Genomic DNA, 143,201 nt, shown 5'->3' with positions numbered 1-143,201 from the left:
GTTATAATGCCTCCCATATACCATTAATGTAGCCAAAAATTGCAGAATCGCTCCGAAACGATTTTGGAGAAAATTAATGAAGCTACATTGAAAATAAGTCAAATTGTCCATAATAAAACCATTTTGAGTCTGTAAATACCTTTCATCTAAAAATTTAATTCATATTAATGAAGAATTCAACACTTTCTCCAGCAACGTTTTTCACGCGCTTCGAGTTGACATTCGGAACTTTAGGGGTTTTTCATATTAAATGCACTGAGTTAGAGTCATCTCCCGTATTTCCTTTGATGAACAGAATATATATATGACAAATTTTCAATGAAAATTTACACGTATTTGTAATATCGTTTCTGAGTTTATCCATGCAAATGTGATATTGTGGAAACAAAAACTAAAGAGCCTCCCGTGATTTAGCGTAAATGTAATGCGCATGCGCAAGATTGTAAAATCCGAAAAATCCATATGATTTCCGGATTTTTAAAAGAAATTTTCGTTGATTATTAATTAGCGAAGCTTGATTGAGAAAAAATAAAAACAAATTGGTAATCTTCAAGTGCCAATAATGTTTAAAGTATATAAAACAAATGACAGTACTCTTCTGATTTCTCGGTATTAAAGCCCAAAAATTCGAGTCTATTATTTTAATATAGTAGTATAGATGCTTTATGAATGCAGTTCTAATGATAAAATGAAATTTGAGTCAGTCGCATATTATAAGCAAGATACAAGACTCACAATTCTTTGTCATGTTAACAAAGTTCCTGCACTGTTTTTGTATACATAGGTCAATATACCAAATAAAAAACCTTTTTTAAGCTGATTTTTCTATTTTCTTTTCTTTTTAAGCACAAATAAATCGTTCCTAATGTTTAACACATTCATTTTAGTCTTAAACTGTAATTTTAACTTTAACATTCAAAATGTAATATAAAGCTTCATGTACATAGCAAAAATTTGTAAGCTCTGTAACTCGCTTATAATTCAACGACTGACTCTCAAATTTTGGTTGATTATTTTTATTTATTTTGGTTCATTTTAATAATTACAAATTACTTACTAAAGCATTGTAAACATTTAAAAAGGAAAAATAATTCTGATCCAAAATGGTGACCATGCCTCTATAAATTTCTGTTGGGTACAGCTGAAGTATATAAAGCATGTTCAAGGCTTTGCTATGTTAAGAATACTCGTGTAATGTTCTTGTAAACAAATAAGTTGCGGTAAAGATAAATGTAAACAAAATAATAAGTTCTATTTAATGAATACATCTTAAATATCAAATGCAATAAAATGAATTAAAAATAAAGAATGATTTAATTGAAACATTTATCATACGTGTACCCAATGTAAACAAAAAGTATGTCACTACTCTTATTAACATTATATGTACAAAGATTTCTGAGCTCTGTATATACTTTACAACTTAGCTGTTGACATATAAATATGGCTATTCTAAACATTGTAGACAATAATTATCGCAAATAAAAAAATACACATTTTGAGCTCATATGAACACCATTTTTAACAGAATACAAAAGAGGAACTCAGAAGATTGGCCGAATTCTTAAACATAAAAGATGCGGATCCATTGCTGCAAGACATAGCAGAGAAGTGTAGCTTTAACAGCCTTAAAACCGCTGAAGAAACATCGCGAAATGATGATACCATGTCGGATATAATGAAATCCATAAATCGGAAGAACAATCCCACCGTATATAGAAAAGGTAAAAAAAACCCCGTATAACTAGGGTTTTTCGCGTGTCAGAAACTTTGCAAAATTGTAGTTTATATGTGACTTTAATTTGCATGTCAGTTTCACGATTTTAAAAGTTTCTTAATTTTTACCGGATACAGTTTCTGCATATTGTATTTTAAGAATGCTAAAGTGTTTTCAAAACAGCGAAAATTAGATATTTGAAAATAATAACTACATATACGATATATTTTCATGCATTCACAAGAATGTACAAATGTATCTTTTTAAACATAATTATTGGTTTTTAGTTTATTGGTAAATTTAATATGACAATGACAATGTGCAATATTTTAACTAATTCTTCTGAGAAAGAAAAACGAAGTCATCAGCTCATAAATGTTACATCAAAAACCAAGATTCCCGTATGTGAAAATATATTGTTATCTCTATTTCAATTAATTTTTACACAATTAAATCAACCAAGCACTGAAAACTGACAAATTTAATTTTTTAGGTAAAATTGGAGACTGGAAGAATCATTTCACAGTAGCAATGAGCGAAACATTTGACAAGACATACGCAGATAACATGAGAAATGTAGCATTGGATATCGATTTTGTCTAGTGTTAAATTTAAAAAACGGAACACATAACATTCGTTCTATATTTTCATATCTATGCATTATAACCTCAAATGTTTTGGCTATATTTGTCCATACTTAGTTATTAGTCTATAACTGTAATATTACGCATTGGGATATCACACACTGTTTACAACTCAACAGTGTATGATAAAAAAACAATTAGAATTCTATATCAACATCGAACTTCGAGGCTTTACTAGAACTTAATAATTAAGTAACATCGGTAAAAGGGACGGCAACATATTGAATTTCACCCTCATACATTGGAACTCTTGTTTCTGGTTGATCAACGTCACACAATAAATTGGATCCAAAGTATTAATCAGCGGTATAGAACCCATGTTATCTACAAAAATAAACATTTGAAAGAACGTACATCAAGCGTGTTTTAAATCATTTTTTTTTTACTGTTTTGCTACTTAAAGTCTGCCCCAAATATAAAATGAAATATTTATGCAGCACATTTGGCATATTTCAAAAAATAAAAATACACAAGTGAGAGAATTGCAATCGAAATTGATATATCCAAGTTATTTTAAATGACATATTGTCAATTTTCACTGGAACGAAAAAAGATTTCTTACGGAGAAAGCGATCCCGTGTCGATATGGGGCATTCGGCAGATTATTTTTACTGTTTGTGCACACATTGCGCATTGCACTACTTTATTTACTATACAATGGTAACTTCATGTTAATCTTTAAATACATGTAGATTACCAAAAATATTATTCGATTGCGTTTGCCTTAAAAGTAAAACATCTATACAGTTACATAACAAATGAATCAAATCACGATTTTCTTTACATGTGGAAGAATTGTTTTCTGGATTGCTGCAAAACAGTACCAATGGTTCTACTGATTGTTTATATTTCACCTCAAATAATTGAAATTACAGTAAATACAGAATGATCGAAGCACAGTTAATGAGTTATGCCAGTGCTGATATGAAACCCACTCTAGATTTACCTACTCTGAATTGAAACCTTCACCCTCCCCCAAAACAATTTCAGTGCACCACTGTGCTCTCCTATAAAACGTAAATGGATTCAGAAAATTAAATCAGTGGTTAAGAATACTGTAAACGTATTATATTTGGTTGTGTATTCTATTTAGCGTTTTTGGCGGAAAACGGCGTCCGCTAAATCAAGTACATCGCCAAATGTAAAATATTTAAGTAGATAAAAAGTTACATTTAGAAATGCGCTAAATCAAATCTACGGTAACCTGTCCAAAAATCATATTGCGCCAAATATCGTACACGCTAAATATAATTCGTTAACAGTACTATCTCTGTGTTTTACGATGCCTACAGCGTTAGCTCGCCTATCCTTTAAAGGGGCATGGTCACGATTTTGGTCAAATTCTATTCTTATGCTTTTATTATTCACAATGCTTTAGAAATGCATTTCTAATGATCAAATAAAATTTGTCAGTCATTCGTAGAATTACAAGCAAGATACCGGGCTCACAATTCGTTGTCATGTAAACAAGGCTCGTGACCTGCTTTTGAATACATAGGTTCAATATGCCAGTAAAAAAATTCCAGCTTATTTGTTTATCTTTTTATTTATTTTAAGCAAAAATTAACGTCCTTAACGTTTAAAACATTCGTTTTAGGTTTAAAACTGAAATTTTTTACTTCAACGTTCAAAATGTAAACAAACGCTTTGTTTGCATAGCAAAGAATTTCAAGCTCTGTAACTCGCTTATAAATCAACAAATGACAATCAAATTTTGGTTGCCTATGAAAAATGCCTTTCTGAAGCATTCGTTGTTAATATTAAAATCGGAAAAATAATTTTTGACCAAAATCGTGAATATGCTCCTTTAAAAGATAAACTTTTTATGGGAAATGTTGACATCTTTTCTGTATTTGGTAGTAGCTCGGAATGCCTAGCACGATTTATCAACGTCATCACCCGGGTACTTTAATCTTGGTTGCAATGCAAAATTATCCCCGTAGACTTTTTATTCTAAACCATGTAATCAAAACTAATAAGCTTAGATCACGTTTTAAAAGAGTTTTTTTCTTCAAACTATTGAATGAGTATCGTTTAAAAATGAGGTATTTACAAATAACATTCAGCATGATTATGTCTTCTTGTTGACAATATTTTCACTTATGCTCTTTATTACGGAATAATCAATAGATAATCCATAGATGACTGTACTTTTTGTGTAATAACTTATTAACTGTCCTCCCAACGGTCAATTTCCAAAACAAAATTTTAATGACTTGTCAATATTGAAAGTATAATGACATTTTGAAATAATTTGAAAAATTAGTCATATTATGAGATTGAATCAAACCAACGAAAATTGCCATGCACTCAAGTGATATAAATGTAGACTCATTTTCATTTCTGGGCATTCTGTTTGCAAAAATATTGTTGGCAAATTAAGTTCGATGACGCAGGCTGGAGGTTCTCTAATGGAACGTCATCGCATACTGGGTTTTGCTCTGCACATCAAAAGACATTGACAGAACTGTGTAATTTAAAAGTCATATTGAGAACATAATTTCTTTAATTTAATATGTTGTCATTTAAAAAATCAGTTGACTAAAACTGATCTTTGACCTTGCAAACAGGAAGTGCGACTTTCAAATCAGCGATAAAGTATATTTCAAATGAATGCATCAATCTGTTAATAAAAGAAACATGCCAACGCATCACAAACTAACAGGACATGCACGTAAAGAAAAATACAAATGCCGAAAATTAAACAACCCAATACATTTACATACCCTTCACCGGTTGTGAAATCCAGTTTTGCAATCAGGTTAAAAAAAAACGAACTACATGTCTCTATCTGCGTGCTTGGGAAAAGTAGTAACATATGCCTATAGCTGGATCAGTGATAAGTCGTGTACAGATTAAGATAAAGATGGAGGATATAGATGTTTATTCCTTTGAATGTCCTGTTTAAGAAGGAGTTAGTTTACCCAAATTGGTGAAACTTTTTGAAAATTCTGGAAAAGTGATACAAAATATCGAAGACTTTGACACTCTGTCTGGATGCAGTGATACTGGCTTCGTATCCTAAAGCAGGTAATTCTTACTTTAGTCCAGTCTTATTCAAAAGCAATTAATCAGCAATTATTTATTTAATATTGAATACTATAAAACAAATCTTAAGATGAAATCACATCTTCAAAAACCAAGGATTGGTCACGTGATCAAATCCCATATGGCCCAAAGGGCTTTAAAATAGATTTGATCACGTATAAACCCGTATTTATATTTAAAAATGACAATAACAAACCGTGAACCATCTCAAAAATCCAAAAAAAAAACGAAATACAAACTCAAAGCAGAGCAACACGGACCTCCAAATAGATAGAGGTAGGCCCAGGTGCCTAGGAGGAGTGAGCATCCTCTGCTGACCGGTCACACACCTGCCGTGTCGTAATCGGGAAAAAAATCGGAAAAGTTCATAGACAATTAGGTGATTAATTATGGTCTAACAATTAGTATGAAAACCGTCAGTCAGCATGCGACCCAGTGGAAGATTGTATTTGCTCACAAGGTCGTTGTATCGACCATAAAACTTCCAAAAGGATGACTTCAAGCGAGACTGTTGATAGTCCTGTTTTATCAACTTGAAAAACAATTAATTTTTTTTACAATTAGTAGAAATTTAAAAAATCCAGATTTTCAACGTCCACTCAGAAAATAACGGTGGGGATAAATGCGGAACATCACTACTTCTATCAAAGTAATCCGGTCGGCCATTACTTTTTAAAGTTGAAAACACAGTGATTAAAGACGGACTTGTCGAGAATTTCTGAAGACATGGTGGTGCTGACCGAAGAATTACATGAAGCGTCGAAGGATGGCATTTCTGTCGAATTCCCTTCGACTTCTTCTCGTGGAACAACAGAGAGAGATGCAGATGGAGCACGTGTTGTGGCGATTGACATTGCAGGTGAGCTGCACAAAAGGTTGGCGAATTTGCGATTGTTGTTTTGACTAGGGTTTGTAACATTCGAAAAACATGAACTTACTGAGCGTTTTTGTTCGTCTGACAGATGAAGATTGTATGTCTCAAGAGAGGCCTCACAACGGTGGCCACTTTTAAACATTATCTGACGTGACTCGAACCCCTGATCATTCATGGCTGTTGCGCGCAGACAATGAGGTGTGTAGTTTTTCATGCATTTGGATGCAAATGTCAGACATAGAGCCACTGAATAATCTCTTTGCTAAAGGTTTTGATGTGTACCAGAGATCTGCAATGCATCTTTGAAACGAGATTTAATTGAACAAACTAAGAGCACTGTTCTCTGTCTTAGAGAGTAGAAGAAAAAGCAAATTTACTAAACGATCTTACTCTCATCAACCTCATTGATTCTCTTTCCAGATGGAGCTTTCTTTTATCGAATACCCCCTGGAAGTTTTTCTGTTGTATTTCGTGGCAAAGAGTTACATACTGGCGATTTTTCTCGCCCTTTTGAAAAAGAAACGAGTCTGTTCGTAGCTGATGGTGAAACTCTAACCCACGAGTAACAAGATGTATAGACGAGTAATATCACACACATTGTCGAAGAACAATTGGATTATAAGGAGCGGAATGGAAGTAAGTAGTAATTTGTTTAAGGTTTTCAGAATGAGTGACAGATTTGTGGTTGGTAACTTGATGCACCAGTTTTGATTATTGCTTTGAGCATTCAGTCCAATGTATGGTCCAATGTATGATTCGCTGATTTGAATTCCTTGTCCCGAACAATATCCGTGGACCTTCTTATGTCTTGGAGGGACCGATCGATTGCGGAAGGGATAGATTTCAAAGAATTCTTATGGTAATTTGTACATCTGTCAGTTTTTCTGATCTTTTGGAAGTTGATTTGGGTTTGGCTTTGCAATAAAATCTCCTTAATTTTGCTGCAAGAACCACTGGACTGACATTTTTTGAAATCAAAGACCTCAGAAAAAGCTTCCAAGTGCCAATCTTTAAATTTTAAATGAATTTATTGTTATTATTGTATTTATTATAATTATTGTGTTGTTTTACTTTTAGTTTTTAATTTTTTGCTTGCATTTATGAAACTGTTTTTTATTGGTTTCGTTTGTATTTACATTGTTTGGTTCTTTTTCTATTTGTGTTACTGTGCAATACAATCAAAGAAATGATTTGCCTTTGTGCTGGTCATTATTTTTGTATACATGAATTAAATCTGTAGAAAAAACATTTGCCTTATTTTCAAAGATATATCTATATCATAATTGTATGTTTTATTCTTTTTTGTTATTTATTTTGTTATTTTAATTATCAGTATCTATATATAAATTTGTGGGCTTTTTTACACTCAATATAGACATGTTAAGTTTCCTGATAGTATTTTTAAATGGGCCAAATATATACCCTGGAAGAGGTTCACTCTCCATTTAATATTTCTTTGTGTTGAATCGGATTGCCGGGAACCCTTTGTAGCTGTTCCTCAGACATTGATTTGAATATCTTAGGGAGGCAGGCACACTGGGGCTAGGAAGGCCCTCCATATCTGACATTTGGAGCGCGTTTTCGACTTCTTCAGTTTCTTCAACACTTACAGGAGCCATAAATGGGAGATCATAATACAAAAATCAGACGGATATTTTAAAAAGCAAATTAATTATTAAATATATTGAAAATTACTTTACTTAATATTTTATTTAAGCTAATATCTGGATGCATCAGTTATAGAATAAAATCCACCTTAGATCAACTTATTTCCAATACACAGACAGGTTTCATACAGGGTAGATATATTGGAAAAAACACTAGATTCATTGATGAACTAATGTCTTAAACAGAAATTAAAAATTTGGTTTACTTATGCTTATTGATTTCAACAAAGCTTTCAACTCTGTATCATGGTCTTTTCTTTATAAGGTGCTGCATTTTTTGGATTTGGAAATAGTATTATTAAATAGGTTAAAATTTTAAATACAAATTTTAAAGCTTCAATCCTTCACAGCGGCTTTCTATCACAGCAGTTTGAAATACAGAGAGGTTCTCGTCAGGGTGACCCCGTAGCCCCATATCTTTTTATTAGTCCCCTAACGGTTTTCACCGGAGGGAACTATAGCTTTCCTCTGCTTCCGTCAGTCCGTCTGTCTGTCTGTCCGTCTTTCCGTCTGTCTGTCTGTCTGTCTGTCTGTCCGTCCGTCCGTCCGTCCGTCTGTCCGTCCGTCTGTCTGTCCCACTTCAGTTTTCCACACTTTTTTTCTTTATGCGTTTGAGGAATAATATGAAATTTGCTGAACAGCTTCAAAATGTCAAACTACAGTTCAAGTTTACACTTTTATACGTCTGGTTGACATATTTTCGAGAAAATTGATTTTTTATATTCCATTTTTTTAATGTTCGGGTTAGTTATCGGGCTCGGTGTGTATTAAATAAACGAGGAAAGTATGTTGTCAGTAATAATATCGTGCATTTCTTGGACCATTCCTTTTATTGTTTCTAACAAACAAATTAGTTCTGTAAAATAGTGTCAAGCAAAGTGTTGTAAATTTAATCGACAGGGTTCTATGTATTATTGCAATCGGGTTCGTTATCGGGTTGGTCTGTTGAGACGGTAAGAAATGATATTCTGCATAACAGTGCATCGTTTTCACAAATTTCTACAAACCGGTAGGGAACGTGTATTTCTTATGCAATACTCTCAGAATGCTTGTTCTCTGTGCAGAAATCTTAGCTATACTAATAAAACAAAATAAAGATATAAGAGATATTTTTGTCTATGATAGGAAACACAAAATTTCCCAATACCCTGATGATACGTCACTTATCCTTGATGGTTCAGCTTCATCCTTGTTTAATGCTCTTGAAACTTTAGAATTATTCTCAAAAATTACTGGTCTACAAGTTAATTGTTCAAAAACTAAAATTGTATGGTTTGGATAAAAAAATTCTTTTCTGAAGTTTTCCATCATTTTAGATGGAGACTAGATGGGGGGGGGGGCACTGAATTTGTACCATTAGGTATTCATTTTTCAGTGGACTTAGAAAAAATTCCAGACTTAAATTATGGCATTCATATTCCCAAAATTATTGCATTGATTCAACAATGGGAAAGAAAAATTCTTAGTCCCATAGGAAGAATTACAGTACTTAAGAGTCTTATTGTCCCTAATATAACCATTAACTCATTTCCCTACCGAGTCCTAAGAAAGATACAATTACATTTATAAATAATGAGGTTTTTTTTAGATTTGTTTGGAAATCCAAGTGTGACAAAGTCAAACATTCAATTGTGCCCAAAACTTTTGCAATGGAGGTTTGAAAATGTTAATTTTTTTTAAATTTTATAATTTCGCTTAAATGTTCTTGGATCAAAAGAGTGGTACAAGGGGGGCAAGCATGGTTTAGCATTTTTAAAGCTGTGTTTGGTGACATAGGGGTTTGTTTTTTATAGTTTGGTGACAATTTTATTATAAAACTTATAGAACAATGCATTAATATATTTTGGAGAGATGTTTTTGATGCTTGGCTTAATGTTATGAACATACACTCTAACCAAATTTCTGATTCTAACAATAATATAATATTTTCGCCAATATGGCATAACTCAAATATTAAAGTAGAGAAGAAGTCTATGTTTTATAAAGGATGGTACAAAAAGGTGTGAAAATTGTTTAGGCCTTTTACATTGATGATGGGCCATTTTTATCCAAATCTGAATTTGAAAAAAGATTTAATTTGAAAAATGTATGTTTTATGCAATATAACAGCATAATTAGTGATGTTCAAAAGTTTATTAAAGTCTCAAATTTTTCAAAGGAGAACTATGTCAATATTGTTGGTCCTTTTCTACTCTTTTACTGTGTTGAATTACTTTTGTACAAGAAATGCACTAAACCTATTTATAATTTAATCAATACAAATGCCCATTGTATTATTCCAACCTCAATCAATCGATGGAATTCAAAAATTGTCATTAGAGGCTACGCCCAACTGTTTTTAAAGTATGTTTCAAAGTTACAACAGATACTACTGTATAGTGGCTACAATATAGAACTCTACATAGAATTCTTCCTGTAAAATCGTATTTAAAAAAGATAAAAATAGTTGATAATGATACATGTTCTTTTTGTAATAATGAAGTTGAAACTATTGAACATGTTTTCATATCCTGCTCCTTTGCTTTAGATTTATGGAGTAATTTAAAGAGGTTCGATCCTCTGATTTTGGGTAGCCATTTTGGTTCACCTATAGTCTAGAAATACTGTGTCATATATGAATTCTACTTGTAAATTCTTTTTTTACAATGCCAAATAAACTATATTGAATAAAATAGTGAAGGAAAAATTCCATATTTAGAGAGTGTAGTAAGGGAATATATTTTGTGGCGGAAGGTTTTTAAGAAGAAAATGATCATTTTTCATAACTCAGGTGTTTTAGAGTACCGTAATTTTAGCTTTCTTATTTACCGCGCAGACCAAATTTTCAGATGTTTTATGTTTTATGTTTCAAAAAACATATTTCAACAATATTTCAATTTTTCTATTGACAGATATTGGCATAATTAAGTGATATTTCATAAAAGTAAAGAAAAATTCAACTCCAATTTTCCCCTAAAATTAGCTTATTTCATGCCATATCTCAAAATTATAGACCCATACTTTTCGTTTTATTTTCTGAATATTTAAGTTTCTTTTGACAAGTCTGTCATAATTTGAGATAAAGTTTGAGACTTATAAATAAAATAATTGCATGTTGAATCGTTTATGAATAAAAATAGTGTTTTTTTAAGTGCAAAAAGGTCAAAATATCAATAAGGTGAAGAAATAGCAAACTTTTTCATTATGATAATTTTAATTTTATTCATTCTAAATAATGTAAATATGTATTTGATATCATTGTTCATTTCGATAAAAAATTATAGAGGGAAAAGCGATTTATGTGCAATTTGCACTTCAGTGCAGAAAGGTCATATTAGATACACCGTAGCGCCGAAAGGAGCATATAGACCCCAAAATTTTGATTCGAATTTTGGTTTAGATATGTGTGTAGATGCTAAAAATATACTTTAGAAAAAAACTTTAAGACTTTTGATCGCAGGATCGAACGTCATTAAGTATGCATATATATCATGCTGTTTCAGAAAGAATTGGCTTTAATGAATATAATATATTATTTGGAGAGACTCCTCCTTCTAATTCTAACTTAGTCATCAATTTTTTTGACCTTGTATACAAAACAACATATTTTTTCATCATATTTTACTTCAAGAGCTTTATTCATTCCAATTTATGCAAAATTGTATCAACTTTAAAAGTTTTCTAGATTTATAAGATCCTGACTTGTATGTCTGTGTGTATGAATGTGTTACATGTATTATAAAATGAAAAACTGTAAATAAAAAAAGATTATATTGAAAAAAATATGTATTTTGAAGAGATTATTATTTTATTCGGTGTACTATTCATATCATGGTTTATGTGCAAGTATGTTTTAAACGCCTTCCAGTTGATTTCAGTCGGTATGTTTTCATAGTAAAAGGAGTAACCTCGTTCTCATGAGGTCATTGTATTCATACGCATGAATAGCGTGACCACTTGACCGATGCTACTGTTATGCAGGAATAACAGCGGATTGCGCAAACAGTGTTATATAAGGAAAAACATTTCCAAGTGTAAATATTTCTTTATTAAAATGGTAAAGTTTTCTTTGAAATTAAGACATTTAATATAATAAAATAAGTAGCGACTGTTTGGAAGTGTAACAGTTGAAATTGACACCCCTCGAAAAACATTGTTAACCTCAGTTTCGCGTCGATTAACAATGGTTTTCTCGGAGTCAATTTCAAATGTTACCCTCCCAAACCTGCACTACATTATATGACGCCAAATGCACATCAATTAATGATATTACCAAAGGCACATTATTCTGCTTCAAGAATGCAGATAGTTAACGAACGTAGATAACAATTTATCCGTGAACTTGGTAAAAAGCTTCAATAAAACAAAATGATAATAAGTAAATAATCAACACATATATGACACAAAATTACACATTTCCACAACTTCCTTACGACAGTATTAGGGTTCTGGGCAGCTCATGCATTCAGCCCATATTATGTAGAAAACTAGTATATATTGCAAGCATACATATATTTGACCTATTTATGACGCTACTGATATAGACCGTAGATAAAGGAATTAATATAAATACACTATATCATGAATTATAATATTAGATGCACGTTAACAAACTAATTTCTGTTATATTACGAAAATAATCAATGGACAGGATATATGTTTATAGTAACACAAGTCGTCATGACTCGATACAGTATGTAGTGATTCGTAAATAAACAACGCACTGATTAGGCATTATGAATGATCATAAAAACTAGAGGTAGGTAGCAAATATTGTAAATACTTGCACCGTGGCGAACCAAAGTAGTGTGACATTGCTAACAACGTCTGACTAGCGTGTTGTAGCGGGAAAAAGTGATGCACAAATCGTGCACACCTCTTAATAAAGAAGAGTTCTAACCTTTCTAATAAATTGTACATGAACTGATTTGTACAAAAACGATATTTATAAAACAAGTAACAACACACTCCCCGCCTGATATCTGTAAGATATCACTATTACACATATTGAAAATAAAAATCAAATCAAATCAGATTGAACAATACATGAATGGAGTTTGCCTCATGACAATGAAATTAATGATAGAAAAGTACCACATGTACTAACTTTGAGACTCACAAAACAAAATTCCTACACAGCTAACAGTGTAATCACTACACAAATTGGGCTGACTAGAATAAAAAACAGGTTTGTCGTTTCTTAAAACTTTATCTGAATTTTCCAAACTAAAGCATCATCACTCTGAAATGTTTTCTGCACAACTGCCATGGGCCAACGGTTTCTTGTACTGTCCTCTTTCACCAACACGACGTCGCCTTCCTGGATGTTCGTCTCTTCACTCTTCTATTGCCTGTGCGGCTGAAGTAAGTGGAGGTAGTCAGATTCCCACTTCTTCCAGAACTGGTTCGCGAGACCTTCCACACGTTTCCACTCCGATCTTAGCATGTCTTTTACACTGATGTCACCAAACTCGGGGCAGTCGAAATCAGAAGAATGTTTCTGTGTCAACAGTACGTTGGGTGTTGGCACAAACGGATTATCAGGGTCGGATGACACAGTCGTCAATGGTCGGGAGTTGATGATCGTGGTTACATCTGCCATTAAGGTGCAGAGAACGTCATGAGTAACATTCCGGTTACTTGGTTCCATTAGCATGGCGTCCAGGATCCTTCGTACGAGCCCAATCATCCTTTCCCAAGCGCCTCCAAAGTGTGATGAATGTGAGGGATTGAATATCCACTTTGTCCCAGAATCGTATAAGAACTTCTTCAATGTGCCGTCTTCAACGCTGACGGTATCAATTTTCAGGTCGTCTGTTGCTCCAATGAAATTGGTACCTCTGTCCGACCGAAATATCTTTAACTTTCCCTCATATGCTGGTATATCGGCGCGCTGCATTGATGAATGCTGACGAATTAACGAATCAACTACCTCTATGTGAATTGCTCTCGTCACTAAACATGTAAATAAAACACCCCATCAATGGAGGATGCACTCCCTCCTCGTGTTTTTCTAGTGACGACCTGACAGGGGCAAAAGACGTCAACATCGACGTTGGTAAATGAAGGTGCAGGTTCAATCCGGTCAGCTGGGAGGTCAGCCATTTTCTGTGTCGCAATATTTCCTCTCAGCTTGTCGGGTATGGATACATCTTGGAGATCGGACAGCATCCTTTTCCATGTCTGCCATTTCTGTCCTTCGATATCGATGAGTGGCTCGTCCCATCCGGTGCTTCCGACTGTCAGCTGGCCTAGTATCAGCTTCCCTTCTATCGTCACCGGTGCGGCAAATCCTAAGGGATCGTAGATACTGTTTATCACGGATAATACTCCACGACGAGTCAGGGGTTTCTCTTCGCTGGAGATCTGGTAGGTAAATCTATTAAGGATCATGTTCCAGTAGGGTCCAAAGCTCCTTTGTACAGGCAAGTCAGCTGATAATTCTATGCTCTTCAGTTCCTTCGACAGATCGTCTGGATCGAATTCTCATACGACATTCTTGCTGTTTGAAGCAATCTTATGCAGACGTAAATTACCATGAACAGCTAAGGCATGTTGAATTCGTTTCATCAGGTCTACTGCTTGTTTTTCGGTGGGTACAGATATCAAACCGTCGTCTACATAGAAGTGTTTCAGAGCAAAGTCTGTGATATCTGGTCCAAAGGAATCTTTAGCGTCTAATGCAGTTCTGTGTAGACCGTACGTGGCTATGAAGGGCGACGGCTTATTTCCAAACACGTGGACCCTCATCTTATGCTCTATCAGGTCTTCATTGAAGTCATTGTTTCGGTGCCAGAAGAAGCGCAAGTAGTTTCTATGATCGGGTCTAACATAGAAACAATGAAACATTTGCTGTATGTCGGCTGTTATGGCCACTGGATCCTTTCGGAATCTAATGAGCACTCCGAGGAGACTGTTGTTCAAATCTGGGCCAGACATCAAGACATCGTTCAAAGAGAGTCCACGAAAGGTAGCCGAAGAGTCGAACACTCATCTTATCTGGTCTTGCTTGCGAGGGTGATATACGCCGAAGACAGGTAGATACCATACTTCTTCCCCCTCGCCAACAGGTGGCGCTACCTCGACATGCGTATGATCAAAGAGTTTCTGCATGAAATCGATAAAATGTTTCTGTTTTACAGGATCCCTCTTAAGACTAAGATCGAATCTGCTGACTCTGTCCAAAGCCATGGAACGGTTATTTAGTAAACGTGGGCGCTGGCTCTTTAACGGTAGTGGGGCCTCCCAGTTACCGTCTGAGTTCTTTCTGAAGTTTCTTTCCATTTCCTCTAGAAGGATTCTATCTTCTGTAGATAATCCTGGCTTATTGTCGTCAGGAGTAAGTAAAAATGTCTTATCAATATCCAGAAGTTGCTTGGTAAAACTATTTGGCATAGGGAAATCTTTAATCACGAGTTGGTTCTCGCAAGGTTGTATTAAGGATGGTTGTCCATTGGATAATACAAAAGACTTGTATACATTGACGTCACTACTTTGATGCTGAAATCCAAGGCACACGTCACTAACCACAGTTCATCCTAACGGGGATCGAAGTCCAATCGGTGCATCGGAATGGCTTGTTTTCTGATCAAGAATGCGGTGTACATCAGTACGTTTCTGCCGATGAGCAACAAGATTTGTCACTGGTCATCGAAGCGGTCAAGCTCAATGTCACTAAGATGTGGATGATATCTCGTGACATCCGGCGATGGAATATCTTGGCTGTTGTTTGGTATATTGTCACATTCAATGAGAATAGGTAAGTCTATGCGCACATGGCGATCGCAGGATTCCATCACAAATCCTGAGAGTTTTTCCATTGCATGAGTTCATGATGTATTCATCAGGTGGTGAACAAATCTTGAACATGCCGAATAACGAACTTCTGGCAAGAGATCGATTGCTTTGGTCATCGAGAATTATGTACATTTTCACTAGGGTCCTTGGATTTTTGCTATGATGCACAAACACATGTAAGATTTTGGCATACGACTTCCCGTAGGTAATATTTCCGCAGATCTCGGTGCATGAGGACTCTACCACAAGTGCATCGGATGTAGTTCTGTAGGTGTTTCTCCCTCAATGAGGAGTTCTCTCCCTGCCATGAACTTTAGAGGGGGTGTCTCCATGCATAACTGTCACATGCTTGTCACTATCACAAATGGTACACCTAATCTTTTCCTTACAATGTCTGCTTTTATGCATGAAGTCACAACACTTTAAGCACAACCCCTTTTCTCTGAGAAGAGCCTTCCGGGCCTCTAATGGTTTAGTCTGGAATGCGAATGTTCCGTGAATGGCACATACTGTGTTGTCCCTCGAATCTAAGGAAATTTCTGTCCTTGCAGTGGAAATTTGAGTCTTAACAGCTAAGGGAGACTAGCGAATGAACTTCTGCGGTGTGCTCATAGTTTCGGTGAAGGAGAAACTTGGGTCATTCCTGACGCGACTCATTTCCCTTTCAAAGTCAACAAAAAACTTGGAACGGTGGAAAGCACTGCTTGGTCTCTTTGCAGTTGTAGGCTCTTGAGATCCACTTTTCCCCATGTTGTGAGGCAGCTTTTCTATGATTGGATTTATTCCAACTGAAGAGTCGAAATATGCTAGAAGTGGCTTGTATGCTGCCTGTTCCTTTAAACTTAGAATTTCTGTAAGTAAATCAGCAAGTTCAAAATGTTTCTGTGTATCCTTGATATTTCGGGTGCAACATATCTTTGGTCCAACCTCTCCCATAGGAGACGCAGAGCTTTCAACGGGTTGTCTGCATTGACAGCCCGGATACTCAAGGCATATGAGCTGGATTCTGGCCTTAGCCACTTTACCAAAATGTCAAGTTGCTCAAAAACAGAAACTTGTAAGTCAGTGAGGACATTTTTGAAACTTGATTTCCACACGAAATAGGATTCTGGTTTATCACAAAATTGATAGTCTAGACATTAACAGTTCTCTCACTAAGAGGAATTTGGAAATATCAGGAAATATTGGAATGTTTGGGCGCCTGACAGGTGGTATCTCTGCGTAGGTTGTAGCTGGTGTTTGCGGGGGTAGATCTGGTTCAAGAAGGTCACAATACGTTTCTACTGGGTTATTGGTCAGAATTGAACGGTGCCAGTCGTTCATCTCATGGGTAGCATGAGATACTGGCCGTGGTTCGGATTGTAGTCTGTGTGTAGCGTTTTGTGGAACAACGGATGCGTCTGGGAACATTGTTTAACTTTGTCCTTCCAAATGCACAATGTTCACATATTCACTAGTCCTCTCATGAGGGTCTTCCTCTGGTACACGAATATCATCATTAATGTTATCAAATTCACTTAAGTCACCTCCAACAGATTCCTGTTCATACACTCTAGCTTCTGCATCCAGTGCAGCTGCTGTTTTCTTGGGTTTCAGTAGATCTATATCTGCGTTGTAATCGGATCTCCTTTTCACTGCTGAGGCTCTAATAGTTACTTTGGCACGCTTCATTTATTCGTGAACTTGGTAAAAAGCTACAATAAAACAAATGGTAATAAGTACATAATCAACACATATATGACACAAAATTACACATTTTCACAACTTCCTTACGACAGTATTAGGGTTCTGAGCAGATAATGCATTCAGCCCATATTATGTAGAAAACTAGTATATATTGCAAGCATACATATATTTGACCTATTTATGACGCTACTGATGGACCGTAGATGAAGGTATTAATATAAATACACTATATCTTGAATTATACTATTAGATGCACGTTAACAAACTAATTTCTGTTATTTTACGAAAACAATCAATGGACAGGATATATGTTTATAGTAAAACAATTCGTCACGACTCGATACAGTATGTAGTGATTCGTAAATAAACAACACATCGATAAGGCATTATGAATGATCATAAAAACTAGATGTAGGTAGCAAATATTGTAAATACTTACACCGTGGCGAACCAAAGAAGTGTGACATTGCTAACAGCGTCTGACTAGCGTGTTGTAGCGGGAAAAAGTGATGCAAAAATCGTGCACACCTCCTTATACAGAGGTGGGTAAATTTGCTAAAATTGGTTTGCATGCAGGAGACACATGGTCCCGACTCTTGAGAATTTTTAAACATTTCAGAATAAAACAAGTAAAACTTACATATAGCACTCTATAGAAGGGCCAGGGACGGTCTCAAAATTTTCAGAAAAATTGCCTTTTTTCACATTTTCACGGGTTCAGCACCACGCTCCAATCCCGAGCAACTGCCATAAACTACCATAGGATTGGTAGCTTAAAGTATACCTATACAAATAATCACCAATTGATGGGGGGGTCAATCACTTTCTTTTCCAGTGACATTTCGTGTTCTTAACCCACCCTACTTTTCAAGCACAAAACCAAAAGTGAAAATTTTGGCCATAGTTTTGCAATTTCATTCCATATCTGATGAAAAGTGCTACCAGTATTAAAGTGTCATATATCAATGAAATTGACATTAGCTCCTCTATCCACAAAACAAATATAATAAATATTCTAGCAATTTATTCCCCTCAAATAATCAGCCAAACCGCAGGTTCTACCTTTATTTCATAATTTTGACCGGGTCTTTCGTTCCAAACTATCCCCTGCCACCAGAAGAGGTCTTACCTTTCTAATAACTCGTACATGAACTGATTCGTACAAAAAAGATATTTATAAAACAAATAACAACAAACACATGCCACAAAAATGAATGCACATCACATCAATGAATGTACATCGCATTATAATAAAATCACATCACATAATGATACACGTTACACAATGATGAAAGCACATAACGAATTATGTAGGTCCAGGCCTCCATAATATATGTAGGTCCAGGCCTCCATAATAACAACTGGCATGCTTAATACATATATATATGTATGAGCTGTTTGCGATGGCGGTCTTCAATATTCTCAAGATGGACTATCCAGTTTATGAAGGAGTTGGTTTACCAAAGATGGCTACATTTCTCGAGAACCCTGGAAAAACGATACAAAATATCCAAGACTTAAAGCTCGGTCCGGATGCAGTTATTCTGGCTACGTTTCCTCGATCGGGTAATTTAATCATATTTAACTTTAGCTGATGGTCTGTAGCCCCCGGTCAGAAAAAAACTCGGATGGGCCTCAGGTCATCCACCAGAATTGTTTCAGACCGGGCGCTTTAGAACTGCAGCTAGTTTCACTTGCAAATAGCAAATATGAAACAAATATTTTGAAATAAGTTATTTTATTGAATTAGAACAGTTATTATAATTTTTTCAGTTCTTGTTACGATTTCTCCAAAGGTACGTTTTCTCTTGGAGAAAATGCACCCGAATTCATGGGTACGTTTTCTCCGTGTTACGTTCTCTCCAGGGTACGATTTCTCCTGATATCTAGCGTTACTTTAGTGAATGGTTTTGCATCGGTAATTTCTTGTTTTGCATCGGTGTCTGTTGATTTAGCAAACAATTCTGTTTATTTTGTTTTAAACTGGTCTGTGTGGTTTTTTACCATGTTTTAAAAAAATTAGTTGTTCGTTTTGCATTAACGTCGTTTATGCGTTTAGCCTTTCCGCCGCCAAAAGAGACCAATGTAGTCTTAAAATGGCCACGACCATTGAACCTCTTAAAGTATGACCTGCATGTTTATGTAGATACATGAGGGACCTATGAGCTGTTTGCGATGGCGGTCTTCAATATTCTCAAGATGGACTATCCAGTTTATGAAGGAGTTGGTTTACCAAAGATGGCAACATTTCTCGAGAACCCTGGAAAAACGATACAAAATATCCAAGACTTAAAGCTCGGTCCGGATGCAGTTATTCTGGCTACGTTTCCTCGATCGGGTAATTTAATCATATTTAACTTTAGCTGATGGTCTGACCATTGAACCTCTTAAAGTATGACCTGCATGTTTATGTAGATACATGAGGGACCTTCATAAAAGTCTGAGGTCAATAGTTCGCCGCCTTATTTGTCACTGGTTTACGCAGCTGTCCGCTTTTAAAGCTATTATCATGCGATATGACGATAACATGGACTTATCTTGTTGTGTACATAGGGAGATAACATGAAATGTAGAATTCTGTTTAAACACAAGTTATTTACATCAATTTATAAAATCTCACTATTATTCATGTTTTAATCAAAATAAGGATAAAAGTTGAACTTTCTTGATTTAAATTCTAAGCAATTGATACAAAATAGCGGATCACAAAAATTGAATATTCGCGTAAAAAATAGTCATGGGATGGACATCATTTTATACATTACTCAATCTGTACTAGAAGAAGTAATATATTCTGAGGAAAGTTTGTTTTATCCCCTCCCTCGGAAAATGCAACATATGTTCCATCGGCATAACGCCTGAATATTTTTATAAAATAATCTTATTTTTCTTAACATTATTTACAACATATAAAAATATCTTATCTATCAAATTTTAATAGAACACAGGTGATAATAATGATAGTATTAGCACTGACAAAAATGATCATAGTACATGTACTGGTTATAATAGATGATACAGATATTTTTTATTATCTTAAGTTACATTTTAAGGTACATGTATATTGCTTAGAAAAGGATAATAATAATACGAAAGTTTATCATTCATGATTTTTAAATTTTTTCATCTCATATATGTAAATCCAAATTAACAATTTTTAAGAATTTCAACAAAACATGTAGATATAAGCTGTCTATAGGGATCAACTCTTCTTCGTTACAGTTCATTACATACCATATAGACAGCGCTACTGGAGGACTTGTCTACTCTTAGTATATATTTTATCTGTAAATCATACATGTATATGATATATGTATATATAATAAAGATAAACAATATAATTAGAGTAATTTACTGTTCATTTGTCGTTCGTTGGCCTATCACAATCATGTCCATGTTTGGTCGGGTTTATCCTTTTAGGCTTCGAGCGTCATAATCGGATTCGGAATCGGAAGAGTCCCATCCGGAGTAGGGAATCGGAGTCTGACTGCACACGCATTTCCTTCGGCATTTTCAATCTGTTGCGTTGTTAAGAGCTCTCCTTCGGTTGTTGAGTTTGTTTAGGTCGGCTCTATTGCTCACCTTTTTTCCTCTTTTTTTTGCAATTTTAGAAATGATTTTGCCTAGCAAATTTTTCCCCGTCCACGCAGCTTGTATGATATTTTCATTTCCAACCCTGTCAAGCCCGGAACCCCATGTATCGTTGTATGTAGATTCAACGAAAATAGCATGTTTGTAAGTAAAGCGCAATTTCTCACGAATCTTTCAGCTTGCACACATTTGTTTGCAACAACTTCCGTCACTACTTTTTCGCACGTGTGCTTTCACTGCTTCTTTGTTTTGACTTTGTCGCCGATCCGTTTAGCTGACAGCGCATCTGTGGCGCTCTGTGTTTGAGCAGTCGCATTTTGGTTACCACATCTCATTACTTTGGCGAATTGGAACACATGTTCCGCTGACTTAGGTGTAGCACCATAAAGAGTCATCTCACATTGAAAAAAATTGGAAAGGACGTTATCTTCCCCGTTAAAGGCAATGGTGTTTTGTTGAACCTCGTAAGAATTGCACTTGAAATCTCCCAGGGTATGACCTGATTTTTTTCATACATTTTGATTCACTTTTACAGTTTTTTCTTGCAAGGTCAGTAGCCCAGCAATTTGTGCAAAAGCAGATGTTTTACAACCTTAGGTTGCCCGTAGTGAAAGATTAAGCAACTGAGTCCTCCACAATAGTTGACCCTAGGCAAAGATTTGCCGATAGTTAGCGGCTCTTTGTAGAGAAATCAGTTTCGATTCAGAACACTTGTCATTATGTTGCTGATTGGATGCCGTATTTTTCATAAAGTATTTTGCTCTTAGCAACACACCCAAGCTTGTCTAGCAGCTCATATGCAATGGAGTCATCAACCGAAAACGACTATCCACATATGCGGATCTTGAGCGTCGTTTCGTTTGGTTTGGCGTGAAGTTTCCAGACGAGTATGGATTTGTATCAAAGAATGAAATTGAAACACTATTTAATTCCAGTACATTGGAAAGTAGTTTTTCTCTACTGCTTCTATCCTTGAGATAGAAACGCCAAAGGTTACGACCTTGCTGCAAACAATCAGGTCAAAATCTGTAACTCTACCGTTATCATTACACTGAATGTCTGAGTCTTTCAAGTATAACGGTTTGATTCTTCGGTAGTCCGTGTAACTAGTTTGTCAGGCCATGACGGAGATTTAAATCAACGCTTGCTGTTACTGATAATTACTCACGAATTATTTACACCATTTACAATGGTTATTCCACAGATAATGAATCTAACCACCAAAATGAAGAAAAGACATATATACACAGTCATGAACACATCCTCTCCATGTACAAAGAAAAGAAGTGTTCAAGAAAACCAAAAAAAAAAAAAAAACGGCAAAATTGTCAAAAGACAACGGAGCTAAGTAAGACACGTCTTACCAGCTCAGTGTCACGTGACTCAAAATCGCCTGAATGTGTTTTGAAAAATTGAATACTTACGTTGTATATATAGTTCATCACCATAGTGAAGCTAAATAAGCGTTGTAGTCAAAGAACTCTAAAACTGGATTACTGGACGTCAATGTTTCAACATCAATTCAATCATCGGGGAAAACTATATAGAGTATCAAAAGAGGACCACAGGCCACATCGTTCACCTAAACAACAGTTCTTGTATCATTCCAGTTGAAAATTAAGAATAGAACTCTTTAAATATATTGTTAAACTTTATATTCAAAGATATTTTTAGTAACATATCAAAAGAAACTTAATAATTTTGTTATTATTATTGTGGAATCATTAGAAGTTATGGAAGCTCAAGTTTCGTGGCATTCATTAGTAGCCCTCCTCAACAAATCGACATCCTTGTTGATTTGTTGATAAAGAGTTAGTTAGGAACTGAAAACCTACGCATCAATGAAAACACATCCCCACGTATAAGCAGGAAACGAATTTAGAACCCATGCACAAATTTTAGTTGACTGTCAACTTATTGCCAATTAGATGTACACCGTCAACGAAACCACGTTCCAAAGAACATGTGATAAACCATCTTCGCTAACCAAGTATTTACGATCTACTCTATTCCTAAACCCTTGTCTATTGAAGATGGGGAACACCGGACAATTAACGAAAATTGATTCCGTCGAATTTTAATGTATCTAAATAACATTTACACTTAAACATATTCAAATAACTCCGATTCTACATGAAGTGAATATTATGAAATCATGTCCACAGTTGATATTATACTGTCATGTGTAAAAGATTTTATCAGGTAACTTACAGTCAGAACAAAAGATATGACCTGAGTGGTAATATTCATTTAGTTTCAAAACTTTTCACATTGTAGGAACACACTGGGTGTACGAAATTGTTCATATGTTGCATAATAAAGAGGCGAATTATGCTACAAAGTCCAGAGAGGCTGTTTTCTTGGAAGGTTTGTCAGACCTTGGTCCTCTGCAGTCTTATAATCAGGTCGTCAGCACACACCTTCCATTCCAGTGGCTACCAAAACAGCACTTGGAGACAGGTGGCAAAATCATACATGTCATAAGGAACCCGAAAGATGTTGTTGTTTCCTTGTATAAATTCTTGGTCTCTTGCAATTCCATAGAGGAAACATTTGAAGAGTTCTTATTTGGATATTTTTTAAAAGAAGGTGAGTTGGATATACACCAATCGTTTGAAGGACCTGGGTTCTATATATAATTACATTGCAATAATTGCACTTAGATGTAAATGAAAACGAATCCTACAATTTATGGCATAAGGGGTGATTAAACAAACAGGAAGATCAAGCGGAAATCAACATTAAATTAACATTAAAATTCAAACGAACAATTATTGTTTTATCGCAGTTCTTAACCGTCTTCAATATTTTCCTGAGAAATGTTAAAAATGAAATAAACGATTTTGTTTTTAACCCTTAATGGGATGTGATGGTATTGAATATATACTTGTAGAAAAATATTTAAACCTACACGCATTTATGAGTCCTCCCCTTTAAAGATTTTCATAATAAATTTAGTTGGTATGGGTTTACATTATTCAAATTAACTTTGAGAATAATTGGATTATCTTAAGACTCTCTCTTAATACAATGTGTTTTGTTTTTGTTATTAAGAGGTGATGTACGGCGGCTGGTTCGATTACAACAAGGCGTTCATCAGAGAGTCGGAAGCGCGAAAAGACCAAATCATCATGTTGCAATACGAAAAGCTGCAAAGAGTAAGCAGTAAAATCGAAAATACGTAGTCTAGTAGTACAATAAAACTCGGTTATAGTAAAGTCCTAAGGACCAATGGATTAACTTTTTTATATCCGTAATGCGTTATATCCGTATAATGAATTCGTAATAATAACTATAGCGAATTCACTATGTACATGGTTTCTTTCATTAAACTATAAGTTTTCCTTAATTTGACAGTTATTTAGAAAATCAAAATGGCAGATGTTATCAAAGAATTTCTTTTACATCTAAAATGCCTACACTTCTTTAATTCTAATGTTTAACTAAATTTTAGTGATCATGATTTTGGCGAACTTGTATTTATCTGTTTTTATTAATTACAATGCTTATGAATGCAGTTTTAATGATAAAATGAAATTTGAAATTCAGTCGTATGACATAAGCAAGATAAAGGATTCACAATTCTTTGTCATGTAAACAAGGCTCGTGCCCTGTTTTTGTTTATATAAGTTCAATATACCAGTAAAAAATCTTTTTCAAGCTGATAAGTCTATCTTCTTATTCTTTTCAAGCATAATTATATTTCTAACGTTAAACACATTCATTTTAGGTCTAAAACTGGAATTTTTACTTCAACATTCAAAATGTAATATAAAGCTTTTGAATTGTAAGCTCTGTAACTTGCTAATAACGCAACGAATGACACTCAAATTTTGGTTGCCTATTACATATGACTTACTAAAGCATTGTGAACATTGAAATCGGAAAAATAAATTTTGACCAAAATCATGACCAGGCCCCTTAAAACTTCAGTTGGTTTACAGCTGAGATATAAAGATCTTGTACAAGGTTTTGCTTTGCTTAGAATGCTCGTGTTATGTTCGTGTTAACAAATAAGCTGTTTAGATTAATAATGTAAACAAAACTATGAGTATTATTTAATGAATTCATCTTAAATTATAAATACAATAAAATGTAATAGAAAAAAGAATGATTTAATTGAAACATTTACCATACGTGTAACAAATGTAAACAAAAAGTAAGTCACTACGAGTGTCAATCCAAAAATATGAAGACATTGTGGCTGTCTATCATATTTTTCCTGAAAGTCATTCTTGACAGATTAATCTGAGCACAAACACTTATGTTATTGATATGCGAAGTTTTAGTCCATTTGATGAAACGGTATTTTTGTTACCCCTTTTTTAAAAACAACATGTTTTGTCACCACAGCGCACGGTAACGTTCAAAATATCTTATTTGAACACATTTGTTCGAGAATCTTAAGTTAGTTCTTCAAAGTTTTCATTTTCTAACCGTGTTTCTCTTAGTTTACAGTAAGGATAACCCTGAACGTCGGTTGACATTACTTCTTTTTTTACTAAATATTTACAGATATTCTACTCTTTTTCGAACTGTTTTATATTCAAAATACAATGACCACTACCCCAACAAAATTTATTACAGTTAAACACAAACTTGGAAATAATTGTTGACTTATTTTTTGCACCATTGAGCATTTTCACAGCTTGTTTCGGCTTTTTCCTGAGTTAAATCCATTTTGTTTGTACTTCTCGTTGCGCCGTGATGTCCGGCGACGTCGATGTTTTTAGTCAATTCTAAAGAGGACTATCTGTCTTTAGTTACTAATATCTGTTATACAAAACAATATATCCCCTCATTATTTGATTTTTCATTATTGGTTTTAAGCCAAATTTATAGAGATATTACTTTCAACATTATATGGATTATTGTTGACATAACACAAATTTTGACCGTGCACCGTGACCTCATTTTTGCAGGATTATATTCTAGATAATTCTTAGAAATAAAGAAATTTATTAACTTTTTTTCTTGCAAATTGTTTGAAACTATTGCTATATTATGCCTACTAAATTTAGTAATGATATGGCGTTAAGTAATATAGCTATGACAAAAGTCTTCGTATTTTTTGATTGACCCTCGTATACTATAGTCTTACATGTACAAATATTTCTGAGCTCTATATCTACTTTACAACTTAACTGTTGACATATAAATGTGGCTATTCTAAACATTATAGACAATACTTATCGTAAATTAAAATTTGAACATTTTGAGCTCAAATGAACAACATTTTTAACAGAATACAAAAGAGGAACTCAAAAGATTGGCCGAATTCTTAAACGTAAAAGATGCAGAACCATTGCTGGAAGACATAGCAGAGAAGTGTAGCTTTGACAGCCTTAAAACCTCTGAAAAAACATCGCAAAATGATGATACAATGTCGGATATTATGAAATCCATTCATCGGAAGAACAATCCCACCGTATATAGAAAAGGTAAAATAGAAAACCGTATATCTAGTGTTTTTTGGCGTGTCAGAAACTTTGCAGAAATGCAGTTAATATGTGACTTTAATTTGCATGTTTTTTACGCTTTTAAAACTTGCTTAATTTTTACCGGATAAAGTTTCATCATATTATATTTTTCCAATGCCAAAGGGATTTCATAAACAGCGAGAATTAGATATTAAAAAAAAAATTAGTTTTTCTGGGAAAAAAATCAAAGGCATCAGCTAAAAAACCCACGATTTCCGTATGAATAGAAAACCTAAATAATCAAATATGAAAGTAGAACGTTATCTCTATTTCAATTATTTTTTCACAATTAAAGCAACCGAAAAATGAAAACTAACCAAATTAATTTCAGGTAAAATTGGAGACTGGAAGAATCATTTCACAGTAGCAATGAGCAAAACATTTGACAAGGCATACGCAGATAACATGAGAAATGTTGCATTGGATATCGATTTTGTCTAGTGTTAAATTTAAAAAAAGGGAGTACATAACATTCGTATTATATATACATATTTATGCATTATAACCTCATAAGTTTTGGCTAGATTTGTTTATAGTTAGTTATTAGTCTATCCCTGTAATTTACATGTAATGGTGTTACACACACTGTTTAGAGCTCAACAGTGTATGATACAAAAGACGATTAAAATCAAATTACACACTTCTATATCAACATCGAACTTTGAGTATTTATTTGAACTTGAATTAAGTGACATCGGTTAAAGGGGCGGTCATGTATTGAATTTCACCCAAATAGATTAGAAATCTTGTTTGTGGCTGATCAACGTTACACAATTGATTACTATTAGATTCAAGGTATTAATCAGTGGTAAAGATCCCACGACCTCTACAAAAATGAATATTTGATAGAGTGTACACAAATCATGTTTAAAATCGTTTTTAACTGTTTGAATACTTATAGTCTGTCCGAAATATATTAGATATTTATGCAGCACATTTTGACGATTTTTAAAAAATAAAAATACAAATTCGTGTGAGAAAAGTGCAATTGAAATCGATGAACAGGATCTAAGATATTTCTGTTGACATATTGTCAGCTTTCACAGATTTTACCAGATCATTTAAGTTTTTTTGCCAAAATTATAGGTTTCATAGTTCTTTTTGAAAGATTTCAGGCAGGGAGGTGGTCGTCATTACAAATTTATAATTTTTCTACTCCAGAATGAAACCTAATTAATTAAATGCATATATGAGACTCCAAGTTTGTGTATGGGTTATATGCTACTCAGGTGACCGTTAAGGCCAATTGTCCTCTTTTTAATTTACACAAAGCTGTCACTGCAGGGTTAACAAAGTAGTGCGAATCGTAATGTGTGCGCAAAAAGTAGAATTCACCGAATGCCTGATACTATACATGAAAACTTCATTCATAGATAGATCATAATTATTTTAGAAGTATGAACCCTTTAAATTCTGAGATAAAAAGTCGAGGCTATACATACATGTATACGTAATACAACGTACAAATTAAGTGGTTAAAAGAAGAGGGCTAGAGTCGGTGGAATCTCTGATAATCTTATGGCTTTCACGTTTTCGTTTGAAACACATGCAAATGGTCCACGTATTGTAGTCCTTTGTTAAAGGACAGAAAGGACAGCAACTTAATGGATGAACGTAAATTGAGCTCAGAGGTATTTATGATTATCAAAATATCAAGCAAAAAGTGACGGAATCAAAAACTCGTGACAGAATATAGTAGGCTTTACAATAGTTGCAGCATGTTGCTATACTCAGAGAATATTCTAACAAACAGTATTTTACAAAATCCACCGGGCCTAATATCTATTATTGTACTGACTAACATCATGTGCAATATATATGTGGGCCTATGGTAGAGTGCACAGCTAATCGCATTAGAACATTATTTTCTTCATTATTTACTTTATATTTTCATAAGAAAAGAGTTGACCGAAACTCTTTGACCTTGCCAAGAGGAATGTACGATCTTTATTGGCCTTGCTTCCATGTAGCAATAAACTATATGAATGCATTAATTTGTTCATAAAAGGAAAATGCCAAAGCATCACAAAACAACAGGACATGCACCTTCCAGGGACATGGTCACAATTTTGGTCAACAAATATTTTTCCGATTTTAATGTTAACAATGCTTCAGTAAAGCCTTTTTAACAGGCAACCAAAATTTGAATGTCATTCGATGAGTTACAAGCAAGTTACAGCGCTTACACTTCTTTGCTATGTAAACAAGGCATTTGTTTACATTCTGAATGTTGAAGTGAAAATTCAAGTGTTTGACCGAGAATAAATGTGTTAAACATTAAGAGTTATTCATTTATGCTTAAAATAAATACGGAGATATACATATCAGCTTGGTATATTGAACAGATGCCAACAATGACAGGGCACGAGCCTTGTTTACATGAAAAAGAATTGTGAGCCCTGTATCTTGCTTATAACTCAACGACTGACTCTAAAAATTTCATTTGATCATAAGAAATGCAGCTCTAAAGCATTGTAAATAATAATAAAAAAATAATTGACCAAAATCGTCAGCATCCCCGTTTAACTAACGAAATAGAAATGCCGCCACTAAAACAACCCAATATATACCCTACACCGGCGGTAAAGTCCGGTTTTGCAATCAGGTCAAAACAGATTTTTGAAAATTGCTTTGAAGTCTCTTACTGGTCTGACACTATATAAATAGTGCCTGTTTGGGAGGGTAACAGTTGAAATTGACACCCCGAGGAAACCATTGTCAACCGACGCGAAGCGGAGGATGACAATAGTTTTCGAGGGGTGTCAATTTCAACTGTTATCCTCCTAAACAGGCACTATTTATTTTATCATACTGAACGTCTTAATTTTAGAGATTTTTTTACTGATTTTATATAGAAATGACGTGAATTCCACAGCGAACCGTACGCGCATAATATACGCGCATGTAACAATTCGTTGTGGTACCCGTTGCTAAGTGTGTTGCTAACGCTTAGGATAATAGAACGGATTATCAACTGCGTCTAAATCATTCAGATTTCAGTATTTAACATGAAAGTATTATAAATATTTTTATCATATGAAGCATCTAATTTCAACCGTATTGGATGATGACTTCACCAGTCATATCTCATACAGTGTCTCGAGTAGTGGTCATATATCAGCTTCTAACACGAATATTCGATGATGAAACGTGGTCAGATAAACGGCTATAAATAGAATATGAACCAAATCATTAGTGACATTATTTATTGAACGTTCCTCGTTACTGGTTCATTTCATGGTGGTTTAATTCTTACAATGAATCAATACTTTTCGTTACCACAAAATGATTTTATCAAATATTTTTTGGAAGTAATATTTTTTTTATTTCCTTTAGCTATTTTACTAAACGTATAGCATTGAAGTTTCTCCTAGCAAAGAAGTCAGTCTTGGTTAATTTATTGTATTACAAAGATAATAATTTTTTAATCAATGCAAAATAACGGCGATGCTTTAATGTTTGCGGAAAATAACTTCATCGGGAACATAGTGAAATAATATTCACTGTCATTACCACGTCAACGGTTAACACGTTGAAAACGTCTATTAAGTGACATGATATGACAATCATTAAAAACAGGCAAATTAACTTCAATTTAAAATCACAATCTCAAAGAAGGAAGATTGAAGCGTTTCAAAAACTGACATTTGAAGCGCAGTAAAATGAGTTTTTTTTCTCTGTGCAGATATATAGAATATTGACATTTTACGGTAACTAGTCGAAGGATTAAGTGTGTCAAAATCCACTCATGTTTTAAGGGGTAATCGTAAGTAGGACACAGACATATTTAAATCAAGGATAATTTTTATCTGTTAAAACTTCATGCTAATACAAATAAGAGTAGAATGGATATCTGTCTTGTGTCCAAGTTTCTGTCGATGAAAGAAGTAATCTAAATGATTCACGTCTGGGGCCGGGGATTTAGTTATACATGCATAAATTGATTTAATTCTCAACAAAGAAACGTAGAGTGCTTTTTGTCAATTTAAACAAGTTCAAGGTACAGTGAAACTTCTCAAAACTGGCACCCCTGAAAACCAGCAACCCCTCAACAGGTCTAGGCAACCTCCGTTTTTGGAGGATAGATTTTATCCACCGTTTTTGGAGGATAGATGTATGTGCCCCCTGGTGGATCTTTTCAGATGAAGGGCAATTAACTCTGTTTTTACAAAGGGAGTTAACTATGAATAAAATATAATTATTATACTATAAAAATATCACCTTATTCAGCTATTAATAATTATAATTATTGATAATATTTAATAAATATTTAAGTTTAAATAATTGCAGGGCTGATTTTAAAGAAAAATATCTTATGTGAAGACTCTCACATTTTTATCAATATTCTGGATAATTGATATCTATAAATGGTATCATTTTGATTAATAAAATATAAAAATGTCTTTTTGTGTGAAGGGATTAAATTTAAATGATACTTAATAACATGTGAATTAATTAGAATAAGAGCTACAAAGTTCCTAAGGTATATGCAAACATTTACTTTGTACATGTACAATATAGCAGATCAAGATATCTATTGTGTGTCTCTAAACGTGAATGAACTCATTAATGTTTTAATGAGTAATAAACATCACTATTTTGTGATTTTTATTAAATGAAACATGTAAATAGTCTATGTCATTTGTAAAACTAAACACAGGAAGTACACACTTTCAAAGCATATTGTGAAAATACTATACATAGAATTTCAAATCGCCGCATACAATCATTAGTTTATTCCCTTAACTTTAATTCCCATATGGTCTGGTGCTTGCATTTTCTCATTAAAGATATGCACGAAGCTTTTGAAATATACCCATGCTATCCTCCAAAAATGGAGGATAATTTCACCCACAATGCAAAGTGACTTTCCGTATATGGTAAAAATCAGCAGCCATCTTGAAATTGAGCTATCCTCCAAAAACGGAGGTTGCCTAGACCTGCTCAATATCGGCCGAATTAAAAAGTCCCGGCCAGCTCTCTCTTTGTTTCTTATATGTAAAGCCTTAGAAAACCGGCACCCCCTGAATACTGGACACCGGCCGTTTTTTGTCGGCCGATCTTTAACAAACGTGTGAAATATACCCTCACAAAACCAGCATATAGCCAGAGGACATAGACACCCCTATAATTGACGGGAGGTGTAAAAACAGCAGGTACACTGACTCGACAGAGCGTCAGTGTGATAGGTGTTAATTAAGAAATCATGTTTTTGTGTTTATTCTTGTTTTATTCTGTAATTCATTGATCCGATTCGTATTAAGTAATTGTATTCTATTTTATACTACACTGAACTCGGCGAGAATCCTCGGCGATAAATCGAACGTCAATGATACAAGCGGCATAACTGTTCACCTTACAAATTCTTGATAAGACTTTATAAAATGTGTTAACTACTGTGATTTTATATTCTACATTCACACAAAAAATATTTTAATTTCATTTCTAATAAATGTTTCCAAAACTAAATACTCTTCAGAGTTTCAATGTAAACGCAAGTTGATATAAGCGGCCTTTCAATGGAAATTTGACATATGCCTTTGTGATTGAAATTTAATTTAATAAAACTACGTATGTATGTGTTATCAGTTATTAATTTTCTGTATCTTCGGTAGTTTGATAATAAGATAATTAAGGGGACGCTAGTTTACTGTCATGATCAAAGTGAACAGTTTCTACTTTGCATCCACTACGTTATTTTTACAGCTTGTGTGTTTTCATCGATAATTAGCTGAAAATTATGAAACTTTATTTTCGCCTCCAAATTAAGACAAATTTACATAGAAGCTGTAAATGATTTTCACCAAATATTAAATTATAATGTTTGTGATATAAGCAGTGTTTTTGCATAAATACCGTCTTCAACTTGTCTTGTCATCAAACATGTCTAATCCAGCTAAGCGTCAACGTGTTGAGTTATCACTTAGTGATAAAATCAAGTTGATAAAAGAACATGAAGCCCAGCCCAAAATTTCTCAGCGTGACCTTGGCGAGAAGTTCAGAGTTGGGAGGTCTACAGTCGGCGACATATTAAAGAAGAAAGAATTCTACATCGAGCAGTACGAGCAGAAAGCGAGCACATCAAAGTCCAGATTCAACAACAGCTGCAAGTTCTTCGACATCAACGACGTCGTCTACAAGTGGTTCTGCACAGCTAGAGCTAAAGTCATACCGATATCTGGCCCCATCATTCAAGAGAAGGCTTTACAGTATTCAAAAGACCTCAACATCGCTGGATTCAAGGCATCCAATGGTTGGCTCGACAGATGAAAGGCCCGCTATTCAATCACATCCTTCAAGATCAGCGGATAAAGTGCCAGTGTTAACATGAATACAGTAGAGGACTACAGACAGCGGATACCAGAAATCATCGATGGATATAGAAGAGAAGATATTTTCAACTGCGACGAGACCGGTCTGTTCTACAGAGCTCTCCCAGACAAAACCCTCAACACCAAAGACATTTCCTGCAAGGGTGGCAAGAGTGCAAAGGAAAGACTAACAGTGATGTTTGCGTGCAGTGCAACAGGAGAAAAGCTAAAGCCACTTGTGATTGGAAAAGCTAACCAACCCCGCTGCTTCAAGAACATCAAAAAAGAAAACCTGCCAGTCATCTACGAATCAAACAGAAAGGCATGGATGACATCAGAAATATTCAACACCTGGATCCGTGATATCAACTCGACAATGAAAAAAAAGAAACGCCACATCCTGATGTTCCTTGACAACGCCTCATCACATTCTCATGAACTTCGCCTCAGCCAAGATCAACTCAAGTTCCTCCCAGCCAACACAAAATCCGTTCTCTAACCTTTGGACCAAGGCATCATAAGAGTATTCAAGGCAAGGTACAGGAAACTGATGATCAAGTCTCACCTCGGCAAGATCGAACAGACAGAGTCAGCCTCTGAGTTGTGTAAGGAAATATCTATCTTGGATGCCATCTATTGGATATCAAAAGCTTGGAATGACACCAAAGACAGCACCATTGTGAAATGTTTCAGACTTGCTGGCTTCTCTACAGACAACAACAACGATGTGCCTAAAATTGGCCCAACGGTTTTGGGGAAGAAGATGAAAGTTTTTAAATGACAACGACAACAACTATCGACAACGGACACATATTGCTCATAGAAGTTCACTTGTGCCATCGGCTCAGGTGAACCAAAAACATGTTTTTTTTAAGTTTTACTAGCAAGTCAATATGTAAGCTCAGGCACTTCAGAACGTTAAAATTGAATCCATTTAGGACCTCACGAGCGCTTCTGTTTATAAAAGTGGTTTTACTCAAATTATGTCATGTCGTCCCCTTTCTTCGAAATTTCTAGTTCTAGGCAAGGAAATAAAAATTCCAGCCAATAAAAATAATGATCGAGATCTTGTCATACCGTGTTGAGACGGACACATGTTATACATGTTTGTGTATTTGAATTTTGTTGTAATTACTAATACATATGTTTGATAAAATTGTTTCCAAAGTGCTTTTTTCAAAAAGACAACGCGAAGTCATTAAAATATGCTTACTATGTTTTACCGGTTAGTAGAGGTTCACCAAGGCCTCCATTTATAAACAATGCTTTCAAAGCCGTCTTTCCATACCTTTAAATAAACTTCATTCTCATTGGCTGAGGTAGTCCAATGGAACAGATCGATATTTACTGATTTTCTTCTATTTTTAGTAGGTGTATAAAAGGACAGTCTTGTCTATTATTCAGCGAGTTGTCCGGCAGAACACCCTAGCAGGTACTCCCACACTACCTTTCTCCATCTGCTAAGCACTGTCCCTTTTTGGTGATTTTGCTTAATTCTAACTTAGTAGTATTCCTGAGTGTATTTCTGAATCCATTCAAACAGCTTAGTGTTTCTTTAACTGGTTTACGGTAAAAAAAAAAAAGAGGTCATTTTTAATTAATTATATTCAATTTGATAGCATAAATCAGAATAAGAATACTTATTTTTGACAAAGTTTATATTACTGGAGTATTCATATTTTTCACATCATCATATTTTTTGATAAGTCCAATTTTTGAAGTCTTGTTTTTGAGACATTCAAATTCTTTAGGTCACATGAATAAACGCAGGTGACGTATTGCTATCCGTTTTCGTCCGTCATCGTGCGTCGTCCGTCGTGCGTTAACAATTTTACATTTTTAACTTCTTAAATTACAAGTCCAATTGTTACCATTTTTTTTATGTGAGGCCTCTCTATGATAAGAGGAATCTAAATTGTGAAATTCATGAATCTACCACCCTGGGGTACCAGAGGTGGGCCAAATATGCAAAAAAAAAAAGCCAAATTTTCAAAAATCTTCTTCCCTATTCCCACACATGTGAGGAAAAAACTGGTTGCATGGTTATGATGTCCAGGAAGCCCTGTACCAAAATTGTGAAATTCATGGCCCCTGGGTCAGTGGTTCTAGCTCTGGGAAGGGCCAAGATGCCCATACAGTAAAAATGTATTGAATCTTAGAAAATCTTTCTCTTTACTCCCACACATGTGGGCAAAAAAATGATTACATGGTTATGATGTCTATTAACTCTTCTACCAAAATTGTGAAACTCATGACCCCGGTGTCAGGGGTTCAGGCTCTAGGGTGGGGCCAATATGGCCATATAGTTTAAATGTATTAAATCTTAGACAATCTTCTACTCCCATATATATTTGTTAAAAAAAGCATCCAGTCTCGACAAGATATCGAACGGTCGAAAATTTTAACAAATTAAAAAAAATCATGGACTGTACAAAACTATCAGCATGAAGCCAGACTCAAATTCCCTTATGATAATAAATGGTCATTTCACCGAATTCCATCTATAATACCTATGCACATTTGATAACTTTATATCTTTTACCTTACATCTTATAGTTAGGGTCTTCCGTCTACAGCGGAAGACCCTACTATTATTCTATTGTTTCTTTTTCACTTTTCTTATTAGGGTCTTCCGTCTTCAGCGGAAGACCCTACTATTATTCTATTGTTTCTTTTTCAATTTTCGTATTATTATTAGGGTTTTCCGTTTTTCAACGGAAAACCCTTCTGTTATTCTACTGTTTCTTATTATTATTTTTTTTTTTTCCCGCAAATTTTGTGCACGAGATTTCTCGAACATTTTTTGTCTGATTGCTATGAAACTTTCAGGGTACGTAGATGATATTAATATCTCTAGACGTTTTTTTCAAATTTTTAAAATTCACTTCCGGTTATGAGTTATTGCCCTTTAATTGAAAATTGGGGGGTCTTTTGTCCAGAGTTGATCTCGGGATATACAGATGATAGATGCATGAAATTTGGCGAAATTGTCGGTAACATTTTATAATTTTGCTGGCATGAAAATTTTGGTAATTTCTTTTTTAGTTTAAGAGCTATTTGTCGCCAAAGTTTAAGATTTTTTCGGGGCTGAAATTTTGTTGCTTTTTGTATTATAACCTTTAAACTAAAAATATTTTGTTAATACATATAGAACAAAAGTTGTTTAGAATAACGAGAGCTTTCATTTAAAATTAAGAAAAAAGGGCTGGCCCCTATAATTAGGGGTCAGCAGCTCATACACGTATTTTTCTGATAGCAAAAATCGTTATCATTTTATGAAAAAAAATTAATTTAGTTATTGTTAATATATTAAATAATGTCATTTGGTATCAAATTAAACAAGTTCTGTCCTATATTTTTTTTCAAATTTCCTAAAACAAATATGTGAGAATCGTACATGAACGAGTTAATAATTCTACATAGACACACAAGCGAACAAATGCCACATTAAGGCCCAGGCTTTACTGCATTACGTTGTGTTGTGTCTTAGATAAATTGTTGTGATTCAATTTCATTTATTCATCTATATCATTTATGAATTGAATGAACACACATTATTTAAACGTTCTATGTGCAACTATTTGTCGGGGCGCCCCTGTTTGTGACCCCCGCGCGCGCGCGCCGAATGTAAACAGTAACGAACGGCATTGTAGAAAAGAGAGAGCCGTAATGCAGAAGAGAAGTTGTGTATTCTTTCGGTGTACACATGCATTTTCAATTTGCTGTGAAACATATGAACATGCACAGGGAACAATACTACATATTTGTTTAAGGAGGATATTTTTCTATGTGAATCGTTTACGAGGAAATTCTGACAGCCACACTTCTGTCGACGATCAGCCGTTGATAATCTACGAGTAATAAACAGATAAAGGAGAAAAGATGGACATTAAAGTGTGTGATTTATGTGGATGTTACTGAAGAAGGTGAGGCTTTTACTCCTTTTAAAGTTTCTTGTTATAAACTGGTTAAAATTTAGTATATAGTATAGATGTACATGTAAGTACGTGCACACTGTTAGATGTTTTTGTTATGGTGTGGGTGTTTGTTTACTAACGTGTAATTTTTACATGTTTCATGGGTGTTTAGACTCGCTCGAGGTTCATGGGGGACTGGAAAGGGTAACTGAATTTATCTATTTAAAAAAATAACAGATTGTGAATTTTCAACTCAAAATTCAAAGCAGGGTCTATTTAGAAACATATCATATATTCTTGTGCAGAGGACTCCAAATGTAGTCATGAATACCCTGTAGACATAACTTCAAGTAAATAAAATTGTATACTTCAGACTTCAGAGTTAAAACATGACTTCGGTTTAATATCTTTATGATGCCGATCATTGTATCATTAAAGAGGTATAGCAGACCAACGGGTACCTGGTACATGTACTTGTACATGTAGGTTACAAGTTAGAACTATGCCTACCGTTCTACCAGTTCACATAATTTTTCTTGTTTAGCAGTTATGATGTGTACTTAAATTGTCCTTGTTAATGTTTTAAATGTAATTTTTTATTCTCTTTTTTTAATCTGACTACTGGCAGTACTGGCGTGCGAGCAGTTCTCGCCGAGGACCATTTCTCGCTGGTGCACTGTTACATCATATTTTCGTATATAATTTTATGTGTTGATAAAATGACGTAACAATGCACTGGTGAGAAATGGTACTCGGCGAGAACTGATCGCACGCCAATATTGATTAATTACAGACAAAAACTGAAGGTTGCGAGTGTTATTTTTAATTGAACAACATTGTTTAAAATAATTCTTTATATATGTGACGATCAGACCGGTTTGAATACCAGTGCCAGATAGCTCAGTTGGTAGAGCACCTGACTAGAGATTCAGGGGGCCCAGGTTCAAATCCCTTCATTATTTCTCCCATCCTGTTACAATATTGGTGTTGTGACCAACCCCTGGAACTAACAGGTTAACTCGATCCTGCCAGGGATGATCTTCGAGGGTGAAGATCATTTAAGGGGGAGGAATGTGACGGTCAGACTGGTTTGAATACCGGTGCCAGATACATGTAGCTCAGTTGGTAGAGCACTTGACTAGAGATTCAGAGGGCCAGGTTCGAATCCCACTTTGTTCCGTCGTTATTTCTCCCATCTTTTACATATACATGTATATCAGATATATGACAGATGATTAAGGTCATCACATGTTTTGCAAGATGCAATAAGTGTTAAAAACCTTTACTTTACAACAGAATACATTTAAGTGAATATTTATGTTTCTTGTTATTATTTGGTGTGGTTTTCTTGACAGTGTCGCATAAACAATTTACCCGCTCCTAAAACACAAACTTCCTTTTTGTGGATTCAGCTTACCGCTGATTGGCTGCTGTTGCAGCAGACAAATAAGATATGCATGCACAAAACACAATGAACTTATCAGAGAATGAGTTGAGTTTATTTAAACTGTTGGAATTTGGGTATTTTTTTTTTAAATGTATACTTGTGACAAAACATATATGTGGTACATACAGCTGTAGCTTTATGAAGAAAATTTTGGTTAGACCATATATACCTATCATGCAAGTAAATGATATTTACAAAAAACTTGCAATTTATGGCGCACGAAATATACGCTAGTTTTATAAAGATTGACATACATGTAATGTACCACATTCTTTGAAAAATAATCTATTAAAAATTCTTCATTAAGTTTACTCATACATGTTTTATGCTTATTACACGTAGTATTGTTTTTAAAACATGTAATTTATAAGAAAATAAACAAAAACCCTCGCTAAATTTATTTGCAAACAAAAAATACACAGTAGAATTGATAAAAAATGGTATACCAGAAGCTAATACCAGTACATGTACTTTGACGCTGTTCGGTGGGTAATATTCGTTTGTAATTTACGAATTGAAATATTGACTGTTGCACTACAAGTATGGTAATAAACTCTCTCTCTCTCAAACTCTCTCTCTTTCTCAATTTGATAAGTGTTTATACCTATGAAAATTTTACCAGTTTTATTATGACTTGATATGCAAATTTTTGATCTTGTACTGCTTAAATGTTATGTCATGTATTGGGATATGTCATACTTATTACACTGCATGGTCAGTGTATTTTTTTTTACAGAAATACTATGCATATGTTAATGTAAACACAGCTATTACTAGTACATGTATGTAAACACAACTAATTATTTTTTTTATTTATTTCAGCTGAAAACAGACTCTTGTTACCACATGGCTTTTACCGGTACCTGTTGATTCTTGTGGGTCAGCTCCTGAGATTAACCTGTCACCTCTATCCACATGCATATTCCTTGTGTTCTACAGACTATTTACTGGTAATTCAAATTAAATCCGATAATGCATGAACAATAATGGAACTTGAAGAAAGCATCATGCCATGTTGTGGTTTGTGTTTGATAAGAAATTATGAAAACAAAATTAAGGCTGTTTAAAGAAATTCATAATTGCTGTGAAAATTTGTTTTTCAATAAAAGTATGCAATTATGTTTCCTTTATTTTTTATTTCATAAAGATATTTAGATGTGTTTACATAATTGAAACCCCCCCCCCCCCCCCTCTATTTAATTGTCTGCATTAAGATTACATGTAGGATATGTAAATGTACATTTGACTTTGAAATAACATCTGCTATGATAATTACTTTTGAAATGAACAAGAAACAACCTATTTCTACCTTTCTAAGGTATATATGCATAAAAAAGTAGAAAAACATGTCAAATTTGAACATTTTTCATTGAAATCAACTCTGTCTCCAGCTACCTGGGTGTGTTTGAATTTAACTCTATTCCCCCTGAAGCATTTTACCATTTACCCCCTAATGCCACGATATGACGCATTGGTCATTTCCCTAATGACGACTTATGACGCGTCCGTATAGAACCCCAGTTTTCTTTGTTTATTTTACTTGTCTGAAGCAAAATTGAGTGGCAAATAACACCTAATGGTGTCTACCTTACACAGACGATTATACACAGTCAGGTTATGCAATGGTTTGACAGATATCACGTGATACACACACCTGTGAAGTTTAAAAAAATGGCGGCATCGGACGATCATGACAGAGATTGGTTTAGATATTCTAGATGATTCTGTGTGTTTAAAATTACTCCCAAGTGGAAATAAACATGACCAATCCACTTCCTTTGAAGTTTATGACAGGAATTTGGTTGATTAGCGGTGAATTAGGGCTAATTCATGACACCTGCATGACAACAACAATGGCGGCCTCCGAACATCGGCACATGTGCATTGCGTCAGCCTGGGCATAATTTAACTTATAAATTCAACACATTAACTGTGGATCTTTCCCAGTATTTTGTAGTTATACTGTTCCATAAAATTATTTAAGAAATAAAACCCAATAGAAACTAATATACAATGCTGTATATGCTATACATCGGCGAGGGGGGGGGGGGGGGGGGGTGCCAAAAAACGAAACTTGTCGAAGTCGGTAAATTATTAGTTCATACCTGGGTCTGAACTAAATGTTTTGAAATTCCCCTTTGAAAAGTATAATGTTTTGACTGAATTACAATAACTATTTTGAAATAAATATTGCTTTATACATGTAAGTGTGCAGACAATAGATACAATAGTGTACAGGTATTTTTACCTGAATTTCTGTACCTTTACTACAGGTATCTGATATAATTTAGATAAAAAATAATTATAAATGCAAAACTTAGAAAAATTCTGATTGCAGTGATACATGAACCATGATAGTTTGATAGAATATTACTCTAGGGATGAATTTCTACACTTTTCATTAAATCTGATTGTTGTGTATTGGTCTCAATTCGCAAGATAAAACAAGAAACAAATTATTCAAAACATGAAAAAATATTTTTGAACAATATTTGATCATATGTTAAAATTTCATTCATTAATTTTCATGTTTACAGTAATTTTTTTTAACGTACAGGTAAAATTACCTGAATAAACTCACCTAATTAATTTCTGTTAATTTATTTGTGTACTCAAAAGTTATAATGTTAAAGTTCAATCTTTCCCGATCACAGGGGTATATCATATGGCATGGTCAGACAATAATTCTTGTAAATAACTATAGTAAAACAATACCACTCAAACAGTGAAAAAAGCTTCAGGGGGAAGCTAAGAAAACCTTGTAGGGAAATGACAAATGCGTCATATGGTGGCATCAGGGGGAAAAGAGTTAATTCTAATTTAAGGCAGATGTCTAACTTGTAGGTTGTAACTTACTGTTTTAGCATGGTTAGATGAAGACTAGAAATCAGAATAGATTAGATATTCACTAAATATGATTGTTAGCTTACTTTTTTCATGAAAACAAGAAATCACAAGCAGGACAGCTGTCTATTTGTTAATTAAAATGGTACAAATCATACCATAAACAAATAAAGATCACATTTTAGAATCATTGATGATTGTTTTCAAATATGTGTGAGAAATGACTCAAGGAAATTGCCACATGTTTCATAAAATTAGGTAAAACATTTTAAACCATGACTTTTTATGAAAATCAAAAGATTGGGGGGTGGGGGGTATACATGTAAGGGTATTTCTAAGTGATGTGAAGCTTTTATCATGATTATATCATGTAGGCATATGTTGTATTGAATAAGGTTTCTTTTTAAAGGTGGTTGAACAAAAGTTGACCTCTAAAAGGTCAGATAAAGATGTTTTACTATGGAGAACCCTGTAAATCTGTGTTTACTAAAGGAAATTGGAAATGGTGGGTTCACTTAAATGGCCATATTTTTATTAAACCTCAATGGAATTGGCAATATGTGGTATTCTTTTTCTCAGAATTGCATTAGCTTTCTTATTCTAAGACAAACCGTCTTTTCATAAAAATGTTAGTGTACTAAGTTAAAGATACAAGGAACAGTTTCGGATAAAGTACCGTCAATATTTTTGTAAAATTGAGAGTGACTGTACTTGAAGGTTTATCATTGTTGCGTAGATTCATGAAATGAATTTTAATGATTACCAATAGTTAGAGGGATGTCTCTTGTTGGAATTGGTAAGCAATATTAAGGCCCCTAATTTTAAGTACATGAGAAGCAGAAATAAATTGTGAAACTTGCGGCTATGACAGATATGTTGACTTTACAGTGAAATTGAAGGTTACAAACAGGAGGTTATATAACATGAAATGTAGGTGGATAGGATATTATATGCCTATTTAGTATTTACTGGGTATGAGGACAATAGCAAGTTTATTGTCCCCCAAGACAGCAAATATTTAATGAGGCAAAGCCAAGGGAAATAGTAGCTGTTGAATGGGACAATAAACTTGCTATTGTCCGAATAGTCAGTTAATTGGTATTTCATTATACAGAAGAAAACTTTATTTGTCAGCGATGCAGAATTTCTTGATGATAAACAAATTAGAGTTAAATCAAACTTTGTATTTAATGCGGCGATCTTATTAGGTCAGAGGTGTTCCGAGTTTAAGGTGATATGGGACACTTCCATGTTGTGACGTATTGTTTATCGAAATAAACAATAAAATAAAGTGTAATTATATAAGTACATGTAGTTTCTTCTCAAAAATGGTCACCTAACTCCTTAGCACAGTGGGTTAGAGGGTTTACTAGGAACCTATAAGTCATGAGTTCGAATCCCGCTGGGGTTTTTACAATTTTTACCTTTTCAAATATTTTTAAAAGCTATTTTTTGGTTAAATATTGTAAAATTTGAAAATTCTAAACCGGTGAAAAGTTTTCAATTATATAGTACTTTAATCCACATTAATATCGACAGATGTCCCATACCACCTTAAAAAGGAGGGAAATCAAATTCTGCTAATGAATGGTTTTGATGACTATTCACCATGGGCAGATAGCATGGATACTATTTTAGATAAAAAGGCATGTTTATGCGGGCGCCTTCTAGTGATCAATTTGTCGGTCTGTCCATCTGAGATGGCTTGACAGGAGCATAGCTTCTCTCCCCTTGGCCCAATCTGGCTCATACCTCATCCACAGGGTTCCTTTGGTTGAAGGATGTGCAGTGACCTTGAACCATTTTTTTAGGTATAAGGTTAAGGTCATAGCAGAATTATATATATAAAATCCTTGTCTGGGGCATATCTTTTTTCCCTTTGGTCCAATCTGGCTAATACTCACAGAGTGTCTCTATGGTTAAACGATGTGCAGTGACCTTGCATGAAATTTCTAGGTAACGGGTGAAGATCATATCGGATCATGCAAAAATCCTTTTTTGAGAGCATATATAATTTCTACTAACCCCTATTTGGCTCAGACTTCACATAAGCAGAGCTTTTGAGTAAAGGGTGAAAGGGTGTGTAGTGACCTTGAACCTATTTTCAGTGAAAAGAAACTGTGAAGGTCATATCAGAATTATATTTTTAAAAATCCTTGTCCGGAGTATATCTTCTCTCCCTTTGCTCCATTCAGCCTCATACTTTACCCACATGATGCCTTTGTTCAAAATATATGCAATGACCTCGAATGATATTTGTAGATGAAGAGTCAAGGTCATATCAGATCACACAAAAATCCATATTTTAAGAGCATAGATATACTCTCCTTTTAGCCCCTATTTGGCTAATATTTTACCTTTACAGAGTTTATTGGTTAATGGCGTGCAGTGACCTTGAACCAAGTCTGTCAATGTGAAGGTCATAGCAGATCTTTTTATAATTAGTTTTAAATAGTAGATTATTTTCCAAATATGTTTAATCTTAGTCAGATTGAACAAAAATGCAGGTATGTTAGGGGGAATGAAATTGAATTAAAAGTTCTATGCCAGCTGGAAAAATTTCAAGTTATAGGTCAAGGTCAAAGCAGAATTCTCTGAAATAACATAAGCGGGGCCCTTTGAAATGTTCACCATTTCAATGTTGTCTGGTTCATAGTAATTTTACATAGAAAATATTCACAGAAGTACAGTAAAGTAAACTTAACATCGATAAGTTTCTGACAATTAATGACGCAACGAGCACACAGTACGAAAGGTCAACCTTTTGAAAAGCAGTGAAGAGGAAAAGTTGCTCAGAATTATGTTTTAAACAAAATTGATTTTTTACATAAATTTTAATTTTGCATTCTGGGTTAAGAAAAAAGATGTTAGTTCAAAGTAAAGTAAACTTGTACCTAAAATGAAGTCAAATTTGTTAAGTCGTACTTAAACACATTGGTTTTTTTGTTAAGTCGTTCTTGAAATGGTTAAGGGTTTTTGGTTAAGTCGTACTTAAAAACATTCGGATCATGTTAAGTTGTACCAAGAATCATTCGATTTTTTTTTATGTTTTTGTACTTAGGTTTCTTTGTTACTAGATTAAGAACTCTGCTTCTTAGACGTACTTCTAGCGTTGCTTTCGACATTAGCGGAAAACCCACTCGTTGCTTTGCAACGAGCTTTGCTCTAGTTATTATTCTTTTTTTCCTTACACATTTTGTGCAGGCGATTTCTCGGAAATGGCTGATTTGATTTCCTTCAAATTTTCACTGATGATGCCTCGCCATCTGAAGTTTGTACCCCCGTGATATTTTTTCAAAAATCACTTCCGGTCGGAAGTTATTGTCAATAAACGATTTTAAAAAGTCAATTTTGTCTGTCAGGTTTCTCAAAAACGAGTAAAGATATAGGGCTGAAATTTTCAGAGATGATAGATCTAGCGTTATTCTGGTGAACCTCGGTCAAGAGAATATCTGCCGTCACTTCCGGTCGTCACCGGAAGGAATTTTGAAAAAATGAATTTTTCGACTTTTTTATTTTTTGATATTTTTCTTTGAAATTTTTACACCCTATAGTGGCCCTCTTACTGATTCAGAATATGCATCTTGTTTGAAAATCGATCAAGGCATTCTCGAGAAATTAAGCGTCAAAGTCCTGAAGCGACAGTCCGAGTAGCTCAGTCGATATAGTCGTGGACATGGCCCAGGCGACCCGGGTTCAAGCCTCGAGTGCCGCAAAAATTTTTTTCATTTTTTTCGCTTAGATCAACGATTTTATCTTTGAATTGATAAGTTTAATCTAATCTATTCAAAAATCGAACGGAAGACCCACTCGTTGCTCGCACTTATTCTTTTTTTTTCTTACCGATTTTGTGCAGACGATTTCTCGGAGATTAGTGACTCGATTACGCCCAAATTTTCAATATAAACGTGTTTTTATCTAAAGCTGATATATAATTTTTATTTTTTGAAAAAATACTTCCGGTCGGAAGTTATCGTCCGTTTACGATTTTAAAAAGTCAATTTTGTCTGTCGGGTTTCTCAAAAACGAGTAAAGATAAAAGGCTGAAATTTTCAGAGATGATAGATCTAGCGTTTTTCTGGTGAACCTCGGTCAAGAGAATGTCCGCCGTCACTTCTGGTCGTCACCGGAAGGAAATTTGAAAAATTGAATTTTTCGACTTTTTTATTTTTTAATATTTTTCTTTGAAATTTTTACACCTTATAGTGACCCTTTTACTGATTAAGAATATGTAATTAGTTTTAAAATCGATCAAGGCATTCTTGAGATATTAAGCGTCAAAGTTCTGAAGCGGAGTCCGAGTAGCTCAGTCGTTATGGTCGTGGACATGGCCCAGAAGACCCGGGTTCAAGCCTCGAGTGCCGCAAAAAATTTTTTCTCTTTTTTTCGCTTAGATCTACGATTTTATCTTTGAATTGATAAGTTTAATCTTATCTATTCAAAAATTGGATGGAAGACCCACTCGTTGCTCGCAACGAGATCGAATCTAGTTATTCTTTTTATTCTTTTTTTGTCTTACAAATTTTGTGCAGGCGATTTCTCGAAGATGGCTCATTCGATTTTCTTCAAATTTTGAGGGTTGATGTGTCGGTATCTGAAGTTTGTACCGCCATTTCAATTTTTTGAAAATCACTTCCGGTCGGAAGTTATCGTCCGTTTACGATTTTTAAAAGTCAATTTTGTCGGCTAGAGATCCAAAAAACTAATAAAGATATAGGGCTGAAATTTTTAGTGAAGATAAACATCCACTTAACCTGTTGCAATATGGTCATAAAATCGTCCGCCGTCACTTCCGGTCGTCACCGGAAGGAAAGATAAAAAATCGTTTTTTTCAAGTTTTTGCTTTATATTTATTTTTCTAACGGGTTGATAGAGACTCTTTTACTGATTAAGAATATGTAATTTTTTTTTAAATCGATTGATGCGTTCCCGAGATATTAAGGATCAAATTCCTGAAGCGGGAGTCCGATTAGCTCAGTCGTTACAGTGGTGGACATGTGCCCAGGCGACCTGGGTTCAAGCCCTGGGTGCCAACATTTTTTTTTCCTAATTTTTTTGGCGTTGATTAACAATTTAGTCTTAAAAGTGAAGGATTTTATCTCATTTACTGAAAAATCGGACGGAAGACCCACTCGTTGCTCGCAACGAGAACGATCTAGTTATTTCAATTTTTCTTTTAAAAAAGTAAATATAAACAATGAAATGCTATCTTTGATTAATCATTCGGCCTATGATGTCGGGATTTGTATTTTGTTTGCAATGTCGCTGCCTTCATACCTGCATCAACCTACAAACAAAGCATTTTGTTTAGATATGATGTAGTACAGAATTCAAAATGTGTTCTGACACCCATCGTGACATCCAAAACATTATTGTTCAAAAAGCAACTTGTATCATGTCAATCATTGGTCATTTGACACTCTATTATTTAAAATCCACCCAAATTAGCTCAGACTGAATTCGCGGCGTCACTTTCACTATACATGTAGTGGTGCGATGGAAGACGAAATGCACCGTGGCGATTTTCTGTGTTCGATTGTTTTCCCGGCGAACATCAATGACATTAAATTGTCTCTCAAGTCACAGTGGACAACAATACCCTCCACGCTCACTCTATATCATTTAATGTACTAGGAATTTAAGACACCTGAGAGACAAGAAAATTTATCATAAAAACTTTCTCTGCACTAAAATATTTACCGAATTCCTAAAAATACTCGAAGCAAGACTGAAGAAGCTGCTGCAAATGGGATAAGGCACAAAGGTACGATTTTTATAACCCATTGCATTCTCAGCTAACTTAATAAACAGTTTCTAAATTGAACTTTAGCAGTCTGTATGAGGAAGGAAATGAAAATACATGTAATACATATAAATGCATGAGAGTTAGCTTTCATTGGTTAATCTTTCAAAAAAAAAAATAGGTCAATCGCATGTTGATATAACGTTTTTAAGGTCATAACAAAAGATAAAAACGATAAAATGGCTGACTTCGATATTCTCAAACTGGACTATCCAGTATATGAAGGAATTGGTTTACCAAAGATGCGAAATTTTTTAGAAAACGCTGGACAAACAATACAAAATATCAAAGACTTAAAGCTCGGTCCAGATGCAGTTATTCTGGCTACGTTTCCTCGATCGGGTAAGTCGTATTAAAAGTGTAATCTTACATAACATTTTTTATGCTTAAATCCAGGAATAAGATTAGGTTCTATTTTCAAGTTATAATTTAATTTTAATGGATGGTTACTATATGTTTAATTGTATATTGATAAAGTATTTGTCGAGCAAAGTAACTGAATTGAAAATTATACCTTAGAGCACGACTTGTACACATTTTTGTTTAGATTGATTGATGTTTTATATTAAATGTGCTCATAAATCAAAAGTTAGTAACAGGTATAAGCATTTGTTTGTTACTGCAATTATTGTCATACAACGTGGCAATAACCTATACAGACATGAACTTCTCGGGTGTTGCTAAAACGCGGAACGGAAAACGGAACGGAAAGGAAAACAGAAAATCTTATCTAGTGATTTACTTATTTACTTGATAGATTTGTTAATCATGCTAAAAACGATATACTTTATGTAATTTTAAATTTTTTTTAAAAGATTAGCAATATTAGATTATTTATTCAAGAATAGCTATTTCCTCAAAATTAACAGTGCATGCATTGACTACTATCTTCTGTCCCTAAATATCCTTGATTCATGCACATTTTGCTGAATAACTTGATATTTATATATACCTTAGAGTTCAAGCGTTTTTCTTCATAGAGAATAACATATGCTCAGTATTCCTCTTTAAAACGTCCTCGCTAGCTCACCAGCTGGTTTTCAACAGACCCAGATTATAACGTTGAAAAATTGAGAAGTGTCTTCTTAGTGACTTTCAAATAGAGAAAAGATGTCAACATTTTCCCATTATAAATCTCCGTAAGAAATATGTTTTTGATTCTGTGAATTTTCCGACAAACAAATAATAACGCCTAAATTAAGTTTTGTTTTATATTTCCCGTTTCATCTATTTCAACTGCATTTTTTTTAATTTGTCTAAATGTACTGCATGAATATTTTGGGATCGACAGACTATGGTCCAAATTTATAATCGGAAAATCTAACCAGGCAACGTCTAGAGCTCTCTATTCGGATCATATGTATATACCTGCAGGAATGAACAACTGCTAAGTAATGCTAACGTAAACAAATTTGCATTGCTAAAAATACTAGTTTCACTAGGTACCGGGTATATTAACGTTAAATGTATTTTAATTTTGAATGTCGTCAGTCGTACGGGTTTTTTTCCCATCTCAATTATACTATATCGTCTGTTTGATTTAAGATCGTAAAGAACACCAAAAATTCAATGTTCAAAGTATATACAACATATTTGAAATATAAATATACTCAAAAAACACATGAAACGATTTCACTAACTGCGTACGTTACGCTGATATGCCAGCAATACCATATAAAAAAAATAAGTAAAATATTTATAGCTAATTTACTCGTTTAGTCATGTTAATATTTCACAATTCGTATACATTTGATTTTTTCCGTTTCGTACTCAACTAGAGCCAATTGAATACAATGCTTTATTTGATAGACATTCATAAAAATATCAATAAGACGGCCACATGTTGATAATCATTCATTAGATATGAATACATGATACTAAGTAAATCGTTTCTGGCCAGTCTATACCCTTTTAAAGCAATAAACGTGATATGATATTTTACGTTTCCGTTCCGTTCCGTTTTCCGTTCCGCGTTTTAGCAACACCCTGAAATTCTCGTGTTGTACAGTGTATATACACTCGAAAAAAAAATTTATAAGTGTTCACCAATTACAGTTGAAACAACGTTATTGTTGACAAAGGACACGCACGATTCTGTTACACAAACGATCACGCATGATACGCATGAAACGATTTCTAACTTACAGAATTTTCACAATACATGAACGATAACGATAAAAAAAACGAGTCTACACGATTTAAAACTCTTGACTGGTCCTCTGTCTCTATCGTACAAAAGAGACACATTGAAGCCAGGGATTCCTGGCTTGATTGACGCGCCCTCTATCGGTGCTGCTTTATACACAGTATGGGAAATAATCTTGTAATTACGCGATCTGCCGAGTCTATAACACCATACTCGGCCGATTTATGTTTCCTGTGTTGATTAGATATGTCAGTCTTAATAAACAAAACCATTTTACACCGATGTTTCAAGTTTTTTTTTACTCAATTAATAAATAATTTGCAATATAAGGGAACATGTGAACGTCCCAAAAATGAAAAAAGCAGTATGTGTGAAAATGTAGAGAATTTTGTGCGTATGAAATGTTTAATAATCCCGTGAAACAAAAATCTGATAAAAAGGAATGTTTGTTTTGTATGTGGAAATAAAAGTGACCGTTTTAGATTGATCGAATCTAAAGCAAATACTGATATTGTTATAAAAGAACTTTTTAAAACAGATAATGCATACTCTAAACGAAATTATTTACATACGAGTAAATGTTTATGCAATCTGATTTCCTTATGTAATGATTTAATTGCGCGAGAAACAGGTAAATTTGTTATCTTGTTCCGAAGAATTTTGATTTTACTCATGCCATATTATACGGTATTAATTAGTTGATTGAATTTTATTTATTCTTAATTTTAAAGCATCTAAATATATTTCAATTGTAATAAATGTTTATGCAATGTAATAGAGAGGAATGCCTATGTATTTTCATTTGAAAGAAAACTTGAATGGGCAAGATTGATCGCTTATTCAACGTGTCTCTCTTCATTGACGCTTATATGATCAAAAGTATATGTCAAGATACGATAGATGCTAAATATAGATAAAAAAATCATGCAAAACTAACTCGACCGATCAAAAGATTAAATGAGATGTTGAATTACTTACTATTTAACGACGAAAGGGATTCGATATTTCAAAAAAGATTAGCGCTGACAAGACGTTTGTTAATATTGTTCTACAAAAAGTTTTAAAATCACATTGTTGCGTTGCTTTAAAAACTATTTGACGTTGCTTTAGATTAAATCCTGGAATTCCGAAAAAAAGTATAGAACAAACAATCGCATAATCACGCACGGTAAAAAACGCAAACTAAATTTCTGATAAACGCACGATACGGCACGTTACACGAACGATCACCCATGGTGCAAAACTATTTGACTTGTGAACAATAACGTTGTTACCATTGTCTAATGTATTTACTTTGTGAAATAACATGTGATGCACATGTGATGTTCTTTTCGTCGGGATGACTGACTCCAACTGTATTTCAAGTACTTAAGAACGATGCATCGACCCCTGGTTGAATTTCTCTCGGAGCTTTAGGGTTATTTTAAGTTGTTGATGGAAATGGCTTTTTAATTAGGGAAAGAAAAATAATATCAAAATTACATTTTCCTCGGATCGCTCTATATTCAAAACATTGTCGAGGACAAAAGAAAACTTAAATTGAGTACAATTTGTGATAGAAACAATGCAGACAGCTTCAATGATATGTTTTTCAAATGATCGTTCGGCAACGTTAATTGTTTTCTTTTAAAACTGTCACCAAATACTTATATCAATCACGAAAAAGACAATCATACTATATGTTGTGACGTTTCGTCACGGGTAATTGATTTCAATCTATGTTCTTATTTTATCTGTGATATTAATGACAAGACATATCAGTCAAGAAATATTTGAAAATTTTACATTATATCATTGTGTAGTTTTCAAATTATTCTATTTATCAGGGTCAATACTTGGAAGTTTATAACTTAGAACTACAAAATAGTGGCATCGCACAAATAAAGTATTTTGAGCAAATTAAGGAATCTACAGTTATAAAATTTACATAAGGCGATGAATGTATGTATGTGCTCGTGTACAAAAGTAGATATATTTTTAGGATTTCCTCCCTCCTCCCCAGGAAAATACATCATTATGATACAACAATTTTCCGATAGACATTATTTATTCCTGAATATGTTTTGAAAAGGTTACTTTACATTGTATAATATGTATATATATTAAGATAATTTGAGACTGATATAATTGACATAATTGGACAAGCTTTATGGAGTCATTAATGAAATAACAGGAAAATTAAATAAAATATATTCTGCATTAAAAAAAAATCAGAATTTTTCCCATTTTTTTTAATATCATACATTGAGCTTTCTTTTTTATAATTAGATGATTTTCATAGTCACATTGCATATTGAGCATTGCAAATTTCAAAAAGATCTTAGACAATTGTTCATATAAATATAAAACACCTCTCTAAGCAATTCTAGTTTACTGTCCATCTTTCTCTACCTAGAGTATATACAACGTTCCGATAACATGTAAAATACTGACAAATTAGGAAAAATTGGTTCTGATAAATGTTATTGATTCCAAACTGAACCAAACAACTTTAAAGTCTACCTCAGATATAAAACAGTCAACTTTAGATTTAATATTCTATTATCTTATCAAAAATATATTTATCATTTAATTCACAGTCAGAATAAAACAAAAGATTTGATCTGGGGATAATCTATAAGATAAAAGTTTTTACATTGTAGGAACACACTGGGTGTACGAAATTGCTCATATGTTGCTTACAAAAAAGGCAGAGTATGCTACAAAGTCCAGAGAGGCTGTTTACTTGGAAGGGTTGCCAGACCTGGGCCCTCTACAGTCTTATAATCATATCGTCAGCACACACCTACCATTCCAGTGGTTACCACAACAGCACGTAGAGAGAGGTGGCAAAATCATTCATATCATTAGGAACCCGAAAGATGTTGCTGTTTCATTGTATAAATTTACGGACTCGTGCGACGGTATCCCTGAGAACACATTTGAAGAATTCTTATTTGAATATTTTTTAAAGAAAAGTGAGTTTTACATCAGTTGTGTAATGGAAAAGGTTTAAATATTGCAATAACTAGCTTTTAATGTGAATGAAAACGTATCCTACAATTCAAAGCTTAAAACGGGTGATTTTACAAAAGAGAAGATCAAGAGGAGGCTATAGAATACGTTTATACATTTAAACATTCAAACTATAAATTATTTTTTTTATCTAATATATCACCTCTTAATTTGATATAATTATAATAAAATGTATGAGGGCCCTTCAATATTAAAAATCTTCACGCATCCATCGATATAAGAGTTTTTTGTAAGAATTGTGGCATGTAAAATTTAGTTGGTATGTGTCGCTTTATTACATATTTTAATCTTGCTGGATTAGATTTTTTTAAATGTTTGTTTCTTTGCATATAATGTGTCTACTTTCTTTTGTTAAGAGGTAATGTTTGGCGGTTGGTTTAATTACAACAAGGCGTTCATCAGAGAATCGGAAGTGCGGAAAGACCAAATCATCATGTTGCAATACGAAAAACTGCAAAGAGTAAGTAATAAAACCAAAGGTACGGTTGGTTAGCAAACTGTGTATTAATAAAAGCAAAATTCATTTATTTCACAGTAAAGAAAAATTAGTAAAATATAAATGTATAGACATATTTCTAATTGTTCAATCCATTTCAATATATCTATATATGAATGAATATCAAATAATATACTCCTTAGGTAAAATCAAGCACATTCATGTATCATACTTTAAAATTCAAATTCATTTCTCACTTTTCCTTTTGAAAATTACAAAGTTAATCATAATGGATCGCATTCATCCAACTCTGCAAATACAAAACAATAAAATGTAAAATTAATTCAATAGAAACATAAAAACTTAAAGGTGCAATTCAAAATTTAAGAATTTTAAGTTCAGACGATCACCATTTTAAACAGAATACTATCTGGGAACTCAAACGATTGGCGAAGTTCTTAGACGTAAAAGATGCTGACCCATTGTTTCCAGAAATAGCAGAGAAGTGTGGCTTCGACAATCTTAAAGCAGCTGATGAAAGAGTGCGAAATGATTCCACTATGGCAGAAATCATAAAGTCTATGAATCTCAAGAAAATTCCTACCTTGTATAGAAAAGGTGAGCAGATAATAATGTATCTCCAAAGAGGGGGGGGGGGGGGAGGGGGGATTAGCGTGACATTGTTTTAATTGACGTCCATAATTTTTTGCTATTCAAAATGTTTCTTATATCAATCAATATCGAAAATAATATCTGCGTTTTATTATTTTTTTTGTTGTTAGTGTTTTAAATTGCAAAAACATCGTCGCAAAAATAATCAGATACTTAGTATGCTTTTAAGGTACTTCACTACACCGAGTCTTATACTTTTTAAGACACTACGTCACAAGATGGCGATTTAAATGTTTTGTTAAACTGTTTGTATCAATCGATTCAGATGTATATCGTCATAGCTCAGTGGTTAAAGTATCAGGCTTGTGAACTGCAGGTCATGAGTTCGAATCCACCCGGGCTTTTTGTTTATGTTTACCGAATGGAATTTTTGAAAACATCATTTTTTATCTAAAATTGCACATTTTTCGCCTATTTGACATATATACTTCTTATCCATCATGCTTTCTATCATAATCAATTAATTTCCTGCTGATTTGAGAAACTATTTCACGGTGTAATGAGGTACCTTAATGCCTTGATAAGGATGTACATGTTTATTATTATATAGTTATGTAGCATATTACTTTAATATTTAATGTTTTATGAAAATATGCAAAATATCAAATATTTCTTCTTAAGAAAGAGCCTAAACATTTACTGAAAGATATATAAATTTTGAAAAAGGTTTCCTGTAATGATTAAATAAAAAATGTGTATGTAAAACCCAATTTCAATTGAATTTTACGCAAATGAAGCAACTGAAGACTAAAGAAACACCAATTTATTTTCAGGTAAAGTTGGAGATTGGAAAAATTATTTCACTGTAGCAATGAACGAAACATTTGACAAGATATACGCAGATACCATGAAGAATGTTGCAATTGATATCGATTTTGTCTAGTGTTTAATCCGAAATGAATCATATAACATTTTGTATTGTATTAATCGATTATATCTAAAGTATTGGCTAAATATTTATGCATTACCTCTTAAGTGTGTATCTAAAGCTAAGGTAGTTATTAGTTTAATCTTGTAATTTAACTCCAGTGTTGATGTATACACTGTTTATAGATCAATAATACAGTCCTAAAATGTTTAGAAACCCGTTCTATTCTAGCTGAGCTGGGGAAATAGACATGTGTGCTTTATTAAGACTGAAACGAAATGTGGCGATAGGGAACAGTGCTCTTATTCAAAAGTCCAAAAGAAAAATACAAAACAGGAGCAGAATACACATGGGTCTCTACAAAAACTTGAGGGAGAATCAGGCGCCATGGATAAGCGAGCAACGTCACATCCGCCGTGTGCTCTTTGTGGTAATCGGAAAAGGCTTTGCATGATTCCTAAATTTAGATATAACGCCAAATCATTTCCACTTTGAATTTAAAGGGGCTGGTCACGATTTTGGTCACTTTTATTATTTACAATGCGTTTAGAAGACATTTCTAATGATCCAATAAAATTTGAGAGTCAGTTGAAGAGTTATAAGCAAGATACAGGGCTCACAATTCTTTGTCATGTAAACAAGGCCCGTGCCCTGTATTGTTTACCAAGGTTCAATATTCCAGTAAAAGATCTTTCTCTAGCCAATTTGTTAATCTTCTTATTCATTTTAAGCATGAATAAACTGTTTCTAACATAACACATTTGTTTTAGGTCTAAAACTGAAATTTTTACTTCAACATTCAAAATGTAAACAAATGCTTTGTTTACATAGCAAAGAAGTGTAGGCTCTGTAACTCCCTTATAACTCAACAATAGACACTCAAATTTTTGTTGATTATTGAAAATACCTTACTTGAGCATTGTAAACATTAAAATTTGAAAAACAAACAACAAATTTTTGATCAAAATTGTGACCATGCCCCTTTAATGATGTACGATAATTTATTTAAAAAAAACAATAATACATGTCATTTTTAAGCTCACCGAAGTTTTCTTATTCATGTACTGGGAAATTCACTGAAAAATATGTTTATTTTAACAATCTAAAAATAAAAGAACTTCTTGATATCAATGTTTGCACTTAACTTTTTCCGCTACATCATTTTAATGTTCTAATTTGTGCATTTGACAAAAATACCTTAAAGAGAGCTAAATAGTTGCCGCTTTTTAAATGTTATACTCATACTTTAGACAAAAAGGTATGTGAAAAAAATTAGAGAAATGTATTTATCTTTTAGCTTTATCTCCCCCTTAATAAATAGAGTTATGGCAAAATATCATATTTAAAAGTTTAAAGCATATCTGATGGGTAAAAGGTTGACACCAGCTTCCTTTAATACTGTTTAAAATAAAATTGTACACTTCTATCACATCAGCGAATTCGAGGCTTTACCAGAACTTAATATTTAGGTGGAATCGATTGAAATATTTGCAATGTATTGTATGTACCATATAGATTTCGCCCTAAAAGCTATATGTTATAGATGATCAACGTCACACAATTGATTAGATTCAAAGTATTAATCAGCAGTAAAGAACCAATGTCACCACAAAAATAAACATTTGATAGAAGGTACACCATTCGTGTTTTAAATCATGCTTACTCGTTTATCACTGATATGAAATGGATTCAGGAAAAAATGTCAGAAAAAATAGATTGTAATTAAATTATGCTGTTGATTGAATTGGAATTGCCAAGATATACAAGCGAAAAAATGCAAGATTATTTTTTAATCAATATGATATGTTAAATCAATTACAGGTCTCAGCGGATCTCAAGTATTGGCTTTCCAAACATTCCACTCCCGACAACATCGATTAGGTTAAATCCATATTTAACTTCATCTACATATCCAAATTCTAAAAATAAAAATTCCAACAATAAATATACAAGAAAGGAAACAAGAGCACAAATTCGAGCCCATTTAATTGCAGCCCTTTTAAAATCGTATATATTATCAATTCTTATTTTATTTTTAAAATAAAATTAGCATTTTTCTCGACGTAAGATATAATAATTGAGGTATATCGACAACGTTTTATGTACTAACAATTGTTACTTCAATACTTACGTCTACCATCATCTAACACAGATAGGCAACTCCGCCATTAGCGTGGTTTGTTGTTGGAAAATATTACGGGACCAACCAAACATTGAGAACTACATAAAAGTAAACTGAGATAATGATCTTAAACAAAAAATATATTGTTTTTACGAAAAATGGCATAGGTTTTAGACATTTTGAAACAAAAAATTGAAAAATAAGTTAAATATATAGAAAATATATTGACCAGCTATAAAACATCGGCAAACTTTCGGATGATGGGTAGCCAACTGCCTCCGTAAACTCCTCTTTTTATGTTGTTTACTAGATATGAACTCACAAAAATATAATATTTTGAATGTTTTGGTAATAGGTTTTAGCTGTTTATGTTTTGATATAATTGTTTATTAGAAAGACACACTGATTTAAACTGGAAATACTTGACAATAGGGACAGCAAGTTACCAATCAGTTGCCAATCTCTGTTATTTATGTCTCTGCTTCTATTCGATATATCCATGTAAACTTGTTCTAAAAGATACCACAGTCTGCGTCATTTGTTTCATATTTGGATATTTTACTGGAAAGGGACATTGATTGTATCCTTAAAACAAAACTTTACGATAATCGTGATGACTTCAATTTTTCAAAAGTCAACTTTCCTTGTTTATGTAACTATATACTTCTACACCTGAATATTGAGTTTTTGTCTCTCAATTAATTCGATACACAAGGACATGCTCTTTGCATTAACAGTTTCTAAGGCAAGACAGGCTACTGACCACCAAGTTGATAAAACAGGATACATGTACAACAACCTTCTAAAAAAAACAATCGTCCACTGAATGACGTTTTTCATACTTATTATTAGACCATAATTAATCACTTAATTGTCTACGGATCTTTTCGTTTTCCCGATTACACCAAAAAGCACATGTCGTGTATGACCGGTCAGCAAGGGATGCCCACTCTTCCCTTGCACCTGGTCCTACATCCAATTTTTTTTTAGAGATCCGTGTTTGTTCTGCTCTTGTTTTGTATTTTTCTCTTGAACTTTTGATTTTGTATATATTTGTTTTTCTATTTGTCAGATCTCTATATTTAAAAGGAAACAGTATATTTTTCTTGGAATTTTTTGAAGAAACGACCACTGAACACTAATAAAAAAAATTAAACGATAATATTTTATAAATTTCTAGACTGTAGTATGTCAAAATATATAAAGTAACTAGATACGATCTCGTTACGAGTAGATCTTCCGTTCAATTTTTACGATTAAATATCAATGAATTTCAGAATTCCTCCTCAACCACTCCCTTTCAGATAATGTATACAATTGTCATTATCCTTTAAAATGCTTAACAAAGAGTTTTGCTTTTTCACATACAGCACATTAAAAATTTAAGATTTTAGTTTCCTAAAATCCCTAATTACGTCATCAATGGGTTTGGAAATGAGTTTTACAAACTGATATTGTTACGATCAAAAACTTTGTTTCTATAATGCATTAAAAAACTTGATCGTTTTTAAGGTATGTGCAATAGACTTTACGAGTGTCTTGACCTTTAATTTAAGGGGCCAGCCATTATTTCTTGAGTTCATTTGAAAGGTCTTCCATATAATAACATTGTTTGTTCTTACACCTATCTAAAATTGTTGATCATTTTTGAGATACAAATGATTGAATATTTTAGGGGCCAGCCCTCTAGATCGTTAATGGGCACAGGCATTGGTGTTTTAATTAATGGAATCGTTTACAATGCTTAACAAAATATGTCTCCTTCTCTAGATATATTGCATCCAAGTTTATGTATTTTGGTCCCTAAAAATCCCTAATTACGTAATAAATGGGCGTGGCAATGATTTTACCTGCTAAATATTGTAACGATCAACAACTTTGCTTTTTTAATGCATTACAAAATCTTTATCGTTTTAAAGTTATTTGTAAAAGAGTTTACGAGTGTCTTGGCCCCTAATTAAAGGAGCCAGTCCCTATTTCTTAATTTTGTTGGAAGGAACTTTTGATTCTCTACCTCTTTTATAATATATGTCTTTACAAAATATCAACTCATAAAAAGATACAGATCAAAACGTATGAAAATTTTGATTCGAAATTCGTACCCAATTTAACTACATTCTGCACACCTTCGAACTATAGTCTACCTATCCTGAAAATTTCATATTCATATCTCTATTAGTCTTTGGGATTATATCTGCACAAAATTGGTCGTAAAAACTTACAATATCGGCCGTAAATCGGAACCGGAAGTGACGATCTCAAAATTTCAAAAAAATTCTAGATTTATGACCTCTGTGTTGCAACCACTATTGAAATTTATCTCAATAGTGGTTTTATTTCAAAAGTGGTTGCAACACCTCTGGCAATCATCTGTGAAAAAATGGTCGATATCGGCCGAAAAGTTTTCGAGATATCGCGTGCACAAAATTTGTGGAAAAGAAAATAAGAAGAAGAAGAAGAAGAAGAAGAAGAAGAAGAAGAAGAAGAAGAAGAAGATGAAGAAGAAGAAGAAGAAGAAGAAGAAGAAGAAGAAGAAGAAACAGTACGAAAAAAATAAGGTCCGTTGGAAACGGAAGACTTTAAATAAGGCAATAAAAGTTTGAATTATAACAACTGAGGATTCTATTACGAAAGCCTATAGTTACCTATGCTTGTTGTGTTATAACTCATTCACTGTCTTACCTTTTTTAAATGTCTTATCAATATTGAAAGTATAATGACCTCTTCGTCATGCAATGCATGCGTGTAATTGGGTTCTGAAGTTATTTATTTATTCATAACACAACTCGTATGAATCATCAAAAAATGATTTTATTGGTATTATTAACATCTTTCTTACGATTTCTCAACGATTTATACAACCAATTTCTTACTTGTTATTGAAAGTCTAAAAAATTATTTTGTTAAAAAGCCATTCTGATTGCACAAGTACTCTGAAGTTGACATTAAAAGGAAGCTGTAATTTTAGATAGACACCATCTATGTAGCTTTTGGAGACCAGGTCTTCCAACAATCAGTAGGAATTTCCATGGGCACAAATTGTGCTCCTCGTTTGGCTGACTTATTTTTATATTCATAAGAAACAGACACTATTCAAAAGCTTGTGCAAGAAAATAATAAAACACTCACTGTGACCATATCCTGACATTTAAATATTTTAATCATTTTTTATTTATTAACAACAGTTACTTTCACTCTAATACTAAATTTGTATATCCCAGTAAACTTGAAATGAAAAGATACCGCATATTGTGAGACATTAAGATATTTAAGACGTTAGCGGTAACCTAATAAAAAAAACCTATAAAATCAACAGAATGATTTTCATCTTTTCTTTCATCATCAATTTCCCTTACTTACGAAGCAATACAATATCATCACCTGCTTATGGGGTTTATGTCTCTCAGCATATTCGTTATGCAAGAGCATGCTCTACATGTGAACAATTTCTTAAACGAGGTAAACTGCTATTTAACAAGTTGTTGAAACAAGAATATCAAGAATTCAAGAATCTCGATTAAAATCATCTTTACGGAAGTTCTACGGTCGATATAATGACCTTGTCAGCAAGTACAATGTTTTATTAAGACACATGCTGACTGACATTTTTCATAATTGTTAAACGATTCTTTATACATCCGACTGACTATGGTTTCTCCCATTTCTATGATATTGAATATAAGCGCACGGCGGGTGCGACCGATCGGCAGGGGATGCTCCTCCTAGGCACATGATCCCACCTCCTGTGTTTGCTCAAGGTTTTTATTTTGACCACCACTAACAAACCAAGTCATCAACGTTTTATATTTTCCCTATTATGACATTTACCTCGATCATAACATGTCCAATTGTGACAATGAGCCAGGCGGGTGCAATCGGCCAACAGGGAATGCTTATACTCTTCCTCGGCGCCTGATCCCACCTCTATCTTTTTAGAGGTTCGTGTTGCTCTGCTTTATTACATGTATATTTATGAATATTCAATGTGTTTACGTTGTTTTAAAATGATATAAATTTTTATAATTATAATGTCTATAAAAAGTTTGATAGTTTTGCAAAAATTTAATAGCAAAACTTTCATTTTTATTTATATATTATTAAATTATTTCACAGAACCAAATTTGTTCAACCTTTTGTCAGAACATTTCATGCATTAAACTTAATCAGAAAATTTCAACGAATGTTCCTGAAACAAAAAAAAAAGAAATTGATTTAAAAGTGGAATTTGAGACTGGAAGAACTAATTAAAAGTAGCCATGAGTGAAACATTTGACAAGATTAATGCAGACAAAATGAAAAATATTGAATTTGAAATCGAGTTTGACTGATGTTAAATTCATAAGCAGATTATTTGCATCCATAACGTTAAAAACACACAATCGCTTATCATATCAATAATAAAAAATCATTTATGAATTATATTAACTGTTGTAATGCTTTAATATAGAGATTTAAACAATTATTTTATTTTCATTAAAATTGTTATGTACAAATTAATTCTATGAAGTAAAGATATGTTTAATATTGATCGATTGCGAATCCGTTTATATATTTTACCACCCCATAACAACAGAAAACTTTTTGGAAATTACTCCATGAGGCAAAAAAGTACAACCTGGATATTTAGTACATCAGGCTGAACTTTTTTACATCATCATTGTTTTTCAGATTCTCACAAGTCTACAAGAAAAGGCCCATGGGCCACATCGCTTACCTGACGAACAATAGGTATGATAAAATCAGCTTAATGGAGTCATAATACAAACTATTCGGACAATGTACAATGATACATAGATCCTGTATAAATAAAGTTTATTTCCCACTGGATATTCTTATGTTTATAATCATTAGTCCCTTTTCTAAAATGATGATTTTATAGTCATATCACATGTTGAGTATTGCAGTTCTCAAAAAGATCCTGAACAATTGTTTATATATGGGATATAAACCTACATCAAACTCTGAACCTTCTGTGAGGCCGAAGAATTGTCATGGGGCCAAAGTCTTAACAATTATAAATAATTCTGAGAAGAAGATTTTTAAAGACTTACTCTACATATTCCTATGTAAAACTTTGATCCCCCCCCCATTGTGGCCCCACTCTACTCCAGGAGGTGTCATTATTTTCACAATTTTGAAAGTACATTACCTTAGGACGCTTCCACACAAATTTCTGCTTTTCTGGCTGATTAGTTTCTGAGAAGAAGATTTTTAAAGATTGACTCTATAAATTCCTATGTAAAACTTCGACACTCCCCCCCCCCCCTATTGTGGCCCCACCCTACCCTAGGGATCATGATTTACACAACTGTGAATCTACACCACCTGGGGAAGCTTCCACACGAATTTCAGCTTTCCTGGCTGATTAGTGTTTTAGTAAAAGATTTTTAAAGATTTACTCTATATATTCCTATGTAAAACTTTGATCCCCCATTGTGGCCCCACCCTATCCCTTGGGGATCAAGATTTTCACAACTTAGAATCAACAATACATGAGGACGCTCCCACACAAGTTTCAGCTTTCCTTGCTGATTAGTTTATGACAAGAAGATTTTTAAAGATTTACCTTATATAATCCTATGTTAAACTTTGACCCCCCATTGTGGCCCCAACCTACCCCAAAGGGTCATGATTTTCACAACTTTGAATATACACTACCTGATGATGCTTTTTCACAAATTTCAGCTTTCCTGGCTGTTTAGTTTCTAAGAAGATGATTTTTAAAGATTTTCTCTATATAGTCCTATGTAGAACTTCGACACCCCCATTGGGGCCTACCTGAGGATTCTTCCACACAGGTTTCAGCTTTCCTGACTGATTTGTTTCTGAGAAGAAGATTTTCAAATATTTACCCTATATATTTCTGTGGTAGAGTCAAGTATATGGCATTCCTACTAGCTCTAGCTAGTGGGTTAGCCTTTTAGCTCGATCGGTAGAGTGCTGGACTGCCGTGCCAGAGGACCCGGGTTCAAACCCCAGCAGAGGCAATAAGTGTATCTCTTACATTTGGCGCCCACGTTGGGACCTGGGTATTCTTTGGCGGGTGAAAGAGATTGTCTCTAGCACTTCGCCCCATAGGTGCTGGCACTCCAGGAGAGTCGGGACGCCTCTTTCCTTAGAGGGGGACAAGTGGCAGAGTCAAGTATATGGCATTCCTACTAGCTCTAGCTAGTGGGTTAACCCTTTAGCTCGATCGGTAGAGTGCTGGACTGGCGTGCCAGAAGACCCGGGTTCAAACCCCAGCAGAGGCAATAAGTGTCTTTGTTACATTTCTATGCAAAACATTGACCCTCCATTGTGGCCCCACCCTATCGCCTGGCGATCATGATTTTCACAACTTTGATTCTACACTACCTGAGGATGCTTCCACACAAGTTTCAGCTTTCCTGGCTGATGAGTTTTTTAGAAGAAGATTTTTTAAGATATTCTTTTGTAAAACTTTGACCCCCCGATTGTGACCCCACCCTACCCCCATGGCTCATGATTTCCATAATTTTGAATGTACCATATCTTAGGATGCTTCTACACAATTTTCAGCTTTCCTTGCCCATGAGTTAATGAGAAGAAGATTTCTATAGATTTACTTTATATATTCATATGTAAAACGTCGATCCCCCCCCATTGTGGCCCCACCCTACCCCTGGGGATCATGATTTACACAACTTTGATTCTACACTACCTGAGGATGCTTCCACACAAGTTTCAGCTTTCCCAGTCTAATGGTTTTTTAGAAGATTTTTTATAATTTTCTCAAAATTTTCAATAATTTCTAATTACCTCCCTTTGAAAAAGGGCATGGTCCTTAATTTTCACAACTTTGAATACCCTTTGCCTAAGAATGATTTGTGCCAAGTTTGGTTGAATTGAGCCCAGTAGTTCTTGAGAAGATGTTGCAAAATGTGAAAAGTTTACAGACAGACAGACGGACAGACAGACGACAGACTAAATGTGATCAGAAAAGCTCACTTGATCTTGCAGCTCAGGTGAGCTAAAACGAAATCAATATGTATATATATTTAATTATTCATGCGTAGACAAAGCGTTCAACAATATCTAATTGTGATTTGGTTGTCGACTGCTAAATGAAATTTTCTTTAAAATATTTTGTACATTGATAATCACGGTAATAACAACTTTACACAATGGTGAAAGCCAATATGGATTGATTTACCCTTTTTTCTAAATTATAAATATATATATATATATATAGAGAGAGAGAGAGAGAGAGAGAGAGAGAGAGAGAGAGAGAGAGAGAGAGAGAGAGAGAGAGAGATAGATTCATGTATAAGTTAAGAAGTTAACTTACCTGACGCAAAAACTTTTTATGATCTGTAGTTGTTCGACGATCGTCTATCTCTTTTTCCTTTTAAGCAAAACTGGGCCAAATTTAACTTAACATGGGATAGAATATCCTTATGGATAGGGAAAAATGTTTACAATAAAGAAAAATAGGATATTTTTTTTAGGTGAAGTTTATGACTAGAATGCATGAAATTCCTTAATCTGCTTTTTAACAACCACCGCACCAGATAAGTCCAAAACTCAATCCAAAACATCTACATATATGTATAGTGTAGATGCTATGTTGTTTAAAGTTTGACTCCTGGGACAATACTTGCGCAACGGAGGGGTACAAAGTGCAATTAAGGATTACAAAAACTAAAATCTTCTGGTATGAAATGGTATGATTTGATGAATTTCTGTGTTAGAATCCTGATATATGAAACATTTTAAAATTATTCCAATTGAAATCCACTGACGAATAATGGAGCCCCAAAAGGGATACAAAATTCAACATTGAAATATATAGGAAAAATAGCCTCTCTGATCGCAATGCTACATTGTTTCATACTACTATGCAACCGCTTTAAATGTATACGAATATATTGAATATGTTTGGTCAAAGTCTAACTTAAAGATAAAATCATCATCTGAATACCGTGGAATCATTACAATTCGTGGTGGCTCAATTTTTGTGGTATTTGTGGGTAGCCCTCCCCCACTAATTTTAATCCTCAACGAATACAATTAAAGAAAGAGATATGGGACAGTAACCGTTCCACGAAATTAATCCCCAAGAATGACAAAAAAATTAACAGTCCACGAAAATTGGCCCCCGTGAATTAAAATGATTCCACAGTTAAACGGTGACGTTATAGAGCCAAACTAATGATCCCAAGTCTCATCTAAAACAAACAACCTATTGAGCTACTCAGATATTCAAAATTTACTCGAAAATTGTTGCTCTCCTATGAAATTATCTTTTTTTTATTTCAAAAAGATACCTGTTTTAAGTTTAGTCGTTATACAATAAATGAATCCAAAGAAATGATAAAATATCCAAACGATTTAATTCTGCCTTTGCATCCATTAGAACTCACAATACATATCTGCATATGCTTTAAATGTTGACATAACACAATAAAGGACATGTATCTAAGGAAATACGAAACAAATTTGTTCCCCTACACGTCTCCGTATTTATATGAATAAGTAGGTAAAAAAAAAGATTATTTCAGACAAACTCGCCACGTCAAAATTAGTGTTGTGTTATGTACAGCATTGCGTAAAATAGAAAAATGGATGGCATAGATGTTTACGAACTGGACTATCCAACTTATGAAGGAGTCAGGTTAGCCAAAGTTGAACCACTTCTTAGAGATGCTGGAAAAGTGATAAATGATATTCAAGATTTAAAGCTTGGTCCGGAAGCAGTTATTCTGGCTACGTTTCCTAGATCAGGTAAGCCAAATTTAATTACATGTCCACTCTACTCTAAGGTGGCTGGATTGTCGATATATTAACCTTCCGATCGGCCTAGAATTTTAAGATATGATTTGTTCAGCTATTAATTATTTTTAAAACGAAAGAAATCTACCTAATAAACCCTTTAAATTTGGGTAATTTCTATATGTTTATATATAGTTTTTGTTCTAAAGGAGATATTTTAAATTATACATATACTGATAAATATCTGAAGTGTTAGGAAGGCTTAATGGTCGTGGCCATTTTTAGACTGTTATACCGATAACCATCTGAAGTGTTAGGAAGGCTCAATGGTCGTGGCCATTTTTAGACTGTCTAGACAGTCTAAAAATTTAAACACAACAAGCAATTGTGATATGGGATAGTATTTCATGTACGTTTCATGTGTTATGAAATCCAAGTGATGTCATATAATTTTAAAACATATGCAACATATTGATATAAAGTAGCAACTCTTGAAGCGTGTTAGGCTTCAATAATCAAGTAATGTATATTAAAATTGTATTAAATTGATCGAATTTTGTCGTGGTGTTCAAATCCAATTTAGACCGAAGAGCTTGATGATAGATTTAATTACTCCGACAATATCTGATTACTACATAATACTTAGAGATGATTTCTAAGAACATATATTTATATATTTTCAACAAACGTTCGATTTAATATTAAAATGGTCATTAATAAAATAAACTATACATTAAAAAATCGAGTTCGTAGTGTTATCACAGACAAAGGCAATGTAAATGTAAATATTTTTCAATGCACATTACAGAACCGCTGACGGTACTAAACAAATTAATTTCAAATTACACAATACATTTCAACATACACATATAAAGTCACCTTAACTCAAAGTCAGGGGTTTTTTTACAAAAAAAAAATTGAGTCAATATTTATTTAACAATGAAAAAAATCAATATTATACTAGTATTTTTTCAAATTAAAACTTTTTTATTTGGGAAAATTATATGTTACACAAATGTGGATTTGTATCCGGAACAGCAGATATTTGGTTAATTTTTTTCTCTTCTTCTGCTTTAAAAACTGTGCTAATATATATTACAAAAAATTCGGGTGTTTTGCAATTTTCAGTTTTAAGAAACTTAAAACATATGTCTTCCTTTTCATTCTTTTTCTTCTTTATCTTAACTTTGTCCGGGTCGGACTTTAAGACTTCAAACTTGATATGATACTGAGAAGGAAACCACGTCTCTTAAATGTTTAGATAATAAATATAATATTTTATTTAAAATATTTAACTTGTCCTATTTTTTATCTCAAAGTCAATTGTTTAATGAAAATATTGTCTGGACCATTTATAAAAAAAAGTTTTTGGGTCACTAATCTACTTCTCTTCCAATTCAAAGAAGTTTAAGCACTTGAAATTGAGTACAACATTTTCATTTATTAATATAGATTGTGACAGTCAAATTTATAACAAATATATTTCAAAAGGCTTTTTTAAAAAGCCCTATTAGATTCAAAGCTTTAACATTGTAGGAACACACTGGGTGTACGAAATTACTCATATGTTGCTTACGAGGAATGCAAACTACAATACAGTTTCTAGAGAGGCCACTTTCTTGGAAGGGTTGCCAGACCTGGGCCCTCTACAGTTTTATAATCATATCGTCAGCACACACCTTCAATTCAAGTGGCTACCACAACAGCACGTAGAGAGAGGTGGCAAAATCATATACGTCATACGAAATCCTAAAGATGTTGCGGTTTCGTTCTTTGAAGTGCTGCGCTCCTGTGGTTTTTTGCGAGAAGAAACATTTGAATATTTTTTATCTGATTTTTTTTTGGGGAAAAGTGAGTATTTATCAATCAATCGTTTTAACGACTCTCTCTCTCTCTCTCTCTCTCTCTCTCTCTCTCTCTCTCTCTCTATGAGCGCAGAATAGTTCTGTCTTTACACTATAATATCGTAGTGCTATTTGCTATATGATGAGAAAAATCTACAGGAAATGCCACGATCGATTATTATTTAAATAATCTTGATTGAAACCAAAATAAAATGAGTCAATTCTTTGGATGCTTTCCTATCATCTTAAGAATTAATTTAAGTATTTCTTTAACCTTGAGGGGAAAATAGGAATAAAATGTATTGAGAAAAAAATAAGTACAATTTTTACAGTTTTTTATGTGCTATAATGTTATCAAAGATCAAACTCTTTTTATAAGAATTTAGAAGATTCTGATTAAAAAAAACACGTTCAAAAAAGAATTTATTCATGAGTTTAAAAGTTTTTCATCACCATAAACTTTTTAACATATATTTGATTGCTACGTATTCAAAACTAGAGCCATTTACCCAAGGTGATTAAGGAATTTTATTACGCGACTAAAGAAGTAACTAGTTATTTCCAGAAAGCTTTTAACGACGGTTAATTGTTTAATGCTAATTCGGGACTTTGTCATCATATAATATGATTTTCTTGATATTTAGGGACAATTTATGGGGGTTGGTTTCAATACAACCAAGCCTTCATTAGAGAGGCAAAGGCACGAAAAGACCAAATCATCATGCTGCAATACGAAACATTGAAAAACGTAAGTGTGTTACTGTTGGCAAGAACAGAATTTTACGTTCTTTTTATACTAAATTCTAAGGAAAAATTAGATATTAATATGTTTTTAGAATTTCCGTCCTAATTGATTTGATTTAAAAGATATTAATAACTTTGCATTGTTTGATATTCACAAAGCTTAATTTTGTAACTCTGTTGCTTAGCTAAAATTTGAACTCCAGTCAAATATGATTGAAAATCACAAAATTTAGAAGCAAACCATTGTATAATATGCAAATTTAAATTCAGCAAAAAAACAAACAACAGCAACAAAACATTAGCTTTGTTCACATGACAACTTACAGAGCTTTGTGTTTTACCGCTGACATTTAAATCTTAGTTAAGGTAATGGTCCATACCCCACTAGATAAATAAAATGCGTACAGAATTTTTTCATATTTTTCAAACATGTATCTGAGGATATCTTCTCATCAAATTTTACCCTGTTGGGTGGTCCATCGGTATTATAAGAGCTAGGGTCGTTGCTAAAAATAGAACCGATTGCAGAAAATGGCGCTTTTTCATACATAGAGAATATAAGCCTAAGCCTGAAATTTGAATTTCACAAAATCATTTTTTGACTTATATCCTATGTAAAATAATCGAATTATTCTTTCAAATCATTATGTTACACTTGCTTATTTATCAAAAAAAGATAAATCCGCATACAAATGAGATAAAATGAAATAAATTTTCAAAGAGAATTTAAGCTCTTATAATTTTATTTACGTACAGAATTCTCTAAAATTTTGATATTATTTAAACCTTAACGCCCTTAATCAACTGGAAATAAATTTACCCAAGGGACCGGCCTTTTCAGGATCACAATGGGCGTATTTTGGGTAAAAATCATTAAAATATATATTTTGAAAAAAGATCCGTAAAATTTAAATTGTGCATAGGTTTATTATTTCATCATTCTAAAAAAATATGTTAAAATTATTGTTAATTAGAAAACATGATTTAAACAAACTGTTGATTAATCTGTATTATTTAAACCGCAAAAGATTGTATCTTTGGATATCGGTAAGTATTATGGATCGAGATCGGTATTTAGAAATTGCAGTCACACGCGTGGATAATGCTATCTACCTGATATGCCTTTACGACAGAACCTCTATTCAACCTTTTTTTAATGGTTTTAAAGACTGTTCTTAAAATGAAATAACTTTTCTTCAGCGCATGATTTTAATTCTAAAAACATTTTTTGTTGTTGAAAATATATCTATGCTCGTTGCTAAGCGAATATAGGATAAAGATGAAATAAGTCAAATTATTTCCCCTTGTGTATTTATCTCCCTTATTTATGCACTGGAATATATATAGATCTCGGTCAGGATTTCATTTTGGATGTTTATGGACTTTCAGGGATTAATGTTCAAAGAATTGGATTAAGTTCAGCCTTGTAATGAATTGATGTTTATGCAGGACAAAAGTAAGCGGTCTATATTTTCAAAACGAGTACTCAATCGACACAACCCAGTCAAATTTTCATTTCGCTGAGTAATAGGCTAATTGATTGCAGTTTTCAGGATTTTTAATAGATTTGTTTTGAATTAATTTCTAGATCAGCTTGATTTTTTTGTTTTGAAACACATGTACACCGTAGCGTTAGGTTTCGATTAGATCGGGCACGGAAAAAACGTAATAACGCGTGAATTACGTCAGACGTTGTTTTGTGACGTATGGATAATTACCTTAAGCAGGTAAAAGCTAAAAGTAAAAACATAGAAAATGTGAAGAATTTTGTCATGTTTTACTCAAATGTACACATACATACATATTGAAAAGAACATTTCAAATAGAACACACTAAAGGAACTAAAACGATTAGCGGAGTTCTTAGAAGTGAAAATAGCTGACCGATTATTGAAAGAAATAGCAGAGAAGTGTCAATTTGACAACTTAAAGACAGCTGATAAAAGCGTGCGAAATGATGAAGCATTGTCCAAGATCATGCGAGCTGTGAGTCTTAATGAACATCCTACCATTTATAGGAAAGGTAACTAAGAATACTTTAATAAATGTGTAAGGTTAGTTTGAAAATTTATTCTACAGCTTACTTATTTGTTTAATTTCAAATATATAAAACCTTTATAATAGTTTTGCTTTATTTAACCAATCAAAAGATTAATCAATATTCATCATTAGATATATGAAACATTTTTGAAAAAAATTACCATTAGTTTAAATACAAAAATCAAAATATGAAATTTATTACTTTAAAACACTGTCAATATTGAAGGAATGATACATTAAAAGGAATTTTATTTTAGGTGAAATTGGAGACTGGAAAAATTATTTCACAGTAGCGATGAGTGAAGCATTTGACAAAACAAATGCAGACAATATGGACGATATTGGATTGGAATTCGAATTTGAGTAGAGTACAAATCAGAAATTGATATATGTATCATATTTATGCATTATCATTCAACTCTTAGTGAACAAGATTTATCTGAATATCTATTGTTTATATTCAATGAAATAAAAAAAAATATTTTGCTTGTAATTGTGTCATAAACCGATGGTTTTTATTACACAAGAAAATAAAGACTATTTAGGCCATTTACATTTCAAGAATTGATGTCCTCCAACGGCTTTAAAAAATATTTAAGATTCAAGGTTTTTTTTTCTAAAATAGAATTTCATTCTCTCTTCTAAGAATATCTATATATTAAAGGTACCTCTTTTTATGAAAAAAGTCTTCACTAGAACAAAACGGAAAAATGCAATACAAAAAAATATGCATTACTCTAAAGATAAATATCACGAGACCATGTTTATTTCTAAAGTATCATAAGTAATGGAAAATGTCAACATCAAGAAATAAAGCCTATCAAAATAAAACAAATTTACATGTAATTATGCATTCTGTAAACGTCTTTTATTCCTGGAGTTAATAATTTCACGGTTTGATGAATTGGTAACTTTTACGGTAGTTTTAATTTCACGGTGGGTTTATGTTTTTATATTAAATAATCATGATGTTGTCAATATTTCTCTTATATTAGTAAACAAGGGAAATAATTAGCATTATTTTTCTTTCCCTTAATTATCTTTTAACTAGATGCATAGAAACGAAAAGTCTCTTAGCAGAAAAGTCTCTCAAATCCTCTTCTAATTTCAACGTTGAAGAAAATTATTCTTACACTTATGCCCAATAATTTCGATGTTATATAATGTTCGCGGACATTTATTTCCTAAAGTTAAAATTAAAAAGAAAACACCGTAATGTACTCCATGTCTACAATATACACATCGAACACGTTTATCAAGTATACATGATGTAACAGATCTAGACATTAAAGCCGAACACCGCTAGTAAATAGGCACCGTCACACATGTCACAGTTCATATTAATTTATTTATTTAATGTTCATCAGCGCGCATTGCCGATAGAACGCATTGCTGTATGTATGAATGAGTGCATGTGTGAATGTTGTGATAAGACACGTGGTTTTTCCATTTTTAGGATTTAGTGACCAGGTTCATGTATATAAGTCTTATTGACCAATGACAGACGACTTTTAGCTCATTAATATGCATGTTTTACTAACTTCGTTCACTATATAAGCGCAAGTCCCGCCAAATCCAGTACCCACAGATTCTACCCTTTACGGCGCTAGTATCATTTACTGTTATATTCCATTCCTGATCTTCAAAGATCCAGTTATTTTTTATTATTTAAAGTCCTGGATACCTGGTAAGATCACTGTTAAACATATTATTGTAACATCATGTTCAGTGATATTGTCGGTAAATCACCGGTATTATAATTGGGAAAACCATTGTGTTTGTAATTTAATTTAATATGTAGTACATGTAATTGTCTTTCGTCAACGTGTGTGTGTTGTGTTGTGAATGTGTTTTCTGTGTTTTCTAGGTTTCTTTGCATATATAATATAAAAGCAAAGTACGAATCCAAGTCTTTGATCGTTATTTATTTAACGACCCTGTGACACACAGATATCTTGTATATAAACCCTTCAATTTCGTAACACCCGATTGCACACCTGAAACTCTTGGTTGACGTGTAATATTCCTTTCGGGATCTTTGAATTTTATGCTTTTAATTTTTATTTTTATGTGCATATTCTGTTTGTAAATTACATTTTAACCAGTTTATTTGATGCTAGCATTCTCCTTGCTTGAAATAAGTGCGTAAAACTGAATATTTTCAAATTTCATCGTGACCGAGTAATACGGCGAGGCAAGATCTACGTCCATACAGGTAAGACCTCTACAGCAAAAAAAAAATAAACTGTTGAAAGTCTGCAGCATATTTAGGGGTTGTAGGGATAACCGTAACGTTGTTGAAATAGAAATATGGCGGACAAGATCTATTTACGACGGTGTTCATCTTTAACTTTAACAGGTTATGCAAAGTCCCAATTTACTCGAATTCTTAACTTGAAAGACTGATGATTTTCGCGCGGTTTGATAACCGACCTTTAAACGCAATAAAATTATTTTTTCCTTTTATGTGTATATCTTATATTTAAGATTGTGACATTTTACAGTAGTTTGTCGAAGGAGAATTTAATCTATAAAATTCAGGCATTGTAATTAATAAAAACAGATAAATACAAGTTCGCCAAAATCATGATCACTAAAATTTAGTTAAACATTAGAATTAAAGAAGTGTAAGCATTTTAGATGTAAAAGAAATTCTTTGATAACATCTGCCATTTTGATTTTCTAAATAACTGTCAAATTAAGGAAAACTTATAGTTTAATGAAAGAAACCATGTACATAGTGAATTCGCTATAGTTATTATTACGAATTCATTAAACGGATATAACGCATTACGGATATCAAAAAGTTAATCCATTGGTCCTTAGGACTTTACTATAACCGAGTTTTATTGTACTACTAGACTAAGTATTTTCGATTTTACTGCTTACTCTTTGCAGCTTTTCGTATTGCAACATGATGATTTGGTCTTTTCGCGCTTCCGACTCTCTGATGAACGCCTTGTTGTAATCGAACCAGCCGCCATACATCACCTCTTAATAACAAAAACAAAACACATTGTATTAAGAGAGAAAGAAAGAAAGAAAGAAAGAAAGAAAGAAAGAAGAAAGAAAGAAAGAAAGAAAAGTCTAGAAAGTCTTAAGATAATCCAATTATTCTTAAAGTTAATTTGAATAATTTAAACCCATACCAACTAAATTTATTAAGAAAATCTTTAAAGGGGAGGACTCATAAATGCGTGTAGGTTTAAATATTTTTCTACAAGTATATATTCAATACCATCACATCCCATTAAGGGTTAAAAACAAAATCGTTTATTTCATTTTTAACATTTCTCAGGAAAATATTGAAGACGGTTAAGAACTGCGATAAAACAATAATTGTTCGTTTGAATTTTAATGTTAATTTAATGTTGATTTCCGCTTGATCTTCCTGTTTGTTTAATCACCCCTTATGCCATAAATTGTAGGATTCGTTTTCATTTACATCTAAGTGCAATTATTGCAATGTAATTATATATAGAACCCAGGTCCTTCAAACGATTGGTGTATATCCAACTCACCTTCTTTTAAAAATATCCAAATAAGAACTCTTCAAATGTTTCGTCTATGGAATTGCAAGAGATTTTAATGTTAACAATGCTTCAGTAAAGCCTTTTCAATAGGCAACCAAAATTTGAATGTCATTCGATGAGTTACAAGTTACAGCGCTTACACTTCTTTGCTATGTAAACAAGGCATTTGTTTACATTCTGAATGTTGAAGTGAAAATTCAAGTTTTTGACCTATGATAAATGTGTTAAACGTTAGGAACTGTTCATTTATGCTTAATATAAATCAGGAGATATACATATCAGCATGGTATATTGAACATATGTTAACAAAGACAGGGCACGAGCCTTGTTTACATGACAAATAATTGTGAGCCCTGTATCTTGCTTATAACTCAACGACTGACTCTAAAAAAATCATTTGATCATATGAAATGCAGTTCTAAAGCATTGTAAATAATAATTAAAAAAAAAATAGATGCTGTCATTAGACAGTAATACCCGCACCAAGTGTTTGCCCCTAAATAACACTGTTTTGTACCAGTTTAATTAAAAATGAAGGCAACATGCCAGCTCCGGTAATATATTTAAAAATTATAATTTTCATAACGGAAGGATGAGATCCCTTCCCATATGATAATACACATGAGCAGCAATATGTGCAATTTGGGGTTGAACTGTTTGCATTGAATTTTCAGTTAATCAATAATCTTAACATTTCATGTGATAAAAAGTATAATGGTCTATTTAATTATTAGAAACAAAATTTCAAATTTAAAGTATGCCCCCTCCCCGTGGCAGTTGCCGGTTTTAGGTTTGCTTCTGTGTGCCTACATGTACATCATCGAGTGCACAGATTTAGAGAAGGGAGTGAGAGTGAGGAATGCAGACCCCCCCCCCCATGAAAATTCATTTATATCAATTGTAAAATTACCAAAGATACACCTTGGACCCCAGTGCTCTTACAGACATGTAAACGCTCTAACCCATTGCGCTTAAATGTTAGGTAACATTATTTAGGGGGTAAATATTTATTTAATATTTAATATACTTTATTGTTTATCTCGATAGGAAGTATACATCACAATATGCAGGTGTCCTGCACCACCTTAAAGCTGTTATTCACCTAATTAAATAGTGCAAGTGGATTTGAAGAATAGGTCATAAAAATACATGCATCTTACAAATAACTGATCTTTGTCTGAAGTTACGTACACAACACAGGTCTGCAGGCCTCATTAGCGGGTACTAGTTTTACCCAGCTCTTCGATTAGATGGGTTCACGTGTATATATACATGTATGTGTTTTCCATATGCAGAAAAGGATTAGTTAAGATCAGGTAAAGGAATTCATTATTGTGTTTTAATTGGATTATCATTATTATATTGACCAATATAGGTAAGCATAATACATTGTACATGTAGTAGCAGTAGCACAATATAATGAGATGCCAGCATACATAAGTTCTACTTTCAGTTTCTTAATGTGATCTCCCTTTGACAGCATACTGTGTCATCTTCTTTTAATGTTTAAATAAGTTTATCATCGTTACCTATCCTATCGTATTTGTAAAGTTTCTGTCATTTTAATTGCAAAAGTTATATTTTTCATTTGTCAGACTTGCACTATTGAGTTGACCCCATATTGACCCTGTATAGAGCCTTAACAATTTCGTATTAAATTTGTGTATTAGATGTAAATAAGTTTAGACACTTATCATTTTTATATGAGTTATAATAGGAAGGAAGGAGTATTTCTTTCTTAATGTATTATAATGCATCAAATACAATGTAGGTCATGACCTTCAGGGACTGTTCTGACCCCACGAAACAGGAAAATACAAAATATCTTCTAATGTCAATATGATGCATCAATTTAAATGGTGTAAAGTACATTAATGACCCCCAGGTGATGTCGTTAACCCCCCCCCCCCCTCGCCTTTATGAAATAGGAAATGATGATACACTGTATATTTTGTTAACTTCTGAGATCTGAGATCCTCATCCCTAAACCTATAAGTTATTCTTGCTCTTTGTGTCATTGCGCGTAAAATTGTATATAGATTATGTCACCTAGGAGACACTCTAACATTCTAGAACTAGAAATAATAAAGTATTTTATCTTATTCATAATGTAGGGTTTGATCCATGTGGGTAATTCCTAGCCTAATAATGACACTGATTAATGTCTAGGAGAATTTACAATTGCCCCAAATAGGCGAATACACATGCATATAAGATTTTGTTTATAAATCTTAAAAATTGAATTAAGCAATTTCCAAAATGTTAATGTGCATCAGGAGAGAAAAAGCAATCAAGAAATGATTTAAAATTTGCTACTGTACACATGTAAGAATGTATTAAGAAGACTGAATCTTTAGAACCAGGTTAGATTGGGGGGGGGGGAGTGAATGTGGAGTATAAACATTTACCGGTATAATTTGAATCATTTATTGTTTTTAATTTTAACTTGTCAATGAATACTACCGGTAGTTATTGATCCCAAGGTAGAAATACGACCTCTGGTCATATCTTAATAGATCATTTGTCAATTATGCAAGGTGTAATGTAATTTTTTTAAGAATAACATTTTTTACCAGTTTATAAAAGTTTTTAGACACCCAAATTATATTTTGATTTTAATAGATCATTCGACAATTAAGGGGGGGGGGGAGAACAGTTTTTATTTGAGTTTGTTTGGGGGTGGGGGTTCCAAATCATATATTTGACAATTTTTAATGTAATTTAAAATAAGACTAAGCCATACTACAGTCATGAACATGAATAGTATAGAACAAAACACAAACTAATACATGTATATATACATAGGACGTATTACAAAACATAGATAATTGATCTAATTATCTGGGTTTTTGAATTGAATCATATATCATGTACATATTATATTATTGTTTCTTTGTTCAAGGCATTTCAGATGGTATGTAGGTCATGATCCCAAGTGCTCTTCCTGAAATAATCAAATATCATAAAAACCATTGAGATCCCCACCTTAATCCAAAGATATTATTCCTCCTTAGGTCATGGCGCATCAGATCATTATGGCATGTAATTAATTTATGACCCTAAGGGGTCATCCTGAACCCCTTAGAATCAGAAATTGTCAATTATCTTTAAATTATTGATGTTTGATGATCCTATCTCTATTTAATCTTTACTATTAAGTCTCCCGAATGAAATTTGGAGACTTATTGTTTTTGTACGGTTCTTAATACATGTATTATTATTCTTCGTCTTCTTCTTTTTCTTCTTTCCCGCTCTGAACTTGTTTCCCAGAGATGGCTGGACAGAATTGTACAAAACTCTAGGATATGATAGGCCTGCATATCTAGTTGAGCACCCTGGTTTGATGTTTCTCATTTTGGGTTAGACAACCACTTTTCGGGGGGGGGGTCAAAAGGGTGTGGGGGTCTAACATTGAACCTTGTAGGAAGAATCGTAGACTCTATTGTAAATGGTAAATTGAAAACGGACAAAGATAATAATATAGGGTTTTCATAATCATATATTGACTGTTATTGGCAATATATAGGGTTTATTAGATCTGACACCTCGGGTCATCCCCATCCCCCAGGAATTTGACGTTACCATATATCTCAGAAACTGTTAAAATCATGACCCCTTAACCATATATATTCATGTTTCTGATGTCAAGGCATCAAATGTTATGTAGGTCATGGGCCCTGTGGGTGGTCCTGACTCCCTCAAACAGCAAGTCCCTTCATATCTACAAAACAGTTGAGATCCCCACCCTTAAACCATATATATTCTTGTTCCTTGTATCAAGGGGCATCAAACGGTATATAGGCTATGACCCCCCTCGAACAGGAAGTGCACGAATATCTCGAAAACGGTTGAGATCCCCACCCCTTAACTATATATATTCTTGATTCTTAAAGGGCATCAAAAGGTATGTAGGTAATGGGCCTCAGTGTTAAATTTAATTTTTCAAAACCGTGATGCACATCTATGGAACAGTTCCTATCATATCCCAAGATATGATGTGTCTTTCCATTAAATCATAAAGGGAATTCTAGGATCTATGGTTTTTTTTGAAGTGATAAACGTCAATTTTCTGCTACTTTTTGATTCCCTGGATGAAGTTTAAATTTTTAAAACCTTATTGCACGTCTATAGAACAGTCCCTATCAAATCCCAAGATATGATGTGTCTATCCATTAAATCATAAGAGGAGCTCTTGGATCTATGGTTTTTTTTAGTGATAAAAGTCAATTTTCTGCTACTATTTGACTCCCTGGATGAAATTTTAATTTTTAAAACCTTATTGCACATCTATAGGACAGCCCCAATTATATCCCAAGAGATGACGTAGCTACTCAATAAGTTGTAAGAGGAGTTCTGGGAACCATACTTTTTTTGCAAGAAAACGTCATTTTTTGTTGCCTACTGATCCCCTGAATAAAAAAAAAATTCTGGAACCTGATCACACTTCAATATGACACCCCCAATCATATTCAAGAAGATCATTTGGCTACGGTTCAAAATAATGTATCCATGTTTCATTACCACTAACAATTTTTGATAAACGTCGTCCATCGTAATTTTCGTAGATTTGAGGTGCTCCAAGACGTTGCTTATCTTTAAGGTCTGTTTGGACGTTTTTTGAATTGGTAACCCACCTTTAAACTTGTATCAATGACTTACACTTGTTTCCATACACATCACACAAATTTTTGAAAATTTCTTTGGCGTCTCTTACTGGTCTGACACATGCTATTATGAAGCATCTAATTTCAACCTTATTGGATGATAACTTGATCAGTCATATTCTCACACAGTGTCTCGAATTGTGGTCATATACCAGCTTCTCCAAGGAGTATTCGATGACGAAACGTGGTCAAATAAACGGCTATAAATAGAATATGAACCAAATCATTCGTGACATTATTTATTGAACGCCCCTCGTGCTGGTTCATTTCATGGTGGTTAAATTCTTACAAAGAATCAATATTTTTCGTTACCACAAAATGATTTTATCAAATATTTTTTGGAAGTAATATTTTTTTTATTTGCTTTACCTTATTTACTAAACGTATAGCATTGATGTTTCTCCTAGCAAAGAAGTCAGTCTTGGTTAATTTATTTTATTACAAAGATAATAATATTTAAATAAAAGCAAAATAACCGCGTTACTATAATGTTTGCGGAAAATTACTTCATTGGGAACATAGTGAAATAATATTCATTGTCATTACCACGTCTGCGGTTTACACGTTTACACGTTGAAAACGTTTATTAAGTGGCATGATATGACAATCATTAAAACAGGCAATTTTTTATATTTATTATTTTTTCATATGCATACAAACATTTTAATAATATAATTCAAAGCCATTTTCTATTCATCCACTCACACATTCATCCAGATTTGGCAGTGGTTGCTTGTTAAACAAAGGCAAACGGTTAATATTAATAATAAACAAATAAGAAACAAAAAATAAATTAATTTCTGAATTGTATCAAATATATGTTTCCATACATGCCAGTTGTTGGTAAACTTTTGCAAAAACAGGCAAATTAACTTCAATTTAAAATCAAAATCTCAATGGAGGAAGATTGAAGCGTTTCAAAAACTGACATTTGAAGCGCAGTAAAATGAGGTTTTTTTTCTCTGTGCAGATATATAGAATGTTGACATTTTACGGTAACAAGTCGAAGGATTAAGTGTGTCAAAATCCACACATGTTTAAAGGGGTTATCGTAAGTAGGACACAGACAGATTTAAATCAAGGTTAAAATTTCATGCTAATACAAATAAGAGTAGAATGGATATCTATCTTGTGATCTAAATGATTCTCGTCTGGGGGATCTAGTTACACATGCATAAATTGATTTAATTTTCAACAAGGAAACTTAGGGTGCTTTTTGTCAATCTAAACAAGTTCAAGGTATCACATCATTCAGTGTAAACTAATAAATTCATTCAATATCTTTGGCGGTTGGGCAAACCCTTGTAAGTTTAAAAGCCTAAAGTTTATTATATGGTGCGCCAACAATCTTTTATTAAACTTATTAGTTATTAGGTATGTAGATGTACTATTTAAGCATATACTTACTAGTTATAATCCATTAGTCGCCTTTCGTTCAATATGCATGAACATAAAACCCTTCAAAAGTTCAGTATGAAAGTAGGATCATATTTGTAAAAGCCATACCTAAAAAAATGTATAAAGTGTTTTATCATGCACGGTCACGAGTCTTGAACCCCGGCTGATGACCGAATTATGTAATACCAACAATAAGTGTGTCATTTAGTACGGAAACAGATACTGTCTCATTTTTAAAAAAAATCTGATTATATATGAGAGCAACTTTGACTTCTCTAAGGAGTATTTGATGATGAAACGTGGTCAAATAAATGGCCATAAATAGAATATGGACCAAAGCATGCGTGAAAAGAAATTTAAAAGTCACTTGAAACCTGTATTTTATGTCATATTATTGAATTTGTATATTATTAAAGTTTCTCTCATCAAAGAAGTCAGTCTTGGCTAATTTTATTTTATTGCAAAGAAAATAATTTAAGTGATGCAAGATAACCGCGATGCTAAAATGTTATAATGTATAATAATAAGATTATCGCATCGGGAATATAATGCAATAAAATACACTGTATGACTGTAGCCCACAGAATTCTACAGGCTAATCCTAGGTTTTTGTAAGTTTGAACTAATTACAAGTATTTGAATAAGAAAATGATCTGAAACAGATAAATTCATTAAGCCAACACTCTTTGCACTTCAAAGCACACCATACTATAATACATTTTGAGAAACACTTTGGCATGTGAGCGAGAAATTCCCGCTGCATCATTTACATATATGTAAACAATCAAAATAGGTTATGAAAGTCAAAATTTATTGTTCACCTTTCGTTGAATTTACATGTACATAGGATCCTTAAAAGTTCAGAAAGTGGAATCATGTTTGATAAGGCCATACCTAAATAAATTTGTATTAAAGTGTTTTATGCACGGTCACGAGTCTTAAACACCGGCTGAATGACCGATTATGTAATACCAATAATATGTCATCTAGTACGAAAGACAGATACTGTCTCATTCTTTTTAAAAACTGAATATATATAATATTTATATAACCCCTACCCATAACTATGATACATTTTATCATTTATACATTTTAACTATGATACACATATTGATTATGGAGGAAAATGTTTATTATATTTTTAAGTTATACATGTTTGTGTATTTGAATTGTGTTGTAATTACTAAATAATACATATGTTTGATAAAATTGTTTCCAAAGTGCTTTATTCAAAAAGACAACGCGAAGTCATTAAAATATGCATGCTTACAATGTTTTACCGGTTAGTAGAGGTTCACCAAGGCCTCCATTTATAAACAATGTTTGCAAAGCCGTCTTATTTCAATACCTTTAAATAAACTTCATTCTCATTGGCTGAGGTAGTCCAATGGGACAGATCGATATATACTGATTTTCTTCTATTTTTAGTAGGTGTATAAAAGGACAGTCTTTCCTATTATTCAGTGAGTTGTCCGGCAGAACACCCCAGCAGGTACTCACACAGTACCTTTCCCCATCTGCTAAGCACTGTCCCTTTTTGGTGATTTTGCTTTACTCTTACTTAGTAGCATTCCTAAGTATATTTCTAAATCCATTCAAACAGTTTAGTGTTTCTTTAACTGGTTTACGGAAAATAAGAGGTCATTTTTAATTAGTTATATTCAATTTGATAGAATAAATCAGAATAGGAGTACTTATTTTTGACAGAGTTTATCTTCCTGGAGTATTCATATTTTTCACATCGTCATAAAATTTGGATAAGTCCAATTTTTGAAGTCTTGTTTTTGAGACATTCAAATTTTTTAGGTCACGTGAATAAACTCAGGTGACGTATTGCAGAGTACATATCGTCGATATGAACGCACTTTGAAAAAAACGGCCCAGGGTTAAGCAATAATATTAGATACTTTTATATACAATAAATGATTGTTTTAACCTTGTTTAGCTCATAAAAAATAACTCATTGCATTCTCAGCTCACTGAATAAACAGTTTCTAGATTAAAATTTAGCGGTCTGTAGGCGGAAGGAAATGAAAATACATGTAATACGTATAAATAAATGAGAGTTAGCTCTCATTGGTTAATCTTTCAAAAAAATAGGTCAATTGCATGTTGATGTAACGTTTTAATGGTCGTAACAAAAGATAAAAACGATAAGATGGCGGGCCTCGATATTCGCAAACTGGACTATCCAGTATATGAAGGAATTGGTTTACTAAAGTTTCCAAATTGTTTAGAAAACGCTGGACAAACAATACAAAATATCAAAGACTTAAAGCTCGGTCCAGATTCAGTTATTCTGGCTACGTTTCCTCGATCGGGTAAGTCGTATTTAAAGTGTAATCTTAAATTACATCTTTTATGGTTATATCCAGGAATTGGATAAGGTTCTATTTTCAAGTTATAATTAAATTTTAATGGATGGTTACTATATGTTTAATTGTATATTGATAAAGTGTGCAAATATTTGTCGAGCAAAGAAACTGAATAATTTTGAAACTTATACATTAGAGCACGACTTATACACATTTTTGTGTAGATTGATTAATGTTTTATATTAAATGTGCACATAAATCAAAAGTTAGTAACTGCTATAAGCATCTGTTTGTTACTGCACTTTTTCTCATACAACGTGGCATTAACCTATATAGGCATGAACTTCTCGTGTTGTACAGAGTACATGTATATACACTCGAAAAAAAAATTATAAGTGTTCACCAAATACAGTTGTAACAAAGTTATTGTTGACAAAGAACACGCACGATTCTGATACAAGAACGATCACGCATGATACACGAACGATTTCTAACTTACAGAATTTTCACAATACATGAAAGATAACGATAAAAAAAACCGCAAACAAACGATTCTACACCATTTTAAACTATTGACTGGTCCTCTGTCTCTATCGTACAAAAGAGACACATCGAAGCCAGGGATTCCTGGCTTGATTGACGCGCGCCCTCTGTCGGTGCTGCTTATACACAGTATTGGAAATAATCTAGTAATTACGCGATCTGCCGAGTCTATAACACCATACTCGGCCGATTTGATTAAAATATGTCAGTCTTAATAAACAAAACCATTTTACACCGCTGTTTCAAGTTTTGTTTTACTTAATTAATGAATAATTTGCAATATACATGTAAGGGAACAGGTGAACGTCCCAAAAATAAAATAGCATTATGTGTGAAAATGTAGATAATTTTGTGCGTATGAAATGTTTAATAATCCTGTGAAACAAAAATCTGATAAAAAGGAATGTTTGTATTGTATGTAGTAATAGATAAAAGTGACCGTGTTAGATTGATTGAATCTTACGCAAATACTGATATTGGTTTCAAAGAACTTTTTAAAAATTATGGCGGTATTTGTGTTGAAAGCGGAATACTTTGCAGGAATTGTTTTCAAAAATTAATAAACTTGGAAAAAAGTGTCGGTAGTTCTACGATTTGTGTCAAAAAAACTCCTAGCTGTAGCTGTCTATCTAGAGGGAAGAGGGTCGCTTCTTCTCGGGCCAATGAACAAAGGAAAAGAAGCAATCCCGCATATCAGAAGGGCATTGCCAGTCTATTGAAACTCAAAGTTGAATTGATTTTTTATATTAATTATTAAGAATTAAGAAAACTTATTGCTTTAATTTGTATTACAATATGCTGTGTTAATTAAAAAATCGGCATTTACAGTAGCCATGCACTGTTTTATATTTACAAGTAAACGGTGCGATAGGATCCATACACCAATTAAATTGTTTTAACTCCACAACGTATATTAACTTCTACCAGAAGTTAAAGGGTAGAAGTTAATGAAACTAAGGTGTAAAAGAAAAAACAGAAATGCATACTCTTCACAAAATTATTTATATACAAGTTAATGTTAATGCAATCTGATTCCCTTATGTGATGATTTAATTGTGCGAGAAACAGGTAAATTTGTTATCTTGTTCCAAAGAATTTTGATTTTACTCATGCCATATTTTCATATTATACGGTATTAGTTGATTGAATTTTATTTATTCGTAATTTTAAAGCATCTAAATATATTTCGGTTCTAATAAATGTTTACGCAATGTAAAAGAGAGGAATAAATATCGTATTTTCATTTGAAAGAAAACTTGTATGGGCAAGATTGATCGCTTTCATTCAACGTGTCTCTCTTGATTGAGGCTTATATGATCAAAAGTATATGTCAAGATACGATATATGCTTAATATAGAAAACCTAATCATGCAAAACTAACTCGACCAATCAAAAGATTAAATAAAATCGCACAATCAAGCACGGTAAAAAACGCAAACCAATTTTCTGATACACGCACGATCCCGCACGTTACACGAACGATCACCCATGGTGGAAGAACTATTTGACTTGTGAACAATAACGTTGTTACCACTGTATAATGTATTTACTTTATGAACAACATCTGATGCACATGTGATGTTCTTGTCGTCGGGACGACTGACTTCAACTGTATTTCAAGTACTTAAGAACGATGCATTGACCCCTGGTTGAATTTTTCTCGGAGCTTTATGGCTATTTTAAGTTGTTGATGGAAATGGCGTTTAAATTAGGGAAAGAAAAATAATATCAAAATAACATTTTCCTCGGATCGCTCTATATTCAAAACATTGTCGAGGACAAAAGAAACAGCAAATTTAAATTGAGTACAATTTGTGCTAGAATCAATGCAGACAAAATTTTTTCAATGATCTGTTTCTCAAATGATCGTTCGGCAACGTTAATTGTATTCTTTTTAAACTGTCACCCAATACTTATATCAATCACAAAAAAGACAATCATATTATATGATGTGACGTTTCGTCACGGGTAATTGATTTCAATATATGTTCTTATTTTATCTATGATATTAATGACAAGACATATCATTCAAGAAATGTAAGAAAATTTTACATTATATCATTGTGTAGTTTTCAAATTATTCTATTTATCAGGGTCAACACTTGGAAGTTTATAACTTAGAACTACAAAATAGTGGCATCGCAAAAATAAAGTATTTTGAGTAAATTAAGGAATCTACAGTTATAAAATTTACATAAGGCGATGAATGTATGTATGTGCTCGTGTACAAAAGTAGATATATTTTTTAGGATTTCCTCCCTGCTCCCTAGGAAAATACATCATTATGATACAACGATTGTCCGATAGACATTATTTATTCCTGAATATGTTTTGAAAAAGTTACTTTACATTGTATATGTATATATATTAAGATAATTTGAGATTGATATAATTGACATAATTGGACAAGCTTTAAGGAGTCATTAATGAAATAACAGGAACATTAAATAAAATATATTCTGCATTAAAAAAAATCTGAATTTTTGCCAGTTTTTGTTTTTATATTATACATTGAGCTTTTTTTTTAATAAATAGATGATCTTCATAGTCACATTGCATATTGAGCATTGCAATTTTCAAAAAGATCTTTAACAATTGTTCATATAAATATCAAAACACCTCTCTTGGTTCTGATAAATGTTATTGATTACAAACTGAATCAGACAACTTTAAAGTCTACCTCAGATATAAAACAGTCAACTTTAGATTTAATATTCTATTATCTTATCAAAAATATATTTATCATTTAATTCACAGACAGAATAAAACAAAAGATTTGATCTGGGGATAATCTATAAGATAAAAGTTTTTACATTGTAGGAACACACTGGGTGTACGAAATTACTCATATGTTGCTTACAAAAAAGGCAGAGTATGCTACAAAGTCCAGAGAGGCTGTTTACTTGGAAGGGTTGCCAGACCTGGGCCCTCTACAGTCTTATAATCATATCGTCAGCACACACCTTCCATTCCAGTGGCTACCACAACAGCACTTGGAGACAGGTGGCAAAATCATTCATGTCATAAGGAACCCGAAAGATGTTGCTGTTTCATTGTATAAATTTGCGGACTCATGCGACGGTATCCCTGAGAACACATTTGAAGAATTCTTTTTTGAATATTTTTTAAAGAACAGTGAGTTTTAAATCAGTTGTGTAATGGAAAAAGTTTAAATATTGCAATAACTAGCCTTTAATGTGAATGAAAACGTATCCTACAATTCAAAGCTTAAAACGAGTGATTTTACAAAAGAGAAGATCAAGAGGAGGCTATAGAATACGTTTATACATTTAAACATTCTCAAACTATAAATTATTTTTAATATATAATATATCACCTCTTAATTTGATATTATTATATTAAAATGTATGAGGGCCCTTCAATATTAAAAAATCTTCACGCATCCATCAATATAAGAGTTTTTTGTAAGAATTGTGGCATGTAAAATTTAGTTGGTATGTGTCGCTTTATTACATATTTTAATCTTGCTGGATTAGATTTTTTTAAATGTTTGTTTCTTTGCATATAATGTGTCTACTTTCTTTTGTTAAGAGGTGATGTTTGGCGGTTGGTTTAATTACAACAAGGCGTTCATCAGAGAATCGGAAGTGCGGAAAGACCAAATCATCATGTTGCAATACGAAAAACTGCAAAGAGTAAGTAATAAAACCAAAGGTACAGTTGGTTAGCAAACTGTGTATTAATAAAAGCAAAATTCATTTATTTCACAGTAAAGAAAAATGTAAGCCTTCTGTCTTACAGGATCCTATTGAGGGTCAGCTCAAGCTTATGGATGACAAGTCCAGTATTTCTTTCTCAAGCGGTTTTATTAAGCGTGATCGTATAGTTACAATAACATCAGCTAATAGCAGCCCAAATCAGGAGTCTGCACAATCTCATTTCATATGGGTATATATAAGGTTTTACTTACGATGGACAGTTTTGACTAGTTCGGCCCATATACGACGATCATGAGTGAACATTTAGTGTTCAAAATTAAGATTAATATTTTATTTCTAAATAAAGTAACAAAACCGTCAAAACTGCCAATCAAAGAGTCTGGATGCAGGATGTGGGTCTCCGAGTCCTGGGTCTCGGAGCCCCCCCCCCCACCTAGTATGAGGCACCACTTACTCACAATACGTTCATTCATACACGGCATAAAAGGTTACAAAGGTTAATATATAGAATACACAATACATGACTCAATATAGAATACTAGAGCATTCGTTGCAGACACAGAATCGCCAAATAGGTCACATGTTGTTAAACTCTCAATTTGGATATTATTCTGCCCATATTATGCACCTGGTTTCATAACATCATTTAGGAATACTACGCATTGCTACAAGAGTCACAGAGTTCATTCTGTCAATTATCATTAACACCATTCAGTGCGCAGCATCTAGGTACACATAAATATCATAGTGACCATTATGTAATACTAGCAATTCAAGGTCATAGCATGGCTATCTGTTTACATACGTCCCCCAAACAAAAGAAATATCCCGAAGGGAGATTTCTCATGCCTGGCGCCCGGAATAGGAAAGCGTCCTTGATCTACCCTTGATCAGACGAACTTCCTAGTGACATACCAGTCAGAACATCTATATTAAGAGATAGTAACAAGTGACATGTTTCCACCTCCGGCTTGGAACACCATTCATCTATAAAAACAAATCTATACCCAGGATGTATACATGTTCATAAAATCATATAGCTTGATTATATCGCATTACAATCATGAAAACAAAAATGAATAAAGTATGATAATAATGACCAAGATGAAATAACCATAGTTGAATATAATCGTAATTCATCATCAAAGTAATACTAAGTATGGTTAAGCTTGATGTCACATACATATACAAAGTCAGTGCATGCTTATAAGTTCACAAAAATATCTCTTCCTTCCTAGGGGCGAGGTTCGCGTCATAAGTTCGGAGTCCATCGGTTTCTTCCTGAATTTCTCCAGAGTGAATCAACAAATACAAGATTTACATTAGCACAAGATAACGCACATTTCTACTTTAACACATTTCACATTTTGTTAATTTTCGCTAAAATCACAAACCTTTCATAAAGAATACACAACTTCTTCGCGGCTGTAGCTCAATTATTCATCCATCATCGGCACCCGTGGGTAGAGGGTCGGCGCGGATGGCGAAGCGACTTCTCGCGGAGCGTCTCCTGCGTTCCTCTGTTGCGTAGACATCGCGGCCTTCTCTTCCAGGTATTTACGTGCCAGCTCTGGGTCCGGTCGATAGTATTTGGTCCATGGATAGTCTTCATTTTCCTCCTCTCCACGAAATTGTTGTGCTAGTTTAGTCGAAATGGTCCCCGTGTTACTGGCCAATTTGTGAGTTCCGATTCCTCCGCTTCGTCGGGGTTTCTCTTGGATCCTAGTGACTTTCGGGATTGGTTCAAGTTCAATAATGTCGCTAGAGGTCCTTTTCTCTGGATTCTCACAACAAAATACAGTGTCTTTGGAAGAACCTTTCTTATCTCCGTCACTACCCCTTTTTCGACAACCTGTCCAGCAACCACTACAGCATATACCACCCCACTTTTTAATAGTTTTACGTTTCTTAATACAAAGTCCTATCGTTATTGTTACTGCCAAAGTTAAACACACATAAAACCAGGGGCTTCCCACCCAAGACGAGGATTTCATGGGTTGCAAATTAATTACTGGCAATTCCGCCATTAGTGCATTCATAGGGAAAATTTTAATATCTTTTAATTTGTCAGGAATTTTTATTTGGCTAATTTCGGGGTGTCGGGTGTTTAGAGGGTCCCAAAGGGTGCATGTATCGATCTCATTGATAAATTTTTGGAAAGAATTGGTCATGTTGAACTGACTTTCTCTATTATAAAATGGTGGTAATAATAATGAACCGTGAAAACCCGAGCAACCTTGTCCCAAACTCAGAATGTCTATCGGGCTCTTAACCTTTGTACTTTGTGTATTTTGTCCACATTTTACATTTATTTCCAATGGCTTTGAAGAAGTGATTAACCACTTTCCTTCACGCAAGTTGACCGCATTTGGATCAAGTAACTTATTTTCCACTAATACCGAACAATGTTTTTCTATTTCTAGCAGATTATTTATAGATATTTTTACTATGCATAAATCGCTCGAGCTTACGGGGTAAAAGGGTTTATTTATAGAACAAAAGTTCCCGTGTTGTCTTTTACATGCGTTGGTTTCTATTTTAGATAAGGTAGTGTATGTTCCCCGAACATCATCTATAGCGATTGCTTCAGTTTCGATATCATATCTAGCCAACAGATTTGATTGATTCGTTTTTAAATTTGGCACCGGGAGGTTATGGACCTTGAATAACTCAAATCGTTTGTTTGTATCTAACAGGGGTATAGTCATTGCAATTATGAGATTTTCCTCCCCAATTAATGTCGTACATGGTAAAATCCTATAATAAGACCAAAGGTCGGTGGTTATATCATAAGGTAATTTAAGATACGAAGGTAACTGATCTGAGATTTCTAACAACAGGCGCCTGAGATCTCCTGGGGGGATAACGGTTGGAGAGAGATGTCCTAAAAAAAACATATTGAGACGTAAACGAAGTTGTTGTAAATGATTTCTAGTTACTGAGACGATTTCGGATAAACTACTTAATGTCCTGTCGAAACGTATGTAAATGTCATTAAATCTTTGCATGTCATGCAATTCTCTGCCCAGTGTTGATTGTTCTGTCATTGATTCCTTAAGACTAGTAATAATTTCATTTATTGTCCTGCGGTTGTCCATTATATTTTGCTGATTATCTTTAACAAAAGTCATACTTTCGGTTAATACATGTTTTATTTGCTGTTGATTATTGGCAAGCTGCCTAACATTGCTTCTAATACTGTTTAAATCTTCTTCGTCTAATGTACCGAAAAGAAAAGATAGGACTTTCCCTACAATTGGTATTACAGCTCTAGTATTTCTACGGTGCATAAAACGAATTTCTTGTACCTCTTGTTCCAAATATCTTCTGTTTACCTTAAAATTGTTTATCTCAACTGAAAACCTTTCGCTCATTTGATAAAGCCGAAAGATGGGCGTCATGCGAATAGTTTGATTAGTATCAGTGACTGATAGTTTCTTTGATTCATCCCCAATGGCTTGAACTAAAGTATTTTTGACAGTTACTAATTCCGTTTGTAACAAATTAAGAATGGTATAATAAGGATTTAAGCTTATTGTCGTGATTGCTGTCCATTTTCCTTGCACCAGAGAAATATCCTTAACTTTTTCAAAAATTACATTTTTCCTGACGATATTGTTTGCGAAAGGTATCCCAAACACTCCAGCTAGGAGGAATACTGTCAAGACCCACTTCATCCTGCAATTAATAATTGAAACTTCTAATACAAGGGTGTTTGCAGAAAGTTCTTTCAAATTGGTACATCCAGCCAATTACATTCCTTCTCGTTTCTGACATTTCTATCATTTTTGAATGAGTTTCTACTAAATCAAGTGGAAAGTGTTTTTTCATAAATTTGATGAAAGAGGGGTATAGCAGCAGCGTTTCATTATTTCCTATCACTATGGCTTGTAGGGTTACTATTCTTTGAAATTCTGAATTTATCTTAAGCCTAGTAGGGCGATTTTGTTCCGCGATTCTCTGATACTTCATTATTTGAGCCTTAACCAATTCGGGTAAATCACGGATCAATTCACAGATTTTACTTAACGGTATATCTTCATCGTCAGCGGTCATTGGGACTAATGACTGAGGAATTTCTACCTTAGGATTTGAAACGCTTGGAAGTTTTACAAATTTATTTCTTTCGAAGCCGGGTTGTAAGGAGCCCAAACTAGAGTGTAATTGTTGTGAGTTAGTATTTGTTCCCTGCTTCGGCATTTCTAGCTTTATTGACCATTCACGTTTTGGGTCGGGTCTAAGTCTTGATTTGTCTGAAAATTTCTTCCCCGATTGTGAAAATGATGTAAGTGAGCGGGGCGACGGTCGTGGATCGGACATCTGAAAAGAACGTTCGATATATTAAGACCTTGGATTAACCCAACCTAAAAGGTTCACCATTTATGTCAAGAAGTACTAATTCGTTTTCGATTGGATTGAAATCCATTATCACCCCATTTTCACCTACTCTAAACGAGTTTGGGACGACCTCGTTTGCTAGGATGAATTGTAAATACCTAGTCTCTTCGTGACCAATGGTATCAAAAAGATGATAAATTTCATCGAATTTTTTCTTAATTTTCAATAACCTGTTTATTTTCGTTATGAAAGTTGGACCAAATTTTCTAATAAATGCATCAGCATATTCATCCATTCTCTTTAACTCTAACAAAACTGTTCTCTTTGGTTCGATTTCCGCGTTTGCCAAGCGAAGGTATGTCATGATTTTATCCAAGATTAATGGGGGCAAATCTGGATAAATATCTTCTCCAGTGAATAATTCCCTGGGAGTTTTCTGACTTTCGGCCATTTCTGTAAAATAAATGAATTATTACCTTATTTAGTACATAAGTTTAATAAGGCTCCCCATTTAATGTGGTTCATTAAGATCTCTGAACTGCATATTCAACCCGGCTGCGTCATTTTGAATACTCCCCATATCAACTAGATCTAGGACCATTGCCGACAGATACTCTAATTCTTCAGGTCCTAAGCGTTCACAATCCCTTAGAATTCTCATCATCAATTTTAGGTTTCGAATAAAGCTAGGTCTCAGTGTTTCCGGACTTAACCTCCTGTTTAGGTACTTAGAATATACGTTAAATCGCCTTAACTCTACATTGACATATTTCTTTGGGGTCAATTCCGCGTTTGCTAGACGGTGATACTTCATAATTTGATCGATAACAGGATAAGGTAGCTGGTCAGGGTAAATGTTCCCAGGGGTATATAATGAGTTGATCCTCATAGCTCTTTCCTCAAGGTTGTCAGTGCTTTCCATTTCCTCTTCCTCTCTCCCTGATGGATGTTCCGATCTTGCACTTGCCATTTTCTGCAAGAAATGCAAGACATCAGGAACATCCACCCATGAACAAGAGAAAAGCTAAATTGCTATATCCCTATTTTTTTTTTTTTTTTTAATTATTAATAAGCATGATATATGTACAAAGCAAAGCTCATCCGAGATTATTTACATATACATTCGGTTTCGAGTGACCCCCTCCCTCCTAACGCTCGCGGAGGTGATTTCTCCTCTAATGATTAGCATAACCATATCAGAGTATGGCTCTGTATCACTCAAATAATGGCTGTATGTGTTCAAGGTTGCTGTCAATGTGACTCCTCCAAACTTTATTTTGATATAAAGTTCACTAGGGGGCGTCAATCTCAGTTCCAATAACTCAGATTCTGACATCTGAAAATAAAGGATACTTTATCTACCCTATTACTAACTGTTTTAAGACAACTAAACAATCCTCTTTAAATTTTTGTTTATTAGATATACGGGGTTTAGGGATTGGTTTGAAGCCTAGACCTACTTTAGGGGCTATTTCATCTATTTCCAAATTTTCTTCTAAGGGTACATTTGGGTTATCTAAGGGTATTTCATAGTCTTGACCACTATTTTCACCACATTGATTTGACTCATGGGTCTCATCCGATTCTGAATCTACGGTCTGATCATTCTCGTGTTTATACTGCTGATCATCCATGATCGTCTTAGCTCTTATACGTCTTTGAAGTTCTGCTAGGGGAATATCCTCTTCGTCTGAAGATCCTTCTCTTTCCCATTGTTTGGACTGTATAGCTCTTTCCAATGGTTCTGGTTGCATGTCTTCATTTTCTGACGACGATTCATCTTCCGGTGGCACCACATAGTTAGTTTTTCTTAGAGTTCTTCCACCATCTTCAGTAGTTTGTGAAAGGGGCCAGTGCGAAATATCTGCCAGTCTTAATTGTCGCGCATGGCATTTGGTGGTTAATCCAGTCAATTGATCTCTCACCACGAAACTAACTGGTCCTTTCTGCTCTATGATTCGATAATACGGTAGCCACTTTTTATCTAATTTATTTTGTCTTCTGTTGTTCTTAAGGTAGACAGGGTCACCTACCTGAAAATTTTCATCTTTGCTTCTCTTATCGGCCTGAGCTTTCTGTTTCTTCTTGGCTTCCTTCATATTACGATGTACTGGAGGAAAGCTTTATGCTGTTCTTGAAGGGCGATCTTGTGTTGATCTTCTCCCGCGTATCTCCTTCGAAGTTTCATCAACGTATCAAGAGGTAATACGACATCTCTGTTGTACATAAGGTAATATGGAGAAAACTTTGACGAGTCGTTAGGATGGAAACGAATGGCTGCCAACGTCTGATTAAGATGAATATCCCATGTTTGAGCGTTGTCTGTTGTTTTCTTAGCCATCACGTCATGTAGAGTTCTATGAAATCGTTCTACTTTACCATTACCTTGAGGGCTGTAATAAGATGTTTTGATATGGTTGATATTCAATTCTTTTAAAGTTTCTTCCACTTTCTTATTCACATTTTCTGTTCCGTTGTCTGTGAGGATTTGAAGAGGACAGCCATATCTTGGATATATTTCTTCTAAGATAAGATGTACTATGTTGTCAGCTGACTTATCAGGAACGGGAAAAGCCTCTGGCCAACCAGAGTAAATGTCAATAAAAGAAACTATGTACTTGTTTCCCGACAAGGATGTTGGATATGGTCCTGATAGATCAAGTCCTACTTTAGCCATTGGAAAAGGTGGTATATCTGTCTCTTGAAGTGGAGGCTGATTTTTCTTATTGCTCCTCGTTTGGCATACTACACATCCTTCTATATAAGAGTATAACCTTTTGTACAAATTTGGTATGTAGTACTTTTGTCTGATTACGTCATATGTTTTGTCCACTCCCATATGTCCAAGCCCGTCATGATATTGCTGCACTACTAAAAGTTCTAACTCACGTGGTACATACAGGCGAAGTTTTGGGCCTTCTGAGTCTCCATCTGAAAGATAGTACATTAAACCATCAATTTCCAAAAACTTCCTTTCTTCGGTTGCCGTTGCTGTTCCCTTATTTAACCGATTCTTCAGTTTCTTGATCTGCTCATCGTGTTGTTGACTTTCTTTGATGTTGATTTCTTCTGGTAGATCAATAAAGGGTTTGACCAATTCGTCGTGTTGTTTAACTTCACATCTGGCTAATCTCTTAGGCGAAAAGGCATTGGAGTTAAGTACGTTCACTTCAAAGAAATTGTCCTTAACATCTGGTTCATCATGCTCTGATTGTTCTTCCTCTTCACACTCGAGGTTGACTGTCGGTAATCGGGATAAGAGATCTGCACAGCAGTTAAATCTTCCTTCTATGTACTCTACCTTACAGTTATATCCTGCAATACTTAATGCCCATAGTTGAATTTTCTTATTTTGCATTGGAGATTCTAAGATATACTTGAGCGGCTTATGGTCTGTTCTTATAGTAAACTGAGCACCGTGTAAATAATGGTCTAACTTCTGAAGGGCGTAATGGATTGCAAATGCCTCCTTTTCTATGGTTGACCACTTTTCTTGAGTTTTACTCAGCTTGTGGGATAAGTAATATATTGGCTTATCTTCTCCCTCATCTGTCTTTTGAGTAAGGCACGCTCCAATACAATTGTCGCTGGCATCGGTGTACAGGATGTAAGGCTTATTAGTATCTGGATATGCTAGTAAAGGCACTATCGTTAAACTTTCTTTAATAAAGTCAAACGCTTTTTTACAACATGGTGTCCATTTGAATCTTGCATATTTTCTGGTTAAGTCAATCAATGGTTCTGCAATCTTAGAGAAGTTCGGTATAAATCTCCTGTAATAACTACACATACCTATAAAGCCACGAACTTCTCGGACTGTAGTGGGCGCTGGTAACTTTCTTATAGCTTCGACTTTCTTTGGATCAGGTGTAACGCCATGTTCATCAATGATGAAACCAAGATATTCTGTCTGTTCCTTGAAGAAACTACATTTCTTTAGCTTCATTTTAAGTCCATGCTTCCTTAGGCGGTTGAAAACGTCTTGAATATGCCGAAGATGATCTTCCGGTGTCTCTGAGAATATAAGAATGTCATCCAGGTATGCGATGGCAAACTCCTCTTGTCCTTGAAGAACTATGTTCATCAGCTCTTGAAAGACTGCTGGTGCATTACTCAACCCAAATGGCATCCGGTTGAATTGGAATAGTCCTTTGTGACATGCAAAGGCCGTTTTTTCTTTACTTGAATCTTCTAATTTCACTTGCCAATATCCACTCTTTAAGTCTAGTGCAGTGAAATATTTTGCCTTACCTAGTAAACATAGGATGTCATCAATCAACGGTAGCGGGAATGATACGGGTTTCACTATCTTATTCAAGCTTCTAAAGTCAACGCACATTCGGTCTGATCCGTCCTTTTTCTTCACCACTACTAAGGGAAATGACCAAGGCGATTGTGATCTCTCAATTATCTTTGCGTCCATCATTTCCAGTATGGCCTTGTCAATTATCTGTCTTTTATTTAAGGGTACACGGTAGGGTCTGTTCTTTATTGGGTGGTGATCTCCAGTTTCTATCTTCATTTTAACAGTATCAGTCACTCCAAGGTCACTGTCTTTCTTTGCAAATAAATCATTGTTTTTGCTCACAAGTCTTTTGATTGAGTGTTCAAATCTTCTAGGTACATCAATTTCTTCTTTTGTGTCTTGAGTAGTCTGTATTTCTGAGATTTCCTTCTGTTTTAATGCGGTAATTCGTCCTACTATGTAGCCTCTTGGAATTTTATAATTTTTGTTAGTTTGGTTAACGAAGATCATTGGAACTTTCTTATCCTTCCGAACTATACAAACGGCGTCTTTTAAATATAGTCCTGGGTCTTCCATAATGCAGTTATTGTCTATGCTGTTCACTTCAACCAAGTCATTTTTTTCCAGAGGAAAATTGTTATTTATTTTTCCATAGAATACAGTCACCGTGTTTGGTCTCATAATAAGTTTCTTAGGAGTTCTTACAATAGTTGAGATATGTAAATCTTCTTTAAGTTCCGCGTATACTTTGCCATCAATACGCATGAGTCCAAGATCAAAGTATAAACGAACATTGTTTTTCTTGAGCCAATCACGACCGAGAATCATGTTTCGGTTGAGTCCCTTTGTCACATAAAGTTTGTGGTCTAAAGTTAACCCTGAAATCTTAAAGGAAATATTTACATACCCTATCGCAATTAAAGAATTGCCATTTGCTGCTTGTAAAGAGGGGATGTCATTTTTAAACAACTTGGGGCGGGGAAATAGATTATCATACATTTTCTTACTAATTAGAGATACGGCTGCACCTGTATCTACCAAAGCTCTAAATTTATTTTTACCTACTTTTAATAAACAGCTACTGGGGTTGTTAGTAAAATTAATTTCATATGTAGGTCTTTGTTTAAAGTTCTTTCTTCGGGCTTCAACGAAGGAAGAACGTCTTAGTTTTCCTGTTTTTGTTTGTCAAAATAAGAGCGCGATTTGAAATTTTTAGACGATCCCCTATTTACTTGGTCGCTAGATTTATATGTTCGGCCTTGACGATTTGATGGTCTGCCCCGATTTTGCTGCGTTCTTTGATACATATGCGAGCCCCAACAATCTGCACGCACATGACCTACTTTACCACAATTCCAACATTCCACAGGCGAACGGGGTTTCTGCTCTATATTATGGACGGGTTTGTTTTGACTGGGTCGTTTATCTATTTGAGGACGGGACCTGACTTGGGATTTATTTTGAGTACAAAATCGAGCCCTATGACCCGTCTGTTTACATTTAAAACACCTACTATTACGCGCATGGTCAATTTCCATTGGTTCTACATGCCTTGTTTCTACTGAGGTAAGATTATCTGCTCTATCCTTTAATAAGGGAAGAGTAGTATCAAAATTTGAAGGAGTTCGTCTGTTGTCATTACTTTGTACAATTTCTGTCATATTTGACCCTCTTATCGCTAGCCTTTGTCTCAGATTTTGTTCTCGCATTGCTATTTGAATTGCGGATTCTAAATCTTTAGGGTTTTCTCGCAAAATTTTCATTCTGAGGTAGTCGAATGTCAACCCGTCACAAAAGATATCTACTAACTGTTGTTGTATCAAAGGGTCTTTTAGTCTGTCATTACTGTAGGCGTCTTCCGCGATTTGCAATAGTCTCTCGGCGAACAACTGAACACTTTCATTTGAATGTTGTCGAGTCTTACGCATTACTGCCAACGCGTGTTGGGGATCTGTTATTTCTGCAAATCTATTTTTAAGGGATTCCTTAAGATCGTTCCAAGATGGGATTTCTTCAGACGCATCTGTTTCATCTAAATACCTTTTAATATAATCCCCAACTGAACCCTTACTCGTTATGTATGCAAGCCTGGGGATCTCATGACCTTGTTTTCCAGACATAACACTGTACTTTTCAACTTCCTTTATCCACTGTTTAAATTTTTGAGCATCTCCCTCAAAAGGAGTTATCACAGAAGATAGGGGCACTGAGAGTGCGGCTGTTATAGCTTTTACTTGACCAATAAAAAAATCTTTTTCATCATCCTGATCTGAGACTCGGTGTCGAGTTTCACGAGTTTCATACGGCCTAGCATCATGATATGTTTCAAAAGTATTTTGTTTAATCTGCTCTTTTTCTGGGGATTTTTGACCTGTTTCTTGCCCTTTATTTTCATTGTTCTGACCCAACCCCGCGAATTGTTTTTCTAATTGCTCCATTTGATTTTTAAATTCTTTTTTATCAAACCCATCACCTGTCGCCATATTGGTTGCTTAGACAAAGTTGTTTACTTCGAGATAGCTATAAGAGACATATAGAAATGGTTCTTACCTTACTCTGTATTGAACTTCGCTCAGTCCTGGTCACTGGCACCAAGAAAGTTCATGTAAGCCTTCTGTCTTACAGGATCCTATTGAGGGTCAGCTCAAGCTTATGGATGACAAGTCCAGTATTTCTTTCTCAAGCGGTTTTATTAAGCGTGATCGTATAGTTAAGATTACAACAATCTAAAGCAGCCCAAATCAGGAGTCTGCACAATCTCATTTCATATGGGTATATATAAGGTTTTACTTACGATGGACAGTTTTGACTAGTTCGGCCCATATACGACGATCATGAGTGAACATTTAGTGTTCAAAATTAAGATTAATATTTTATTTCTAAATAAAGTAACAAAACCGTCAAAATTGCCAATCAAAGAGTCTGGATGCAGGATGTGGGTCTCCGAGTCCTGGGTCTCGGAGCCCCCCCCCCCCCCCCACCTAGTATGAGGCATCACTTACTCACAATACGTTCATTCATACACGGCATAAAAGGTTACAAAGGTTAATATATAGAATACACAATACATGACTCAATATAGAATACTAGAGCATTCGTTGCAGACACAGAATCGCCAAATAGGTCACATGTTGTTAAACTCTCAATTTGGATATTATTCTGCCCATATTATGCACCTGGTTTCATAACATCATTTAGGAATACTACGCATTGCTACAAGAGTCACAGAGTTCATTCTGTCAATTATCATTAACACCATTCAGTGCGCAGCATCTAGGTACACATAAATATCATAGTGACCATTATGTAATACTAGCAATTCAAGGTCATAGCATGGCTATCTGTTTACAAAAATTAGTAACATATAAATGTATAGACATATTTCTAATTGTTCAATCCATTTCAATATATCTATATATGAATAAATATCAAATAATATACTCCTTAGGTAAAATCAAGCACATACATGTATCATACTCTAAAATTCAAATTCATTCCTTTTGAAAATTACAAAGTTAATCATAATGGATCGCATTCATCCAACTTTGCAAATACAAAACAATAAAATGTAAAATTAATTCAATAGAAACATAAAAACTTAAAGGTGCAATTCAAAATTTAAGAATTTTAAGTTCAAACGATCACCATTTTAAACAGAATACTATCGGGGAACTCAAACGATTGGCAAAGTTCTTAGACGTAAAAGATGCTGACCAATTGTTCCCAGAAATAGCAGAGAAGTGTGGCTTCGACAATCTTAAAGCAGCTGATGAAAGAGTGCGAAATGATTCCACTATGGCAGAAATCATAAAGTCTATGAATCTCAAGAAAATTCCTACCTTGTATAGAAAAGGTGAGCAGATAATAACGTATCTCCAAGGGGGGGGGGGGGAGGGGGGATTAGCGTGACATTGTTTTAATTGACGTCCATAATTTTTTGCTATTCAAAATGTTTCTTATATCAATCAATATCGAAAATAATATCTGCGTTTTATTATATTTTTTTGGTCGTTAGTTTTTTGAATTGCAACATCGTCGCGAAAATAATCAGATACTTAGTATGCTTTTAATGCCTTGATAAGGATGTACATGTATATTTTTATATAGTTATGTAGCATATTACTTTAATATCTAATGTTTTATGAAAATATGCAAAATATCAAATATTTCTTTTTAAGAAAGAGCCTTAACATTTACTGAAAGATATTTAAATTTTGAAAAAGGTTTCCTGTAATGATTAAATAAAAAATGTGTATGTAAAACCCATTTTCAATTGAATTTTACGCAAATGAAGCAACTGAAGACTAAAGAAACAACAATTTATTTTCAGGTAAAGTTGGAGATTGGAAAAATTATTTCACAGTAGCAATGAACGAAACATTTGACAAGATATACGCAGATAACATGAAGAATGTTGCAGTTGATATCGATTTTGTCTAGTGTTTAATCCGAAATGAATCATATAACATTTGTATTGTATTAATCGATTATATCTAAAGTATTGGCTAAATATTTATGCATTACCTCTTAAGTGTGTATTGTATTAATCGATTATATCTAAAGTATTGGCTAAATATTTATGCATTACCTCTTAAGTGTGTATCTAAAGCTAAGGTAGTTATTAGTTTAATCTTGTAATTTAACACCAGTGTTGATGTATACACTGTTTATAGATCAATAATACAGTAGACAATAGTGATAAGATTTTCTGTTAATATCCAAAAGCAACTCTACACACTCCTAAAATGTTTAGAAACCCGTTCTATTCTAGCTGAGCTGGGGAAATAGACATGTGTGCTTTATTAAGACTGAAACGAAATGTGGCGGTAGGGAACAGTGCTCTAAATCAAAAGTTCAAAAGAAAAATACAAAACAGGAGCAGAATACACATGGGTCTCTACAAAAACTTGAGGGAGAATCAGGCACCATGGATAAGCGAGCAACGTCACATCCGCCGTGTGCTCTTTGTGGTAATCGGAAAAGGCTTTGCATGATTCCTAAATTTAGATATAACGCCAAATCATTTCCATTTTGAATTTAAAGGGGCTGGTCACGATTTTGGTCACTTTTATTATTTACAATGCGTTTAGAAGACATTTCTAATGATCCAATAAAATTTGAGAGTCAGTTGTAGTGTTATAAGCAAGATACAGGGCTCACAATTCTTTGTCATGTAAACAAGGCCCGTGCCCTGTTTTTGTATACAATGGTTCAATATTCCAGTAAAAAATCTTTCTCTAGCCAATTTGTTAATCTTCTTATTCATTTTAAGCATGAATAAACTGTTTCTAACATAACACATTTGTTTTAGGTCTAAAACTGAAATTTTTACTTCAACATTCAAAATGTAAACAAATGCTTTGTTTACATAGCAAAGAAGTGTAGGCTCTGTAACTCCCTTATAACTCAACAATAGACACTCAAATTGTTGTTGATTATTGAAAATACCTTACTTGAGCATTGTAAACATTAAAATTTGAAAAAAAAAAAAAAAACAATTTTTGATCAAAATTGTGACCATGCCCCTTTAATGATGTACGATAATTTATTTTAAAAAAACAATAATACATGTCATTTTTAAGCTCACCGAAGTTTTCTTATTCATGTACTGGGAAATTCACTGAAAAATATGTTTATTTTAACAATCTAAAAATAAAAGAACTTCTTGATATCAATGTTTGCACTTAACTTTTTCCGCTACATCATTTTAATGTTCTAAATTGTGCATTTGACAAAAATACCTTAAAGAGAGCTAAATAGTTGCCGCTTTTAAAAGGTTATACTCATCCTTTAGACAAAAAGGTATGTGAAAAAAATTAGAGAAATGTATTTATCTTTTAGCTTTATCTCCCCCTTAATAAATAGAGTTATGGCAACATATCATATTTAAAAGTTTAAAGCATATCTGATGGGTAAAAGGTTGACACCAGCTTCCTTTAATACTGTTTAAAATAAAATTATACACTTCTATCACATCAGCGAATTCGAGGCTCTACCAGAACTTAATATTTAGGTGGAATCGATTGAAATATTTGCAATGTATTGTATGTACCATATAAATTTCGCCCTAAAAGCTATATATTATAGGTGATCAACGTCACACAATTAATTAGATTCAAAATATTAATCAGCAGTAAAGAACCTATGTCACCACAAAAAAAAAATTGATAGAAGGTACACCATTCGTGTTTTAAATCATGCTTACTCGTTTATCACTGATATGAAAGAGATTCAGGATAAAATGTCAGAAAAAATAGATTATAATTAAGATCTGCTGTTGATTGAATTGGAATTGCCAAGATATACAACCTAAAAAATGCAAGATTATTTTTTAGTCAATATGATATGTTAAATCAATTACAGGTCTCAGCGGATCTCTAGTATTGGCTTTCCAAACATTCCACTTCCGACAACATCGATTAGGTTAAATCCATATTTAACTTCATCTACATATCCAAATTCTAAAAATAAAAATTCCAACAATAAATATACAAGAAAGGAAACAAGAGCACAAATTCGAGCCCATTTAATTGCAGCCCTTTTAAAATCGTATATATTATCAATTCTTTCTTTTTTTTAAAAATAAAAATTAGCATTTTTCTCGACGTAAGATATAATAATTGAGGTATATCGACGACGTTTTATGTATTAACAATTGTTACTTCAATACGTACGTCTACCATCATCTAACAGAAATAGGCAACTCCGCCATTAGCGTGCTTTGTTGTTGGAAAATATTACGGGACCAACCTTACTTTGAGAACTACGTATAAGTAAACTGAGATAATGATCTAAATTAAAAAATATATTGTTTTTTCGAAAAATGGCATAGGTTTTAGACATTTTTAAACAAAAAATTGAAAAATAAGATAAATATATAGAAAATATATTGACCAGCAACTAAACATCGGCAAACTCTCGAATGATGGGTAGCCAACTGCCTCCTAAAACTCCTCTTTTTATATTGTTTACTAAACATAAACTCACAAATATATACTATTTTGAATGTTTTGGTAATAGGTTTTAGCTGTTTATGTTTTGATATAATTGTTTATTAAAAAGACACACTGACTTAAACTGGAAATACTTTACAATAGGGACCGCGAGATGTCAATCAGTTGCCAATCTGTGTTATTTATGTCTCTGTGTCTACTCGATATATCCCTGTGAACTTGTTATAAAAGATACCACAGTCTGTGTCATCTGTTTCATATTTGGATATTTTACTGAAAAGGGACATTGATTGTATCCTTAAAACAAAACTTTACGATAATCGTGATGACTTCAATTTTTCAAAAGTCAACTTTCCTTGCTTATACATGTATAACAATATACCTCTACACCTGAATAGGGAGTTCTTGTCTCTCAATTAATTCGATACACAAGGGCATGCTCTTCGCATTAACAGTTTCTAAGGCAAGACAGGCTACTGACCACCAAGTTGATAAAACAGGGTACATGTTCAACATCCTTCTCAAGAAAAACAATCGTCCACTGAATGACGTTTTTTATACTTATTATTAGACCATAATTAATCACCTGATTGTCTACGGATCTTTTCGTTTTCCCGATTACACCAAAGAGCACATGTCGTGTAGGACCGGTCAGCAAGGGATGCCCACTCTTCCATGGCACCTGGTCCTACATCCAATTTTTTTTTAGAGATCTGTGTTTGTTCTGCTTTTGTTTTGTATTTTTCTCTTGGACTTTTGATTTTGTATATATTTGTTTTTGTATTGGTCAGATCTCCATATTTAAAAGGAAACAGTTTATTTTTCTTGGAATTTTTTTTATGAAACGACCACTGAACACTAATAAAAAAAATTAAACAATAATATTTTATATATATCTAGACTGTAGTATGTCAAAATATATAATGTAACTAGATACGATCTCGTTACGAGTAACGAATAGATCTTCCGTTCAATTTTTAGACGGTGGCATATATGCCACCGTATAATATCGTCGCTCGAGTAGCTCATTTGTATGCATGATGGCACCCCTAGCGGCAGAAATGTGCGGAGATGATAAACAAGTTTACGCAGAAGTTGATATATCAGAATGGTAGAAATATAATACTATACAACTTTCATAACCTGAAAGTAAACAAAATTTCTAAGTTATTTGATAAATGGTAAAGGTTTGCACAAAAAGACTTGAAAGTAAATGCTTATGAATATTCATGAAGTTAACGATGCTAAGCGAGTCGGGTTAGGTATTGAAACAGAGCTGTATTACATCCTTATAAATATTGCGCGTAGAAAAGTAGTTCAAAGTATATCGTAGTGTTTTTGTTGAATTTGCATGTCTATATTTGTTTTCAGATATCTCAAACAGTTATTGCTATAAATATTGATAAACAGGTATAAAATATCTTTGCATCTTACATTTCCTAATAAATGAAAATAATGCGTAAGAATATATCCTGACATTCGACATTTTCACAAAGAAGAAGACAGCCCAGAGGTCAGAAAACAACAACATAAACAAAGCCACGTGGAGAAAGAGAAGCGAATCAGAGGTGAATAATTTGTTTTCTTTTGAATATATATATAGGTATCTATTGTTTATTATCCTCGTCTGATAGTCATGTAGAGTAGGATTCAGACTACTGATGTTTTTTTACTATCAATCGGCCATATTGGATTTTTTTCTTTGAATAGATTTCTTGTCTATTTTTATAAAGCCTAGTATATGTAAAGAGATCGACGTGTGGACAGACCAGCTATTATAAAAAATTCGATTTGTTTATTCATGATTTTATATTTTCGTTGTTGTTGATAGTCATTAGTTGATCATCATCTAGGGCGTACAAGCGTACCCACGCTATCTGTCGCTTGTCGACCATATAGGTATCGGGTTCGTTCGCCATAGTATAATCTGTAATTTGTTTTGGAAACTTCATTAACTTTTCATTTGATATTACGTGTATATCATTAATTTCAAATAAATAAATCATAAAAATTTATTGAAAAAAATTATTGGTGCTAAAATGTTTTGTAATTGATTATTAAAATTAAGACTATCTTGATTCTTGAGAAGAAAATCAGAACTTTTTGAACAATTGTTCAATATATATATATATGTTGGTAAACTTGAGATTTTGAGAACAATATGAGAACTTATTGAGAAAATTAACATCAACTTATCAATTTGAAAACAAAATTAGAAACTTTTATTGAGACAAACTTGAGAATTTGAGAACAAAATGAGACACTTCATAGAGAAAAATAAGATCATTTTGAGACTTCCTTTGAGCACAAACTGGCACTAACTTCAGAATATAAGTACAGAATGAGAAACTTGCTGACATTATCATAATTTGAGAACAATATGAGCAACTTACTTCAAGCAAAATGTGATTTGGAACGAATATGAATGAAGATTTATGAGCATATAAAGAACTGAATACATATATTGATTGAAATTAGAACTTCAGAAGGTTATCATTTGAACAAAAACAAGATTTTTGTGTACAGACAGTACATATACAATAGCATTTGGATTTGATAAAGTTGTGTGAGAGTTAGATTGAGAATCCAAGTAGAAGAGACACTACTTTATTTCATGCATAACACATCTCTAATGCGACAATTTGACAATCAAAATTAATTAATACATGTATGCACTTTCATTGTATTGAACGTAAAATACTAACTGAAAGAAGCTGTTTTAATTGATACTCGTAGACTTCAAAAGTTTAGTTGATTTAGAATTTCAAAGTAGAAATACATATATTATGAGCTACAATGAGTGTCCAAAAAAATATGTTTAATTAATTATAGTTTCAAGCCAGAGTATTTAGATAACTTGATATTTCAGTTCTTAAAATATGGCCGAACAACAAAATTTAAGTGTGGAAAGACAACAACTAACTGTACAAGCAGATCATTCTCAATGTGCGGAAATCTTCCCAATCAGTTCAAGGGGAAAACAATGTGTGACAAACAGTTTTATGTTTCTATTATTTTGTCATTTTTACGAAACGCATCTTTCACAAAACATGATCTTCATTCAGTTTTGGAGACTGGAGATGTTTTGTATAATTTAATCATTAAATCAAACTCATTTTTATTAGCTTCTGAACTAACAAATCACATTGAATTTAGAAATAAATATATTTCATCATTTGTCAGACAGACTTATTTTGGCAACATGGCACAAACTGTGGGAGAAAAGGTTGGTTTTTCATTAGAAAACAGTTTGAATATGTCATTTGCAAAATATGATGCTTGTATTCTGATTTTTCATTCAGCAGCAATAGCTTTGAAACAAAGAGGTGACAGATTTTTTGTGTTTGATGCTCATAATAGAGGAAATGATGGGCTTTGCGACCCTGATGGAAAGTGTACTATGACAATACACAACTGTTTTCAAGCTCTTTGCAATTTTCTACGACATCTGTGTATGTCTTTGTCTTGCATAAGTTTGGATAATGTGCAGTATGAAATCAATGCCTTCTGTTTTAAGACTCTTTCCAACAAACCAAGAAAACCTGTAACACGCATTTGCAGTGAAAGTGACTTGTCATTAGGAGAAAATAGAACACAGTCGAGGAAACGATGTTGGTCAGAACATAATGAGAATAGAAATCCTAAATGTCAAGATCATTCATTAAGAAAAAAAGGGAAAACTGAAAAAATGGATAATGACGTTTGGAATAAGAGAGGAACCCAAAATTTTGTTATTGAAAACTATGTTGATAGTTTAAATTTACCAGAAGTTGGGGAAATAAGTAGCAATTCAGATTGCCAGATTGAAAATGATGTTTAAGTTGTTCTAATGTGACCCCTTTAAGGGAAGGACTTGAACAAACTGAGGAAATTGCAGTAATGAATTTTAAACAATTAGTAAAGGAAGGTCCATTATTTGTTTGCTCTTGCTGTACACAAACTTGGTTTAGGGATGGTGTTTCTAAGGCTCAGTTTCTGTATACATTAGATATAGCACACAAATGTTTGCAAGGTATCAAAAGTGCAAACAATACAGAATGGATTTGCCATACTTGTAGAAATACTTAAAACTTGGTAAAATACCAGCTTTAGCAGTTGTGAATGGATTAGAATTTCCCCCGAAACCTCCCGAATTAAATATTACTGAAATGGAAGAGCGTCTCATTAGTCCAAGAATTCCATTTATGCAGTTGATGGAAAAACCAAGAGGAGGACAAAAGAGTTTACGTGGGAATGTTGTTAATGTTCCTTCAGATGTCAACACTACTGTCAAATCTTTACCACGGACGTTAGCTGAAACTGAAACAATTCAAGTGAAATTAAAAAGAAAGTTGAGTTATAAGCACCATGTTTTGTATGAGGCTATACGACCAAACAAATGTATGAATGCACTTAAGTGGCTTTTAGAAAACAGTGAATTGTTTCGAAATGAAGGGATATCAATAAGAGAAAACTGGGACATTTTACAAGAACAGAGAGAGTTTTATGCTACTGAGCAAAAATCAGGTGAAAATGCTACGATTTGTTAGAACACATCTTATACAAATGAATTGGAAAATGAGACCAATTCTTTGCAAGATGAAGATGATGTTGATGAATGGACAGAAGATCCAAATTTTGAAAGTAGACTTACTGGAAATACAGACACGTTGCTGCATCCTGCAGATGTAAGATCATTAAATAAGACAATGTCATTTGCACCAGGTGAAAACCAAACACCTCTTGGGTTGTATCAAGATCCAGATGCAGAATATTTAGCATTTCCAACTATATACTGTGGTCAGAGAAGAATGTCTAACAAAAATCGTACGGTGCCAGTTACTTACAGTTCAATTTGCAAATGGGAGTTAAGATCCCAAGATCGCCGAGCAGCATGTTCAATGCCCAACCTTTTTTTCAAGTTAAAAAAATTACAGATAAAGTAAATTCAGGACAAAGTGACACTTGCAATGCGAAAGTGCAAAAGCGAAGGCAAAAAAATAACAGCTGGTCATGTTTTGAATCCTACTTCGTTTGATAACATTGTTAAATTAAATGAAGGGTATAGAGTCTTGAGAACATTAAGAGGATCGCCAGCATATTGGGAAAGTGCAAAAAGAGATGTTTTTGCAATGATAAGACAGCTTGGTATTCCAACATGGTTTTGTTCTTTCTCAGCTGCAGAAACAAAATGGAAAAATTTGATTCAGATATTGAGCAAAAGTTTGAACAATGCAGAACTAACTGAGTCAAATGTTGATGAATTGACTTGGATCGAGAAATGTGAACTCATTAAAAGAGATCCAGTAACTTGTTCGAGATATTTTAGCCATAGGTTTCAGATATTTATGTCCAAAATTTTGAAAGGTGACTGCAGTCCTTTAGGAAAAATTGTTGACCATTTCTTTCGTGTTGAGTTTCAGCAAAGGGGATCTCCACACATCCATTTGCTTCTTTGGATAGAAAATGCACCTGTGTATGGAAAGTCAACTAATGAAGAGATTCAAAACTTAATTGATCAACATTCCACTTGTTTCAAAAATGAAAATATTGCGGAACTTGTCAATTATCAAACACACAGGCATGCTAGAACATGCAAGAAAGCAGGAAAGAATATTTGTCGTTTTAATTTTCCTTTGCCTCCAATGCCAGAAACCATCATTTTAGAACCATTGGAGGAGGACAAATTTGAACAGAATGCAGATGTACAGCAAAATTACAGGAAAATATGTGAACTGCTCAATGATTCTAAATTGTGCAATGCAATGAGTTTTGATGAATTTTTGACAATGATAAATTTGACAAAGGAAGATTACATTTTGGCAATACGGTCTTCTTTAAAGTCTCCGAAGGTATTTTTGCGTCGCAGCATTGCAGAAATAAGAATAAACCCATACAATCAGATATTGTTGAGGTCATGGGAAGCTAACATAGATGTGCAGTTCATTCTTGATGCATATGCTTGTGCAGCATATATTGTGTCGTATATTTCGAAGTCCCAGAGAGGAATGTCTAATTTACTTCATGATGCTTGTGAAGAGGCAAGGAAGGGAAATTTATCTTTAAAGCAGCAAATAAGACAAATTGGAAACAAATTCCTCACACATGTAGAAATATGTGCTCAAGAGGCATCATATTTGCTTTTGCAAATGCCATTACGATCAAGTAGTAGAAATGTTGTGTTTATAAATACATGTGATCCAGAAAATCGCACATTTTTATTGAAGTCTCTTGAAGTTCTTCAAGATATGCCAGAAAATTCAACAAATATTGAGTCAGACAACTGGATAAAACGTTATAAAAGAAGGCCAGGTGTTCTGCAGAACTATTGCTTAGCTGATTTTGTGTCAACATTTGATGTTGTGCCACCTCCTAAAGACAAAAAACAGAACAATATTGAAGAGTTGTTACCAGAGGATGAATATGAGGAAATGAATGAAGACAACAGTGATGTGTCAATTAGTGATGAAGACAATTCAAATAGTCAAAAAGAATACCATATGAAAGATGGTTCTATTTTTAAACTAAGGAAAACTCAAAAAGTTATCAGATATGTTCGATACAACAAGGAACAAGATTCAGAAAACTATTTCCGAGAACAACTCATGTTGTTTTATCCATGGAGAAATGAAGAAAATGATCTAATTGGAAATCATACCTCTTTTGAATCACATTTTAATCAGCAACAGGAAAAAATAAAGAAAAACAAATTGCCTTATGAAGCAGACAGGGGTATAGTTGACGTTGTTGAAAACAATATGAATGATTTATTGAGTAATGTTGATCATATTGTTGCTGCAGAAGTACAACATAATGAAGAAATTGACTTTCAAGAAGATGAAAACTTGTGCTTAAATCATGGTTGTTTTAACCCAAAATTTGCACAGATGGAGTATGACTTAGGTTTTGATTTAGGCATAGCCAGAAAACAAGTGGAGACTGATGATATATCAGTAAACATGCTGAGTGATAAGGAATATAAACTCCTTGCAAGAAGTTTAAATCAAAATCAGAAAATATTTTTTTACCACATACTTCATAAGATTAAAACAAATGATCTACTAATTCATAGCTTCTTAACAGGTGGTGCTGGTGTGGGATAAAGTTTGTTAACAACCTGCCTATTTCAGGCAATTGTTCGTTATTATGCCAAACGTGAAGCAGAGAAATGTGATGAGGTTAAGGCGGTGTTATGTGCACCAACAGGTAAAGCTGCATACAACATAGGAGGGCAAACTATACATTCTCTTTTCTGCATTCCAGCAAACCAAAATTTGAAGTACAAACCTCTTGATGTACAGCAACTTGACGATATGAGAGTAAAGTTTCGCAGCTTGAAAATTGTCTTTATTAAGGCTGCAAGAGATTTTTGCAAAAGGTGTTCCATTTGGAGGTATTAACATCATAGCTATTGGTGATTTATTCCAGCTTAAACCTGTATTTGATGGCTGGATATTTGAAAATCTCACTGAAGGTTATGGACCATTAGCAACAAATTTATGGACTGATTTGTTTCGAGTCTTTGAATTAACAGAAATTATGAGGCAAAAAGAAGATAAAAACTTTGCTGAATTACTAAATAGACTAAGAGAAGGAAAGCACAATGACAATGATATAAACGTGCTGAGAACGAGAATCTGCACAGAAGAAATCCAAAATTTAAATTCAATTCCACACTTGTTTACAACCAATGTCAAGGTGAATTTTCATAATAGTCAAGCATATGAAAAAGCAGATTCAAATGACAAATGTATTGTGACGGCACTTGATGCTGTTACTGGAGATGTGTCCTCTGAAATAAAAAATGCAATACTCCTTCAAGTATCTGATGATCCATCTAAAACCATGGGACTATGTAAAAAATTGCAATTGGTGACCGATTTACCTGCTGAGGTTTGCATCAATATCAATGTCCAAGATGGGTTACCAAATGGAAGTCCATGCATAGTGAAGAAATTAGATTACAGAGTAATAGGTTCAAACAGGTGCAGTATTGTATGGGTATTATTTGATGACCCAGTAATAGGATTTTCTGCACGACAAAAATACTGTAATCTGTATTCTGAAGATATCTCTAAAGATTGGACACCCATTCTTGAAGTGACTAAAAAGTTCACAGTCGGGAGACACAAATCCTGTCATGTCACAAGAAGACAGTTTCCACTGCGACTAGCATGTGCAAAAACAATACATAAAGCACAGGGTTCTACATTAAATAATGTTGTGCTAGATTTAGGAAAAGGGAAATTAGATCACATTCAATATGTCGGTCTAAGTAGAGTTCGAAAACTGCAAGATTTGCACATTTTGTCTCTAAATGAAGAAAAAATAGGAGTTTCAGGAAATGTTGTTTGTGAAATGGAACGTATGAGAAATCATGCAGCATTGTGGACCTGCCTGCCTATTCTTGAAAACATAACCTCAGATTTGAAAATTATATATCACAACAGCAGGTCGTTGCATTTGCACATAAGTGACTTATTGTCGGAAAAAAAACATTCTGTCAGGCGATATTGTAGCTGTTACAGAAAGCAGATTAAAAGCAAGTGACAACAGTGAAAATTATTTGTTACCAGGTTTTCATATATATCGTTTTGATGAAGAAGAATCCTCTCATACAATGCGGCCATTTTATGGTTCAGTTATTTACTCCAAATATCCACTGATCAATGTGTCAAAAGCAGTTTTAAATGGCGTTCAAACAGTAAAGGCAATACTTATGAAAAACAGTGACCTTGTTCAAATTATTTTCATATATTGTCCCCCAAAGTTTGCCACCATCACCAATATTTGTTGTTTTCTGGTTTCAGTCTTGAACTTATTAGATACTAGTCAACCTTTTCTCATTATGGGTGATACAAACATAGATTATTTTACCCAAAGAGATCTCTCTTCAAATTTGAAACATTTAAATATCAGACAAATAATGCATAGTTCTACAACTGACTATGGAAGTTGTTTTGATCATGTATATACCAACTTAAATAGTTCTGCTGAAATTTCATGTGCTTCTCTGGAATCATATTATTCAGACCATAAACCCATTGTTGTGTATTTGCCATTTTAAAAACTTATTATATTACGCGTTACTGCATTTCAGCTAAAAAAAAAACACATAATAATTAAAACAATCTCACCTCTTACAAATATGCATAATGAGTTCAAAATATAAAACAATAATAATCAATTGTCTGCAATATTAAAATACTCAACATTGTAAATCTATTACCATCGTACAAGACCATTATATTAAGTTTCTATAGACATTCTTCAAGACTCTTAATTTATTTCTGTATTTCAGATGCTGCACAAAACTTTGGCAGAGTTGCAAAAAATGAAGTCAGGAGATTCCCTTCCATATCCCAATGCTTTGGTTAAAGCAACAGCCATCAAACCTGGCCACCTTTACCAATGCAAAATGGAGAAAAGGGTTCTATCTTGAACTTTAGTGTTGCTGATGGAACTGAGGCCATGCTTGTCACTCTTAGTGATGAAGCAAAAATGCCAACTATCAAAGACGGAAGGACCCTACAAATAAGAAATTTCATTTTGTAAGGAAGTCGACTTGTACTGTCCAAACAATCAAAAATTATGGCAGGACCAGCTATACAAGTGCCAGAATCTTTAAAGGAAAAAGCAGTTACCATAATCATGCCACCATCACCTACAAAAACCTTGAAGGATGCAATGTCATCGCCTGTTAGAGAAATCCTGACTGTTCAAGGGCAAATTATTCGTGTACGTAACTCAACTTGATATTAAAGTTAAAAATCATCTAAAATCATAATTCATAATCAAATGAAATTAAAAACAATTGTACTTGTATTGAATTATACCCCTATAGTTTACTTTTCAATTGATTTTCTTTGCAGGATGAAGCAATCAAAACAGTGAAAGTTGCCCAGAAGGACACTAAGATTAGAGCATTGACCTTAGAAGAGAATGGACAGACAATGGAACTCTTTGGAGAGAGCTGAGTGAACAAGACTTGAAGATAGGGCAATACATTGAAGTTACTCATTGTCTTGTATCTGAATATCTCAGAAAGAAGAGTCTCAACTCCACAAGAAACACCACCATCAAGGTAACAATAGCTTGATACATTCAGCTGCATTTACATGTATTCAAAATCCAAGCATAGTACTAGTTTATTGTAAATTTACACAAGATTGGAAAAAAAATAATGTACTTTAATCATGCCAAAAAATATCAGCTATGCATATTATGTATAATAACAAATGAATACTTCATTGTTTCAGGCTGTACAACCTAAAGATATGGTTGTAACCGGAAATGTCGAAGCTCTGTCAATGACGGACACCCACTGTGAAATGTGTGTCAAGGAAGATGACATATATAAAGACTTTATTGTGGATCTTGACATGGTTCGTACCAAAGTTCAAAGATATGTGGAAGAAGCCGGAACATTCAACTTACAACAGCTAGAAAATATGATTGTTGACAAACGTCTCTTCCCTGTGAAGCTTGTCATCAACGGCACAACAGTCATTTCCTTTGAATTGTTATAAACACTTGCCAACATTCCTACATTCAAACCATATCAAAATAAATACTTTTTGTAAGAACTGTTAAATTACTATTAAAAAAAGTCAGTATGATTATTGATTAGCTATCATGACATCTCTTCAAATTGACATTTGCAAACAGGTTTATTAAATTTGTAATATTTCACTTATTTTTACCTTTTCTGAAACACCATAACTGTATATAGATCTAGTTTAATTTCTGGTTGTAAATATTTAATGAGCAAATGCAAACAGTAACTGTTTACAGAAATACCGGTACATGCTTTTCTAACTTTGCATGCACACAGTGGTTATACAAGTTAATTAATTTTGTTAACTTTGATAGTTAGTCTACTTTTATTGTTTTTGTTTCAAAAAACCATATGACCCTTTCATCCAATCTTCATTTGGGATATACAGATTGATTTCTGTTAATTATGTTGGTTTTTACTTTACTTTTCCCATTTTAGTAATACTCTTACTTGATGCATATTGTTAGTTTTAGTTGTATTTTTGTTGTTTTCATCTGCATAACCATATAACTCAATTGTTCAGTCTATAAGAGACATTCACATATGGTTATTTCTTTGACATAGATATATAGTGTGTTTATATATAGAACATGTTTGTTTATACTTTACTTTTTTTGTTTCTGATACTACCCTTACTTGAGGCATATTCTAGTAGTTTAGTTATAGTTTACATACACAGCACAAAATCTAAGCAATAATTATCTTGCTGAAAGATAAGTGAAATGTATTGCAACTTGATCACGAAATACGCTACAGACTATAATCTCTGCATGCCATTTTACAATTCATCCATTTCTTTCTTTGAAATGTGTACATGTTCTTAATATTAAAAGAACATACTGCCAAATAATTTGTGCCAAATTTTCATTGCCATTGTCAATATACCAGTTGACATTCAGTTCATCTTAGAAAAACTAATTCTCCCAATCCACTCTAATAACATAACCAAAATAAAAAACCTTTGTGTAAATCATTATAATGTTAACTATTCTTTATATATATCTCATAATACATAAACTTCCATTATTTTGTTTATCTCTATTTTCCAAACTGATATACTCTCAAATATACAAGATTCTGTATTGTTATTTAAAAGTTCTTCATCTTTTATCAAACCTAGCTATGTGTTCAATAAACATTTGCCTCTTGATTTCATTTTGTTGTTTTACCATACCTAAAGAAATCAGACAACAGTAGCATCTTGATAAACCAACCCAACTTTTCACGCCACCGTCTTTCAGTACTTTGATTAAACAATACGATTAAATATCAATGAATTTCAGAATTCCCCCTCAACCACTCCCTTTCAGATAATGTATACAATTGTTATTATCCTTTAAGATGCTTAACAAAGTGTTTTGCTTTTTCACATGCAGCGCAATAAAGATTTAAGATTTAAGTCCTCTAAGATCCCTAATTACGTCATCAATGGGTGTGGCAATGAGTTTTACTAACTGATATTGTTACGATAAACAACTTTGTTTCTATAATATATTATAAAATCTTGATCGTTTTTGAGGTATGTGTAAAAAACTTTATGACTATCTTGGCCCCTAATTGAAGGGGACAGCCTCTTTTTTTGAATTCATTCGAAAGTTCTCAAGAATACCAACATTTTTTGTTCTTAGGCCTATCTAAAATTGTTGTTCATTTTTTAGATAAACAAGATTGAATATTTTACGATCGTATCTAGTGAGTGCTTCTTTTTTTTCAAGACCTTTATATAAGGAGCTTATTGTCCAAAAGAGCAGAACACATGAACCTATCCGACGGCAATAAATTATAAATGCAATTAATTAAAAGGTTTTGAAAATTCTGCAGATGTCATACCCGCTATGAACAGACTACAAAGAACGACACATTTAACTAGAAGTTCCATGTTTTCTCGTTAAATTTTCCCCTAGTCTGTCAGATCAACAATTAATCTGCACGGCTCCTGGGCTGTGTTTATATACCCCCCTTCCCACTTTATTTTTTCAATTTTAATAAAAAAAATATAGATAATGTCTGTATCATTTCCAAAATAAAGTAATATTAATTTAGATTTAACCACCGTTTTGTTAACCTATGCTTTCAACATGTATATTATTAACTACAGTTCCATAGTTGGGTTTTTTGGGGGTTTTTTTTGTTTGTTTGTTTTTGTTTTTTGGTTTTTTTTGCTGATTTCATGATAGGCTTACCTTTATTTGTTTGGTTATTTCCTGTTATTTTCTGCAATCCATTTCCCTTCCCACTGTCACACGGATACTGGATGATATTGCGTAATTATTCTGTCACCAGGGAACAACACTCGGCAGAATTGTGAACACATGGTCAGCTTAACAAATTCATCAAAATTAGACATGAAATATGGCTGTAATTAGTACTTATCCGGTTTATCTGCATAACACGTAATTTTGTTGCTATTTGTGATTATAACACCTGACAAACGTTTTAGAATTTTGCAATGGGCTAGATCCTGTTTGTTAAAAAAATTAATTAGTGTGTGTTGTTGTCTAATTTTCTACCTTAAGGCTGTTCAGTCATCAACATTTATAACTGCGTTCAAAACTCCCTGTCTGTCTGTCTTTTATATATATATATATATATATATATATATATATATATATATATATATATATATATATATATATATATATATTCGAGTAACGAGTAGGTCTTCCGTTCAATTTTTAAGCGATACGATTAAAATATCAATGAAATTTCAAAATTCCCACTCAACTACTCCCTTGCAGATAATGTATAGATTGTCAATATCCTTTAAAATGCTTAACAAAGAGTTTTGCTTTTTCACATACAGCATATTAAAGATTTAAGATTTTAGTTTCCTAAAATCCCTAATTACGTCATCAATGGTTTTGGAAAATAGTTTTACAAACTGATATTGTTACGATCAACAACTTTGTTTCTATAATGCATTTAAAAAAACTTCATCGTTTTTAAAGGGGCATGGTCACGATTTTGGTCAAATTCTATTTCTCTGTTTTTATTATTTGCAATGCTTTAGAAATGCATTCCTAATGATCAAATGAGTTTTAAGAGTCATTCGTGGAGCGATAAGCAAGATTCAGGGCTCACAATTCTTTGTCATGTAAACAAGGCTCTTGCCCTGTTTTTGTTTACATAGGTTTAATATACCAGTAAAACCCCTTTTCAAGCTGAATTGTCTATCTTTTTATTCATTTTAAGTATTAATAAACAGTTTCTAACTTTAAACACATTCATTTTAGGTCTAAAACTAGAATTTTCACTTCAACATTCAAAATGTAAACAAACGGTTTGTTTACATAGCAAAGAATTTTAAGCCCTGTAACTTACTTATTACTTAACGATTGATCCTCAAATTTCGGTTGCCTATTAAAAATGCCTTACTGAAGCATTGTAAATATTAAAATCGAAAAAATAATTTTTGACCAAAATCGTGACCATGCCCCTTTAAGGTATGTGTAATAATTTTTACGAGTGTCTTAGCCTTTAATTTAAGGGACCAGCCCTTTTTATTCGAAAGGTCTCACGAATAATAACATTGCTTGTTCTTACACTTATCTAGAATTGTTGTTCATTTTTTAGATACAAATGATTAAATATTTTAGGGGCCAGCCCTCTGGATCCTTAATGGGCACAGAAATTGGTGTTGTTATTAATTGAATCGATTAGAATCATCAATACAGAAATCTTCTTTTCTACAATGCTTAACAAAAAATGTCTCCTTTTCTAGATATATTGTGTCAAAGTTTTAGTAATTTGCCCCTAAAAATCCCTAATTACGTAATAAATGGGCGTGACAATTGGTTTTTCTGGTATATATTGTTACGATCAACAACTTTGCTTCTATAATGCATTACAAAATCTTTATCGTTTTTTAGTTATCTGAAAAAGAGTTTACGAGAGTCTTGGCCCCTAATTTTAAGGGGCTTGCCCCTTTTTCTTGAGTTCATTTGAAAGGTCGTACAAATACTAACATTTTTTGTTCTTACACCTATCTAAAATTGTTGATCATTTTTGAGATACTAATGATTGAATATTTTAGGGGCCAGCCCTCTAGATCCTTAATGGGCACAGACATTGGTGTTTTGAGTAATGGAATCGATTAGAATCATCAATGCAAATATTTTCTCTTCTTCAATGCTTAACAAAATATGTCTCCTTCTCTAGATATATTGCGTCCAAGTTTATGTATTTTGGTCCCTAAAAATCCCTAATTACGTAATAAATGGGCGTGGCAATAATTTTACCTAATAAATATTGTAACGATCAACAACTTTGCTTCTATAATGCATCACAAAATCTTTATCGTTTTAAAGTTATTTGTAAAAGAGTTTACGAGTGTCTTGGCCCCTAATTAAAGAGACCAGCCCCAATGTCTTAATTTTGTTGGATAGAACTTTTGATTCTCTACCTCTTTTATAATATATGTCTTTACAAAATGTCAAGTCATAAAAAGATACAAATCAAAACGTATGAAAATTTTGATCATTCGAAATTCGTACCCAATTTTCGAGCCTAAGCGAGCTCAAAGAAATGGCGCCACTTGCACCAAAAAACTACATTCTGCACACCTTCGAACTAAAGTCTACCTATCCTGAAAATTTCATATTCATATCTCTAATAGTCTTTGAGTTTATTTCTGCACAAAATTGGTCGTGAATCGGAACCGGAAGTGACGATTTCAAAATTTCAGAAAAATTCAAGATTTATGACTTCTGGCAATCATCTGTGAAAAAATGGTCGATATCGACCGAAAAGTTTTCGAGATATTGCGTGCACAAAATTTGTGGAAAAAAAATAAGAAGTAGAAAAAACAATACGAAAATAATAAGGTCTTCCGTTGGAAACGGGAGACCTTAAATTAGGCAATAAAAGTTTGAATTATAACAACTGAGGATTCTATTACGAAAGCCTATAGGTACTTCTGCTTGTTGTGTTATAACTCATTCACTGTCTTACCTTTAAGTGTCTTATCAATATTGAAAGTATAATGACCTTTTCGTCATGCAATGCGTGCGCGTAAGTGGGTTCTGAAGTTATTTATTTATTCATAACACAACTCGAATGAATCATCAAAAAATGATTTTATTGGTAATATTAACATCTTTCTTACGATTTCTCAACGATTTATACAACCAATTTCTTACTTGTTATTGAAAGTCTAAAAAATTTGTTAAAAAACCATTCTGATTGCACCAGTACTAGAAGTTGACATTAAAAGGAAGCTGTAATTTTAGATAGACACCATCTATGTAGCTTTTGGAGACCAGGTCTTCCAACAATCAGTAGGAATTTCCATGGATACAAATTGTGCTCCTCGTTTGGCTGACTTATTTTTATATTCATAAGAAACAGAAACTATTCAAAAGCTTGTGCAAGAAAATAATAAAACACTCACTGTGACCATATCCTGACATTTAGATATTTTGATCATGTTTTATTCATTAACAAGTTACTTTCACTCTCATGTTAATTCAGTATATCCCAGTAAACTTGAAATGAAAAGATACCACATATTGTGAGACATTAAGATATTAAAGACGTTAGCGGTAACCTAACAAAAAAACCTATAAAATCAACAGAATGATTTTCATCTTTTTTTTTCATCATCAATTTCCCTTACTTACGAAGCAATTCATTATCATCACCTGCTTATGGGGTTTATGTTTCTCAGCATATTCGTTATGCAAGAGCATGCTCTACATACGAACAATTTCTTAAACGACCGATCGGCAGGGGATGCTAACTCCTCCTAGGCACATGATCCCACCTCCTGTGTTTGCTCAAGGTTTGTATTTTGACCACCACAAGCAAACCAAGTCATCAACGTTTTTTATTTTCCCTATTATGACATTTACCTCGATCATAACGTCAAATTGTGACGATGAGCCAGGTGGGTGCAATCGGTCAACAGGGAATGCTTTACTCTTCCTCGGCGCCTGATCCCACCTCTATCTTTTTAGAGGTTCGTGTTGCTCTGCTTTATTACATGTATATTTATGAATATTCAATGTGTCAAAATATTTGCGTTGTTTTAAAATGATAAAAAATTTTATAATTATACTGTCTATAAATAGTTTGATAGTTTTGCAAAAATTGAACAGCAAAACTTTCATTTTTATATATATATATTATTAAATTATTTCACAGAACCAAATTTATTCAACCTTTTGTAAAAACATTTCATGCATTAAACTTAATCATAGAATTTCAACGAATGTTCCTGAAACAAAAAAAAAAGAAATTGATTTAAAAGTGGAATTTGAGACTGGAAGAACTAATTAAAAGTAGCCATGAGTGAAACATTTGACAAGATTAATGCAGACAAAATGAAAAATATTGAATTTGAAATCGAGTTTGACTGATGTTAAATTCATAAGTAAATTATTTGCACCCATAACGTTAAAAACGCACAATCGCTTATCATATCAATGATAAAAAATCATTTTTGAATTATATAAACTGTTGTAATGCTTTAATATAGAGATTAAAACAATTATATTATTTTCATTAAAATTGTTATGTACAAATTAATTCTATGAAGTTAAGATATGTTTAATATTGATCGATTGCGAATCCGTTTTATATTTTACCACCCCATAACAAAAAAAATTTTGGGAAATTACTCCATGAGGCATAAAAGTACAACCTGGATTTTTAGTACATCGGGCTGAACTTTTCTACATCATCATTGTTTTCCAGATTCTCACAAGTCTACAAGGAGAGGCCCATGGGCCACATCACTTACCTGAGGAACAATAGGCATGATAAAATCAGCTTAATAGAGTCATAATACAAACTATCCGGACAATGTACAATGATACATGTAGATCCTGTATAAATAAAGTCCATCCCCCCTGGATATTCTTAAGTTTATAATCATTAGTCCCTTTTCTAAAAGGATGATTTTATAGTCATATCACATGTTGAGTATTGCAGTTCTCAAAAAGATCCTTAACAATTGTTTATGTATGGGATATAAACCTACATCAAACTCTGAACCTTCTGTGAGGCCGAAGAATTGTCCTGGGGCCAAAGTCTTAACAATCATAAAGAATTCTGAGAAGAAGATTTTTAAAGACACTCTACATATTCCTATGTAAAACTTTGACCCCCCCCCCCCCCAATGTGGCCCCACCCTACTCCCGGGGGTGTCATTATTTTTACAATTTTGAATCTACCTTAGGATGCTTCCACACAAATTTCTGCTTTTCTGGCTGATTAGATTCTGAGAAGAAAATTTTTAAAGATTGACTCTATATATTCCTATGTAAAACTTCGACACTCCCTCCTCCCGCCCCATTGTGGCCCCACCCTACCCCCAGGGATCATGATTTACACAACTGTGAATCTACACTACCTGGTGAAGCTTCCGCACGAATTTCAGCTTTCCTGGCTGATTAGTGTTTTAGTAGAAGATTTTTAAAGATTTACTCTATATATTCCTATGTAAAACTTTGATTCCCCATTGTGGCCCCACCCTATCCCCTGGGGATAAGGGGATAATGATTTTCACAACTTTGAATCAACAATACATGAGGACGCTCCCACACACAGCTTTCCTGGCTGATTAGTTTCTGACAAGAAGATTTTTAAAGATTTACCTTATATAATCCTATGTTAAACTTTGACCTGCCCCCCCCCCATTCTGGCCCCAACCTACCCCAAAAGGTCGTGATTTTCACAACTTTGAATCTACACTACCTGATGAGGATGCTTCTTCACAAATTTCAGCTTTCCTGGCTGTTTAGTTTCTAAGAAGATTATTTTTAAAGATTTTCTCTATATAGTCCTATGTAAAACTTCCACACCCCCCATTGGGGCCTACCAGAGGATTCTTCTACACATGTTTCAGCTTTCCTGACTGATTTGTTTCTGAGAAGAAGATTTTCAAAGATTTACCCTATATGTTCCTATGCAAAACATTGACCCTCCATTGTGACCCCACCCTATCGCCCGGGGATCATGATTTTCACAACTTTGATTCTACACTACCTGAGGATGCTTCCACACAAGTTTCAGCTTTCCTGGCTGATTAGTTTTTTTGAAGAAGATTTTTAAAGATTTACCTTATATATTCTTATGTAAAACTTTGACCCCCATTGTGACCCCACCCTACCCCCATAGGTCATGATTTTCATAAATTTAAATGTACCCTACCGTAGGATGCTTCTACACAATTTTCAGCTTTCCTGGCCCATGAGTTAATGAGAAAAAGATAAATGTAAAGAAGATATGCAAAACGTCGACCCCCCACTCACATTGTGGCCCAAGCCTACCCCTGGGGGTCATGATTTTCACAACTTTGAATCTACCCTACCTGAGGATGCTTCCTCACAAGTTTCAGCTTTCCCAGCCTAATGGGTTTTAAGAAGATTTTTTATCATTTCTCAAATTTTTTCAATTATTCTAATTACCTCCCCTTGAATAAGGGCATGGCCCTTAATTTCCACAATTTTGAATTCCCTTTGCCTAAGAATGATTTGTGCCAAGTTTGGTTGAATTTGGCCCAGTAGTTCTTGACAAGATGTTGCAAAATGTGAAAAGTTTACAGACAGACAGACGGACAGACAGACGACAGACAAATGTGATCAGAAAAGCTCACTTGATCTTGCAGCTCAGGTGAGCTAAAACGAAATCTATATGTATATATATTTAATTATTCATGCGTAGACAAAGCGTTCAACAATATCTAATTGTGATTTGGTTGTCGACTGCTAAATGAAAATTTTCTTTAAAATATTTTATACGTTGATAATCATGGTAATAACAACTTTACACAATGGCGAAAGCCAATATAGATTGAGTTACCCTTTTTTCTAAATTACATATATATATATATATATATATATATATATATATATATATATATATATATATATATATATATATATGGAATCAATAGACCATGGAATCAATAGAATTCGTGGTGGCTCAATTTTCGTGGTAACTGTGGGTAGCCCTCCCCAACTCATTTTAATCCTCAACGAATACAATTTAAGAAGAAGATATGGAACAGTAACCATTCCACGAAATTAATCCCCAAGAATGAGAAAAAAATTAACAATCCACGAAAATTGGCCCCCGTGAATTAAAATGATTCCACAGTAAAACGTACACGTTATATAGCCAAACCAATGATCCCAAGTCTCATCTAGAACAAACCACCTATTGAGCTACTCAGATATTCAAAATTTACTCGAAAATTGTCGCTCTCCTATGAAATTATCTTTTTTTTTATTTAAAAAAGATACCTGTTTTAAGTTTAGTCGTTGTACCATGAATGAATCCATAGAAATGATAAAATATCCAAACGATTTAATTCTGCCTTTGCATCCATTAGAACCCACAATACATATCTGCATATACTTTAAATGTTGATATAACACAATAAAGGACATGTATCTAAGGAAATACGAAACAAATTTGTTCCCCTACACGTCTCCGTATTTATATGAATAAGTATGTAAAAAAAGATTAAGACAAACTCGCCACGTCAAAATTAGTATAGTGTTATATACAGCATTGCGTTAAATAGAAAAATGGATGGCATAGATATTTACGAACTGGACTATCCAACTCATGAAGGAGTCAGGTTACCCAAAGTTGAACCACTTCTTAGAGATGCTGGAAAAGTGATAAATGATATTCAAGATTTAAAGCTTGGCCCGGAAGCAGTTATTCTGGCTACGTTTCCTAGATCAGGTAGGCCAAATTTAATAACATGTTCATTCTACTCTTAGATGGCTGGATTGTCGATATATTAACCTTCCCATCGGCCTAGAATTTTAAAATATGATTTGTTCAGCTATTAATTATTTTTAAAACGAAAAAAATCTACCTAATAAACCTTTTAAATTTGGGTAATTTCTATATGTTTATATATAGTTTTTGTTCTAAAAAAGATCAAGACAAACTAAAAATGGCCACGACCATTAAGCCTTCCTAACACCTCAAATGGTTATCGGTATATGTATAATTTAAACACAACAAGCAATTGTGATATGGGATAGTATTTCATGTACGTTTCATGTGTTATGAAACCCAAGTCATGTGTTATGATTTTAAAACATCTGCAACATATTGATATAAAGTAGCAATTCTTGAAGCGTGTTAGGCTAAGCAATCAAGTAATGTATATTAAAATTTTATTAAATTGATCGAATTTTGTCGTGGTGTTCAAATCTAATTAAGACCGAAGAGCTTGATGATAGATTTAATTACTCCGACAATATTTGATTACTGCATAATACTTAGAGATGATTTCTAAGAACATATATTTATATATTTTCAACAAACGTTCGATTAAATATCAAAATGGTCATTAATAAAATAAACTATACATTAAAAAATCGAGTTTGTAGTGTTATCACAGACAAAGGCAATGTAAATGTAAATATTTTTCAATGCACATTACAGAATCGCTGACGGTACTAAAAGAATTAATTTCAATTTACACAATACATTTCAACATACACATATAAAGTCACCTTAACTCAAAGTCTGGGTTTTTTTACCCCCTCCCAAAAAAATTGAGTCAATATTTATTTAACAATGAAAAAAATCTATGTTATACTAGTATTTTTTCAAATTAAAACTTATTTTTTTTCTATTATTTGGGAAAATTATATGTTACACAAATATGGATTTGTATCCGGAACAGCAGATATTTGGTTAATTTTTTCTCTTCTTCTGCTTTAAAAAACTGTGCTAATATATATTATAAAAAATTCGGGTTTTTTGCAATTTTTCAGTTTTAAGAAACTTAAAACATATGCCTTCCTTTTCATTCTTTTTCTTCTTTATCTTAACTTTGTCCGGGTCGGACTTTAAGACTTCAAACTTGATATGATACTGAGAAGGAAACCACGTCTCTTAAATGTTTAGATAATAAATATAATATTTTATTTAAAATATTTAACTTGTCCTATTTTTTATCTCAAGGTCAATTGTTTAATGAAAATATTGTCTTGACCATTTATATAAAAAAAGTTGTTGGGTCACTAATCTACTTCTCTTCCAATTCAAAGAAGTTTAAGAACTTGAAATTGAGTACAACATTTTCATTTATTAATATAGATTGTGACAGTCAAATTTATAACAAATATATTTCAAAAGGCTTTTTTAAAAAGCCCAATTAGATTCAAAGCTTTAACATTGTAGGAACACACTGGGTGTACGAAATTACTCATATGTTGCTTACGAGGAATGCAAACTACAATACAGTTTCTAGAGAGGCCACTTTCTTGGAAGGGTTGCCAGACCTTGGTCCTCTACAGTTTTATAATCATATCGTCAGCACACACCTTCAATTCAAGTGGCTACCAAAACAGCACGTAGAGAGAGGTGGCAAAATCATATACGTCATACGAAATCCTAAAGATGTTGCGGTTTCATTCTTTGAAGTGATGCGCTCCTGTGGTTTATTGCGAGAAGAAACATTTGAATATTTTTTATCTGAATTTTATTTAGGGAAAAGTGAGTATTTAACGACTCTCTCTCTCTCTCTCTGAGCGCAGAATAGTTCTGACTTTACAATATAATATCGTAGTGCTATTTGCTATGTGATGAGAAAAATCTACAGGAAAAGTCGCAATCGATTATTATTCAAATAATCTTGATTGAAACCAAGATAAAAACAAGAGGCCTATGGGCCACATCGCTCACCTGAGGAACAATAGGTATAATAAGGTCAGCTTAATGGGGTCATAATACAAACAATCTGGACAATGTACAATAATACATGTAGATCCTGTATAAATAAAATCCATTTTTCCCCCTTGGAACTCGGATAGCCCTGATTGCTGCCAATATTTACAAGAGCAGACTTTAATCACCGCTCCTGCACATATATAGGGACTCAACGTTACGCAGGCAGGGATGACCGCACACCTACGCAACTCAACAGGTACCAACGTTTACGCAGGCAGGGATGACCGCACACTTGCGCCAACAGCTCAACCTAACGCAAGCAGGGAGTGCCGCACACTTGCGCTAGAAAGGCCTGAACACCAGCAGGGATGACCATACATTAGTGCTCCACCGCAACTACCACCAATACAAGCAGATATGACTGCACACTTGTATTAATGCGATACAGGGCAGGAATGACTGCACACTTTGTATCGACGATTAGAAAATACGTAGATTAGATAGAGCAAGGATGTTCACACACTCTATCTATCCATTCCTGTACAAGTTTAACCCCAAACAGTCGCTCATCGAAATGCAATAGACACTGTCACTATATATGTGCCAACCTAAAATAATTCATAGTATCTAAAAATTGGAAATCAAAAATAAACAAACTAATCCGGCCTTACCCAAAACTTCTTATGCAGAACAACTTATATACATTGAATATTTATTATTGTATAAAAATAATCATCACAATAATTGGTTAACAGTGGATGCATTAATTAAAATAATCAAGAATCAATAAATCAAGGGCAATAACTCAATACAGTAATACAAAAAGATTCTAATGAAAAAATAGCTGCCTGCTTCAATTTTATAGTCATATCACATGTTGAGTATTGCAGTTCTCAAAAAGATCCTTTACAATTGTTTATATATGGGATATTTAGCTACATCAAACTCTGAACCTTCTTGTGAGGCCGAAGAATTGTCCTGGAGCCAAAGTTTTAACAATTATAAAGAATCATCTTGCTGATTAGTTTCTGAGAAGAAGATTTTTAAAGATTTACTCTATATATTCCTATGTAAAACTTCGACCCCTCCCCTTGTGCCCCACCCTACCCCCAGGGATCATGATTTTCACAACTTTGAATCTACACTACCTGAGGATGCTTCCACAACAGTTTCACCTTTCCTGGCTGATTAGTTTCTGAGAAGAAGATTTTCAAAGATTTACTCTATATATTTCTATGTAAAATTTTTAAACCCTCCCCCCCAATGTGGCCTCACCCTACCCCCAGGGATCATGATTTTCACAACTTTGAATCTACACTACCTGAGGATGCTTCCACACAAGTTTCAGCTTTCCTGGCTGTTTAGTTTCTGAGCAGATGATTTTTAAAGATTTACTCTATATATTCCTATGTAAAACTTCGACCCCCCCATTGTGGCCCCACCTTACCCCCGGGGGTCATGAATTTCACAACTTTGAATATACACTACCTGAGGATGCTTCCACACAAGTTTCAGCTTTGCTGGCTGTTTAGTTTCTGAGTAGAAGATTTTTAAAGATTTACTCTATATATTCCTATGTAAAACTTCGACCCCCCATTGTGGCCCCACCCTACCCCCGGGGGTCATGAATTTCACAACTTTGAATCTACACTACCTGAGGATGCTTCCACACAAGTTTCAGCTTTCCTTGCTTTCTGGTTCTTGAGAAGAAGATTTTTGAAAATTTCACGAAATTTTTCATTAATTTCTAATTATCTCCCCTTGAAAACAGGTGTGGCCCTTAATTTTCACAACTTTGAATCCCCTTTGCCTAAGGATGATTTGTGCCAAGTTTGGTTGAAATTGGCCAAGTAGTTCTTGAGAAGTTGTTGAAAATGTATAAAGTTTACGGACGGACAGACGGACAGACGGACAGACAGACGACAGACAAAATGTGATTAGAATAGCTCACTTGAGTTTTCAGCTCAGGTGAGCTAATAAGTTAATTCTTTGGATGCTTTCCTATCATCTTAAGAATTAATTTAAGTATTTCCTTAACCTTGTAGGGGAAAATAGGAATAAAATGTATTGAGAGAAAAAATAAGTACAATTTTTACAGTTTTTTATGTGCTATAATGTTATCAAAGATCAAACTCTTTTTATAAGAATTTAGAAGATTCTGATTAAAAAAAAACACGTTCAAAAAAGAATTTATTCATGAGTTTAAAAGTTTTTCATCACCATAAACTTTTTAACATATACTTAATTGCTACGTATTCAAAACTAGAGCCATTAACCCAAGGTGATTAAGGAATGTTATTACGCGACTAAAGAAGTAACTAGTTATATCCAGAAAGCTTTTAACGACGGTTAATTGTTTAATGCTAATTCGGGACTTTGTCATCATATAATATGATTTTCTTGATATTTAGGGGCAATTTATGGGGGTTGGTTTCAATACAATCAAACCTTCATTAGAGAGGCAAAGGCACGAAAAGACCAAATCATCATGCTGCAATACGAAACATTGAAAAACGTAAGTGTGTTACTGTTGGCAAGAACAGAATTTTACGTTCTTTTTATACTAAATTCTAAGGAAAAATTAGATATTAATATGTTTTTAGAACTTCCGTCCTAATTGATTTGATTTAAAAGATATTAATAACTTTGCATTGTTTGATATTCACAAAGCTTAATTTTGTAACTCTGTTGCTTAGCTAAAATTTGAACTCCAGTCAAATATGATTGAAAATCACAAAATTTAGAAGCAAACCAATGTATAATATGCAAATTTAAATTCAGCAAAAAAACAAACAACAGCAACAAAACATTAGCTTTGTTCACATGACAACTTACAGAGCTTTGTGTTTTACCGCTGACATTTAAATCTTAGTTAAGCAGGTAAAAGCTAAAAGTAAAAACATAGAAAATGTGAAGAATTTTGTCATGTTTGACTCAAATGTACACATACATATATATTGAAAAGAACATTTCAAATAGAACACACTAAAGGAACTAAAACGATTAGCGGAGTTCTTAGAAGTGAAAATAGCTGACCCATTATTGAAAGAAATAGCAGAGAAGTGTCAATTTGACAACTTAAAGACAGCTGATAAAAGCGTGCGAAATGATGAAGCATTGTCCAAGATCATGCGAGCTGTGAGTCTTAATGAACATCCTACCATTTATAGGAAAGGTAACTAAGAATACTTTAATAAATGTGTAAGGTTACAGTACAGCTCACGAGTATCCCGACAAAAACACCGACCACCGTGTTTGAAAGTCCACGCTGAGCGTGGAAGTGTCGGTACCTTCGATCTATTGTTCTCTGTTACGGCCACAGAACGAGAAAAAACACGGTGCGACACGGTGCACCGCGATGCAACACAGACAGTAACACGGTGTAACACGCGGTATTTACCTGTGAAAAAGGAGGATTTAGGAATAAAACTTATAAAGAATTATTGATGTACGTAAGAGAATCAAAGAAAATTAAAAGACAAAGAAATAGAAATAAATAAAAATTTTATGCACGCAATTTTCAGACGTATGCGATTGACACGGTTGATTTTTTGTTAATATTAAAAATCGATATCGCCCACATAAAGGTTTGATCAATTAAAACACTAACACTTTCTTTTCCTTTTTAAAATTCAAATAAACGGTTCCATAAGTTTTTGTTTCTGTCCGTTTTTAAACGTAGTAGTAATCATAGTTACTGTAGTTTGGCAGTTTTAATAGTGCATAGAACCATAACTGTGATCTTTTCTCACTTATACTCTATTCAACGATAACAAATCTAACGGGTTGTTGAAAACAAATGTACTTTCTCTAAATAATATAATTATACAGCTTTATATCTAATATATTTTCAAATTTTCTTTCTTTTTAGTTTATACATATGTGTGATGTACTTGTCCATGTAGTACCGCACGGTACATATTCATAGCGCTAAGAATCCGTGGATCGGTACTTGATAATTTTTTATTTCATCTTTATAGCAACTTGAGTTTAGAAATTATTTGTGTTCCAAGAAACTACTCAGTATTGCAATAAATACTGTTTGATTGTTTAATGATCGTCATATAAGAGAGAGAGAGAGAGAGAGAGAGAGAGAGAGAGAGAGAGAATACCAGTATGAGTTTAATTTAAGTACATTTTACTTGTAATTTAGTGTAATAAGTTAGATTTATAGTTTCCATTATATTGAACCCTTTTCCCTAAAATTGCGATAGAATATATGCAGTCAGGGTCCACGTGCTATCCCTGTCAATCAAATCAGCCCGCGAGATAGACCACGTGCTCCTTCCATGATATGGGAAAAATGTCGTTCTATTGTTTTTTTAAGTCAGCAAAATAGAAAAATGTTTAACAATGAAGTATTCAGTGTTTGAAATGTTTAGTTTCTTCATTCTTATACTGCATGCATGGGGGTTGGAATATTACGTTGTGAAATCTCTCTCTCTCTCTCTCTCTCTCTCTCTCTCTCTCTCTCTCTCTCTCTCTCTCTCTCTCTCTCTGTTCTTTTGTGCAATCATTTTAGAATTATAAGAGTTCTATTTGTATGAATTTAATTCATTTATTTTAGATCCATGGTTTTAATAACGATTTCAACACAATGACTAAAAGTTTGTAAAGTTCACAAAGTAATAAGATTTTTTCGTTAAAATTTCGACGCTATTTCACATCAATAAGATGTGTTTATTTTAAATGCTTGCAAAAAGTTACCGATATTTATTTATCTCATTCATCTTTTTAATCAATCAGGTTTTTTTGTACATACATGTATGTGTACCCGGTAAATAATTTCTTATCGCAAGTTAATACTTTGTGAAATTCCCGCATTTATAGAGTTGCTAAATTGTTCCCCGGATCCACGCGCCGATAGTCTTACGTGTAGTTGTTTGTGTACATATCTACAGACAATTTTTTTGTTTGTTAGAGATTAGATTAAAAAATCATTGAACTAACAAAGTAGAAGTAAGATATATTCAGACCATACACACGACGGGTTGTGATGAGTTACCAAACAGGTGTTCGCGGAAAGGTGTGAATAACGGCATCTCGAGTACACCTGTTCAGACGTCCAAATATTGTAAATTCCAATGACACCTAACAAGACAGACAATAACACCTGTTGTGTATAGAACCCAAGATGAAAGACAATGCTGTGTATCTGATCAGCTTCCGTACATTGCACGAGTGATTTTTTCATGTGAAATTACGAGGCCATTACGAGCTATACGGAAATAATTAAAGTTGAAAGTTATTTTATGAAATTCGGGTATATTTTTTAATACATGTACAATGCTTGAATATAATTTAACAAGAGTTTGTACATGTATTTATCTATAATCTATAATATAAAAGTGATTTTTTGTTTATTTATTGCTACATAAATAGCTGAAGTCCAAATTATTCGAGTCACCGGTAATATGGGGTAGTTATTTACTACAGCACATCGACAGCACATGTTTTTAGAAAAACATGATCTGGAATGTTTTCATTTCTCATTTTTAATTGGTTTAAAGTAAGGCTGTAAATTAATTAATAAATCTGAAAGTGTTTACAGATAACAGAAATAATACGTTTAAGCTCCCGACATTTTAATAGGATCGTCAGTTACAACATCATGTGTGTTTAGAAAAAAACAAGATGAATTAAATTGATTTGAATTTTGATTATATATTAATTGATTATCAAATATTTTTGGTGAATTTATTTCAATTTATTTCAGAACAAATGAATTAAAAGGTACCCATTTACGTCGAGTTTTCAGATCACAAAAAATTAACTTCACGTTGACAGCCTCGACAATTTTATGGGTCCGTGCAACTTAAGTCGACATTCTTTTTTTTAAATATGAAAAGGATATATATGTTTCAACCCTTGTTTAGCCATAATTTCTTTATTTCTAAACATACGCTATTTCTATCAACGTCTCAGGTAACGATATCCACGGAGTAACACAGTGGCCACGGAGTTACACAGGCGGCCACGGTGCGACACGGTGCTTTCTCTTGAATTTTCCAATACACATACACGGTGTCACACCGTGTGCACGGTGCGACACAGAGCGTTTTCCACTGTGTTTTTTACACAGTGGGTGTCGGGATACTCGTGAGCTGTACTGTAGTTTGAAAATTTATTCTACAGCTTACTTATTTGTTTAATTTCAAATATATAAAACCTTTATAATAGTTTTGCTTTATTTAACCAATCAAAAGATTATTCAATATTCAAAATTAGATATATGAAACATTTTTGGAAAAAATTACCATTGGTTTAAATACAAAAATCAAAATATGAAATTTATTACTTTAAAACACTGTCAATATTGAAGGAATGATACATTAAAAGGAATTTTATTTTAGGTGAAATTGGAGACTGGAAAAATTATTTCACAGTAGCGATGAGTGAAGCATTTGACAAAACAAAAGCAGACAATATGGACGATATTGGATTGGAATTCGAATTTGAGTAGAGTACAAATCAGAAATTGATATATGTATCATATTTATGCATTATCATTCAACTCTTAGTGAACAAGATTTATCTAAATATCTATTGTTTATATTCAATAAAATAAAAAAAAATATTTTGCTTGTAATTGTGTCATAAACCGATGGCTTTTATTACACAAGAAAATAAAGACTATTTAGGCCATTAACATTTCAAAAAACTGATGTCCTCCTACGGTTATAAAAAATATTTAAGATTCCAGGTTTTTTTTTTCTAAAATAGAATTTCATTCTCTATTCTAAGAATATCTATATATTAAAGGTACCTCTTTTTATGAAAAAAGTCTGCACTAGAACAAAACGGAAAAATGCAATACAAAAAAATGTGCGTTACTCTAAAGATAAATATCACGAGACCATGTTTATTTCTAAAGTATCACAAGTAATGGAAAATGTCAACATCAAGAAATAAAGCCTATAAAAATAAAACAAATTTACAGGTAATTATGCATTCTGTAAACGTCTTTTATTCCTGGAGTTAATAATTTCACGGTTTGATGAATTGGTAACTTTTACGGTAGTTTTAATTTCACGGTGGGTTTCTGTTTTTATATTAAATAATCATGATGTTGTCAATATTTCTCTAATATTAGTAAACTAGGGAAATAATTAGCATTATTTTTCTTTCCCTTAATTATCTTTTAACTAGATGCATAGAAACGAAAAGTTTCTTAGCAGAAAAGTCTCTCAAATCCTCTTCTAATTTCAACGTCGAAGAAAATTATTCTTACACTTATGCACAATAATTTCGATGTTATATAATGTTCGCGGACATTTATTTCCTAAAGTTAAAATTAAAAAGAAAACACCGTAATGTACTCCATGTCTACAATATACACATCGAACACGTTTATCAAGTATACATGATGTAACAGACATTAAAGCCGAAAACCGCTCGTAAATATGCACCGTCACACAGATATCTTGTATATAAACCCTTCGATTTTGTAACACCCGATTGCACACCTGAAACTCGTGGTTGACGTGTAATATTCCTTTCGGGATCTTTGAATTTTATGCTTTTAATTTTTATTTTTATGTGCATATTCTGTTTGTAAATTACATTTTAACCAGTTTATTTGATGCTAGCATTCTCCTTGCTTGAAATAAGTGCGTAAAACTTAATATTTTCAAATTTCATCGTGACCGAGTAATACGGCGAGGCAAGATCTACTTCCATACAGGTAAGACCTCTACAGCAAAAAAAAAATAAACTATTGAAATTCTTCAGCATATTTAGGGGTTGTAGGGATAACCGTAACGTTGGTGAAACAGAAATATGGCGGACAAGATCTATTTACGACGGTGTTCATCTTTAACTTTAACAGGTTATGCAAAGTCCCAATTTACTCGAATTCTTAGCTTGAAAGACTGATGATTCTCGCGCGGTTTGATAACCGACCTTTAAACGCAATAAAATGATTTTTTCCTTTTATGTGTATATCTTATATTTAAGATTGTGACATTTTACAGTAGTTTGTCGAAGGAGAATTTAATCTATAACAATCGTTATGCTACATCAAATATAAAATAATGTACGGATAATTGTATAAGTTGATTTTGCAATGCTACGTCAAAGAAGAGTATTATATATTTATCTTCTGATTGTTTTTTTCCCGATAAATAAGTACAGTAACTCTAATTGGTTACTCTTTTGACATGAATTTCTATCAACAAAAAATCGGGTGGTTTTATTTAATCAATTAATTTTAGACAAGGTAGCATATCATTCATTGAAAACTGATAAAATCATTTAACGTCAATGTCATGGACCTTGGGACTAACCCCTGTAAGGTTAAAAGCATTAAGTTTATTGTGTGCGAACATAAATAAAACAGTTATGTATTTAGATGTACTATATCAAGCGTATTCTATAGTACGGGGAAATTGGTTGTCTAACTAGGTAAATATAATCTGATAATTGAGCAATTTTTTATGCTCTTTATGCTATATATGAAATCTGGTGATAATGAACAGTGTTCCAAAATCAATTTTCCTAAATGTCGAGTTAAGGTAGCCCATAAATGACTAAGGTGAATTTAACAATTTTGATTGATCTATTCGACATCAAATACATATTTTAAAGCTATTATGAGGCTGACATTAACCATACTTGGGTGTAAGTATGTAGTCGATTAAGGAACTCTTTGCACTTAAAACATTTTTTAGAGTTGTCTGCCCTTAAGGAAAATTTTAAAAAATCATTTCCTGAAAATATGTATGGTAAACAATGAATTATTTTAGCATATTCGAGGACGGAGAAAGCTTTTGCAACTTTTTACCAAGAGAAATGTGAGAAAATTACTTGTACAAAAGAAATAGATTTAAATATGCATTTTTCCCATAGACTTCAATATCAACTTCAACATATGATAGATTTATTAAAATTATTTTTTTTTAAGATTTCAAAGTTGAAACGTTATTATTTAATAAACTCCTTAAAATCACATTAAGATTTTAGTTATCAAACTTGCAATCTATTATCAGATATTAAATATGATAGTTATGGATGGACAACCTTAAAGGCCACTTCGAGTGATTTCTGTTTTTCATGTTCAGTTCTGTGAATAAATTCTGCTTCATATGAATATAAAAATAGGCCTGCCAACAATTGAACTCAATTTATCTCCATCGGAATTCCAACAGATTGTTAGGAAACCTGCATTCCAAAACCTACTTAGATTTTGTCAATCATAACGCAAGCATCTTTTTTTAAAATCATTTTAAGAGTACTTGTGTATGCAATCCGATTGGCTTTTAACAAAATAGTTTTGTAGATGACCAATGACAAGGTAAGTGTAATTTACAAGATCCATTTTTATTGAAAAAGCAGCTACCAATAATGTCAAGACTTTTATTTATTTTGGGGGATGGTGGTATAAAGTGTAGAAAAATCGTAAGTTTTGATGCTATCAATTCTGGTAAAATTTAGTGATTTCAAATGTTCTTGAAGTTCCTTGGAATGTTTAAGCATCTACATCTGATAAACACCGCTCCTTGAATATACTGTTGCACAGTACTCTGTAGTCTCTCCTTTACTGCTGTTAATATTTTAGTAAGGAGTAAAGAAAGAGGCTTCGTAGATCATTAACTGGAACCAGCTATGCATCTTTGTTTATAAGGATTTTTATGAAGCTTAGGCATCCAATATGAATAAGGAAACTCAAATTCACTTTGGTTGTTCTGAATATTGAAAATATTAAAAACTGACATATGATTTTGAAGAAGTTCTTACTATGAGTATAAGTTGGTTTGAAACTTGCATAATTAAATTCAAGTTCTTATAAATTACATTTTTCATAATAAGCCTTACAAAGAGAATGTTGTTTCCTGTTTTATTAGCAGGTACCAGAACAAACTGATCGTGTTATTTTTCTAGGTCCTTTTTTCATTTCTAAATTATTAAATATAAATGGAAAATTGGTTGTCACACAGCGCATCAATCGCTTAATGCGAGATTTTAACACGCATCGAACACTTGTATTCCATTCTGGCAACGTGTCAATGATACTTTATTCATGTTTTGCCCATCGTTTGGCGTATTCGTCTATAGAAATAATATGTAAAGGGTGTTAAGAAAGTTCGTTCCGTGATTTACTTTAGCCTAGATTCATTAATAAACAACTCGTTTGTAAGTTTTTTTATTTTTAATAACCAGATAGACCACCTTTGTTTTTCAGTACATTTTTAATTCTGTTAGGCATTGAATGAATTAAAGAAATCAAATGTTTCTGAGGTATCTCCCTCCATGCTCGTTGAAGACGGCGGCGTAATTGGTCCATGGATGTCGGGCGCGGATCCTTGTAGGCCTCACTGTCCAGAATACTCCAGAGATTTTCTATGCAGTTTAGATCTGGGGAATTGCCCGGCCATTCTTCTTTCGAAATAAAGTTTGGTAAATTATCTTTACATCAATTCTGTGTTACTAGGGCAGTGTGAGGTGTCGCACCATCTTGAACAAACGTAGCGTGTCCTGGATATTGAACCAACTTTCGTTCATCAATCCTGCCAGTGTTTTTTTGTCGATTCAGTGCAGGTTTAAGTTCTTTTTGAAAAATTTTATCAACATAATATTTTGCATTTATAGTTTTGCCGGATGGAACAATGTGTAGCTTTGACAAACCGTTTACTCCCATTGCACCCCAGATCATGACTTTGGCGCTTGACTTGACGCAGCTGACGTCGGGTACCTCATCTGACTGGGACCCCCACACAACATCGTCTTGTCGGTTCGGAACATGAAACAGATATTTTGAAGATTCGTCACTGAAGATGTAGTTCTCCCAGTCCTCAGCTGTCAAGTGCTTGTGATCACGAGCAAATTTCAATCTTTTTTGTTGTTGTGTTTTCGTCAGAAGCTGATTTCTTGATCGCTTAAATGCCTTCCATTTTTTTACTTTCCGTAAATAATTAAACACAGTCACATGACTTACATTAAAGCCCGAGTTCTTGAGTTCCTTGCTGCATTTTCTTGTTGATTTTCCTCTTTTGTATTTTATGTTCTCGACTTTCCTTTTAACTACGCCTACTATTTTCGATGGTCGGCCCGATCTCGGTTGGTCGGTGAGCTGTTTATTTTGCTCTCGCCTGCGTCTCCACTTTGTTACCCATCGCTCACTTTTACACAGTTGTTTAGCCACATCCTTCACACCGATTCCTGCATCTAATAAAGCCAAAGCCTGGGCTCGTTCGTTGACAGTATCGACACTTGTGCAAGACGTCTGCTTTTTCACCGAACTCGTCATTTTGTTTGATGACGTAATAGACATAAATGTTTACATCACTCTATGACACCACCAGAGAGTGCACATAGGGGAGGATAACTGATGATATGTTGAGAGAAAATTCTCTAGTATAACCAGTGTGAATTTGAAACAGAAATATTGCTTTTATCAATTTATTTTTGTCAATTTACAACCAGATCGAACTTTCTTAACACCCTTTATAAAATAATGATGCCATATCTGTGTTCCTAAATTTTTTACCTTTAAGAATATGTGATTTAAGGCCATCAATTACTTTATTAAAGTCACTAGAAATGACGTGTCCAGCAGAACCATAGTTGAAAGGCGAAGATGAACACGAACACTTTGGAAGATTACTTTTCAGATGCTTGATGTCAAGGCATTGGAGAGGTTTTTTGTGATTAAAAATGTTTGGAAGCAATGGTCAATGTTTGATCGTAGAAAATAAAGGAGTAGACTTCAACTTCAAATCTGGTGGAATACAAGACTGAACCTTTTGAGAATATTACTAATATTTACTGCGTCAATATATAATGACATAACGCATTTACTGTGGACTATTACTTGATTTAGCCAAAAGTCAATGATGAGCAAAGTTCCTTTATAAAACTTAAAAAACACGTTAAAGAAAACAAAGCTCAATGTAATACATTTTGTTAACCACAAACCTCTGCATGCAGGATAATCTTCGGTTTTTGTAGGGCCAAATTTGAACTGTTTTTGAACTATTTACAAGCACTTTAATAAGAAAATATTAGTATTATTTAACCAACACTGTAAGCACTAAAAGGCACATCATACTATGACACACTGTGAGAAACCCTCTCTTGTAAATAAACAAGAGATTCATAAACAAATATTTGCATACTCAAAATGGGTTAGATAAGTCATTATTTTTACAATACACGTTTCACCTTTACGTTAATATCTGGGCCCCGTCCTATTTAGGTCCTCATGTCAGGAAGATCCTACTTAACTGAACTTATAGAGTGTTTAATCAAGGTAACAAGTCTTGGAGAGTAACGCATGTAGGACTGTGTTTGTATGTGTATATATATATATATATATATATATATATATATATATATATATATATATATATATATATATATATATATATATATATATGAGGAATATTGATGAACATGTGTTCATTTCCTGTTTTTGAAATATTAATCTTATCATGATATTTAATTTTTATAATCAAATAAGATGTAAGAAAACAAGGAAAGACTAAAATGCATGCACTCAAGTTATATTAGTATATATTTTTATTTCTGTGCAACATTTTGCAAAACATATTGTCAAAGAAATTTTTCGGCGTGGATTAGTAGTCTGTAATGGAACGTCACATCACACCGTATAATACAACAAGACATTGCATATCGGACATTTACGAAATAGGTACATCGACACACCTTATTATTGACATGTTCATAACAAAGCTATAAGCCTACACTAATGCTATTAATTTCACTAAACTTTTCTTAGTTTGAATAATGTAACTGTGTCTCGGGAAAGGCCCTCACCACAGTGAGGATGTCTCCCTTATACCCGTAATGTAGCAGAAAATTACAGAATCGCTCCGGAACGATTTTGGAGAAAGTTAATGAAGTTGCCTTGAAAATAACAGTCAAATTCATCACAACAAACATTTTTGAGACTGCAAATACCTTTCAACTAAAAAATTTTATCCATTAAAGGGAAGAATTCAACACCTTTTCACCAAAGTATACGTATTTTCTTTGTAAAAGTGGGTCCGTATGACATTATTCATTTTTACGATAAAACATATTCTATATTCACTCTCCTAACAAATATAATGTAACTTTTTTGCATGTAATCAAATATTTTTGTCATCACAGACACAAAAGTAAGCACTTAGTTGAACTGTTTATTTGTTATTTTATACTTTCTCTCATAAGAAATCATAAATATAAATGAACAGATTTTATAGCAAAAATCCAATGAAAATTTACCCGTATTTGTATTCATAAACTAAAGATCCCGTGAATGTATTGCGCAAGATTGTAAAATCCGAAAAAATCAAGGTGATTTCCGGGATTTTTTGAGGATTTTTCGTTGATTATTAATTAGCGAAGCTTAACTGAGAAAAAATAAAAGCAAATTGGTAATCTTCAAGTACCAATGATGTTTAAAATATATAAAACAAAAGACAGTATTCTTCCGATTTCTCGGTATTAAAGACCAAAAATTCGAGTCTATTATTTTGATATAGTAGTACAGATAATAGGTGATAGTAACTCCTGGACCTTGCCTTAATGGATGTACAGCTTTCATCCCCCGGTAGAGATAAAATATATTTTTCATGAATGCATAAAAGAAAAAGGTCACCACAATACAGGATTTGCACTTGAACAGCAAAATAAAATGCAAAAACTAATATATATAAAATGATCTCTCAACATAACGTAATGATATTACTATTTCTTATAAAGATGATATCTCTGAATATAATGATGTAATCACAAAATACAATGATGATTGTATTGCATATAATGATGTTACTATTGCATTCAAAAGATATACCATTTTATATTATATATTAAATTGACCCGAAGGCAGCTATGACGTTCCATATAAAACAAGATAAAAAACCTAAGATACCGACGTTGATATTAGATGAAACGAATGCTTACGGTTTACATGGGAAACGAGCGTGGTATATTCATAAGTCGTGTTCAGTTCCGGTAAAATATGGAGGATACAGATGTTTATTATCTGGACTATCCGGTTTATGAAGGAGTTGGTTTACCAAAGATGGCAACATTTTTTGAAAATGCTGGGAAAGTGATACAGAATATCCAAGACTTGAAGCTTGGTGCGGATGCAGTACTACTTGCTACGTATCCTAGAGCAGGTAATTAAGTCGTACTTTATTCCAGTCATATTGAAAACCTTATACTTGAGTATTCTTGTTCGAACAAATAACAACACGGAATTGTGATATAAAGTGATATTTTTTGCAAAACATTTAACGACACATTTGCAAAGTTCAAAATTGAACCACATCCGATCGTTATCAGTATGACCCCGACTCAATTGTTAGAAAAATATTTAAATATAAATGAATAACAATTTCACACAAACTACGATGTTGGGTTGTACTATCGTTAGTTTATTTACTGAAAATAAAAAAAAAATGATAATTTTCACCTTTGTTTTAATTTAGTTCGGGATCAGTTTGTTTTTTATCTGGATCGGCCAAATTCGCCATATCTTTAAAAAAATCACCAATTTGATTCAGTTTCTTTTTCAAAAGTAACTGTCACGTACTTCATTTCTATAAGGCATGTCTCTTTAAAAGATTTTATCCATATATTATCCATAGGTTTGAAAAATATGAAAAAATGATTTTTTTTTTATTTTCATAAATAATATTTTATTACTAAAATGAAGCGTCTTATTAACTTTACTGGACATGATTTGTTAGATACATATACAGTCTTGCGAGTGTGTTCGGAATGTTTTCTTTATCGCTGCTAAGTATGTAATAAATCCTGAGGTGCTCGAATGAAAGTTCACGAGACTTCCCCGAGATTTGGTCAGTTCCTGTAGAATTTCGTGCCGAAGTATAAGTGCTCGGATAACATTCTCAAAATACGTAACGTCTAGTCGTTTTTCGTCTTATTTTATCATCCGGTGGTTATTTAAACTAAATGATGATATTTAGAACAGAGTTATTGTTCGTGTTCAATCACTCTACATGTGGTTGAATTTATAAACATTGGGTTTCTTTAAAAAGTCATAACCATGTTTGATAGTCTATTTTCTAAATTTAGGTACTTGTAATCAAATATATAATCTAGACGTTTATTGGTTTTAAACCTTATTTCCATTAATATGTGGATAAAATGAGTTCTAGAAATAAATGTAACCATAGAAAATATACAAGTTTTCTTCTGTTGTTGCAACAATTGACATGCTTGTTAGCGATACCCCCCATGGACTAATTTTCAATCCGCTAGTATGACCTAGTAACAGCATCAATAGTGAAACAGACAGTCACACCCCATCCTTTTTGTTTTAAAACATGGTATTGCACACCAAAAGCATAAAACATGGCAATGACTTTATCAAGCAACCCGATGTTTACATTTTCAACCACGTGTCTTTTCTGAATATCATCGTATAAATATCCGCTAGATGATGAATTAGACATATGTCTTTATAGATATTTATGTTTTAACATTTATAAAAGTAGAAAATGATATGAAAAACGACCATTACCTACCTATTTTGAGTAAATTTTCCGAACACTTATGCTTCCGCTCAAAATTTCACATAAACCGAACAAATCTTGGAGAAGTCTCGTGAACTTTCAATGAGCACCTCTGGCTTATCAACGATAAAGAAAACATAGATAAAGAAAAATCAATTTATGTTTGATTAAGATTGTGAAATTTGGGGTCTAATTTATGTGATATGAAAGAATTAAGCACAATTAAATATTTTCTTGATGTGTTATGCATCGAACAACTCACCTTAAACGATCCAAAAAATATGAGATTAGAACAAAGGGACAACCTGTTAGCTAAAACACTTTCACATTGTAGGAACACACTGGGTGTACGAACTTACTCACATGTTGCTTTCGAGAAACACGGATTATTCCACAGTGTCTAGAGAGGCCGCTTACTTAGAAGGGTTTTCAGACCTTGGCCCTCTACAGTCTTATAATCATATCGTCAGCACACACCTTCCATTCCAGTGGTTGCCAAAACAGCACCTGGAGACTGGTGGCAAAATTATATACGTCATAAGAAATCCTAAGGATAGTGTAGTTTCGCTGTTCGAATTATTGTATTCCAGTGGCTATTTACGCGAGGAAACATTTGAAGATTTCTTACAATACTATTTAGGAAAAGGTTAGTTAAATATCATTTAATCATTTCATTAACCCTCTTTACACAAATGATTTAAATTCTAAATTCAAAAGATATTCTTCACTATTTTTCTTATACTCTAGATTAATTGAAAGGTTAAGCATTTGAACGTGTACGTCTACGGGTACGTGTAGAGCTTCAATTATATTTACACGTACATATACCAAAATTTGACTTATGTTAAAAAACTGTACGTGTAAGTGAACATGTAGAATAATTAGATTCAACATGTTCATTGCACTCCCTCTGTTTATGTAAAAATCTATGAATTTGATGAAACCGAAAGAACAGTCGTCTTAAATCTATCGTTTGCTTTACATAAAGCAACGTTTGGTATAAACAAATTTTGAAATTCTATCAAAAATGCTACAACTATTTACCTCCGTGTACTTTGGATTCCTAATTTCCAAATGTTTTGTACAACTTGTAGAATTACGCGGTATGCAGAAATTATGAGGCAATACACATAAAATTAGGGGGTTCCTCTAGTTACACGTACTCGTACACATATACTTTCAAATGATTAACCACTATATTATGCTAAAATGAAAAACAAGTTGATATTTTATGCACGCGCTTTCTCATCCAAAAAATTAGTTGTGTTTTATTTGGGGATGACAATCTATTGCTGCATTGATAATCGGTTACCGGTAATCCAAATTCGTTCCGACTGATGATAGGTACTCATATCAAAATACTTATATTATTAATTCCTAAATATTTTCTTGGTTGTTAAGTCTTCAAACATTCTGAAAACTTTTGATTTATATATATATATATATATATATATATATATATATATATATATATATATATATATATATATATATATATATATATATATATATATAATTTAGATTCAATGTACGGGGGCTGGTTCAATTACAACAGAGTGTTCATCAGAGAGGCACAAACACGAAAAGACCAAATCATCATGATTCAATATGAAAGACTGAAAAGAGTAAGCAATAACATGCAACATCTCACTGTTTATTTTAATGCGTATCTATAAATGAATTCAAAAACTCTTCCTTTATAGAAAAAAAAATATTTTATGCAGGTTAGTTAATTGGGATATATTACCACAATGCAACCTGAAAATTATCGAATTTTATTTTTCAGCACTTTGTAATGTCGATAATATGAAAATTTTGTATATCTAATAATACCTAACCAAAATGAAAAAAGGGATTGTTGGCCTAAAGTAAAAAAAAATAAAAAATACAGGCGATAGTTTCCCAGATTACAAAGCATTTATAATAGAAATTGAGCGAAAATGAAAACACGCTAATATAATACTACTGTCAACTGTGAAAACTGTTAACCCATTAAAATATTTATCCTCAATTCACTTCACAAATTCGGCACTAATGATAATGTATCCTGCATGCTTCAAAGATTCCCTTCGCGCGCGAACGGTTGCACAACAAACAAATTCATCTTTTTCCGATTGATCTGTTCATCATACGCCCAACATGGCTGTTTAAAAAAGAATCTCGTTTTAGAAGTATGGAATACCGAACCCGAAGTTATAAACTGATCAAAACACGAGTTTCCTATATTATAATTTTCGTAATAAGTCAGATTTGAAACAAAATTAGCCCATAATTTTAGCAATTTATATTTACCATTCCATAAGGATTTTTATGCTAAATTACGTTGAATTTGACCCAGTAGTTTTTGAGAAGAATTTTTTTCAAAATGCACCTTTTTTTCTACAGTTTCGAGGTTTTCTCTGCTTTTATAAAAGATCGGTCTTTCATTTTTGAACATTTTAATTGCCTTCCCATAGGGATGTTTTGTGACAAATTTGGTTGAAATTGGTCAAGTTCAAAATGTTAAAAAAAATTACAGACGGGCGAATGGACAGACGGACGACGGACAAAATGTGATCAGAATAGCTCATTTGAGTTTTCAGCTCATGTGAGCTAAAAAAAATAAGTTAGACTTGGTAATATTCTTGATTAAGTACAAATAAATTGCTAAAAATATCTAGTTGTTGAAAAAATGGCAAAAGACAAAAATTAAAAATGATATTTTTCAATTAATCTATCAATAGTAAACATTTTATTTTATTGCAATACATGTGCATGGCCTATGTACTGGTATATAGATTTGTCATTTGACTAGATTACACAATTCCGCTATAAGGCTAATTGATATCAAAACGCGTGTGTCGAAACTTGTGCTATATTTTTATATGTTAAATAAGCGAAAATTCACATTTTGGGGATAAAATATGAATATCTAAAAATACAATTAGTAACAACAAAAGCCTTTGCTGGATTCGAACTGGAGATGTAAGGATCACAATCAAAACACTTTATCTACTTGGCTATGAACTAAATAATGTGCTCAATAATATCCTTTTCATGAAACGAAACATTGTTTCAATCAGAGGTCAGCCATTTTGTGATGATGTGTTATTCCACCTTAAATGTAATTATGGAGAGAAGCATTGTAAACAAACATGACTGAAGCGTCATTTGAATATTTTGAGCTCAACTTAACTGTATTTTAAACAGAATACAATCGGGGAACTCAAAAGATTGGCCGATTTTTTAGGCATAAATGATGTGGATCCATTGTTGCAAGAAATAGCAGAAAAGTGTAGCTTTAAGAACCTACAAGCTGCTGATAAAACAGTAAGAAATGACGCTGCATTGTCCGAGATCATGCGAGCTATGCATTTAAAGGAACATCCTGAGATTTATAGGAAAGGTATATTTTATAAGGATTGTACCATTATATGCTAAAATATATAGATAAAGTTTTTTATGTTTCTTAAAAATTCTTTTTTCTGTCTTAATTGAGGATAGACTTTGGGTATTTATTAATATTCAATGTGACAAAAATATGTGCGTTGTTGTATAACGATATAAATTTTTATATTTTGAACTGTCTATAAATATTTCGATAACTTAACTGAATTTAATAGCAAAACTTTCATCTTTATTTCTACATTTTATTATTTTTTAAACAAATCAAAATTCCTAAAATAAAATAAACTTTGATTAAAGACATTGAATTTCAGGTGAAATTGGAGACTGGAAGAACTATTTCACAGTGGCCATGAGTGAAACATTTGACAAAATATATGAAGACAAAATAAAGGATATTGAATTGGATATCGAGTTTGACTGATGTTGACTGATGTATACAAATATTTTTTTTCAATAAAATTGTAAATATACGAGGGTTGTTAGAAAAGTTCGCGGGCAGCGTGATTTATTTTCGACAAAGTTGCCGTGTAATTTGTAGGATGACGTATGTTTTATTGAATGAATACCAATTGGAAATAAATATGCAAAAAATCATATAATTTAGAAGTTGTTTTCAAAAGATACAGAGATTTTCATTTTGCATGAATTGGATTTACGGAGCACCATTTTATATTTCCACGACGTCAGGTGACGTCAAACTACTGAAAGGAAATTTAAACCTCATTCTTGTCAATCATCTTTTAGTTCACACATTTTTCATACCGTAAACACATTTATAAAATGCACGCTCACACCATTATTTGTCAAACTTTTGTAAAATGTCTTTTGTGTCAAATCGTAGATCATCTAGGTCCGAAAATCTCTGTCCACGCAGTTTCGACTTTAGATAAGGAAATAAAGCGAAATCCATTGGTCCAAGATCCCGGCTGTTTGTGGGGTTGGGTGCTGCGATTGCTCAAGATATCAGTAATTCCATTTTTAAACCTCCAACTCCAGTTGTGATTCCAATTGTAAACCTTTTTCCTATAAAAATAGCAGCATATAAGAACCTTTAA

General features: G+C 33.3%; 7 protein-coding genes and 1 pseudogene across 14 annotated transcripts in view; all 8 read left to right on the top strand.

Moving 5' to 3' along the window:
- Window positions 1–2,716, top strand: part of LOC128179976 (sulfotransferase 1E1-like) — a 5,550-nt gene extending 2,834 nt beyond the window's left edge. Inside the window, exons 4-5 of the mRNA XM_052847703.1 lie at window positions 1,529–1,724; window positions 2,211–2,716. Of these exons, the coding sequence (XP_052703663.1) occupies window positions 1,529–1,724; window positions 2,211–2,320 (306 nt within the window). The 3' untranslated portion in view covers window positions 2,321–2,716. The remainder of the gene's footprint in view (window positions 1–1,528; window positions 1,725–2,210) is intronic.
- A 16,862-nt stretch (window positions 2,717–19,578) lies between these two features.
- Window positions 19,579–27,137, top strand: LOC128180995 (sulfotransferase 1E1-like). The gene is made up of 5 exons (XM_052849228.1): window positions 19,579–19,750; window positions 23,281–23,592; window positions 24,058–24,161; window positions 26,249–26,444; window positions 26,815–27,137. Exons 1-5 carry the CDS (start codon window positions 19,588–19,590, stop codon window positions 26,922–26,924), a joined length of 885 nt encoding a protein of 294 aa, XP_052705188.1. The 5' UTR covers window positions 19,579–19,587; the 3' UTR covers window positions 26,925–27,137.
- Window positions 27,138–32,366: 5,229 nt separating this feature from the next.
- Window positions 32,367–32,753, top strand: LOC128182115 (tigger transposable element-derived protein 4-like). Its single transcript, XM_052850730.1, has one exon. The coding sequence runs from the start codon at window positions 32,367–32,369 to the stop codon at window positions 32,751–32,753; it is 387 nt and encodes a 128-aa protein (XP_052706690.1).
- Window positions 32,754–46,939: 14,186 nt separating this feature from the next.
- Window positions 46,940–58,158, top strand: LOC128182373 (sulfotransferase 1E1-like). Of its 4 annotated transcripts, none has more exons than XM_052850979.1 (5): window positions 46,940–47,147; window positions 51,594–51,776; window positions 52,323–52,426; window positions 52,825–53,020; window positions 53,848–58,158. In XM_052850979.1, the coding sequence occupies exons 1-5, from the start codon at window positions 46,985–46,987 to the stop codon at window positions 53,955–53,957; spliced, it is 756 nt and encodes a 251-aa protein (XP_052706939.1). In that variant the 5' UTR covers window positions 46,940–46,984; the 3' UTR covers window positions 53,958–58,158. The 4 variants fall into 4 exon arrangements, with proteins under 4 accessions (XP_052706939.1, XP_052706937.1, XP_052706935.1 ...); XM_052850977.1 differs by having other exon boundaries at window positions 51,594–51,854; XM_052850975.1 differs by having other exon boundaries at window positions 51,594–51,908.
- A 6,377-nt stretch (window positions 58,159–64,535) lies between these two features.
- On the top strand, window positions 64,536–100,708 carry LOC128179979 (sulfotransferase 1E1-like). 4 transcript variants are annotated; one of them, XM_052847709.1, is made up of 5 exons: window positions 64,536–64,806; window positions 66,331–66,645; window positions 67,283–67,386; window positions 69,209–69,404; window positions 69,679–71,356. In XM_052847709.1, the coding sequence occupies exons 1-5, from the start codon at window positions 64,644–64,646 to the stop codon at window positions 69,786–69,788; spliced, it is 888 nt and encodes a 295-aa protein (XP_052703669.1). In that variant the 5' UTR covers window positions 64,536–64,643; the 3' UTR covers window positions 69,789–71,356. The 4 variants fall into 4 exon arrangements, with proteins under 4 accessions (XP_052703669.1, XP_052703668.1, XP_052703670.1 ...); XM_052847708.1 differs by lacking the exons at window positions 66,331–66,645; window positions 67,283–67,386; window positions 69,209–69,404; window positions 69,679–71,356 and adding exons at window positions 84,695–85,009; window positions 85,427–85,530; window positions 97,796–97,991; window positions 98,469–100,708 and having other exon boundaries at window positions 64,547–64,806; XM_052847710.1 differs by lacking the exons at window positions 64,536–64,806; window positions 66,331–66,645; window positions 67,283–67,386; window positions 69,209–69,404; window positions 69,679–71,356 and adding exons at window positions 81,041–81,337; window positions 84,695–85,009; window positions 85,427–85,530; window positions 97,796–97,991; window positions 98,910–100,708.
- Window positions 100,709–110,590: 9,882 nt separating this feature from the next.
- LOC128179980 (uncharacterized) lies at window positions 110,591–112,859 on the top strand (annotated as a pseudogene).
- An 8,254-nt stretch (window positions 112,860–121,113) lies between these two features.
- On the top strand, window positions 121,114–129,859 carry LOC128179395 (sulfotransferase 1B1-like). The gene is made up of 5 exons (XM_052846804.1): window positions 121,114–121,324; window positions 122,783–123,097; window positions 125,683–125,786; window positions 126,251–126,446; window positions 129,625–129,859. Exons 1-5 carry the CDS (start codon window positions 121,162–121,164, stop codon window positions 129,732–129,734), a joined length of 888 nt encoding a protein of 295 aa, XP_052702764.1. The 5' UTR covers window positions 121,114–121,161; the 3' UTR covers window positions 129,735–129,859.
- A 7,310-nt stretch (window positions 129,860–137,169) lies between these two features.
- Window positions 137,170–142,614, top strand: LOC128181726 (sulfotransferase 1E1-like). 2 transcript variants are annotated; one of them, XM_052850235.1, is made up of 5 exons: window positions 137,170–137,397; window positions 139,094–139,405; window positions 140,281–140,384; window positions 141,949–142,144; window positions 142,458–142,614. In XM_052850235.1, exons 1-5 carry the CDS (start codon window positions 137,235–137,237, stop codon window positions 142,565–142,567), a joined length of 885 nt encoding a protein of 294 aa, XP_052706195.1. In that variant the 5' UTR covers window positions 137,170–137,234; the 3' UTR covers window positions 142,568–142,614. The 2 variants fall into 2 exon arrangements, with proteins under 2 accessions (XP_052706195.1, XP_052706196.1); XM_052850236.1 differs by having other exon boundaries at window positions 142,444–142,614.
- Window positions 142,615–143,201: the final 587 nt, after the last annotated feature.

This window comes from Crassostrea angulata, chromosome 4 (genome assembly GCF_025612915.1).
Source record: "Crassostrea angulata isolate pt1a10 chromosome 4, ASM2561291v2, whole genome shotgun sequence".
In the NCBI taxonomy this organism is placed as follows: domain Eukaryota; kingdom Metazoa; phylum Mollusca; class Bivalvia; order Ostreida; family Ostreidae; genus Magallana; species Magallana angulata.
Note: the sequence above shows the minus strand (reverse complement) of the source record. Positions and strands in the feature narration are given on the sequence as shown.

Excerpts from the sequence above, each read along its gene's own strand:
- LOC128182373 (XM_052850975.1), top strand. The coding sequence starts at position 46,985 with ATGGCTGACTTCGATATTCTCAAACTGGACTATCCAGTATATGAAGGA. Across the intron at positions 47,148-51,593 it reads GGCTACGTTTCCTCGATCGG|GAACACACTGGGTGTACGAA; the intron begins GTAAGTCGTATT and ends TTTACATTGTAG. Across the intron at positions 53,021-53,847 it reads TCCTACCTTGTATAGAAAAG|GTAAAGTTGGAGATTGGAAA; the intron begins GTGAGCAGATAA and ends ATTTATTTTCAG.
- LOC128180995 (XM_052849228.1), top strand. The coding sequence starts at position 19,588 with ATGGCGGTCTTCAATATTCTCAAGATGGACTATCCAGTTTATGAAGGA. Across the intron at positions 19,751-23,280 it reads GGCTACGTTTCCTCGATCGG|GAACACACTGGGTGTACGAA; the intron begins GTAATTTAATCA and ends TTCACATTGTAG. Across the intron at positions 26,445-26,814 it reads TCCCACCGTATATAGAAAAG|GTAAAATTGGAGACTGGAAG; the intron begins GTAAAATAGAAA and ends AATTAATTTCAG.
- LOC128179395 (XM_052846804.1), top strand. The coding sequence starts at position 121,162 with ATGGATGGCATAGATATTTACGAACTGGACTATCCAACTCATGAAGGA. Across the intron at positions 123,098-125,682 it reads TGAATTTTATTTAGGGAAAA|GGGCAATTTATGGGGGTTGG; the intron begins GTGAGTATTTAA and ends CTTGATATTTAG. Across the intron at positions 125,787-126,250 it reads AATACGAAACATTGAAAAAC|AACACACTAAAGGAACTAAA; the intron begins GTAAGTGTGTTA and ends CATTTCAAATAG.
- LOC128179979 (XM_052847707.1), top strand. The coding sequence starts at position 81,145 with ATGGTCGTAACAAAAGATAAAAACGATAAGATGGCGGGCCTCGATATT. Across the intron at positions 81,338-84,694 it reads GGCTACGTTTCCTCGATCGG|GAACACACTGGGTGTACGAA; the intron begins GTAAGTCGTATT and ends TTTACATTGTAG. Across the intron at positions 85,531-97,795 it reads AATACGAAAAACTGCAAAGA|AATACTATCGGGGAACTCAA; the intron begins GTAAGTAATAAA and ends CATTTTAAACAG.
- LOC128181726 (XM_052850235.1), top strand. The coding sequence starts at position 137,235 with ATGGAGGATACAGATGTTTATTATCTGGACTATCCGGTTTATGAAGGA. Across the intron at positions 137,398-139,093 it reads TGCTACGTATCCTAGAGCAG|GAACACACTGGGTGTACGAA; the intron begins GTAATTAAGTCG and ends TTCACATTGTAG. Across the intron at positions 140,385-141,948 it reads AATATGAAAGACTGAAAAGA|AATACAATCGGGGAACTCAA; the intron begins GTAAGCAATAAC and ends TATTTTAAACAG.
- LOC128182115 (XM_052850730.1), top strand. The coding sequence starts at position 32,367 with ATGTCTAATCCAGCTAAGCGTCAACGTGTTGAGTTATCACTTAGTGAT.